Here is a 119,500-nt window from a genome sequence, read left to right on the forward strand (position 1 = left end):
TGTTAAAATGTCCATACTACCCAAACTGATCTACAGATCACTATCCCCATCATTTCATTGCTACACACATCAAAATCTTAATGGCATTTTTTTTCAGGAATAGAAAAAAATCATAAAATTCATATAGAACTACAAAAGACTCAGAATAGCCAAAGTGATGTTAAGAAAGAAGAACAAGCCTTGGCTGGTGTGGCTCAGTACACTGAGTGCCAGCCTGCAAACCAAAAGGTCACCAGTCAGGGCGCATGCGTGGGTTGCAGGCCAGGTCCCCATTAGAGGGTGTGAGAGAGGCAGCCACACACTTATGTTTCTCTCCCTCTATTTCCCTCTCCTTTTCCCTCTCTCTAAAAAAATAAATAAATAAAATCTTTTTTAAAAAAAGAAAGAAGAACAAGGCTGGAGGTATCACATTTCCTGATTTCAAACTAAATTACAAAGCCATGGCAATAAAAGAATATGGTCCTGGCAAAAAGAAGGGCATATAGCAACAAAACAGATGAGAGCACCCAGGAATAAAGCAACACACACACAGTCAACTGGTCCTTGATAAGGGTGCCAAGACCACACAATGGGGAAAAGGAGAGTCTCTTCAAAAAATGGTGCAGGGAAAACTGGACATCTACATGAAAAAAAAAATTGAAATTAGATCTCTACCTTACACCATACACACAAATCACCTCAAAGTGGATTGAAGATTAATGGAAGATCTGAAACAATGAAAGTCCTGAAAGAAAACTTAGGAGAAAAGCCTCTTCGCATCAGTCCAGGCAATAATTTCTTGGGTATGACATCAAAAGCACAATCAAAAGGAGCAAAAATAGATCAGCAGAATCACACCAAATCAAAAAGCTTGTGCACAGCAAAGGAAACAGTCGATGGAATTACAAGTCAGCCTATGCCGTGGGAGAAAAGTATTTGCAAACCATGTATCTGATAAGGAGTCAATATCCCTTTTATTTGTTCATAATAATAAAGTTTTAGTTAGACTAGATGAATAAGTCCTGGAGAACTATTGTACAGCATGGTGCTTATAGTTAATGAACAAAATATGGGACACAAAGACACTCTGGAAGGCGCTGAATATATCTGTCACCTTGAGTGTGGTGATGGTATTACAGGTGTTTGCGTATGTCCAAATTCACCAAAATGTACATATTAAATATATACAGTTGTTTGTATATCAATCATACTTCACTAAAGCTGTTTAAAAATGTGAAAACTCTGGAAGTTACTGAATATATTTATTGCCTTGGTTGTAGTGATGGTGTCACAAGTGTTTGCATATGTTCAAATTCATCAAATTATACATATTAAATATGTGAAGTTCTTTTTACATCAATTATTCCTCATTAAGCTGTTAAAAAGTGCTGTGCTGCAAGAATGCGTGGTCACTAAAGCAGGGAGAGTAACTGGGGCTCCACAGAAAGAACATCGTACTGTCCCACACACCAACTCTGGTCGCCCTGAAATCTTGTGTCAGTTAAAATAAATCTTCAGTGACACTCTTCATACACTTCCTCCAACTTCTTAGTTCACAAGATTTCTTTAGTCATTTTTAGTGTTTGAATGTTGGAAATCTGCCCCAGGTTTTACTGCATGAATGTGAGTTCAGTTTGTGATGTAATTTACTGAGGTTCTCTCTGAGAAGAGATAACTAGCTGCACCGTTTAAAAACTCATGAACTGTAACCAGCTTAGCTTTTTAACCACTTATCTGGTTGAGAGACAGGCTGGGGTTGGATTCAAATCCTAGCTTTACCATTTCCTGGCTGTGTTGCTCACTGGCCAGCCGCAGCAGTGTGACTCTCAGTCACCTGGCCTGTAACACTGAGACTGCTTACACCTGCACTGGTTTACAGTTGTTGTGAAGATCAAATAAGATAATGCATGAAAATCAACAAGTACAGGTGTTGATCCTTAATAAATATTACCTTAACTTTCTTGTTTTAAAAAACTTTCAAGATAGCACTACAGTGGGGATGGGAATAAAAATCACAAAACATGTCCTCAAAGCACCTGCACACATTCATACACTACGTAAATATTAATTAGAGCAGAATACATTCTCTTCCACCAGGTTCATTTATGTGAATTTTCGGAGCATGAATGCAACATACTAAGATTAAGATTTAGTAGAAATGAGAAAAATGCATTTCATTGAGACAGTTTTGCTTAAATATTCACATAAATACTTCACTTATCATACTAATCCTTAATCAAAAGAACCATAGTTTCTAGGTTATTTACATCTGAATGCTAGAAGATAGAGAATTCAATCCCTCAGTCAAAAATGCACTGCTTTGTGAGTGACAAAAGATAAGGACACTGGGAAAGAAAATATTTAAGGCTCATCTTGGGAACCAAGACATTTGCATTTCATAGAAGGGAATTATCCTTCATTGGAATATAAGGTGCTGAAAACAATGGAGGCAATTACCTTCTTGGTCCATTGCCTAACCCTGCGCTTACCACCCTCTGCAGGAGCAGTCTGGGAGCTGGCCCTGGTCACCTGAACACTTTATACCTGAGTTGGTTAGCCAAGTCACAAACAAGGCGGCAGGCTGTCATATTATGACTTCTTTTTTTTTTTTAAGTTTATGAGTACTCTTTTAAAAAATAGATTTCACTACAGAAACACCAACTCTCTCAGCTGAGGAACCATATCTCTCTTCTTGAAGACCAAGGTAAACTAAGCTTTTTCTCTTATTTTTTCCATTTTTATCTCTTTGGCTACAGGTATAAATAAACTAGCTGACAGCAACAGTCTTGTCAGGGCATCTTATTTCTTAGATACAGACAGTTAGACTTTGTATTGTTTTTAGTGGCCCTTCACGTATTTTTTCTTTCATGCAGTTATTTAACAAACATCATGTATCTACTGTGTGCAACAAATGCAGAGGAAAACCAAGAACGATAGAAAAAGACACAAAAGTCATTGATTACTCAGTTTTTCTTAAGTGCTATAATAGAGATATGCCTAGGCTGTGGTGGTGGGGCTACAAAACTGATACAACAATGAAGAAATATATAAATATATAAACACAGAGTAGAACTGAGGAAATCCACAGATACTGCACTATAACTGTGTATAACTGTATAACTGTGTATAACTGTGAAGGAAGCCTGAGCTTCCTTCATAGTCACAGCGAGCTCCTAGAATTCAAGAACCCTGATTTATCTCACTCACTGATTCCTTCAGATCTTCAAAGTGTCACTGGACTCACATGTATGTGTTTGGGGGTTGGGGCAGGAGCTAACTTTATCAGCCAACAGACTTCCCAGTGCCTACTACAAAGAGTACTGCTATAATATTTTACTCCCTTTTCGGTTCCAAGTATCCTCTAAAGTAAGGATGCTACTTTCTTGGGCTCTGTGGTACCTATGAAAACTCTAAATAGATTAAATTACAATATAATCCCCACCCAATTTTTTAACTCTCTACATGCTTACTAACAAAGGCTATTTTCTGATTCTGTTTGCACCAAACGATACAGCCCTAGAAGAAAATCAGGCAAAGAATTCTATCTTTAAAAATAAGTTATTCACATTTTGAGTCATTCATGGCCTCTGCTACACTAGATAACTGTTATGCATTTTAGGTAACTTAGAGTTCTTTTAAGGAAAATGAAGTGAATGGTTATATAAACTTTAGGAAGAAAGTGACTTCTTATGAGCTAAGAAGGAAAAAGTAGAAAATACCAGTTAAAACAGGGTTTCAACTGTTGGCAAATTCATTTCTACACAGTATATCTTTTTGCTCATTACCAAGAAAAGGGAGTTAATATTCATTAAATCTTACTCAGACAAGATAACCAGTTAAGTACATGAAAAGAAAATTATAATGTGTTTAAGCCAGAACATTTTCAGAGAGAATCTACTCTGGAATTTTTAGAGGGTGGCGCGACATACACGTTACGATATCCTTCTTGTAGTCACAATGGACGTTGTGATTTTGCTGTGGAGCTTTGACTTTTGGAACACAACACTCTTTGCTGTGATTAAAAAGGCTTGCCTGTTGATAGTGTACCATTTGAAGTAATAAACTTATTCAAGTCTCACTAGTATTCTCAATTAGAACCACCTGGTTAAAAAAAAGGAATACAGGTATCGATCGCATCAAACGTTTTCATTGGGAAGTTGACACGGACATTCACACGGTTTATTGTGGGTGGCCTCAGAAGCTTTCCTGTGTATGAGAAGCAGAACTACAGGCCTTCTTGTACAAGTTCCTGTATATCTTTTCCATGCTGTTCTCAAAGATGGGTCGGTGGGATTTTCCTTTATAAGTGGCTGCCCTGTTGGACCAGTATTCACCATCATCCAAATGGAATACACCATGTGGCCGCTGAAATGAGCTGTAAGAAAACATGCACAAGATTAAAACAATGGTGAAACAGATGAGCAGCAGTACTGTACAAATCACATGGTTATGGAGTACTCCACAGGTGTGTATGCTCTGTTTAGACTATGAGAAATAAAAGACAGTAAGGCCTGTGCCTTCAAAGAGTGATGCTATCACTCAAAGAGTGATGTTCCACTCCTTCATGGAACAATGAAGGGAAAATTGTGTGTGAGACACAGTTAAAAAGGAATCAGAGAGGACATTGGTGGGACATGGTGAAAGCAGAGCACGGAGGGTGTCAGGCCAGTTAAGACAGCGTCCAGCTTCTGAAGCCAGGCAGACCTGGCACTGAACTCCACTCAGTCCTTCACAGCCTGGAGATCCTGAGCAACTGATTCAACTGCCCAGGGTCTCAGCTTTCTTTACTGTATTTTTGCAGTATTGTTTGAAAAACTAAAGAGAGTATACAAAAGTTGCATAGTACAGTTCTTTCCTTGCACACAAAAGTTATCAGTTATGGGGCATTGGACTGCTAGGTATTTTATACATTTTTTTAATATCAAAAAAACCTTACAACTCTCTGAAATTAGTACTGTGGAAACTGAGACTCGGTGAAGTGCAGGGACTTCCTGAGACCGCTCAGCTAGTAAACGGCAGAGTGGAAAGGGACAGAGTGTCTGTGGCTCTAAGGCCAGTCCCGCTGTGGCAGGCTGCCGTCCGCGGGCAGGGGAAGAACTGCAGATGCAACAGGAACCACTTTTGGAAAACGGGGGAAAAAGCAAAGGAGTGTATTTAAGTGACAGGGATCCACTGTAAGTTTTAGAGTTTTGAAGGAAAAAAAAGAAAAAAATAATAGCTAGGAAGCTACACAATAGTTGTAATGGGAATAGGGGGAAAAGATCTTTCTTTTTCCCCTCTTTCTGAAGGCTTGATAGCATTTTGAAAAAAACATACCAGAGCTGTAATGTTACTATCACAAACATTGCAAATTCTGGGCTTACCACGTCCTTTGTCAGAAATACAATGTTGCCTTCTTCAAAGACTAAGTTAATTTTATTTTTTAAATATATAATTGATCTACTTCAATAAATTAAGCACTAGTTATAGATAAGACCTCTCAGGCATATTAAGAGATTAAGTTTGCACATTATAAAACTACATATCCTGATTATTTAAATGCTATAAATATTTTGTTCATGTATTTGGAATCTCACTCCACAAAAAACAAACAATCTCTTTCCGAACTTATCAGTCCCTTGATGTCACCTCTGTTGTCAACTGTGCAGCAGGGGCTCTCGGAGCTGTACAAACATGTATTTGTTTTCTGGCCTGAAGTCAGTGTCAGCACCTGAACACAGTAACGGTGACCGTGAAAGATGGCATGAAGTGTCTGTGTTATCATTTCTAGAGCTTACACAGTGTCAGTGATGATGTGGGAAAGCATTTATACACTCACTTTGGATAACTGTTTGGCATGACCCAGGAAGCTTAAATACGCAACTTCAACCCAGTAATGCAACTGCTAGATGCCCCAGCAAGATTCTTGCAAATGTGTAGCACATGCAAACATGTTTGCTATAACATTCTTTGTAACAGAACTAAAACTAGAAGCAATCTGAATATCCATTTACATTAAAACAGATAAATCAAACCAGGGTGTAGCCTATAATAATATAGTATGCAGCAGGGAAAATCAATAATCTATAACTAAACATGAATGAAACCAAAAAAATCAATTAAAGGGAAAAGCCAACTTCAAACAATTCAAAGTTATAATTACATGAAGTTTAAAACAAAGAAAATTAAATAATTCATTGATTAAGGCTAGGTACACGTGTGGTACCACTAAAGAGAAAACGGTTAAGAGGAAAGTCACCACGGCCGCTATCCCTACGGAAGGAGGTACAACTGCTTAGGGGTATGAGGGGGCTTTACAGGGATGGGTTATGGTCCACTTCTTAAGCTGAATGGTGAATAAGTGGTTATTCATTCATGTTTATATTGATAATAATTATTATTATTTAGGATAAACAAACCTTAAAATGAATTCCTTTGTTATACTTCATACATCTTATATTAAATTTAAAAAATTCACTTCTGTGAACCATGACAATAGGTGTCTCAACCTCCTGAAGGCTGTGCTGAAACGGGATCCTACCTCCTGCTTCCTGGCATTATTTACTAGATCCTGTCAAGCTTGCTTACACTCAGTACTACCGCCGAAAAAGTTTTAAAAATTATACAGTTTCTGGGATAACAAAAGTGTTTTAAAACATGACTCTCATTACTTCTATTTTGTCCACTCAGTTTCATAGATGTAATTAAAACCATTTCTAATAAGGTCAGCATAATCCTTAAAATTTTTTTAAAGGCCTTAGCCAAGTCTCAATGTGCTTTGATATAGTTACATTTCCTTCATTAGCTTTGCTCAACCAATTGTCTAGCCAGCTGAATATATTTCACACCATTTCTCACTGGGCCTAACTCCTATTGTCACTGGAACCAATTTTTGGGGGGAGGGGGAATTTAAGTCAAGTGATAAATCACACATATTTTTTTCTTCCTCCCTCCCTCCCTTCCTTCCTTCCATTTTTTGTGGGGTTTTTTGTTTTTTTGTGGTTTTTTTTGCTTTTAGGTTTGCAATTAGCAAACCCAAATACACACACACACATTTCTGCATGTTCTTCATATCTCTGCAAACACACCCACCAGATTGAGTCCCTGCAGTAGCCTTGTTCTGCATACTACATTAGGGGTCCCACATATTGTGTTTGTTTGGTTGTCTCTTATTTATTTTTGTTTTGCAGCAAGTCATGTACTAATTAATATTTCACAAAACACAGGTTTGTCCCTATCTCCCTATTGTCCACAACCATCAACTTCACTGCATTCTAATGGCCAGATAATAATGTCCTTGTCTGAATTCTGTATTTTGTTTAGTCACCAGACTAGTTATACTACAATAAACCTACTCAAGATAAATTTGAATTTCTAGCACACCATCACCAAACTATCAGAAAGGTAACATTAAAAATCATTGTGTAGGTTTGTCCAAGGTTGTAAACCAAATCCTTAATCCCTATATAAATCATTATATTTAATGTTAGCAGGCACAGATTTGCTACTGCTTTGGTTTCATTAGACAACAGTTTTTTTCCATGTCTCAAAACTGCCTTAAAATACCACCACAATATCTTGCAATGAATAAATAAAATTCAGAAAGCTTTTTAGCTTTCCTATTTACAGAACCTGCTTTGTAAACAAAAGCTAACATGGCCAAAACAGACATTCTAATGCTTTTAGATCTTGCAAATTTGGCAGGGAGTTTATTTCTATTTAAAATTGCAAACTTTATAAATTTAGTAAAAGCATTGTGGTTCTCTGGAGACAATTTGTAAATTGGTTCAAACTGGAAGTCTGAATTGCAAAACAGAGATATGAAGACAGAATGAGTTCTAATGTGGACCATGAATAAGTAGGTACAAAGATTATCAGAATCTTAAAAAAAACATTTTACTTCCAGACATGGAAGCATTGGCTCTCTAATTAATGAACTGTTAACATACTGAGTCAATGCTGGTTCTTCATTATTAGGAATATTAATGAATTTAAAATGTGTACATGACATTGAAAAATCTTATTATAGTTAAATAGGCTTTTAAAGACTACACTTCTGTTTTATCATGAGTATCTCCAGCTATCATTTATCCAAAGCATATATAAATTCCTATATATAAAATACAGCATCAATGCTATATACTATTAAATGGTTATCTTCAAAGAAGGGACAATACTATTATTTTATTGAATGCAATGCATTCTTTTTCAGCAACTTATACTCTCGCTACTTCAAAAGAAAGACTTCTATTTAATTACAACAATGCTATTAAGAAAAAAAGGACATTGACACTAGGATAATATCTGAGAAATGGGCAATTTCAAGTCCTAAGTGTTAAAAGGTATAAATCATAAATTTATTTTTTTAAAGTCTAGCATATATGCAAAGAAGAAACACATGTCTTAGCTAGCTTAGCATGGAGCAGGAAACAAAGAGCAAGACTTGCTTCTTGCTTAGGAAAAGGTGAATCACTGATGGCGTTTTCTCTATCAGTATCAATGGAGACCAACACATACTACTCTGTACATAGCCTTCAGATAATAGCTATAAGGTGATATACACAAAAAAGAAGATCAGGTGCATATTCTACACAAAGAACATGATGCTAAGTGAAGTAAGCCAGGCAGTGAAAGACAAACACTATATGATCTTACCCATAAGTGGAACCTAATCAACAAAACAAGCAAGTGAGGACAACAGAGCCAGAGACATGGAAATAAAGAACAAACTGACAGGGACCAGAAGGGAAGGGTGAGGGGAATAACAAGGGAAAAGAGAAAGGTCATCAAGGAACATGTATAAAGGACCCCGGGGACAAAGATAATGGGGAGGGTAGGATTGAATGTGGGAGGTGAGGTGGGTAGGGCAGAGGAGGGTAATGGGGGAATAATGGGGACAACTGTAATTGAACAACAATAAAAAGGATAATTGAAAGATTATGAGAATAAAAAAAATTGGGGAATTGCTATTTTTGCTCAAAGAAACAGAGTTGAAATTGACTTTAAAAGATGATTCGTATTCTCTACTTTAAATTGTGACCTAAGAGTCAATATAATGAGATATTTTATACTACAAGAGATGAATTCCTTTCCATAACACTCAATAAAGGTTCATATCAAGCAAAACTCTGGCTGATAAAACACGTAGAATCGCACTGAGAATGCAACATATGCTCTATACATATTGGATGGGTGGATGGATGGGCAGTAGTAAGGAAAGTATTCAAAGTCTAGGAATTCAGACCGGATGATAGAAGTTATATTATGGTGTAATAAAATCTAAAAGGCGTTTTTGTACCTTTTAAGATACCGTACAAAAATAAAAGTGTCATTAAGGACATCAAATTTTATGGATAAATTATAGCAGTAGTTCTCAAACTTTAACATATGCATTAAAGTCATCTGGAGCACTTACCACCACTTAGATTATCGAGCCTCAACTACAGAATTACCAATTTAGTAGCCTCAGGGGTCCAAGAATTTGATTTTCTAACCAGTACCACGATAATGCTGATGCTGATGGTCTAGAACCACACTGGAGAAAGCACTGAACTAGAGGATTCGATTTTTAGAGAAAAAAAATTTCTAAAGCTTAGGGAAAAAATTGCATTTATTATTTATCTTCTTTTATTAATTAGCAGGAACTATACAGTAAACATTAAAAGAAATCTATTCAAATGTATTTACTAAAGGCTGGTTATTTGTAGCTTACTCATAGGTCATTTGTTTCCCTTCCTGGCATAAAAATGTGTAGAAATGAGCCACTGACAACAAAGAAGGTCTAACATCTTTCATTATGAATTCTATTGCTAATCCATACCTAGCAATGTTATTAAATATCACTATCATAAAATGAGTTTACTTAAACAATGCCTTAGAGTTTCAGCAATTGATCAATATTAATCAAGTGCCCTATTTTAACATTTGAACTTTAAAAATAAAGAGCTCTTAGTATAATTCAGAGACCTTGATGGGCAGTCAAAAAACAAAGATAAGTAAAACATCTGTACCTTCAGAAAACACAGTTAACAGAAGGAAGCAAGGCAAATGTATAATGAAATTGTTACCATTTTGAGATCAATATTGCTAACTGAAATTATATATATATGAGAGGAAGGAGCAAGATAAAAGAGAAAAGGTCTAATAGTCTGTTGAGGTCATAAACGGTATCTCTGAAGAGGGGATAACTAGAACTTAGTCCAAAAGAATGAGTAGGCATTCACTAGGTAAGGGATAAACAAGAAGATAAGGGTTATTCCAGGCATCATACTGTAATAGAACCAGGGCATGATGCAGTCTGGATTGTCATGAGATAGCAGATACCTCTACATAGGTAAGAGTAAAGCAAGATTTAACTGTTCAGAGTCAAACAGAATTATATTCTGAAGAGAATAAGAAGCTTACAATGGAAGAATACGGAAGGAATTTCTACTAAAATGGGAGATGGAATTAAGAATACAATATACTATATAGCCATAAAAAAGAAAATTTTACCTTTCATAACAGCATGGATGGACCTGGAGATTATTATGCTAAGTGAAATAAGCCAGTCAGAGAAAAACAAATACCATTATAATCTCAATTATATGTGGAATCTAATGAACAAAATAAACTGACAAGCAAAACAGAAAGAGGCCCATGGATACATGGAACAGGATAACAGCTGTCAAAGGAGAAGTGATTTGGGGGACTGGATAAAAGGAAGTGAAGGGTGCCCTGGTTGGTGTAGCTCAGTGGATTGAGCACAACCATTGAGTGGTTGCTGGTTCGATTCCCAGCCAGGGCACATGCCTGGGTTGTGGGCCAGGTCCCCAGTTGGGGGAGCATGAGAGGCAACCACACATTGATGTTTCTCTCCCTTTCTCCCTCCCATCTCCTCTCCCTAAAAATAAATAAATAAAATCTTAAAAAAAAATTTTTAAAAGGAGGTAAAGGGATTAATCAAAAAATATATACAAGGTTTATCCAGAAAAAATCCAGCCATTGTTAATATAACCAGAATGGTTTGCGTCGATGTAACCTGGCAGCCAAGGACAGTAGACTGGAATGTGCATGTGTGAACAATGATGACTTCACTGCACTATTCAGTGAGAATGGTAGATGCCATTGAGTGAGCATGTATACTGTGTGGCTGTCACATTCAAAATGACTGAGCAAGCAGAACAAAGAATCTGCATCAGATTTTGTGTTAAGCTTGAACATTCCTCTACGGAAATTATTCAGATGATTCAGAAGGCATTCAGGGATGATGCAATGAGTGTGGTACAAATAAACGTGCAGCATATACCCTTCAAAGATGGTCGAGAATCTGTTGAAAGTGATCCCCATTTTGAAAGGCCTACAACAAGCAGAACACCTGAGAGCGCTGAACACATATGGGCTGCAATCAACAAAGATCAGCAACTGACAGTGTGACAGCTGGAAGCTGATCTGGGGACTCCAAAATATGCAAGTACTATGTCTGAACTTTCCAAGATTTTGATTCCAGGATCTTGGCATGAAATGTGTTGTGGCAAAATTTGTTCTTTGGTTTCTGCTAACATCGTGCTACAGTTGCTAATGACTTGAATCAAACCCCTACCAATGAGCCAGATTTCCTCAAGAAGGTCATAGCTGGAGATAAACGGTGTATCTATGGCTATGATCCAAAAATGAAGGCCCAGTCATCCCAATGGAAGTCGCCTGGTTTTCCATACCAAAAGAAGGTATGGCAAAGATGCAGCAAGATCAAGACCATTTAAACTGTGTTTTTTGATTAGGAAGGTAATGTCCCTCATAGTACACCCTTCTAGGCCAAACAATTAATGAGTACTACCTCAATCTTCCTTACTGGTTGAGAGATGCAACATGATGAAAGCAGCCATAGCTGTGGGCAACTGGTGATTGGCAGCTTCATCTCCACAACATGCCTGCTCATGCATCACATCTTGTGCAGAGTTTTTTGATGAAACATCAAATTACCCAGGTAACTCAGCCCCCCTACAGCCCAGATTCGGTGCTCTGTGACTTCTAGCTTTTCCCAAAACTAAAATCACCTTTGAAAGGGAAGAGATTTCAGACCGCTGAGGAGATCAGGAAAATATGACAGGGCAGCTGATGGCAATTCCAGCAAAGGATTTTGCAGTGTTTTAAACAGTGGAAGAGAGGTGGGGAGAACTATATGAGGTTCCAAGGTGCCTACTTTGAAGGGGACTGAGGTGTCATTATCCTCTGTACAATGTTTCTTGTATCTTCTTCAATAAATGCCTCTATTTTTCATATTACATGACTGGATACTTTCTGGACAGACCTTGTATAATAACACATAGACGGGACAACAGTGCGGTTGACGGTCAGAAGGAAAGTGTGTGGGGGCTGGCTGGAGGTGGGCAAAGTTTGGGATGGGATAAGGATAGAAAGAGACTTTACTTAGGGTGGTGGGCGAACATTATGCAGATGATGCTTTATTGAGTTGTACACTTGAAACCTGTATGGTTTTATGAACCAATGTCATACCAATAAATTCAATTAAAAAAAGAAAAAAGATACAATATACAGATGATGTATTATAGAATTGTACACTTGAAACCTATATACTTTTATTAACCAATGTCACCCAATAAATTCAATTAAAAATAAAAAATTAAAAGTTAAAAAAAATTAAAGTCTCCTTAACCTCAAAAATTATTTCTAAGACAAATTGTCTTTATTTAAACACACAAAAATAGTATTTTAAAGTCATATTTTAAGTTATCCCTCTGGTGTCACTAATGCAGGTTATAAACTCAGTATCATTATCATGTCCATTGAGAACATCCTATTTCTTTTTATTATTCTACTCTGAATTCCTCCCCATACCTCAAGTAAAAAAAAAATTTAAAAAAACTAGCCATAAAACTGACATAATATGGAATGTAGCCTGAATATCTCAAGTAGTTTCATAAATAAATAAAACAATAAACATATTTTTTATTCCTAATGTTATCACTAAAGCAACTACAGGTTGAGCATAGTATCATGAAATATTACTAATTGTGGCTTCCAAAGCTAACTTGAGGCTGCTGCTAATAATCTTCTATGTCATCATCAGCCGTCTATCTGTCTAAGACTATGTAGCCAAAACCATAGTTGCCTACTTGTTCATGAGAATGCATAACACCAGAAAGCCATTGTGGTTATACCTACTGGTGTTCTTTAAGGGGCTGCCAGGCATCAATACTGAGTAAGCTAGTCTAATTACCAAGGCATATTTTTGTTTTGAAAAATGAATATAACCCATGGATGTACTCCCCTTCAGAGCAGGGATTTTTTTCTTTTCTTATTTTTTCCAACCACCTTGCTCAAATTCCCGATGCAGCTAGCAAAAAACCTCTGTTTAAAGCAGGAGACTTATTTGATTTAGTATACATGTTTCCTGTCTATTCTGTGTGACAGGGCCTTTTACACAAGCCTTTTTCTTTTTGTATGTGTTACATGTTTATTGTATTAAATAAAGAGGAATACACATTTAAAAAGTAAAGATGAAACCAACACTTCCCTTTTCTAATCATCAGAAACTTTCTAGACCCCTAAGCTACAATTTTTAAAACACTTTGAAAAATCACATAAACATGCAGCAACACAAATTTTCTGAATATCAATATGCCCTCTAGACAAAAACCTTTAACTAAATCTTAAATATTTAATTAAAAAGGACTTTATTATACTTGAGTTAATTACACAAGATCCAATGAATTCAAATTAGAATTAAGCAATATTTTCTCACTTAAAAATGAAGGCTTATTTTTATTCTTAGTCAAGAAATTTTAAGTCTCATGACTTAAGATATATTATTTAGATTTGATATATTATTTAGATTTTTTCTTCCATTTGTTAATACTCAAGATAGCTTTTTGGCTATTTATTAAATCTTAGTAAATTCATGAAATTAATCAGATAGTGACCGAGGAGAAAGAGATGAAAACTATACTCAGTCCTGTGTTACTTAAAAATAAGTAGCCCAAATTTAAATTACTCAGTTTGAGATTTTGTTATAAATAATTTCATAATTAAAGCATTTATATTGAGCATATTCCTACTGTTAGTAACCTAAAAAATAAACATAAGCAAATAGAAAACAGTTATATCAATAGCTAATTCCATTACAGAATGTAGCTAAAATTTGGGGCAACAGTCATAAAAGGCAAAGTGATATTCTAACATGAACTTCAAATTATTTGTATTCTTACTTCTCTCTTTTTGTGGCCAACCCCCATCTATATAAAGCATCACTTCATGCCTGGTCTTTAATTAGGACTAATGTTCAAATAGGATAGTGATGCCAGAAGTACTGTAGAAATTTGAGATATACACAGAAGGTGCTAGTAGGAGGAAAGAGCATCCCGGGGCCCTGATACCATAACACATGTCTAAAATTTTAACAGCAGCAACATGAAATTGAGAAAGAAGTATGCATGGGTAGTAGATTCTTTCCCCAATCCAGCTCCCAAATACCAAAGCATTAGAAGTAAAAGCTCACTTAACAACTCCTCTATAAGAGAATTCTTCCTAATTAATTTCATACTCAAAGGTGGTGGAAGACATAGGACAGCTAGCATGGATATATAATATAGCCTGAAATAAGCCCCGGATATGTGGATTTGCAGGGAAGTCAGAGAGACTAAAGATCCTAAGTGGGATGAAAGTGTCACCATTAGTTGACTACATTTGTTTTCATTGAAAAGTTTCATTAATGCAAACATTAAAATATTTTAATAGGATTTTACATAGTTAAATACTTTAAATATATAAAATATAATTAATAATTGCTACTTTGAGTCTAAATTTCCCACAAATCAAGCACATTAAGAAGCAGGTTATTTTTAATCAGTATGAGGAAGATCTCCATACTGCACAGAATTAAGCAACCTCATACCTGTACTCAGGGTCACTGTCATAGGCATAGTCTCGGCAGAAAAGACCTCTTTTCAGTTCTAGTTCTTCTTCTTTCTCTGTATCTCTCTCATCCTGAAAAAGTAAAGATTATTATTAATTCATTTTATAATCATAATGACACTCAACATCTTGCTGGGAAATGTTCTCCTCCTCCCCTATTATAAGAAATTGAATGAAATGTTTGCATGTCTCAGGAAACAAAAGAGTAGGTCAGAATTTATCATTCTGTTCAGTAAGACTAATATAGTTTTATTGTATTTTTGTTAACACTGCTTATCAAAGACTGGACACCCAGTAGAAGTTTCTTGAATCAGCGAATGAATGGGAATGGATACTATGTATTAAGATACGAAAGAAGATGTGTAGTAGTATCTTACACATTGTTATGTGGAATCAGAATGCAAGGCTACTTCTTGGGCAGATTGTTCTTCTCATAGACACATTCAAGAGCTTAAGAAATAGGATTCTAAAGCAATAGTTTTATAAACTGTATCATTCACAGTAATTATGGTTTTAATATATGGTACTTCATATAATTTAGTATCAAATATCTTTCTCACCTACTGGCCAATACCCTTATTCTTTAGTCAAACTGGATAAAAATAAAGAAATCTGGTAACAAAAGGAACCAGTCAGCACAAATAGACTACTATAAAGAATAGTGTTAATAATGAATTCACTTTATATAAAAAGTCAGCTGAAAACCGATTATGAAGAAAATAATTTTTAAAATTTGCTGATGGCATGAAACTTGGAAGAGAGCATTCAGTTAAAAATGTAAGCAGTAAATAGTAAAGCAAGTTAAGAGATAACAGAAAATGCAAATATATATCTAGAGTTATTAAAGCTTCTTGGCGAATTGAAGCTTTTTATCACTGTGAAGTAACTCCATTTATTTCTATTAATGCTTCTCCCCCTAACTCTTTTTGGTTCACTATTAATATAGCTCCAATGGCTGTCTTTTAGTTAGTGCTTGGATGGTATACATTTGTCCTTTTATTTTCAACCTTTCATTGTTATTAGGTTATAAATATTTTTTCTTAAATAGCATGTAGCTAGGTGTTACATATTTTTGTTCAGTTTGATAAATCAATAAAGTGAAGCATCTCTTAATATCCCAGAAAATGTAGTTGGCTGTAATAACCACAAAAACACTATAAAAAAGTGTAAGAAATAAAAAAAAGTGTAATGCTTTCAAGTAAGAAATAGATTATGTGCAAGAAGAACTAAATGAAACAAATAATATTAAGTACAAAAATTCTATCCCTAGGAAAGGTTATTCATTTCTAAATTATATAAGTGATTATATGAATCATAAACATAATCAATATTCCTTGTTTAATTTTGTCAATACAATTGGAAAGTTAATTTTTGACATTGTAAAAAAATGTTGACTAAATTTTAAAAGTTCATATATAAAAAAACACACAAAAGTACTTTTTAAAAAATCTGAGCCTAAATTATTCATTACACAAAACCCATGTTTTCAGCTGGGTAGTTACTCTTCCAGACCCTGAGGAGAGAAAGATGGCTAAGACATGTACCTGCACGCACATGGAACAAGGCTAGTGTATTTTATGAAGCTCTATGGATGGGATGGACCAAAGGGTAGTATCACTAGGAGACATAGCAGAGGACAATGTAAGGAAAACTTTCTAATTAATAAAGCATCCCAAACACAGAACAGCTGTCCTGGAGGGAGTCAGATCACCATCACTAAAACTACTCATGAAGAGCACTGACATCCATTTAGGTCAAGGATTTTATGGGGGGAATTCTGCCCTAAGAAACGATAAGGACTAGATGACCTTCATAGCTATTCCTGTCAAAGTTTAAGTCTCTATTTTGTGACATTTTAGACATATAATCAACACACACATCTCTTACAAACGTCTTTATATAATCTTTTTTTTAAAGATCAGGAAACGTAAAAGCAAATAGCAACAAACACCACATCTTATTGTAAGTTACTAACTATGGATCAAGCAAACATTTGAAGAGATGCATCATTCTCGTCAGTGCCAGAAAATCCATTCCTAGGGCACAGAGAAGTGATTCACCTCTTACTCCTCATTGACATTCCCATTTGCCCACGTGTAAATACAGAAAAAGATGGACAGCACCAATATTTGTGAAGTACCTGCAAGGTATCTAGGTACTTTTTATATAAATATCATTTAAGCCTTCAATAACCTTATCAAAGTTTCTGAAATTCAGAAAAATAAATAAATTAAATAATAAATTAAATAACTTGCCCAAAGATACAAATTATTAAGTGGCAGAGCTGGAATTTAAGTCCAGCTCTAACTTGATATACATTATATGGCTTCCTAGAAGGCAAATAAAATGAACTACAAAATCAAAACCTCCATCCCAAGCCATTAGATCATTCTCCTATATGAAAATTAGGCCTGGCCCTGGCCGGGTAGCTCAGTTGGTTAGAGCACTGTCCCAATATGCCAAGGTTGTGGGTTCAATCCCCAGTCAAGGCATATACAAGAAACAACCAATGAATGCATAGATAATAAGTGAGACAACAAATTAATTCTCTTTCAAATCAATAAATTTAAAAATTAGGCTCAAACTCTTTCAGCTAATATCTACTTAGTTAATTTTATGAAGGTATTCTGAAATAATACAGTCCAGAAGAAACTATTTTTATTTCAGCAAAAGTCATTAATAAAATGAAACTATTAAAGGAAGATGGGGCTCTCCTTCCCAGTAACTGGCAGTAAGTTAAATGTTCTCGTAAGATTCCAGTTTGGGGTGAATAAAGTTTCCATTAACATCTGTGTGCAGGCTTTTGTGTGAAAGTGTTTTCAATGCACTTGGGTGAGTACCTAAGAGTGGGATTGCTGGGTCATCTGCTGTGTATATTTTGCCCCACACAAAACTGCCAAACTGTCTTCAAAGGCTGTACCGCTGGGCACTCCCTCCAGCATTGAATGAGAATTTCTATTGCTCCGCATCCTTGAGAGGAACTGCTAGTACAGATTTTGAGAGACTTTGTTTTTGTTTAACAATTCTAAAAGGTATGTGGTAGTATTGCATCATTGTTTTAATTTGCATTTCTGTAATGAATATTGAACATCATTATGTATGTTTATTTGGTGAAAGGTCTGTTCAGATGTTTCACCATTTTTAAGTGGGTAGTTTTTGTCTTATTGTTGAGTTTGAAGTTTGGATTTTTTTATTTTTTGTTTTTTAAATTCTGGATACAAGTTCTTACTCATGTATGTCATTTATAAATGTTTCATCTAGACCGAGGTTTGTCTTTCTCTCCTTTTAATAGTGTATTTCACAGAGCAAAAGTTTTTAATATTAATGAAGTTCAATCTATCAATACTTTTTCTTTTATGGATCATATGTTTGGTGTCATATCTTAAAAAGTTATTTCCAAATACAAACTAAACAGATTTTCTACTATATTTTAGGTCTATGATTGATGTTGAATTATCTGTTAAGGACTTTTTAAAAAAATCCAGAATCAGGGGCTACAAAGGCAAAAAATGCAGTTTACATTTCATTGACTATGCACTTGTTTGAAAAAACAGATGACACTATTTTTGTAGGTACACTTGTATTTACGGGGCATCGACTTTTTTCTTTGGACACACGTGTCCCTATTCACTGTCTTCATTGCTGTGTTTTACAATAAGTCTAAAATTACATAGTGGGTCCTTCAACTTTGTTGTTCTTTTCTTCATACTTGTTTTGGTTTTTCAAATTACTTTGCCACTCCATATACTTTTTAGAATCAGCTCATCAATATCTATTTAAGAAGCTTAACGTGGTTTTTACACCTGCATGGAAACAAAATCAAAATGGAGAAAACCAACACCTACATATTGAGTCCTCCAATCTGTGAATGCTGTGTTCTACTTCTCCATTTAGGTCTACCTCTCTTTAGTTTTTCAAAAGTATTTTGTAACTCATAAAATAGAGATCCTAAACATATTATGTTAGAATTATACCTAAGCACTTCAATTTCTGGTGCTATTATTACACATGGTATGGATTTTCTAATTTAAAATTTCAGTTGTTCATTGCTGGCATATAGGGGGAAATGACTTTCTTTGTATAGTGTGACCTTGCTAAACTCCCTATTAGTTTTAGGAACTCTTCTGTAGATCCTTTAGCATTTTCTTTAAAAAAGTAATCATAACTTCTGCAAATATAGTTCTGCTTCTTCTTCCTTTCCAAGCTGCATGCCTTTTATTTCTGTTTCTTACCTCCCTGCATCATCTAAGACTCCTGGTATGACGTTAGAGGGATCGTGAGAAGGGGCGTCCTTGCCTTCTTGGTAAACTTAGGGGAAAAGCATTCAATCTTTCGTAAGTACAATATTAGCTGTGGGTTTTTAAAGGATGCTCTCTATTAGGTTGAGAAAATTCTTTTCTAACTCAACTTTACTAAGACTATCATGAATGAAATTAGATTTTTTGGATAATTTTTCTGTGTCCATTGAAATGACACAGAGAAGAAATACATTTTTTTCTTATTTAACCTGTTAATGGTATGAGTTTACTTTGCATTTCTGGAATGAGTTTACTTGACTATGACATATTTTCATTATTATAAATTGCTAGATTTGATTTGGTAATATTGCTGTTGAGGACTTTTGCATATATGTTCATGAAGGATTTAGGTGAGTCTATATTTTTATTTTTTTAAATGTGGTTGTCTGGTTTTCACATCAGGGTAAATGTTGACCTCATAAAATAACTTGGAAAGTTGTTCTTTAATTTTCAGGAATACATACGACTGATATTATATTTCCTTAAAGGTTTTGTAGAATTCATGAGAGAAGCCATGTGGGACTAGTATTTTCTTTTATGGAAGATTCTTAACTTCAAATTCAATTTCTGTAATATATATACAGTCACTGAAACTATTCCTTCTTGAGTTAGTTCTGGTAGTTTATGTCTTTTTAAGTTATATCTTTCAAAATGTTTTAGATAGCTTTAACAGCAATGTCAACAAAGCAGAAGACAGGATTAGCAATTTAGAGAACATTTCAAAAGAAAATACCCGAACTTGAGAAAAAAATTAAAATATCGAAATAAGTGTAAGGTACATATGAGATGCAGCCTAAAGATATTACGGAAGTGTAAGGGGAAGTTCTGGAGGGAGAGTAAAGAGATATTGGGGCAAAAACAATGTTTAAAGAAAGAGTGGCTACTGCTTTTACTGCTTTTCTGAAACTGATAAAAGATAACCTTCAGGTTTGAGAAGCTCTAAAAACTTAACATAGAGTTAGTCCAAGAAAACCACATCTAGGTATATAATGGTAAGATTGCTAAACAAAAAGGGTGAGAACCCCCCCCCCAATATTTCGAAGAAATAACAGCTGATTTTTCAACGGATACAAATGAAGCCAGAAGACAATGGAATGGCTTCTTTGATATACCCAAGAAGGTAATTATCAACCTAGAATTTTATATCCCATTAACCATATTACATAAAATTAAACCAAGACATTTTCAAACAAACCAAAGCAGAACTCACAGCCAGGAAAATGACATGAAAATAAGTATCACAGGGAATTCTTCAAGCAGAAGGAAAATAATTCTAGAGTCCAGATGGGAACATGAAATTGCCAGAAAGAATAAAGAATAATAGAAAGAGTAAATATGAGGTTAAAATGAATAAACATTACTATACAAGTAAAATTTGTTTAATATATGTAGAATTAAAAAGGCATAACAAAAATAGACATACATAAAGGATGTAGATTAGAAAGAGTTAAATGTTTTTTGGTCCCAATATGACTGGGGAGATCAACAAAGAAATAATAAGTCAGCTAAGCATGTTGAAATCTTTAGAGCAACCAATGACAAAATAATAATAAAAAAATAACAAGTTAGTAAAAAGGAAAATGAATGGCAAAAATACATATTAATCCAAATAAAAGCCCCATCAATTGACATAAAAATTCTGAATTTTCATTTTTGCAAAAAATCTCATGTGCTTATTATGAGATATGCACTTTAACTACAATGACAAACAGCAAAGGATGAAAAAATACACATTGCACATGTTAGCCAAAAAATATTGCTATAACTATGTTAGCATCAGAAAAAATACTTGAAACAAAGAACAATGCTAGAGATAAAGAGGAGCATTGCACAATAAAAGGTTCATATCACAGTCTGAAATCTGTATCCAAAAATGAGATAGCTTCAAAATATATAAAATAATAATCAACAGAACTAGAAAGAAAAAGATGCAACCACTATCACGAGACTTGAACATTTCTTGAATCTTGAAACCTACTTACCACTATACAGAAAAAAATAACTCCAACCAAATCACATATTTATGAAATAAAACAAAAAGCCTTTAGAAAAAATAAAGGACAATGTCTTATAAACAAAAATTCTAAAAATGCTAATAAAAAAGAAAAATGATAAATTGGACTTACTAGAATTGAGAACTTCTTTTCACTAAAAGACATCATTAAGAGAGTGAAAATGCAATGCATAGAAAAAAAGAAAACTGCAAAACACATACCCAACTAAGAACAATCAAGAATCTATATGGAAGTCTAACAAGCCAAAAAAAGAAAGGGAGACAATTAGTACAAAAATGAGTGGGTGACTTGGACAAATGCTCACAAAAGAGGATGTCCAAATGGCCAATGACCATATTCACTAGTCGTCAGAAAACAGCAAATTAAAACTATTATGTGATAAAATGCTAATCACTTATGAAAATGCCAAAAGAAAATGCACACAAGCACACACACACAACCAATCAGACAGTTGTGAGGATGTGGAACAAGCAGAACTCACACGAACTGGTGGTGGTAGTGCAAACAGTCCTGAGTGAACTGTTAGAGTCACTAGGAAGAGTCTTTGGCCGCATCTACAAAACTGAGTGGACACATTCACTATGACTAAACAACACCCGGGTAACTATAAACCCAAGTGGAATGCATACGGTGTTACCCAAGGACATGCATAAACCGCTAACAGCAGCTCTGTTAACAGCCCAAACGAGAAATGACCCAAATGTACATCATAGGAGGAATAAGTGAATCAATGGCAGTATTTTCATGATGAAATACCACACAGCAGCAAGACTGAACAACTATTACTAAACATAACAAGATGCCTGCATTGCAAAAATGTCTGACTTGCAAAAACAAAGTGAAATAAGTTGGGTAAAAAAAAGGAGCAGACATTTTTTTGTAGGATGTCATTTATATAAAGATCAAAACACACAATAATTACTTCCTTACTTCCTTACAAAACACACTCGCTATTAGAAGTCAGAATAATGTTTACCCCTGGAGTGGCAGCAGCTATGAGAAAAAAGGAGGGACTTACGCAGAGCTGAAAATGTTTTGTTTCTTGATCTGGTAGACAGTTTACATAAGGTGGTTTATTATATTTCATGGAGCTGCTACTTACGGTGTATGTATATTCTAAATGTGTGTTATACTTTGAAAACAAGTTTAATTAAAAAGCACCATGCATATAGAAATTTAAAATGGTACAAAATGATGCCAATGTCACAGAATCCAGTTATGTCACCAGGACTTAGCGTTGGGCCCAACATGACACTTGTGATAAGTAATTGTTTTTAAAGCTCATAAATGAAACAAGGAACCAAGCACAAAAGAACACACAGTAATTATCTCTCAGCTGTCCTTCACGTATACACTTTTTGTTTCATCTCAGAAAATATTCTCATATTGAGGTTCTCTAGTATTAAACCTGGTAGACCTGACCTGTTCTTTTCCTCTTTTAAATATTCAATTAACATAAAAATCAGCTGGGAGGGTTCTTCAAAATATGTATTTTCCCACTCCTCCCTCATTCTACCATTCAGAATCAAATCTATTTATAGGACATGGACTTTCTTTGTACTGGACCAAAAAATAAGAGTTCCCATATTTTGAAGGCTGTGGGAAACTTATCATAAAGTCACTATTTACTGGCTCTTTATGAAGTAACAATTACTAACTTATGTTTACAGTTTAGAGAATCCACATCCAACATTTTGCATAATGACTCAGGTTAAGCAAGAAGTTAGATACAGAAGCTGTATCTTTTCTTTCCCAATTATTAAATGTTACAAGTTTTAAGCATCTTGGGTGGTTTTCATTCCCTGTTATGAAAAGCCTTCAAGAGAAAATTTTAGAAACTAACATATAAATGTCTTTGATGAGCCTGATGTGATTTCAAGACATTTTTTACCCGGTCATGGATCTCATCACAGTTTGAAGGTGAACACCAATCAGAATGGAATCTGTAGGCAAAAAAACAAAGATGACTTGTAGCCAGAGGGAGAGAAAAAGAAATCTTTCCAAATGCCAGACACAGAAAGTCATTTTTCTTATCCCTATGTAATAATATATAAAGATTAGAATAACATTGCTCTTCTGTCAACTGAGGATGAAAGGCAGATATAAATCAGGTACTAATTCTCAGCTGTAGTATTAAGTACTCACACTATGTTCAATATATAGTCATAATAATAAACTCCAACATGAATTTGGAAGAACATACCCATATATCTGACCACTTTAATAATTTACATACATAATTCCTTAGAGCTTTATCTCTACATAAAGATATATATTTTCATTTAAGAATAATAATTCCATATAGAATGCCTTTAAAATTAGTTCTTATTTCCCAGTAATTGAATCATATCCAAACTATGTGGAGGAAATTCCTTTCTGCATAAAAAAGAATATAACTCATTTTATGAAATGACACAAAACATTTATAATAGATTAAAATATTATTTATAATCTAATCATGTTCTTATTCCTTCAGAACACAGGGAACAGTACACAAATACTGAGTCATTATGTCGTACATCTGAAAGTAACATAATTTTGTGTGTGAATTATACTTCAATAAACAAATAAACAAGAAAGAATACAGGAAAACATAAAAATTGAATGACCCTTTCCCAATACTACTTGAAAAAGTAAATATTGAAGAATAGGAAAAAAAATATGCCTTTTTATAGAGTCTGAGGGTTGGATTTAAAGATGTCAAAGAAGAAATACATCACACATTCCTCTTTCTTATGCCCTTTCCAAACTCAAAACCGGCATTAGTATAATTAAGCTATATAAGTAACAATGAAAATTTCTAGATCTGATTATAATGCATCTATATGAAATGCTATTGATAATTCCTTTATAAAGGAACGAGTACTAAAATACTAATAGGTTGCTTAAAACTGTCTTTTTATCTCATAGTTTGTTCTTAACAAGTTACAATTTTATATGTTTACTCAAAGTACAGACTATTAAGCAGGATAAATGAGTTACATTAGCTAGTTTAAAGAATATAATCAATAATGGATTATTAACTATAATCTCCTGCATTTATGAAAGAAGGTGTTATTGCATCTCTGCAAATACACTGGCAGACTTTGCTACATATGAAACACATCTTGAACCTGAGATCCATAAGCAGCTCCAACAGGATACTGTGGTATCTTTAATGAGACCACAAGAGGATCCACTAGTCTGTGCTGTGGTATAAGAAATGATTGCCCAATGATCTTTAATTCCATTTACAAAAATAAAAACCTTAAGCATGATTTAAAGAATATCAGTTCCTTTTTAATTAGATTGGCTAGTATTCCTTGGTCTTATTTTAGCAATATTTCGACAGTCTACTACACACTGTAAGTCATAATATTAATATTTATACTTTGAGGAGAAAACTGCTTCTGAACTATAACACATCAAAATTGAAACCATTTTATGGTGTGCTAACTCTATTGAAGGTGTTTTTGAAATGGGCTTAAAGCAAAAAGAACTTCACTATCAATAAAAAATTCATTTGCTTAGAGTCACTGATAAAGTTTTTAAAAGTCTGTTTAATACATACACATGATTAAGGAGTCAGCATATAACAGCAATCTTAGAGAAAAGTTAATTAATTTTAATGAATACTTACCCAGATAAATTCCTATAGCTGCATACTCTGTCATACTCCCTTTTTTTTCCGGGACATATAATCTACATTTACATCAGTTTAAATTGCTTATTATTCCAGTGGATTCTATAAACACCCTATAAATATACTGCTGAGGGACCTAAAAAGCCATATCAGAGATGTCTTATATTTAAAGATGTGGTACTGAGCGCGCTAAAGAAAAACATGATTTCATTCCTAGTAATATTTCACAAAAGTATTTTATTTTCCTTTATGGACTAAATCTAGAATCTTTTTTAGAAAATACACTCAAAATAGAAGAGTTTCACCTCAATGAAAGTAAAAAATTTTATCTATCCTAGAAAATACTCCCCAAATTTTATTGTTTTAGATGAATTCAAAACTAAATTCCCATCATACTCTTATTTTAGCTGTACCTTAACCTTCTCAAGTCATAGAAAAGATAGGTAATGTTTAATATAGAATCACTCATTTTCTTCTAGCAAAGAATTTATCCACATCTACCATCCAGCATCAAAATAAATGTGTAAATGCCACTATCCACTCTGAACCATCACTTGCACCGAATATGAAAAAAAAAAAAAAGAAAGAAACTGGCTTTAGCTATCCTCAATAAAAACAAAAACAAAAACAGAATACAGTCTCAGTGAAGGATTTATTAACCTTGAAAGGATAGGCTTCAAAAGTTGGGTCAAAATCATATACAAGGATAAAGTAATAAAAGGCTAAAATTGATATTGTACCATAATGGTAAATGATTGGAGAGTTTCATAAAATATGTGGAAAAGCAGAAAAATAAAACAATGTTTATAAAACATATACAAGGAGATAAAGGCAAAAAAAATCTTAAACTACAGATACAGTAAAGAACCTAATCAACAAATCATAAGCCCTTAATTCTAAAAGTAGGTAAAATGAGAATAATACCAACTATATGTCTAAATATCTGAGCAGATATGGAATTCAAAGAAAATCCCTTGATACTGAGATGCAAGTTACCAGACTTCAGCAGAAAAACCTCTCTTCATGAGCTGCTCTTGAACCTTCAAAGCCTATAGGTGCAGAGGTTATCTATCTGTGTGCCTATCGGTCTGTCCATCCATCTATTTGAACTCAAGGATCCCCACAGGCATGATTATAATGGACTAGAAGCAACACTGATCAAACCCCCTATCTCAGGGTCAGGGTCTCTAGCCTGCCTCCATGTGTACCTTTCAAATGCTTGTCAGGCTCATGAGAAAACAGACAAACCTGTTTGTTCAGAATAGGATGTTTTGATACCCCCTCCACACTGACATATCAGTTTTAAGATGAACTTTTGACAGACTCTCTCCAGTTAATTTAAACTTGTTCAATGATGACTGATGGCCCTAACATGCTATAGAAACGTGGTGCATTACTTCAGCTTTTTAAAATTATCATAAAGATAGCTTTTATTTCCATGTTGTAGATGGTATTATATGTTAGGTATTCAAATTTCTATAAAAATTTTTAAATACTAAAGGCTGAGTGTTTTTGTTTTTTAATTTCTGACAACAATTGTTTTCTATGTTACTCTGTGAAAGAGGCAAGGAATTTCCAGTTTGGATTCAACAACAATAAAAAAAATAGACGAAGAGAAATTGTAGTATTTTTTAGACTATAAGATGCACGCTCCCCACCAAATTTGGGAGGAAAATAAGAGTGTGTCTCATAGTTCAAATGTAGCTTACCTAGCTCGCTGTGGGAGAGTGAGGGGACGGTGGCCTATGTTATTTATGTTACTAAATATTTTACCACATTTTTTGTTTCAAAATTTTTTCCCTATTTTCCTCCTCTAAAAACTCGGTGCTTCTTATGGTCTGGTGTGTCTTACGGTCCGAAAACTTTGGTACTTCTTTCACATTCAAGTTATTACTGGTGGCTAACTTTGGTTGCAAAAGCACTTTTACAGGGAAAGCTAGAACCTTTACATGATTAACATTCTCTTGGGGAGTTGAAAGAAGGTTATTTGAGGAAATTAGGTACCTTATACCAACAGTATATACTATCATCATCATCACCAAAAGGAAACTATAACTTAAGCTATTTCCATACATAGGCCATGCCTATAATATTAAATATCTATGAATCTACTAAAAATAAACTATTACATACTCTATTTTTCTCTTTTATGAACTAAAGTACTTAATTAGGGTTAAAGTCACCCTGATGAATAAACTCACTCATAATAAACTTACTTCAAGGAAACTGGGTTGAGGAAGAGTATCTAACACTATTGTAATATGCAATACGTTCTAAACAAAAACAATTTAAGCCTCTGAAAATGTATACATTTACAAATAATCACTTCACATACATTATTGCTGCCTTCTCTTTTCTAGTGATTACTATCCAAAAAAAGTAGTCCAGAAATAAGGACTAATCATTACCTTTCCCTGAGAGAAGCTCGATTTAACACAGGGCTTGGAGAATGCTTCAGCATTGTTGAGGGTGCCGAATGGACATGTATGGTCCTCGCGGAATGCTGGGGCTTGCTACATGACCTTGGGCTCAAATACTCATCACACCTTTCCAAAGAGTCATCGATGTCTCTCCCATGGGGTGTCCTGATAACCTGATTTAAAAATTACATATGGATACACATAATATATAGAGTAACATACAAACACACACACATTTTGTAAAAGCTGAAAAAATAAATAGTGCCACAGCTATTTTTGAAAGTAAATTTCAGAATGTAATAATCATTATTACTGTAAGAGTAAACATTAAATGCATCCGTTCTTTCCACATGTCTAAGATTTCCATATGTAGAGAGATAGAGGAATTTAAATTTACAATCCAGATGAATAAGGGCACAAACAAAAGATAACTGAGAATGAAATATGCTAAGTGTCAGATATACCCTAATGACTGTAACTGCGGGAGGAAACCCAAAGACTTTTTTTTTTAAAGATTTTATTTATTTATTTTTAGAGAGGGAAGGGAGGGAGAAAGAGAGAGAGAGAGAAACATCAATGTGCGGTTGCTGGGGGTCATGGCCTGCAACCCAAGCATGTGCCTTGACTGGGAATCGAACCTGTGACACTTCGGTTCGCAGCCCGTGCTCAATCCACTGAGCTACGCCAGCCAGGGCAAAACCCAAAGACTTTTAATGAGCTGAATGGTTGAGGTCTCATGGAGGAGGAAAGATGGCAATTAAAACCGTAAGTAGAGAAAGAGGGAGAAAAGGCATCTGAATGTGCAAAAAGGCACAAAGACAGATAAATAATGACTATAATTACTTGGCTATCTCCACAGGAAAATAATATGATAGAATATGATAGAGATGAAGAAGGACACATTGTAGAGAACCTTAAATATTATAATAATACTATTCAACATTTATTAAGCATCTTCTATGTACTGTATAAAGTAGTGAACAAGGTAGGAGATAGCAATTATAGATAAATATAACAGGGGACCTCAAAGATGTTACAATCCAGAATGGGAAATGTGGAAAAAAAATAATGATAAAACACTAAGAAATCGCCCTGGCTGGCGTAGTTCAGTGGATTGAGCACGGGCTGCGAACCAAAGTGTCGCAGGTTTGATTCCCAGTTAGGGCACATACCTGGGTTGCAGGGCAGGTCCCCAGCAACCGCACATTGATGTTTCTCTCTCTCTCTCTCTCCCTCCCTTCCCTCTCTAAAATAAAAAAAAAACACTAAGAAATGAAATTAAAACTAAATACACATACAATAAATAATTGTGTGATGGGAACATTGCAAAGATGCATTCTTTCCAGAGAATTAGAGTAAATATTTGTTTTGGAAAGTTTGTATTTAAATGGAAGACTGGGAGATATAAAGAAGGGGTAAGTCTTTGATAAGAATCCACTTTAAACTTTCACCCTTAAGCCTTAGCTTAAAAAACATTTCCACAGCTCTTGTGAGTTTTCCACAGGTTACTAATTCACTTCCAAAACCAAATGAAATATTGTCTCTTTGGCTCATGGAACCAAATCTCTCAATGGAACTCAGAGTTCCATTCCTTGGATGACTCCTCAAGAACAATGTGTAAAGAAAGTCCAAAGGCACAGGTTCAAATCGCTCCTAGTTATGTGACTCTGAACGAGTCATTTACTCTATCTAAGCTTTAGTTTCCTTATCTATAAACTAGGGAAATAACCTTATAAGTTTACTACAAATATAAATAAAATAAAATTAGTGAAAACACAAAGTAGTGGGCTTGGCTTATAAAAGACAGTAATATTTATATCCTCTATTAACAGCAATCTTCATATGTCAGCATAAAATGATTTTTTTATATTTATGGAAATAGTTCTTTAAATGCCTTTTCTATGACCTCAGAAATGTAACAATTACAACATTTAAAATATTGAAAGACAGCAAGAAAAAAATCTAGTATTTTAAACCAACCTGAAATTGTGACAGGTAGAAAAGAAAATTTCGTATGCTAAATTCATTGCAATTCCATAAATGTAATGTGATTTTGTAAATGACATACTTTTCAAATCTGTGATATAAAATGGCTTGGTTCTAAAAACTACAAGGAAGCTACAATGAACTCACTGCAAACTATATCAACATGAAAAAGTAAATAGAAACTATCAACAAAGGCCAAGAGGAAATGAAGAAAACAATTTCTAAATTGAAGAACACAGCAGAAAGAATCAAAAGCAGGCTAGATGAAACAGAGGATGAAATCAGTGAGCTGAAGGACAAGGGAGAAAAAAACTCCCAGAAAGAATAATAAAAGGAAAATAAAACTCAAAAAGAATGAAGAGGGATTAAGGAAACTGTAGTACAGCATGAACCATAATAATATCCATATTAATAGGGATACCAGAAGGAGAAGAGCAAGAGACAGAAAACCTGTTTGAAAAAGTAATGATGGAAACCTTCCCTAATTTGATAAGAGAAAAAGTCACAAAAATCCAGGAAACACAGAGAGTTCCAATCAAGACAAACCCAAAGAAGCCCACTTCAAGACGCATCATAATTAAAATGGCAAAATTCCAAGACAAAGAGAGAATCTTAAAGGCAGCAAGGGACAAACAGAAAGTAACATACAAGGGAGCCCTGATAAGACTAGCAGCTGACTTCTCAATGCAAATGCTCCAATCCAGGAGAGAATGGCAAGGAATATTCCACCTAATGAAAAAAAAAAAAAAAGCCTGAAACCAAGACTGCTCTACCCTGCAAAGCTCTCATTTAAAATGGAAGGCCAAATAAGGAGCTTCCCTGACAAAAGTAGCCTCAAAGAATACACCTTCAAACGGTCTGTGCAAGAGATGCTAAAGGGTCTGCTTCAAGAAAAGGAAGAAAAAGACTGAGAGAGAAAAGAACACAGGTACAAAGGCAGTAAACCAGCAATGAATAAGTACCCATCAATAATAATCTTAAATGTGAATGGATTAAATACTGTAATCAAAATACATAGAATTGCTGAATGGATAAGAAATCATGACCCACATATATGCTGCCTACAAGATACCCACCTCAGAACAAAAGACCTACACAGACTGAAAATGAAGACCTGGAAACAAATATTCCAAGAAAATGGACAGGGGAAAAAAAGCTGGGGTAGCAATACTATACCAGACAAAATAGACTTCAAAACAAAGGCCATAAAAAAGGACCCAGAAGGTCACTTCATAATACCCAAGGGAACAATCCATCCAGAAGACATAAACATTGTAAATAGATATGCACCAAACATAGGAGCACCCAAATACATAAAGAAACTCTTGGAGGATTTCAAGAAAGATACTGACAGCAACACAATTAAGGTAAAAAATGGATATATCTTCCAAACAGAGTATCAACAGAGATATTGAGACATTGAACAATGTCCTAGATCAAATGGACTTAACTTTTATATATAAAGCCTTTTATCCCCGAAAAGCAAAACAGATTCTTTTCAAATGCACATGGAACATTTCCAAAGGCAGACCACATGACAGGACACAAAACAAGCCTCAACAAATTCAAGAAAATTGAAATCATATCAAGCATTTTCTCTGATCACAAGGGACTGAAACTAGAAACCAACCTCAAGAAAAAAATTAAAAAACACTCAAACTAATGGAAAGTGAATAGCATGCTATTAAACAATGAATGGGGTAAGAATGAGATTAAGGAAGAAATCAAAAAGTTCCTGGAAACAAGTGAAAATGAACTCACAACAATCCAAAACTTCTGGGACACAGTGAAGGCAGTCCTGAGAGGGAAGTTCATAGAGATACAGGCCTACCTAAAACAGAGAGAAACATTTCAAATATACAACCTAACCCTACACCTACAAGAGCAAGAGGAACAGCAACAAAGACAGCCCAGAGCAAGTAGAAGGAAGGAAATAACCAAGATCAGAGAAGAATTAAATGACATAGAGACTAAAATCACAACAATTCTAAGGATCAATGAATCCAGGAGATGGTTCTTTGAAAAGATAAACAAAATCGAAAAGCCTTTAAGCAGACTCATCAAGAAAAAAAGAGAGAGGACCTAAATAAACACAATCAAAAATGAAAGGAGAGATTACAATAAATACCACAGAATCACAAAGGATATAAGAAATTACTACAAAGAACTATATGCCAAGAAATTTGAAAACCAGGTGAAATGGACAAATTTCTAGAAAAATATAATCTTCCAAAACTCAATGAAGAAGAAGCAGAAAGCCTGAACAGACCAATAATAGCAAAAGAAATTGAAGCAGTAATCAAAAAAACCCCAACACACAAAAGTCCTGGACTGGATGGTTTCACAGGAGAATTCTACAAAGCATTTATGGAAGAGCTAACCCCTATCCTTCACAGATTACTCCAAAAACTCCAAGAAGATGGAAGACTCCCGAACTCTTTTTATGAAGCCAGCATTATCCTAATCTCAAAACCAGATAAAGACAAAACAAAGAAAGAAAACTTCAGGCCAATATCACTGATGAACATAGACACCAAAATCCTCAACAAAATATTGGCAAACTGCATTCAGCAATACATTAAAGAGATAATAAACCATGATCAAGTGGGATCAAGTGGGTTCATCCCAGGGATGCAAGGATGGTACAATATTCACAAATCAATAAACATAATACATCACATAAACAAAACAAAAGACAAAAATCACATGATCATATCAATAGATGTGAAAAAAGCATTTGATAAGGTACAACACCCATTTATGATTAAAATACTCAGCAAAGTGGGAATAGAGGGAGCACTCCGCAACATAATAAAGGCCATATATGAGAGAACTACAGCCAACATCATACTCAATGGGCAAAAACTTAAAGCTTTCCCACTAATAGCAGGAACAAGACAAGGATGCCCCTTTTCATCACTGCTATTCAACATAGTACTGAAAGTCCTAGCCACAGCAATCAGACAAGAAAAAGAAGTAAAAGGCATCCAAATTGGAAAGGTGGAAGTAAAATTGTCATTGTTTGCAGATGACATGATAGTGTACATAGAAAATCCTATTCGTTCCACAAAAACTACTGTTTAATAAGTGAATGTGGTAAAACAGCAGGATACAAAGTCAATATTCAGAAATCAAAAGCATTTTTGTACACCAACAAGGAAATATCAGAAACAGAAGTCAGGAAAAAAAATCCCATTTGATAAGGCAACAAGAAAAATAAAGTACCTAGGAATAAACCTAACCAAGAATGTAAAAGACCTGTACTCAGAAAACTACACAACACTGAAGAAAGCAATTAAAGAAGTCACAAACAAATGGAAGCATGTACCATGCTCATGGATTAGAAGAATTAATACCATCAAAATGTCCATACTACCCAAAGCAACTTACAGATTCAACACAATCCCTATTAAAGTACCAATGACATATTCCACAGATATAGAACAAATACTTCAAAAATGTATATGGGACCATAAATGATCCCAAATAGCCACAGCAATTTTGAGAAAGATGAACAAAGTAGGAGGGATCACAATACCTGATATTGAACTGTATTACAAGGCCCCTGTAATCAAAATAGCCTGGTACTGGCATAAGAACAGACACATAGACCAATAGAACAGAATAGAGGCTCCAGAAATAAACCCAAGTGTCTATGGTCAATTAATATTTGACAAAGGAGGAAGAAGCATAAAATGGACTAAAAATAGCCTCTTCAACAAATGGTGTTGGGAGATCTGGACAGCTACATGCAAAAAAATGAAACTCAATCACCAACTTACACTATACACAAAAATAAATTCAAAGTGGATAAAAGACTTGAATTAAATATAAGTCATGACACCATAAAAGCCCTAGAGGAAGACATAGGCAGGAAAATCTCAGATATTCCATGCAGCAATATTTTCACTGATATGTCCCCTAGAGCAAGGGACATAAAAGAAAGAATAAATAAATGGGACTTTATCAAATAAAAAGCTTCTGCATGACTAAAGAAAACAGCAATAATTTGAAAAGAGAACCAACTATATGGGAAAACATATTTGCCAATGATACCTTGAAAAAGGGTTTGATCTCCAAAATATCTGAAGAACTCATAGGACTCTACTCCAGGAAGACAAACCACCTAATAAAAACATGGGCAAAAGATGTGAACAGACACTGCTCCAAGGAGGACATACAGAGGGCCCAGAGACATATGAAAAGATGCACAACATCACTAGCTATCAGAGACACGCAAATTAAAACAATGAGATACTACTTCACATGGGTCAGAATAGCCATCATAACCACGTCAACAAACAACAAGTGTTGGAGAGGATGTGGAGAAAAGGGAACCCTAATGCACTGTTGGTGGGAATGCAGACTGTTGCAGCCACTGTGGAAAACAGTATGGAATTTCCCTAGAAAACTAAAAATGGAACTGCCTTTCATCCCAGCGATTCCACTGCTGGATTATATCCTAAGAATCCAGAAACACCAATCCAAAGGAACTTATGCACCCCAATGTTCATAGCAGCACAATTTACAATAGCCAAGTGCTGGAAGCAACCTAAGAGCCCATCAGTAAATGAGTGGATCAAAAAACTATGATACATTTACACAATGGAATACTATGCAGCAGAGAAAAAGAAGGAGCTCCTACCCTTTGAGACAACATGGGTGGAACTGAAGAGTACTATGCTAAGTGAAATAAGCCAGGCAGTGAGAGACAAATACCATATGATTTCACCTTTAAGTGTAACCTAATCAATAACAAACAAGCAAGCAAAACATAACCAGATACATTGAAATTAAGAACAATCTGAGAGTAACCAGAGGGGAGGTGGGATGGGATAATAGGGGGATGGGGGGAATGGGGGGATGGGGGAAAGGATACATGGACAAAACCAAGATGGGGGGTGGAATCTGGGGAGGGAGGGAGGAATGGCTGGGGTGGGAGAAGAGTGGTGGGGGGTAAATGCAGACAACTCTACTTAAACAACAATAAAATAATTTTTAAAAATGGTTTGGCTCTACCATACTTATAAAATAAGATTCTTGAGAAGTTACTTATGTAATAAGTTAAATCATATTAATGGCCATATAATTTTTATAATTACAGGAACTCCAAGGTCAAGTTATTGAAAGAAAGAATTAACTACTAAATATAACTCAAGTTATTGAAAGAAAGAATTAACTACTAATTATAATGGGAACCAGGGAATTCACTTACACAACAAATATTTGTTGAAATTGTACTTATTGTCTGTTACTACATGCTCTAAAATTTCTCCTTTGTAATGGGCCATAAAATTTAAGAAATAAATACAAATAGTTCTAATGGAAATAGTGGGAAGCCATTGAGAATAAGGACTATAAGAAAGAAACACAGTAGAGCCACTACTTCCAGGATGGTAAGAAGAAAGTATTGTTCTGATTCAAAGGAAAGAAAAACAAGTCTGATAGGAGACCGGTTTCTCAAATTTGCCAGAAACAGTCTTTAGTGAATCCTACTGTAAGTTAATGATTGATTCTATCTTATACAATTTAAAAACTCATATGCTAAACCATGTGGTTTGCTTTAAAGGAAATGTCCTTTCTTTATACTGGAGAAGAATTTATAGAATTCTAAAATAATGCAATAAAAATAAGTAATTCCTAAATATATGAACCCTTAGATTGAGGTGTGTGAAACCCTCCCTTCTTAGACCACTGTTATTATGCACTTACATGAATAACTTTAACCCACACAACAATATTATGAGGTATTTTTATTATCTATACCAGGGGTGTCAAACTCATTTTCACCAGGGGCCACATCAGCCTCACAGTTACTTTCAAAGTGCCAAATGTAACTTTAGGACTGTATAAATGTTACTACTCCTTAACAGTTAAGCAAGAGGTTGGCGCTAATGTCAGGTAGAAACAAGGTACTTGGCTAGATAAAACAAGTGGAGGGCCGGATTCTGCCCACAGGCTTTGTGTTTGCCACCTATGATCTACACTTCACAGGGAAGAAAACTGAAGCAAAGTTAAAAAGCTATTAAGTGGTGAGGGTCCCAGGCCAGTGACAGAGGAGAGGTCCATGACAGAAACAAGTGGAAAATTCCTATAGCTCAGGCCTCACTGGATGCCTATACAGAAAGTACCACAGAAGATGGGCTTACTACCCAACTTACTGACAACCCAAAACACAGAGTTAAGGGACAAACTGACTCCCAAGAAAGAAAAATAAATATTCCTCACTTAATTTTATGATGCGATCATAACAGTTCTACCAAACCCTTCAAGAAAAGTAGAAGAATTCACAAACTATCCTCACTAGTGGCATATGTGGACAAAATCTTATACAAAAATTAAAATTTAAATTTAATAATGTTAAGAATATAACATAACCAATTTGGGTTTATCCAAAGAATACAAGAATGGGGTACCATTAGAAAGTCTATTCAATTAACTACAAAAAAAATCACTGTCAACTCAAAAGATACCAAAAAAACACATTTGATAATATTCAACATCTACTCATAATTTAAAAACAGATATTCTTTGCAAATAAGGAATTTCAAAGGGAACATCCTTAACTTGCTAAAGAATACTGAACAAAAATCTACTGCAAAAATCATTCGTAGGTGTGAAGCCCTGGACATGACCCCGTCAAAGACAGGACTGAGACCAGAACGCACATTTCATTAGTCTAGGCTGCAACATATTAAGCTACACTGCAGTAGCAAACTAAGTTTGAAAATCAGGGCTTAACATAATAAATGTTCATTCCCTGTGCTTTATGGGAATGCAGGTTAGCAAGAGAAAATTCACATTTCACAAAACTGCCCAAGGGACACGCTGAAAAACTTACAGCTGCACCATCTAGAACACAAGGTCTCACTGTCACTGTAACAGGAAAGAATTCAAATCAGTTCTTCTGTGCTCCATCCTGGAAGCGATCCACACACATACCTTCCACTCACAGCCTACTGGCTAGACCTAGGCCCCCACATACCAGCAAGAGGCTTGAAAACATGACAGGGCATAAAGAGCCAATAAACAATGAGTGTCTGTGCCACATCCACTATGACCACTTTTATTTAACACTGTATTGAAGATCTTAGGAAGTTAAGACAGTAAGTTAAGACAAAGAAATAATTTGAAAGACAGTATGAAAATTCATTATTTGTAGATGATATGGTTTCCTCTATTAAAGTATCGGTATCTATGACAAGAATGTTACATGCAAATCAATTTCAAACCCACACATCAGTAAAACACAAGAAATGTAATTTTACATTTCAGTGTTCAGTAGTTCAGTAGTGTTTCCTATTGCAAACACTATTTGCAATAGGAAACAAAGCTGTGAGGTTTCTAGGAGTAAATCTAACAATGTGTAACATTAATGGGAAAACTCATGCAGCTTCAGTGAAACAGGAGAACTGAGACCCACTGCGTTCATATGGCTGAACTATCGACAAGGAACCAACGTCCACCTACCTCAACTTGTCTTTACCATGAATCATAGGAAATCCTTTCCCAAGGAAAAATGTTACAAACCAGTAAATAACCTCACTATTTGCATCAGGACCTTCCCATAAAACATCTACCTGAACAACAGTTGGCTTGATCATCAATCAGCTCCCTTCTTGAAATGAGAGATTTTCAATTGGGACAAACAATTCCTTTCTCAGGACAACAGATCAACTAGACAAATCCTTTCCTTACCAAATAACTGCTTATTTACCCAGACTTGTGTCCACTAACCCTAAACTTTTGCATCACAAACTTTATTATAAGGCTGCCCTGTGAATGCCTGAAGTCTACAAATAGTAGTGTGCAAGGTACTACTAAAAGTGACAACCAATTTCACTGTCTCTCTCTCATACATATATCCCTACAAACACATTTAAAAAGTAACTAAACCAACTGAACAATCAAAAGCCACAAAATACTTGTAGGAAGACATGCACTGAAAAGTCTATGCTAACACTTGACAATGTAGCCAAAACAATGATATTTATGATATGACAATTATTGTTGGTATATTTTTTTACTATGATAATCGCCAACTTATGTTTTATCTGAAAGCAAGGATAATTATTATTCTATAATTTACACTACATACCTTATAATCCTTGGGTCTGTAGCTGCCAAGATGAGAATGATCTGAAAAAGGATATACAAAAGAAACTATAAATATTTCAAGTAAAAATTGGTTTCATGTTTGCTTTTTGCTGCTACTACCACTCTGTTTCTATGATTTTAATGCATATAGCAGATTTCAGAAATATCTTAAAACCCTTCAATGTTACATAAGCAAAGTTGGTAAGCAACAAATTAAAACCTGTATTAGTTCTTCAATAATTAAATGATTTCATAAATACTAATTTCATTAGAGTAGAAAATATTTGAATATAGACCAGAATAATTTTTAGTTGATTAACCCATCTGTCTACATAAATGGTTATGAAATTGATATGGATAAAATGGATAGTTTTTAGTTGACAGGTCAGTTTATGATGGCTTGTAATCTGAATATATAGATTTAATAGATATTGTCAAATGTCCTAGGAGACAGTGCTGGAATCAGTCTGTATCACGAAAACAGGGCCGGTTTTAGAGGCAGTGGCATCCTTCCATGTACAGGCTGAGTTGACAACTAGACCTACACTGCAGTCCAGCCCCCGGCACTTTCTGTACAACTCTGGCCAAATTGCGCTCTCTGAGGCTCATATTCCTCATCTGGCTAATGTGCCTCATTCATAATCTGTTTTAACGATCACATTCAACAGTACATGCAAGGTAATAAAATACATGTTAACTCTTATTACTAACACCATCATCAACATCATTACTATCGAATTCTAAGTCACACAAGCTTGAGTTCAATTTCTAATTCTACCACTTATCAAATATGTCACTTTGGTCAAGTTATATAATTAATCTGTTTCATTCCTCTTTTTAAAAGTATGAAGGCAACGCTTACTTTATTTCAGAGCGTCATAGTGATAATTAAATTATACAGCTTATCAAAGTCCCAAGCACAGTATCTGTAACAAAGTGGACTAGAAAACTATTCTAAATCTCTGCCTAAAATAAATACCACTATATTCTAGATGCAGATTTTGGGTTTTACTCATTATTTAAGAAACTTTCAAGAATCAACTTGGAAGTATTATAATCTCTGTTACATGGATAGTCATGCAAATTAGAGCCATAATTCACAATTCTACTTCCTTTCTCATATATTCTGGTCAAAAGTATTCTATATTTTACCTTCTAAACTGCTGTGTCCAGAAAAAAATGGCTATATAAATAGAGACCTAGGATAGTCTGTATTCAGTCAATTAATTAGCTTTCATTAATGGCAGAAAATGTTGTTTGTTTTCCAAGTGCACTGAACAACGATAAAGAATTGCTGAAACGTAAATGTCTCTCACACAAGGAAAATTTCACCATTTAATTCAGAAGGATTCAACTTACTTCAAGCACTTTTCAAAATTATAAAATAAATCACAGCCCAACCCCTCTCCTGTAAAGTCTAATGCACAGCATGGCCACAAATAGCAGAAGAAATAAAAGAATAAGGATACTGAACCTAATTCTCCAAATATGCTATTTGAAAATTAAAGTAATAATTTCTGGATGTGGTATCTATTACTTCTGACCACTAATCTAATATTAAAAATATCCATATATTAAAATACTTGTATCTGTTCTGCATTCCACAAACCATTTATAAACTTACCCTAATTCAGACAAATTTATAATTTTTGTTCATTTTTACAAATTAACCTGTTACTTAGATTTGAGGTTTTTCAATGTTCACATTTAATCACCCTTACCAATAATTACTACTATATTCTAAATGCTGGAGATAAAGGACCTAAGACTCATGGCCCATGGCTGCGAAGTACTTATAAATTACATTGGTTAATTATACAAAATTGAGTAACAGCAGCATAAAAGATGAGACTAAGTCAGAATGATATAGACAATTAATACTATTAAAAAAGTCATATCAAGACCAATCTCTCAAGGTTGAAGGAAATCAGAAAAACTTCCTACTGGAAGAAAGAGTTGAGTTGGGCCTTAATGAACGTGTCACATTTGAGAAAAGCATGAAAGAACTAATTCAGATTGTGTGTGTGTGTGATATTGATTAAATTTACTTCTTTAAATCTCAGGTTTCTTTAGAATAAATGACAGTATCTAAAATTCTTGGAGTTACTATGAGTAATTAACCAACGAAATATAAGTACTTAGAATAGCAACTAGCAGAAAACACATTCAAGAAATGTTAGTGATTATGTGATTCTCTAATAACTCCATGAAATGGGTATGATGAACTGAGTATATTTGTCCTCTCGAAATTCAAATGTTAAAGTTCTAATCCTCAAAGCCATGGGAGGTAATTAGGATTAGATGAGGTCATGAGGATGGGGCTCTCGTGATGGAAAAAATGACCTTAGAAAACGAAACACCAAAGACCTTGCTCTCACGCACATGTTTGTGTTCAAAGTCTCTCTCCCTCCCTCCATCCCTCCCTCTCTCTAACAATTTCTTTCTCCATTCACACATGAAGAAGTGGTTATGTGAGCTTACAGTGAGATGGCAGCTGCCTGTGAGCTGAAAGAGACCTCAGAATGAAACCTACCTTGCTAGTACTGGAGGCTTGGACTTTCTAGCCTCCAGAACTGTGATAAAATAAATGTCCGTTTTTTAAGCCCCCAGTTTATGGCATTTTGTTATGGTGGGCTACACAGACTAATACAATACATAGGACTGTTATTTCTACTCTACATTTCAGGAGGCTGACTTCCTTCACAGCTAACAAGTAATGGAACTGAGGTCTTTGATTAGTTCAGTGCTACTTCCACTAATATGAGAATGGTAGATTTCCTTACCATAAAACAAAAGCACACAGAATAAGAATTACTTTGTCTCAAAAATGACATCACATAATAGATTTTTTAAACAAATGGATATGATATATAATCAATCAAATACGAAGTAGTGACTAATAGTACAGGTTAAAAACAAAAAGTGGCAACCAGTCATTAAAACATTTCCTTAGCAACTATCTAATGTAGAAATTAAAATCCATTTTAGTTTAATAACTCAGAGTCTCTGCATTCTTCCTCTCCCCATAGCTGGCTTTCACCCAACAGGTTTAGATATGACTCGGTCCTAAAGGATCAATCCTGACTTTAAGCAAGAAGGACTTAAAGCTTTAATCTAATATTCAGCAGCTCTGCATCAATTCATTGTTTCTATCAAAGTAATTCTTGAGCCCCATAATAATAATTATTACTGCTACATGTTCCCCACAAGTCATTCCTGATCTTGAAAACCTCCATAGTACCCTAGTAAGAAGGGTACTATTATTGTCTTCCTTTTTCATAATTTCAAGGAATTACATCCCATTCTGGTATATAGACCTACTACTGCAAAACACCTAAATGCTGAATGTATATACCTATATGAACCTTCAAAGAGCAGGGCCTTGCTGTCGTTTATCAGCACTTACCCTATGGCTATCCCAATGCCCAGGTAACATTCTAAGGCTGGCCGGCTCTGCTCTCCTGTGAATCCCATGAAGAGTAGGGCCAGTGCATTTCCCCTATTTCAGTCCTTGTAACTAGCAACAAAGCTCAGACATGTGTAAAATAAAACTAGGGTTTAATATCTCTCAGGGGATCAGTCTTCTAAAAAGTAAAGGCACTTAATAAAATGTTTTCTATCTCCTGATCACTTGTGATATATTCACTTGAAACTAGTTATTCTGACCTCTAATATTTTTATCTTTTCTATCTACGGCTGTCAAAGTCTCAGTAACAAAAGTCTCAGACTTTCCTCCTCATTTTTTTCTGGTCTGAAGTTTAGGAAACAGCAAGTTCCCCACTTACCAATTACTAGAAGAGTGATGATCATCAAAAAAGACATTTAAATGACTAATAAGCACATAAAAACACCCAATGCCAACTAGTCAAATGCAAATGAAAACTGCAGTGAGATAGGACTGCATACCCACTGGAATAGTAATAAAAATGGCAGTAACAGTGTTGACAAGGATGTGAAAGAACTAGAAACTTCATATACTGCTGCTGGGAGTGTATATGGAGCAGCCACACTGGAAAACAGTTGGCAACTGCTTAAAAAGTAAACATAAATTTACCATATGAACCAGCAATTCCATTCTTAGGTGTCTGTCCCACAGAAAAGGAAACATATGTCTGTGTAAAGACTTCAATGCAAATGTTCACAGGAACATTATTTCTAAAAGCCAAAAAGTGGAAACAGTCCAGGTACTTAGGTGGGAATGCAGATTTACTGCAAATGGGTATATCGAAACTCTTCTGAATGAGGGAAATATCTAAAAATGGATTGTGCAAATTTATTAAAAATCATTTAATTGGCCCTGGCTGATGTGACTCAGTGTAATAAGTACCAGCCTATGAACCCAAAGGGTCACTGGTTTGATTCCCAGTCAGGGCATATGCCTGGGTTGCTGACCAGGTCCCCAGTAGGGGGCATGTGAGAGGCCACCACACACTGAAGTTTCTCTCCTCTTTCTCCCATCCTTCCTCTCTGTCTAAAAATAAATAAATAAAATATTCAAAAAAATCTTTTAATTGTACACTTAAAACAGGTAAACTTTATGGTAGATAAATTTTACCTTAATAAAACTATTAAAATGTTTAGTAAAAAATAAAGAAACTAAGCTGTCTATTGCTAAATGGAGGAAGGACACATTTAAATAAAAACTGAAATAAATGAGATATTTTGCCAATAAATATTTATATAATGATTACATGCTATTTTATTCAGAAAACAATAAATTTTACCATGTATTTCTATCTACTCAAGATATGACATATTAGGATTTGAGTATTCTTTCCAATTTACCAGGTAGGGCAAAAGTAGGTTTATAATTGTTTTATGGAAAATAATATAATAATTAATAAATAATATAAGAATAAACTCTATTTCATGTACTCACAACCATAAACCTAGTTTTGCCCCACCCTGTATTTTACTTTACAAATAATAACCACCAAACAAAGGAATTAGTAGAAGCTCATAACAGATTACAATCTTATGTAGAAATGAAACTCATAAAAGAATCTTCAAATGAGAATAAGACAAGTTTCCTCCAAGGGGAGACAGAGTCTAACACCTCTCCTAAATTCTAAGCAAATAAAAGAGGCTGGGATGACACCCTTGATTTCTGCTTCAAAATATACAAATGACTGGGTAAAGCTTCCAAACATAACTGGGGTACAAGACATACTGAGTTTCTTCAAAAAGAATGCACAAATTACAATTAGAATTACATACCACGGAAATTCCAGGTAGAGAAAATGTGCTTGAAAAATTTATCTAAATAAAATACAGCTGGATGAATGTGGAGAAAGTAGCAGGAGGGAGAAAAAGAAGAACTTGGGGTTGGAAGACTTGCATCCTAGACTGAACATGGCTATTCTGTAGCTCTCCAACAAGTCAAACTCTCTAAGTCTCTGTCATTTTTCTTAATTGGAAATAGTTAAATTCGGCCCTGGCTGGCGTAGCTCAGTGGATTGAGCTCAGGTTGCGAACCAAAGTGTCGCAGGTTCGATTCCCAATCAGGGTACATGCCTGGGTTGCAGGCCATGACCCCCAGCAACCGCCCATTGACGTTTCTCTCTCTCTCTTTCGCCCTCCCTTCCCTCTCTAAAAATAAATAAATAAAATCTTTAAAAAATAGTTAAATTCATCTTCATATGATTATCTCAAGGACTAAAATAATCAATGGCGATGAAAATGATATCCCATAAAAATTTAAGAGTTATTAGGCATAAGGTAGAGGGTTCGATCCCCAGTCAGGGCACATACAAGAATCAACCAATGAATGCATAAATAAGTGGAGAAACAAACTGATGCTTCTCTCTCTCCCCACTTCCTCTCTAAAAATCATTAAATAAAAAATATATTTTAAAAAAAGATTAGGCAAGATAATTTGTCAAGAAAGTGTTCAAGAAGAATTTATATTAAAGTAATATAGTCACAAGTGAAAATTCACTGCTTTAGAGACTTTATCATAAGAAATCCTCACATGCATTCAAATAGCTTATAAAAACCCAATCACAACTGCTCAGCTGCCACCCAGGAAAAAAATATGAGTCAAAGAATAGAGGCAGCAAAATTAAAGAAATGAGAAAGAAAGCTTTTTATAGTGTAAGAAGGTACAGCCAGGGAGCCCCTAAAACAAGGATTTGTAATGGGGTCCAGAACTCAGGGTGTCTTGGAAATATAAAAAATATGGGATGTCCCCACCCCCACAAGTCTGAACTGGGGGATGAGACATGGAGCAGGGCCATTGAGAGTTGTTTTACATAGCAACAGTTTTTCAGATAACATCTAGAATGGTCATTTAACATATCTATAAGCTTTAACTGGTTTCATAGATATGTTAAATAGCTGTGGTCATGCTTTGAGCCAGGGAGATGGGAGTGACTTCCACCCAGGATGTAACTGGGAGGCAACTCCCCCTGGTTACAGAGCCTGCATAAGAGCTTCGTGATGACTGGCTCCACACCACAGGGCCACGCCTGCCCAGACTTACTATGGCAACCCAGTAAAATTAGAAAAATATGGGAGTGCTGGCAAGTGTAGCCGATTGTGAGAGGAGTCAGAAATGGGGCTGCAGAGGAAGATTGCAGCTGGGATTTAAACCCAGGCATGGCAGCCATGACAGAATTGCCACACAGCTTTGGCAGAGAAGAACCATGTGGCTTTGGGTCTCCCTTTGCCATGCAGCTTAGGGAGCCAGATAGCAAGATGTAGCAGCGATGCAGAGCTCTCTCTTAGCAGTTTGGAAGAATGCAGGAGAGGCACTGCAGGAAGAAAAGGGGTGAAAGGACTCTTGCTGGTGGGCCATGAGAGGGTACAATGTGGTTTTGGATTAAGAACTGGAGATCCTGGTGATGCAGCTGATGGGGCTAGGAACTGAGGAAGACCTGCCAGCCGAGCACAGAATACTGGGAAGAACCAGGAGCTACCAGAGCCACAGACTTCTATTTCTTTTCCTGAGATATGGTACCCTGGACCAGGCAAAGGAGGGGAGGAAGGACTGTGTCTGTGGGTGTTTTAAGGGACTTTGAGATTTTAATGAAGACTCTTAAGTCTGTATAACTTAAACAAATAATTCATTTCCTTTTTACCAAGCTCTGACATGGAGAGCTATCGTTCCCTGGCTGCAGGCAAGGTGAACCTAGTAGAGAGCGACCCCAGGAGAAGGGGGAGTACATTCAGTAACATTGTGTGACCCCTTCTCTGGTGGCCAATCAAGGAAAATCATGGGAGACCACATGCGCAGTAGCTTTAAAGTAATACAACTACTTGTACATGCGCAACAAAAGCCTGCCAAAACTAGCCAGGAAGGATCCACCCTGTAAGAATAGAGTCTCTCCAGCCCATGAGGTCAATCTCTGCTTGGAGTTCGCCTGTTCCCATATTCTCTGCTATAAACTCTGTTCGGTTCAATTCTTTGTCCCGATCACCAAGAACCTGGTTACCTGTGCCCACCTGTGACAATAGTAGAAAGCCAGGTAATAAATGTAGAAAGAATAATGAAATATTTTAAAATCATTGTTTAGCAAACATCAGAGAAATAAATTGTTTCAGGCAAAAATCATCAGTGTGTGCTAATAGGGTCAAAGTTGAAGAGTCACAGGATATTATCACACAGTCTCAAGGTGTCTCCCCATAATTAAAAAGAAATGAAATAGCACTTTTATAATGGAGAAACCAAGCATAAACCATCTTGATCAAATGAGCAAATTAATATCACCAGTAACAAAGGGACATCACATACCTCCTGACAGGACGCACCAAGAGTAACACATCGCTTCTGCTGTATTCCGAAGAAAAACAAATAATCTAAATCTAATTCATGAGATTAAAATCAAACAATCCCAAATTGAGAGACATGCTACAAAATTACTGGCCTGTATTCTTCAAAATTACCAATGTCAAATACAGTGTCAATGTCAAATACAAAGAAAGTCAAAGAAACTGGTCCATGTTAAAGGAAACTAGAGACATGGCAACTGAAGGCTATGCATGATGTGGGATTTCTCTTGCTATAAAGATATTATTCGGACAAGCAGCAAAATCTGGTTTAGATTTACAGGTCAGTTATTGTTCTTATACCACTGTTAATTTCCTTCTCTGATAATTGCATCACAGATGATATCTTTTTGGTCTCCTTGGACTGCCATTACAAAATACCATAGACTGGGTGGCTTAAACAACAGGCTTTTATTTCTCATAGTTCTGGAGGATGGCAGTCTGAGATCCAGGTGCCACTGTAGTTAGGTTCTTATTCTGGCTTGAGATGGCCACCTTATAGCTGTACCTTCACATGGCAGAGAGGGAAAGCAAGGTCCCTGGTGCCTCTTCTTACAAGGGGGCCCCACACTCATAACATTATCTAAACCTAATTAATTCCCGAAGGCCTCACCTCCAAACACCATGCAAATGGGGTTATAGCTTCAACATATGAATTTTGGAGGAACACAATTCATTCCAGAGTGATATCCTTGTCAAAAATGTTTATACACAGGCACACACACACAAATGAAAGCAGGAGAGGAAAGAGATAAAGAGAGGGAGAGAGAACAGCAAATACTAGCATGTGTGGATTCTGAAAGGTATATGAGAATTCTTTGTACGCCCTCAACTTTTATGTAAGTCTGAAATTCAGCAAATATATAACTGTCAAGAAAAATCAGAAAATTAAGCGCATTCCAAAGCATCTTCCAAATAACATCAATATTGAAGTTGTTTCTGATTTTTTTGTTCTTAAAGCTTATTTTCCATGTCTGTAATTTTTTTCTAAGGAGAGAAACAGTATTACATCTGTTCCTAATTTCATGTAATCTGGCATTCTAGGTATAAAAGATATTCATTGCCACATCCATCTCCCTGTTAGTGCTAAAAAGTAAAGAAAAATAAATGAACCCAAACTCTGAATGTTCTTTGAGATCTTGTTTCATTTCCCCATTTAATAAAAAGAGATTATACACTACAGTTCAGAGAGAGAAAGGGACAATGCTCATGACATGTCAAGATTATATTTTTTCACTCTATCTCATTTTTCTCTCTATCTGCCTTTGTCAGTGTGTATAGTAAACTAACTTAAGGGCTGTTGGTGAACTGACTAGTCGATGTCTTTAGATATTAACAAATATCCCTAATTATGTAATACCACTTAACCTTCATAAAAATCATCTTCATACTGCATTTCAGAAAATACTTATCTAACCATTAGGACCAGGACTAAAGTTTAAAGATATATTCTTATGAACTAAACCTGAAGGATGTTATCTTTTCAGAAAAAAAAAAGATAGTATTTATATATTACAATGACAACTGATATTTGTAAGTCCAGTGTGCTAAGGCAGTTCATAGGGTAACATAAACCATATAATCTTCATTCTTTGATAAATAAACTGATTATCAAAGTAGTTAAGGGTTTATCCAAGAATGCCCACTTTGTAAATCAGTGACAGAACAAATATTCTAATATATGTGTAAATGTCTATCCAAAATCTACAATGTGAACTCTTTTTACTGAAGTATTCTCCAACATCTGTTCTACCAACTAATATATGTTAAGATGAGGAAAGGGTTTCAGAGTTAAATAAATGTAGAAACTGTTGAGCAAAACAAAATCAAGTTGTTTTTTTTTTACTAGAAAGGAATACATGTTTTGTATCTCAAGGAGCAATGTGGTTTATAGCAGCACAGAAATTCTATTGTTTTTACAGAGGACCTATATAGCTGTCCCACAAGTTATAAAAAGTAGCACTATATCATACTATCCAATAATGCAGCAAAGATTCTGTTTTTGTTACTGGATGCCAAGTTAAAGGCTTGACAGTAGCCACAGCAATAAAGCAATAGAGGAGAGAACTTGTAGCTTACCATTGTGCATCCTCGACCATCCATCTCTTTCACAGTCTCTGCCAGAAGACCCATAAAAATGATCAGCCCTGGGACTTGGAGGATCGACCTAGAAAAGAGGAATTCAATGTAAAAAAACAGCGTAAAGCTCCTTTCAGTCCTATGGCACCAGAAAACCAGCTGCACATATCTTCAGGTTACCATGACAGTGACCATAGGGTTCAGGTGTGTTTCAAAGCCAGAGCACAGAGGAGTATTTGCTGTTTATCTTTTAAAAAATTGATATTAAACTCCAGAAATGTTTAATTATATATTTGAACCTAATTTTAAATGACCAGATATACAGTTGAAATGCCTATTACTCCATTGCCTAGTCTGCTTTCCATTACAAAGCTGGGGGCATCTACATAATGGAATACCGCTCAGCCATAAAAAAAAAAGAAAATTTTACCCTTTGCAACGGCATGGATGGACCTAGAGAACATTATGCTAAGTGAAATAAGCCAGTCAGAGAAAGACAAATACCATATGACCTCACTCATATGTGGAATCTAATGAACAAACTGAACTATGAGGAAAATGGGGACAGACTCATAGGTGGAGAACAGGATGCCAACTAGTAGGGAGGGAAGGCTAGAGGGTGGAGGGATTGAGCAAAGAGGAAAAAGGACTCATGGGCATGGACAACAGTGTGGTGATTGCTGGGGAGAGGGGATATAAGGGGACTAAATGGCAATGGAAAAAAAACAATGAAACTTACATAAAATTTTAAAATATTTTTTTAAAAAGTTTAGCCATTTGCTACTTAGCTCCTTAGCAAACAGATTTTTAATTTAAACAGCATCTTTACTTGGCTGTGTTCAGAGCCAGATTGCTGAGTGTTTTACAGCTTATAGACAATAAGCAAAATAAAAAGTCAGAGTGATATAAATCTGTGTAAAAAAGTCAGTTCTAATCATGAAAATTAAAAACTTTGCGCATTAAAGAACCATACCAAGAGAGTGAGAAGACAACCCATAGGAGAAAATATTTGCAAATTATCTGATACATAAGGCATTAACATACAGAATATATAAAGTTCTACAAATTAATTAAAAACTTAATTAAAAGTGGGCAAAAGACTTAGACATGTCTCCAAAAGACATAATAACCAATAAGTGCATAAAAAATATCCAATAACACTAATTGTCAGGGAAGTACAAATCAAAACCACAATGAGATAACACTTCATGTCCATTAGGATCACTATATAGGGTAAAAAACAATGTAAGTGTTGATGAGTAGGTGGGAATGTAAATTAGTGTACCTACTATGGAAAATAGTATGGAGTTTCTTAAAAAATTTCAAAATAAAATTAAAATATGACCCAGCAATTCCACTTCTGGGTATGTACCCCAAACACCTGAAAGCAGGGAACTGAACAGATGTTTTGACATCAAGTTCACAACAGCATTATTCACAATAGACAACAGGTGGAAGCAAGCCAAGTGTCCATCGACAAATAAATAAATACAATGCGGCATATACATATAAAAGAATGTATTCCCACTGTAAAAAGGAAATTCTGACAAATGCTATAATGTGAATGAACCTTGATAACATCATGCAAAGGGTAATAAGCCAGTCACAAATGGACAAACCCTGTACACTGCACCTCCGTGAGATGCCCAAACCCGTAAAATTCACAGAGACTGAAAGTGGGCTGGGGAAAACGGGAGTGGGGGGTTACTGCTGAATGGGCACAGAGTTTCAGTTCAGCCAGATGAGAGAAGCTCTGGAGAGACAGTGGTGATGTGAATGTACTTAAGCTCACTAAACTGTATGCTTTAAAATGTTTAAAAGAGTAAATTTTATATGGTGTATATTTTACAATTTTTAAAAATTAAAATTAAAAAACAGAAGAGTCAAAAGACAAGTCACATAATGAAACCTCAAAATGAGGAAAAAAATTTACAAATCACCTGATAAGGTTCTAGAATCCTAAACATAAAAAGAAAACTCACAATGAGCAACAAAAAGATAAACAACCTACTTAAAAATGGGCAAAAAAACCCCTGAAACAGACATCTCTCCAAAGAAAATACACAACAGGCTAATAAGCACATAAAAAGATGCTTATCATTAGTCATTAGGGAAATCGAAATCTAAACCATAATGAGAAACCACTCCACATCCTCTAGGATGGCTGCAATAAAAAGAAAAGAAATGGAAAATAACAAGTGGTGTTGGGAATGTGGATAAACTGGAACCCTCATACATGGCTGGTGAGAATGTGAAATGGGGCAACCACTGCAGGAAACAGTTTAACAATTCCTCAACGAGGTAAACATAGAATTGCTCATGGACCAGCAATTCTACCCCTAGATATTAAAGCAATTAGGAATTAAAACACATACTCAAACAAAAACACGTGTACAAATATTCACAGAAGCACTGTTCACATAACCAAAGGTGAACACAACTCAAATGCCAATCAGCAGGTGATGGATACACAAAATTTGGTATATATGATGAGGTCTGCCCAAAAGGTATTCAGCCATGTAATAGGAAAAATAGTGACATTTACTGAAGGAAATACAAGACACAAAAAACACTGTACATAGGACAATGACGCTTCTGTCCCCTTTCAAGTAGGCCCCTTGGAACCTCACACAGTTCTCCCAATTTCCATCAGCTGCCCTGTCGTATTTTCCTGAATCTCATCAAGTCTGAAATTTTTTCCCTTTCAAAGGTGATTTTAGTTTTGGGAAAAGCCAGAAGTCACAGGGCACCAAATATGGGCTGTAGTGGGGCTAAGTGAGTCACCAGGTGATTTGATGTTTTGCCAAAAAACTCCGCACGAGACGTGATACATGAGTGGGCACATTGTGGTGATGAAGCTGCCAACCACCAGTGGCCCATAGCTGTGACCTTCTGAATCACCTGAGTAGTTTCTGCAGAGGAATGTTTAAGCTTAATGCAAAATTTGATGCCTAGTCATTGTTCTACTCATTCAGTCATTTTGAACACGATGGCCACACAGTACACATGTTCACTGACCAGCATCTACCACCCCTACTGACTAGTACAGTGAAGTCGTCATGGTTCACTCATGCACATTCCAGTCCACTCTCCTTGGCTGCTAGGTTCCATTGATGTCATGCAAACCTTTCTCATTATATTAACAATGGCTGGACTTTTTCCAGACAGACCTCGAATACATACAATGGACTACTCGGCCATAAAAAGACTCAAGCACAGATGCATGCGACAACATGGATGGAAACTCAAAAACACTGTGCTAAATGAAAAAACCAGGCACAACATCCCAGATATTGTATGATTCCACTTACATGAAATGGCAGAAAAGGAAAAGCCATAGAGATAAAAACCAGATTAGTAGTTGCCAGGGGCTGGAGAAACAAAGGAATGAAGGGTGAATGCTTAATTAGTAGAGGTTTTTGTTAAGGATAACGAAGAAGTTCTGGAACTAAGATAGTTGTGACAGCTGCAGAACAATATGAATGTACTTAGTGCCACTAGAGTATATACTTTAAAATGACCGAAATGATAAATTTTGTTATGTGTATTTTATCATAATCTTAAAAAATTATGTTCTGCATAAATAAAATACTATTCTGGATGTATGAAAAAAGAAAAAAATGTTTAACTCTTCTGGAATAATTTTTCCAGTTTGTTTGGGAGCATAGTAGTGATTTCTTAAAACTGCTCCATATTCTTTAAGGCTATTTTCATACACTGTATCTAAAACTAGAATGTTTTTCCTAAAGGTGTTAACACTTTGCATATGCATGTACCAAATTAAGAGTTTGTTTAGTTATCAATTTCTTAAGTGCTTTAAAATCATGAATGGCTATGGAGGGGGCTGTTGGAGGGAAGACATGTCTATGTTTACAAATACAAACTGGAAAAATCCAATTTCCTACACAGTAAGGTAAGCAATTTTCTAACTACAGGCTTAGAAGTATGCGTTTATTTCTATTCATTAAAAAGCTAAGAGGGAAATCACTTTAATAAAAATGTCAAAGTTTATACAAGCAATATTAGAATTATTCTACTTTGAACACTGATGTGAAAAACAACATAATAAACATTTTAGGAGCAGTTATTTCCCTGAACAATTTTTATGTGGCTAACCTCCAAAATATTCCTGGTTATCTTTATGCATAGGCACTTAGTATGTCCTTTCTTTTCCATTTAATTTACAATTGAGGACAGATATAAAATTAAAAGCATTCTGAAACTGCCATCAAACAAGCAAGTAAAATTTGGATATTATTTCCACAAACAACCATACACACAAAGAACTCTTACCAGGACTTATAAATTCTACAGAAGTGAGACAAATGCAATCACAATAATTTAAATGCAAACCACATCACAAGCAGGTTTCTGTACAGAAAGATTAAAACTATGCCAGCCTTAGCTCTCTGCACTTCCAAAGACCTTCTCATCCCATCAAACAGAGATTTCCTCCAAAGATCCATTCATTACATGAGGCTGACCTGACCCACAGGACATAGTTTCAGTGGAAACTCACTTTCCATTATAATTTTTAAAAATCTGGGGGCAGAAGGGGTGGGGTCTTCCTTTTCATAAAGAAAACTTGGTCCTCTTTTAAATCCCTGCTCTGCCGGAGTACTAATGTCAACTGCACCTAGGCTCAGTGTGCAGAGTCGTTATGCTGTACACTGGGTTAGAAGAAAGGAAACAGGTACTTAGAGGACTTCACACGCCATTCATAGCGGCGCTTGATCTTTGTGGAGCTTGACCTTTGTCAGGTGTAAAGGCTGGCAAAAAATGTTCTTTTATTCTAAGTTAATTTTCTATTTTAGATTGCTACGCTAACAGTTCAGGAAAGAAAATTATTAACAGGCTAGAAGTTGACAGAAGTTTTAGAATAATGTTTTCCTGAAAGAACAGATTAAATCAGTTTCAAATGGAAATGTTTAAGAGAACACATACATGTCTAATCACAAATGGAGGTTTATCTGTTTCTTTTTTGAATTCATAGGGTCCCAGATTTAAGTGCGCCAGCCGCCGCCTGGTGTCTTCAGATAGCTCACACATGCGTCTTTTTGTGTAGGGAGATGGAGAGTGTGACTTTGAAGATATTGTAGGCTGTTCGTAGTTTTTTGCATTTACACAATATTTATTTCTCTCAGGGGACTTGGATTTTTTCTTTTGTGATCTTGATGATCTGTTTTGCAGTCTGCCGTGTGATTTTTCAACTGGAGCCGTATGGTACATATACTTATCCTAAACATAAAAAATAAAAATTAACTTGGGTAGAAGATAGGTAAGTAGATGGATAGATAGATATCCAGACAGACAGACAGATAGACATACAGAGACATACACTTTTAAAAAGCAATTAATGGCACATACAATTTAACCCAACTAGATCAGGCTTTCTTATTTGTGCAGAGCCTTGGAGAAGTCAAACCCACAGTCTCTTAGATCTCAAAGTCTCTGTCCAGTAGGTAATAAAGTATCCTGTATCAAACTTCCTTCTTAAGTCTAACAAACACTTTAGGAAAATGAAAGCCTAATATTTGTTTGAAAAACCTAAGAAACAAAGCCAGAAAAATTATTTTTCAGAACACTAAAAAATTAATGCTAACATTTGTTATTTATAAGTATTCAAATAATTGGATATATAATTTAAGAGGGCTTTGTTTAATGATGTTACATATATACATGTCTAATTGATTATAAAAACTTTATTAAGAGAACTATTAAAATAAGTCATTCATACTACTATGATTATAAACATACGTGCACAATGTGAAACTCTGAAGAAATTTATACATGTTTTCATGAAATATATTACCTGGATTATACAAAATGATTAGAATTTTAAGATCTCTTCCACACTACAACTTTATAATTTAATGACAGAAAACTGTACCATCTTCTGGTTCCATATTGTTATAAAACTAAAAATGTATAAAATATATGTCATAAACTTGAATGACTAGTATTCTAACTTCTAAAAATATGGTTAGCAGTCTAAAATTTTGAAAAACAAATGTGATTATTTCTAAAATTTTTTTGTATTAGGATACAATTTTTTTAATTTCAACTTTATAATGCCTTAAAAGCTGAATTGTAAGTAAACAAGACCTTTTCACTCATCATGTAGAATCATGGGCTTTCCAATATTAGAGAAAATGGGACATCCTCCTAACATTAATCACCAAAAACCCACCAATCCTACCCCACTCTCTACTTTCTTAGTTCTCTTCCCTATTTGCCAAAGGTATCTATTCTCAAAAAAATAAAATAGAAATGTGAAATAAAAGTGAGAAGAGTCAAATATTTTTAAGAGGCAGAAAAACAGGAAAGAAAGTGTTTTCCTAATTAGAAAAATAAGTCCATGAGTTTCATACAAACCAGCAGCATCCAATTATTTTATCATCTTTCTTTAGCTCTTGACATGCTCCTGGACCTCCTCCTGCCTTGTTCAATGGCTTCAACAAGTAATTCAGAATTTTTCTACCTTACCCCATTTCACCTCCCTCTATGACATCACATTGATCCACAAGGGCAGGAATGTTAGCACCTGAAAGGATCTTAAGGTTTAATAAAATGTTCAAGAAATGAATCTTCCCAAAACCTTGGACCGAGACTTTCTATTTTGCAGCTTTAATTAATTATCTTCTTGCACTTTGCACTGTCTTCATCATTATGCAGATCCATTGCATCCCAAACTGTGAAAATCCTTTGCTCACCAAAACTTTCCCTCACCCTGCTTCCTCTAGTCTCACTGACTCGGTGGCCTGCCCTCTCAGAGCCTCAGTCCCTGGGCTGCTCCCACACACCTTCACACATCCTTCGTGTCTCTCACCACCAAAACCAGGCGAACCTGTAATCGCCCACTTCCACAATGTTGTAAAGTTCCTACTTATCCCACTTCTGATCACACCAAGCCTAAAGTAGTTAACCCCATCTTCTTTCTTCTCGTTTTTGAAGCTGAGTACTACTAGAGGAAGTTATAAACTGTGGCGTATCTACTCAGATACATGTTGTCTACCTCTACTCAATCCTTAATGCATCCTATTACTGCCAACGAAACTCTGAGCAGATGCGGTTTTATACTGCCACTCCTTTGGCCAAAGGACGATAGCACACACGACACAAGCGGAGACTTGGAAAGTACTTGCTGTCTTATACTCCTGAGAAGCCTTCCTGCCTGGCACTACGTGACAGGGCCAAAATGAGCCAAATTACCCCACTAGATGAGAGATTGTGGCCATTGCCCCAGCTGAAATCAAACCAATTACAAAAAATGTAAAGTCCTTCCCCAGACGAAAACAGCAGCCAACTGCAAGACCTGTGAAGGAGGCCATCCCAGATCATGCAGCCCTGGCCTAGCCAGTCCAGAGCAAAAGGCTCACCAGCCAATCCACAGAACTGTGAGAAACATTTTGTTTAAGCCACTAAATCAGTGTGGATTTTTACACAGCAAAAGCCACCTGATATGGCAGACTGACAAGCATATTAATAAAGCTACTATTGATATTTAATATTAAATTCTACTTTGCATTCTAATTTGCAGGAGGTAAAAAAAATAAGTAGAAAACTAGTGTTATTCCAGAAAATCACAATAATATACTTATATTATTGTGATTTTCTTAATATTTTTCGGTCCATTCAGTTGGTGACAAAACATCAAATTATTAAAGTTCCAAAAGAAATAAAGATCATTATAGGTATTGTAAACTTAAATAATCAATAATTTTTCTGATTTTACTGACTTGTCTCTTAACAACAAAAATGGTTTGTCTTATTCTTATATTTGAATCTGAAAATGCTGCTTTTACATCCATTAAAATTTTAATGGCAACTAATATTCACTTTTAAGTAGACTGACTGCATTCTCAAATAAGGTCAAATAAGATTAAAATTCTGGCTTTTAACATTCAGAATTTTAATGTAAATGTATCTACGCTGTTGTGCCTATTTGGACATTTTCTATTTTATATTTCAACTATTGCCTCTGACCTCCCCTAATTATCTTAATTAAAATAACCTAGTAACAGCCACAAAATTCATTAACTAAATGTTATGTGCCAGGTACACTACCTACATTCTCTAATCTAATCCTTAAAGCAGCCTTATGAGTAACTTGAACCCAAGTCTATCTGACTCCAAAGCACATTTTCTTAAACCCTGTCTGACACCAAAGCCTATTCTCTTACATCTATGTTCAATAAAGAATGAGTGACAAACATTGAAACAGCAAGATAAAAAGAGTCTTCCCAAAAGTTTACAGAGGAAAATATTATTTCCTAAGTCCAATGAAACTACTAATGGGGAGCCAGTTTTACATTTAGAAAGGACTCTACCACCAAGCTGTGTACACTTAGAATGTGTGTACTTTTCTGTGTACACTGCTATACTCCAGACAAAAAGAGACTTCTCTATCTGCCCACCAGAACGGCATATCCTAACATGGAGAGAAAAAATTTGTCAGAGTCCAGGTAAGACATCTGTAACAACTTACAACTTACAACAAGTGTGCAGTGTATATATCAAAAGCAAGTCAGAAATGTATCTGCATTTGGAAAGCACAGGTTGTTACAACTCTAATAGCTGTTCTTCAGCTTGCATTTAAAAAAAGGTAAATAACTATAGCCAAACTGTGATCTACTAAATATCTTGATAAATAAAACGATTCCTTTGATAATTTTATAAATCCATGTTACCTTTCTTAGCTTAAGTCATAGTTATCATCCTCAGCAAATTGAATCTAAAACTGGTGATGCCGTAAATTAATACTCCCCTCTCTCCATCATAGGTCCAGGCTTGCCCTCTTTGGGCCCTCTGGGCTTTATACTCTACTGGCTCTTCATCACAGACTGGTCATTGTTACCTGGTCATAATGCAACCACATATGAGTGATACACTAGTAGATAAACTGTGGACAAGGTAGCAAGACAATCCTGGTGACTCAGTGAGAAGTTAGACCAGAACGGAACATTAGACCCAGGTATCTCAGCTTACTAAAGGCAGTTTCCAAAAATATAGATGGCGCTTTGACTCGAGTGTCCAAGCTTTCCTTAATCCAACAATACCAGAGTGCTTGCCAAACTGAGCAACAGTCCCTTAAGGAATTAGAGACACTCAAGAAATCATAACTTGCTAAACACCAATGTCCCAGCCTGACTAACTCAGGCCATATTTGCTAAACAGGTATCCTTTGAACTTTCTGCAGTCACCTGTAATTTCTTAAAGATTTATAGAAGCCTCCCATCTGGTTTTTGTGGGATGTCTTTATCCCAACATATTTCTGACAGCCTGACTTCTCTGCACTGAAGAAAGGCCCATCAAGTTCAACACACTCAATGATGGTGCCGTTGATCACGTGTACCAAACTCTTCCCTCTCACATTTATCAAGATGGAACCAAGCTGCTAAAACCTATGGTAATTGCTTTACCTAAAGATTGACCAAAAAAGGTCAAAACAGCTGAAGCCAAATTTTAAAAAAAATTATGCTTGCTAAATGCCCAGAAATATGAACAGATAAACCATTAAATACTTCAAATGACTTTAACCTGAGTGCGGCACTTCCTTGAGCTTATCAGACATTCAGTAATCACTGAGGTTGTAGAAAATTCCAGCTTTGGAGCAATTCCCTGAGGGGGAGAAAGAGGACATTATCAGACATTTCAATTTTAAAAAAAAGATACTTTAGTGCTGTAAATATGACCTAAAATAACAAAGCTGCTTCATTTGTCAGTTTGTACTTCTTATTATAGACAACATTATACGTAATGCTAAATGTCTGCTAGAAAGTTTCATGTTGATGATTCACTTATGAGTTGATTATGTAACTTTTATGAAATACTTAATGTTTTTTTATTTTCAAGTATTTTTCTGTCAAATTCTTTTAAGATTTTTTCAACTGTGATATAATATTAAAGTCATGAATACACAAAAATACATAATGGATTTCAGCTCTTTTTATTTTTACAACTAAAGACATATCTAAATACATATCAAGAAATATTTTGGATAGTGGCCCCATTTAAAAAAAAAAAATCACAGCTCCTGGATATGCAGTTGTTAAAAATAGAGGTGGGAGAAGTCTCTACCAATTCCTCCAATATTTCCCATAATGTAGCTTACAGTCAGATCTATGAATAAATCTTGCTTCTATTTCTTACAACACTTCAATCATCAGCCTGAACACTGTTTTGAGATGAGTGAAGAAAACAAATGGTAAAATTCAAAGGAACAGTCACAAAGCATGGGAGAAGACATTTGGAAGCACCTAACTCATGCATTCACCAAAACATTAAAAGACAACACCAGTACTCAGGGCGGCTTCACTCTGGTATCGTGGAAGCCAAACATCGACAAACCCAGCCTGTGACCTCCCACATTTAAAGTTTCAAGCATCTCACATGTCACAGAAAACCAAATCTGACTTGCCTAAAAATGAACTGAACAATTGTTTTTCTGTAAACACATCTACTATTAATGATCTCCACTATGCCTCTTTGTTAGTTATCCATTGCTGATAACATATAAAACATCAGTAAATAGTTACTGTCTCACATAGTTTCTATGGGGAAGGAATCTGGCAGATACTAAACTGAGTGTGGTTCTGGCTCAAATCTCCCAAGAGATTGCCATCAAGGCATCATTTGGGCTGCAGGCCTCTGAAGGCTTTACTGAGCCTGGAGGGTCTGGGTCTGCTTCTGGAGAAGGCTCATTCCCACAGCCTTGGTTGAAGCCCTCGGTACTTTTCAGCGGGGACTCAGTTCCTCATCAAACAGACCTCTCCACAGTGCTGCTCGAGTGTCCTCTTGACGTGGCAGCTAGTTCTCCCAACGACAGGGATCCAGGAGCAAGGCAAGGAGGAAGCCACACTCCTTTTGTGATGTGGTCTCAAAACTGTAACACACTTCTGTCATATTCTATTCATTCGAGTCACTAAGTGCAGCCCACAGATAAAGGAGTTAGGCTACCTTTTCAGGAGAGGAGTACAAAAAGTTTGTGGACATGTTTTAAAATCACGAGAGTCTACCCTCTGACCACAAACTACCTTTATTCCTCTCATGTGTAAACTACACTGAGGTCCTATGAGAGAGAGCATGAACCGGCCATGCCTCCTGGCTCCACAATCTGGGCTCTGCTTCCAACCTGTGAATTATCATTCTTCTGTAATGAGAGGTAGACTGTGTCTGGAGCCGTACATGTTCTGAGCTCTGGTCCTGTAAGCAGAATTCTGGGGGCCACAGGCCTTTTCATTTTTTTAAGTCTCTCTCCTTTTCAAACCAAGCTGGTGATGTTTCTACCAATGTCATGTTCTGAAGAACATTTAGGATCTTTCATGAAATGTGATTAGAGTTCATGGCTTTAGACAAAAGCCATACTCTTCTCTATGATGGGATTCTTCTGAGATTGCTGAGGGATAATGCCCGTAAGTATTTTTTAAAACCTATGACTGACTGAATTATTTTCTGGAGCAACATCTTGGGTCTTACTGAGATTTTAATGAAGAATTTTACAGTCTCACACTTGGTTTCCCCATCAGGCCACAGTTTCCTGAAAGTGCCCTGGAATGATTTTTGCTCAGAAGACTGGATCGCAATTTATCATATTGGCCATTGGGAAAGGCTGGGAATCTTCAGAAATAGTAAGTTCCAACTCCTTTATGTTTAACCGCCTTTCCTTTTGTTTCTCTCTCCCCTCTCATATTTTTCCATAAGCAGCAAGAAAAGGCTCTCTGAAAGTCTCCTTGTACAGGCTCCCATTCCATTAGGTGTTTTTCTACAGCCACGTTGCTTCAGGGGACTCTACTGCCAACCTTTCTCCCTTTACATCACCAGAATTCTTTTTTCTCCTAGTTCCCAATAACACCTGCCTCACTCTCCTGCAAACACGCATCAGAGTTTTTTCAAGGCTCTTCAATCTTGCACAAACACTCCAGCAAAACTGTTCAACTTCTGTCCTCTGCAGAACATTCAAAGTTGCTTAAATATCCTCATACATGGCAGGTGGCTACCCACAGAGCAAGTGATACAAAAGTGAATGCAAAGAGAGAAAGCCACAATGCATTTAATGACCCGGTCTAAAGTCTAATACTGCCACTTCACCACACTGTATCTGTTAGCACCATGTTGTCCATAGAATTAGCTCTGCCTTTAGAAGAAAGAAGTGCCAAATCATTTATGGACATATTTTGTAACTACCATAGCCTGGATTGCAATTTACCACTTTACCCCACTCCATATACTGCTGGTCACATAGTAAATAATGTTTTAGTCATTATTTGTATTGATCTTTCAAAACCCATATGTAACAATTTGGGTTCTCCAAAGAAACAGAACTAATAGAGTGTATGTGTCTGCATGAAGAGAGAGAGAGTGTGCTATATTTTAAGAAACTGTTTCTCACAGCTGTGAGAGTGGCAAGTCCAAACTCCATAGGGCAGGCTGGCAGACAGCAAACTCAGGCGAAAGTTGATACTGTGGTCCTGAGTGAAAAATCTGTAAGCATCAGCACTCAGGGAACTCAGGCAGTGTTCCTGTGTTACAGTCCAGACGCAGACTCCTTTATGATGCAGGAAACCTCAGGTTTTGCTCTTTGGGCGCTCAGTTAACTAGACAAGTTTTACCTATACTATCAAGGGTAATGATAAAACTAAACTTAAAGTCAACTGTTTGGAAATATTAATCACATCTACAAACATCCTCATAGCAATACCTAGACCAGTGCTTGACCAAACAACTGGGTGCCATAACCTAACCAAGTTAACATATAAAATTAATCACGACACCATCTCAAATGTCAGTTACTCTATACAGCCTACAATAAGAGGTAACTCATTCATCCAATTCAATCAAGAGACATTTAACTTCCCACTCCAGGCAAACTACTGTGCTAAGAGTTCATTTCAAAAATGAGAGTCACAGATTCTGTTTCTATGATGTTCACAGTCTAGAGGACATGCTATCACCATCTCCACCACCATCATTACCACTGTCCTGACCTCCACAGCCACCATCACATCACTAACTTTAGTCTGTCCTACAACCCTAGGATGACCCTGTGTTATAGTGCTTTGCTGAGCTTACTCAGCTAGTCTGTGACTGCCAGACTTTAATCCTAGATGTGATTTGAGTCCTGGCCACAGTGATGGGTTCAGGAGGATAGCGGTAGACAAGAATCAGATGTCTATGTAGAATCACAAGAATTCTGAGGAAAGGTGGGCCATATTATTTATCCCTAGGATTCTGACAACAATTTCAGCATGTAGGTTTTCCAATGTCACCAAGCAATTATCTGTGACACCAGCTTGGTATCCTACAGTTTAACTCAGTTTTGACACTATCTACCTGGCAACAGCATCAGATCCCACAGGTTAGTCCTACAGAACTGTCCCCTACCCACTTTAGATGCCAATTGCTAGTTTACTTTGTCACCTTTGCTTCTGACCAGTTGGCTATAAGTTGAAGGTTCCCGTGACCCCCTCCTCAGACTCAATTAATTGGCCAGAGTAGCTCACAGAACTCAGGATAACAGTTTACTGTTTACCAAATTAAGGATGCAGATGAACATCTAGATGGAAGGTATCTGCAGGGCAAAGTGTGTGGGAAGGGACACAGAACTTCCATGCCTTCTCTGGGCACATCGCTCTTCCAGCACCTCTCTCCACATGCTCACCAACCTGGAGGATCTCTGAACCCAGTCCTGTTGGATACTTATGGAAGCCTCACTACACAGGCATGATTGACTGTATCGTTGTCCATTGGTAACTGAACACAATCTCCAGCCCCTCTCCCCTTTCTAGAAGTCCAGGGTAGGGCCAAAAGTTCTAACCCTCTAATTGCAAGGTTGGTTTCCTTGGCAACCAATCTGTACCTGAAAGGGGATAAAAACCAAATGTATATGTATATTTATTATAAATCACAATATCATGGTCTCACTGCCCACAATTAATTCTGTCCCCTGCAGTAAAAAAGCTACTGATTTTTCTACCCAGCTACAGGTATGGTGAAGCCACAATTCTCACTGGCCATGCAGGGTGTGGGAGCAGTCCCAGGCAAGAAGGCCATATACTTCCATTTTTACTCAAAGCTTTAGCAGTTATTCAAACAAACACTCTTAATTTGTCTTAATTGCCTTAACTGCCAGTCAGCTTCCAGTGTCCTGAAACTGTTGTCTGTGACAATTTTGTCCAGTTTTATACTTATTTTGTGTGGAGAGAGGAATTGGCCAAACTCTCTCTTTATACCGCCATTACCAGGAGTCCCATTCATATATATAAAATGCCTTAGCGCACTGGCTGCTATAGCTCAGTAGATTGAGCACGGGTCTGTGAACCAAAGGGTCGCCAGTTCAATTCCCAGTCAGGACACATGCCCGGGTTGTGAGCCAGGTCCCCAGTGGGGGGCCCGTGAGAAGTAACCACACATTAATGTCTCTCTCTCTCTCGCCTTCCCTTCCCCTCTCTCTAAAAATAAATAAATAAAATCTTAAAAAATAAAATGCCTTAGCAATGTAATACCTTCTGAATGTCATATGTAAGAATAACTCAAATTAAATGAAGAAAGATAACTGTTAATGGTCCATACTGTTATGTTTGTATTTCCAATTTGGTATACTGTAGCATTTTAAATTACTTTTAAAAGACCATAATTTAAAATCAGACATGTTTTTCATTGCAAGTTTCTAGACAGTTGCTGAAACACTCTTTGAAGACTTTCATAGTATAGAAGGTGGCTAATGGATACTAAAAAGACCCCAAAGGAGATACATTTTCATAGATTTACTAGTTAGTCAACTTGTGTTTTTCCAGCAAGCTGACTTTGTTAAGTCCTAGGCTAGAGCACACTGCAAGTTCAGACCTGCAGGTGAAATCACTTAGTTCAGCACACTGGCTCACGCCACTCCCACTGTCTTTACTCAGGCTACTCTAGCACTTCACAAAGTTAGTACAAAATGTCCACGTTGTTTCAAGCTAGGTAAGTTTTGCTTTTTTCTTCTTTGAAACACCAGAGGCTTTTCTCAGTTTCTCTAAGTGGAAGACATTTTCAGGGATGAAAATATTTTGAAATCATCCAACGAAAGCAGAAGGAAGTTAGAAGACTTTGGGGGAGAGTCTGTGGTCACAATGCAGCTTTCACTTTGAGGTGTAAAATACAGATTTCCTTTCCATGAGCACATCATAATCTAGCCAAATCCTACCAATGAATATTTCAGTTATTTCCATTTTTCACTGTTGTAAACTATGCAACAAATGAACATGCCTAAGAAGGCTCTTAGTGTACCAGTGAAAACCTGTCGCTGAGACACATTGAGACACACACCTAGAATGTCATAGGCTACGAGAATCTCTGCCTTTCCTAGATAATTCTTCATTGTGGCTGTTCCCAGCTTCCATGGCACAGCAGCGTAAGAGAGTTTCCTTTTTTCACACTTTTGATATTGTCAAATTTATTAAATGTTATTTTTATGGCTGTAAAAATGAAATCATATGGTTGTTTTAATTGGGTTTTCTTAAATGTTACTGAGTTGAGCACCTTCCAAATGTTTATTGGTCATTCTTTGAGAAAAATATAGAAAAGAGAGAAGAGAGACACAGAGAAAGATAGGGTGGTGGAGAGGACGGGTAGGAGAGGTGAAGAAAGAAGAGAAATGTGAAGAACATAAGACAAAATAGCCTTTGTTAGTTTGGGGGTAGATACATGGGATTTGTTTACTTATTTTCATTTACTTCAGTATGTTTAAAACAACACTACGACTTCAGAAACCCACTATAATTAACCCAAATTAAACTTGGAAATGGCCCCTCACATTTCAGATACTGAGGGCTCCACGGTGGGCCACCAGTGACTCGGCATCACAAAGCAGTTCAGAGAACAGCAGGCACTTACGCGAAGGCCAGAAATCCTGCTCATGGTGACCTGGCGGTTGGAGTCGTGGTGCCCAGAGAGTTGGTTCGGACCCGGAAACATGAAATCGCGTGTGTTTTCATCATATGTAGACAGTGTTTCACCCACTACAAGAGAGATATCCTGTGATTCAAATTATAACAAAATATTCTATTTAGGAACCAAATCATCAGGTACAATATACATAATGCCTGATGCCTTACTGAAATACCTGCTTCAGGGTCATGGTTTTTTCTATGAAAGGAAAATTAAAGTTATGTTAAATGGATTAACATATTTCCTTATTCAAACACGTAGCACACTTTACTAATTATCATACCCCCTGTAGTAGAGGAATGAATATGCACCTAACTTTAGTGAGTAGTTGAGAGTTCCTTAAAAAAAGTCTTCATAAACGTATCAAGTTGCTATGACATGTACACATCTGAAATTTAATTACAGTCTCCACATATTTCTATGTCTTCTATTCTTTTCTACCTGCCATTATATGCTGAAAAAAATATAAACATTTTCTGGAATTTGTGGTTATCTGAATTTGGTATATATTTAATGTTCAACATTTTTCAAATTACCAGTTTTCAATAAAATATAGCTCTCTTTTTCACATAAATGAGTACTTAAGATAGATTTCTTTTTTAATCATAGATATCAATAACAGAAATAAAACTATCCTCCATATTTTAACTCTACCTATTCTAGGGATTTGTAATGTTTGCTAAATAGGTATGGTTTTATTTTCTTTCACTCCCAGTAACAGTCTACCCACAAAAACAAAGATAACTGACTACTTCAACAAAGCATATAATTTTAGAAATCACAAAAACCTAACAGTCAATTTTTATGAATGTCAGAAAATATACTAGAATGAAACCAGCTTAGTTTTTACTTTCATTTATTACTATTTCTTCAACTTTAGAACTGTGTGTTCAAATGCCACTTATGTCAACCTTCCTGTATATATTATTTTGATCTATTGACATTTTACACATAGTGGACCAATACTAGAAACTCAAAATTGTTCTTAACTTCAGAATAAAAGAAAAAGATGAGATATTTAAACAGTATTTCACAGAAATGGGTTCACATGTCACTTACTTGACCGACACATAATACAGTACCTGGTGGAACTAGTTGAATCAACTCAAACAATGCTGTATCATCTGAAAGTTTAAAGAAAAATTTCCTTAAACAAATTAATAACAAACAAATGCTACTTACTTTACCATAGAAGTATCTACAAATTGAAGTAACTACTGAATACACTACATATTATATATATTTATATCTTAGTATATATCATGTGTATATGTATATATATGTGTGTGTGTGTGCATCTATGTGTGTGTGTACATATATAATGTTTTTATGGCTTTACTGATCTATAGTAGAAATAAAACTTTCCACCTCTCGGAGGTTTTCTTTCTGATTTTTTTAAGACTACTCTTTTTTAGTGTAGTTTTAGGTTTACAACACAACTGACAGGGAGGTGCAGCAATTTCCTGTAATACCCCCTGCTTATCCTCTGCCACCACACATGCGTAACCTCCCCTGTGTCAACATCACCCACAGGAATGGTACGTTTTTTACTAAGGATGAACCTATATTGACATATCAGTCACCCAAAGTCCATAGTTTGCCTTATGGTTTACTCTTGGTGCAATATATTCTGTGGGTTTGGACAAATGTATGATATATTTCCATCATTATAATATTACACACAGTATTTTCACTATTTTGAAAATCCTCTGTTCTCTGATAGCTTTTAACAAGCTCATGAAGTTAGAACAACAAAATCTGAAATATCATGACCTTGGAAAGAGATGGAAGGGGGTCTGTGTATAAGCAATGGCTGGATTGAATGGCTAGACTATAAAACTGGATCTTAAAAAGATACCCCAAAAGAGTAAAGAGTCAACTAAAATAGGTAGCCAGTGCTATATACTGAATGTTTGTAGCCCCTAAAACTCATATATTGAAATCCTAACCCCCAATGTAATATCTGGAATTCAGACCTTTGGGAGGTAATTAGGGCAAAGTCCTCATAATAAACAGAATCAGTGTCCTTATGAAAGATACTCTAAAAAGCCTACGTGCCCCTCTGCTAAGTGAGAACACGGACAGAAGATGGCCCTGCATGAACAGAAAAAGCACCCAAACAGACACAGAAACTACTGGTGCCTCGATCTGGGACTCTCCAGCCTCCAGAACTGCGAGAAACAAATTTCTATCATTTAATAAGCCTCTCAGCTTACGGTATTTGTTATAGCAGGCCAAACATACTAAGACAGCCAACTAGGAACTGAGGCCTAAACTTGAATTATACAAAATCCTGTCTAAATTAAGGTGATCCAGAATTGCTAGTGCTCCAGTAACCTGCTAAAACAATCATACATCTGATCTGAAGGAAAATATCCTCATTTACAGTATTGAATTATTTCTAAAATTTTTTATGTTTAATTAAAACTGACCAAGTAAATAGAAAAAAAAATAATTATTGGGATTAAAAACTGAGAGAAATAACAGATAATAAAAGCAAACAAATAGGAGATTCAGGAAAAAAGTTATCAGACTAAGACTTAAAATATGCTTGATATGCTCAATAAAATAAAACATAATTTGCATCTTCTGATTAGTGACACTGAGCATCACCATCTGTGTGTCCTCTTTGGAAGTGTCTCTTCAGATCCTTTACCCATTTTTAATTGAATTGCATTTTTTTTGGTGTTGAGTTTGGTAAGTTCTTATAAATTTTGGATATTAATCTCTTATCAGATGTATTGGCAAATATGTTCTCCCTTTCAGTGGGCTGTCTTTTTATTTTGTTGATAGTTTCCTTTTGCATGCAAAAACCTCTGGAATACTACCTCACATTAGTCACAACAGCTATCATCAATAAACCAACAAACAAGTGCTGGTGAGGATGTGGAGAAAGGGCAACCCTTTTGCAATGTTGGTGGGAATGCAGATTGGCACGGCCACCATGGAAAACAATATGGAGATACCTCAAAAAATTAAGAATGGAACTGTCTTATGACCCAGTGATCCCACTTCTGGAAATTTATTGGAAGAAACCCAAAACACTAATTCAAAAGAATATAAGCACCACTATGTTCATTGCAGCATTATTTATAATCACCAAGATATGGAAGCAGCCCAAGTGTTCATTAGTAGATGAGTGGATAAAACAGCAATGGGACATTTACACAATGGAATACTATTTGGCCATAAAAAAAGAAGAAAATTTATCATGCAATAGCATGGATGGACCTGAAGAATATTAGGCTAGGTGAAATAAGCCATTCAGAGAAAAACAAATACCATATGATTTCACTCATATGTGGATTCTAATGAACAAACTGAACGAACAAGCAAAATAGAAACAGACTCACAGGTAGAGAGCAGGATGACAGCTGTTGGTGGGGGAGGTTAGAGAATGAAGAGAGGCAAAAAGGAAAAAGGACTCATGGACATGGACAACAGTGTGGTGACTGCAAGGGAAGGTAGGTATAAGGGGGATAAATGGTAATGGAAAAATACAATAGTAAATAAACAAACAAACAAATAAAACTTATTTAAAAAGTAAAATGCAAGATTGAGAATGTTTAACAGAGAACTGGAAACAATTATAAACAACCAAATGGAAAAATTTTAACTTAAAAATAAAACATGATGGACGGATTTATCAGCAAATTACAAATGACCCAAGAGAGATTTTTAGAATTGAAAGACAAATATATATATTTGAGAGAAGCACAGGAAGTTAAAAGGATAGTGAACATATAAAGGAGAAAAAAGGGATACAGTAAGAGGATCTAACACTATGTAACTGGATTTACAAAAGAAGGGCAGAAAAATACTCATTTGAACAAAGAGCCTGTATTTTAGTCATTTCTGAATCCCCCATCAGGGGTGTCCAAACTTTTGCCTTCTCTGGGCTACCCAGAAGAAGAAGAGTTGTCTTAGGCCACACATTAAATACATCCTGATATGTAATTGAAAAAAGTTTCATCATGTTTTAAATAAATTGACGATTTTGTGTTGGGCTGCTTTCATGGCCATGCTGGGCTGCGTGCAGCATGGAGGCCACGGGTTGGACACCCCTGCCCTACATCATCTCATAGTGACAGAGTCTGCGCAGGCGATGGAAGAGTTTTTAAAAAATGGCAAATCTTAATTCTAATCATAGGTCAGTGGAAAAGCAACTTTCTATCACCCCTTGAATCACACGACATATTTCATGAGTACATCATGGCTGTTTCTCATCCCACTACCAATAAATGTAATAACAGAAAAGAACTGATGTTAAAGATGGCAGTGAAATAAGAAATAGGCTCTTAAAGGACAGCCCTGTCTTTTAAAAAATATCTGAACACAAAATAAAATTTCATTAGAAATCAAACAAATTAAGCAAACAGGATAAGCTCAGTGTCGTAATTTTCTATACATACTAACACTGTATTTTTCCTGAGGTCACTTATTCTGCAACCTCAACTATTTGAAAGACATGCTTACAAACAAACTAGAAAATACACTAAATAATATGGGTCACCAGTACGATAATATTAATTACTATCATTTGAAGAATATTTTCTGTGTGTCAGGACTGAACTCCTATAAGTTTCACACAAATCCTCAAAACCACTCTAGAGAGTGATTATTTCCATTTCACAAATTAAAAAAACAAGGTTATGGTTAGTACAGATAATAACTTCCTGAGCTGAGATTTGAGCTCAGCTGTTAACTAGCTGTTTTCAAGGCTTGCACTGGTTTCATTAACAAGGCTGCTGGAACTAAAACATAGTGATTTACAAAATAATTGCAAGGTGAAGTTGTATTTTGAATGAGGAGTAGGATAAAGAAATAGAACAGTAGCTAGATGGAAGCCAAGATGAAGACAGGGAATACTTCTTTTTAAGATGGGAATGTACAGCATGTTTGTATGGAGTGGGTGTAACAAGAGAGGAATGGGAAAATACAGAGGAAAAAAATTAAAATATAATAACCAAGGCACTAGGAATGGCATGAGGAGATGTGTAACAGAAACCAGTATCCAAAACAACTCTGAGAAGAACAGAGAAACTTCATCCTCTAAGACCAGGCGAAAGAAGATAAGAATGAGAAGTGATGTAGGTGACTTTTGGGACAAGGGTACATATAGGAAACTGAGGTGGATCACTACTGGGGCCTCAATGTTTGTCAGTGACGTAGGAAATAGAGTCATCTGTTCATCTGAAGAATACTGGAGTTTAAACAAAGACATCTGATGGGAGAAATGAATATGCTTAGAATATCTACATGACAAATCAGAGAGGAAGTTCTCTAAGAAGTGCAAGACTGGAAGGTAACACTGAGAAGCAAACAGAGGCGGCACCTGTCTGAAGCTCACGAGTCTACCAGCAACACCGAACATGAATGCTTGTGAAGTAGATGTCTGCCAGATAGATCAAAACTGTAACCTATTATTTAAAAAATAATAAGGTAAGACTGGAATTTGGAGGACTATGTCAATCAAATCTAGAAAACCAAAAGTGATATAGTATAACTCAGGAAAGAAGTAGAAAGAGAAGTCATTTCAAAAGTGAATATTAAACCATAACAAAACAAAATAAGCACAACAGCTAATGCCTTAAAAGAAATTTAACAAAAAATGGGATCTTTCTTAATCATGAAGAAACAAAATATTTAAATATGAGGGAAAATAACAAATACTAAACAGGCAAAAAAGATTCAACATACTACAATAGTAGAGCCTGATGAAGAAAACTAAGGTAAAGGAAGAAAATAAATAGTAAATAGTATAGTTCAGGAAACTTTGCAGAAACAAAAAAAAAAAAAAATAGAACCTATGAATGAAAGAGAACACATCATATCTAAGAATAACAAGCCATAAAAAAAAACTACTTTAGGACATATTCTAGTAAAATACTAAGACTTAAAAAACACTTTACATATCTAAGCAAAAAAAAAAACTTATAAGTGAAACAACATTAAACTTTGAGAAAATGATTTAAATACCTGAGAGAGAATCGGGGTTAAGCAAAAAATAAAAAGCTAAAACTATAAAAGTAAGCACAGGGAAAGAATTATTGATTCAAGCAGAAAAACAAATTCTTGCAGGAAAGTAATCATAGTATGTATACCACATGGTTCAGCTATAAGTACTTTTAATATGGTCATAAAAATATAAACCAAAATTGTAATATAACTATAGTAAAAGGAAAGAAAGACAGAAAATGGGCATGTATATGTTTTGAGAGCAGAGAATTTATGAAAAGAATTTATATCCTCATTTTCCACAGGAGAAAGTAGAAATACTATCCAAAATCAAAAATAAAAATGTTTCAAAGGCAATATAAGCATGTTAGAGATATTTAAGTGAATACAAAGAAAAACAATTTTTAAGAAAATGAAAAGTAGTCCATAGAGGAGTGGGAAATGATGAAGGAGAGGGAGGTTACAGGACTGCTGTCTTTTGTAATAAGCATTGTATACTACATATATAACTCTGCTATAAAGTAAAATAGTGTAATTCTATAACCAATTAAAAATAACATTTTGATATAAATAAAAAACTAATTTAAAAAGGTAAGACATTAGCATTTACATAAGTATACATATATGTAAATGCTAATGTCTTATCCACATGTATACACACATATACATGTATATCTGGTTTAAGAGCAAGTCCTATAGAATATTAAAATTAATGCAAAAATTATTTCATAAAGAAAAGCAAAAGGCTAAAATAAAGCCAAGGAAGGAAACAGCCCTTTTATAAAAGACCAAAGTAAAATGAAAATGCCCCACCCCAGCCAGAATGACTCCGGGAAAGGAATGTTGCTGGAAGCCAAATCTAAGCTTTATAAATCACATCTACTGGAACATGTAATGGAATTAACCTCATTTTATAGTTGCCCTTCATCTTATAACTAAGTAATGACAATTTTCTTCCTTCCTCTGAAAAAATTTCATTTTCATGTACTTTTAGTGTGAGTTACAAAGTATATGTACTGCAAAACTCCAGAAATCCTAGTCACGTGTAGCAAATCAAAAGCTACAGGAAGTATCTTGAGAGAATCAGAATGCTGTTAACTCTCGGTATCAGCAAGAACAATGGCTATGATAATTTTCTAAACACTGATTTACTTGCCCTAATTACAAAGGTGAAGGTGAATTTATTAGAATGCATTTGCCATTGCACATTTAAAATATACAATAAAGATTAAATTTAAAAAACAAATAAAATAAAATAAAATACGCATTCTGAGTCCTATAAGCTCTCCTGAGGATCCAGGCAAGGATATTCACACCCAAAGACTTTGAGGATTTATTCTCAGCCTTCAAATCTACACCTGAAAGCATTTAAAAAACTGCAAACACCAGGTAGCACTAATTCCCAGAAGCTGAAAAGCAAGGGCTCTCGTGAAACTGCCATTTTTCCCTACAGGCCAAAAAACAAACAAACAAACAAAAAAAACAATAGGGACACCAGTAATCTACTGCAATATAAATAAAGATCACCAGGCTGCAAACCAAAGTGTCGCAGGTTCAATTCCCAATCAGGGTACATGCCTGGGTTGCGGGTCGTGACTCCCAGCAACCGCACATTGATGTTTCTCTCTCTCTTTCTCCCTCCCTTCCCTCTCTAAAAATAAATAAATAAAATCTTTTTAAAAAGTGAATAGAAATAAGCATTTAATAAATAAATAAATAAATAAATAAATAAATAAATAAATATCATGATCTTCTCTTGATCCAAATGTTGAAGGGAACAAAGCCAGAGCAGCTATTACAAAATTCTAAATACTAAGTATATTTGCTAATCAAAGGATTATAACACTACAAATAGGTATCTCAATAGGATAGACACAACATTCATAAAAGTAATGAGACGCAGGTATTACGATATTTTATTTAACTCCTTGGATATCAGATTTCTAGGATATAACATGCATTGCCACATGCACCAGCAATATAGCAAACTGAACAGAAAAAGTCTCTGCTCTTATAAAACTGTCATTCTAAAGAAAGGAAGTAAAGAGTAAACAATAGCACTAGTAAGAAAAGGAGGAGGATCATTCATCACTATTTGCCCTGAGGTGCCCTTTTATATCTGCTGTCCTGGTGGAAACACTAAACGCATACAATATCCTGGTGCAGAAGATACGGTAATTCTTAAAGACAGTGGGATAGAGGTTGAGATACTGAGCAAAACGTGTTGCTCCTGTAGATGCACCGTGAGCAAGGCTTCTCGTTAAAATGATAAATTTGAGCAGTGACTGGAAAGAAGTGAGGGAGAAGCATGATGTTTATCTGTATGAACAGCTTTTCAGACAGTATATTTGTATCAGTATACTGTGTGTGTGTGCGTGTGCGTATGTATGAGAAGAGAACCTAAACCTTCAGTGAGAAAGGATGAAACCCCCCAGTTTCAACAAAGAAGCAGAGACTTTTCATTCCCTTTCTTCTTAAAAATGGTTCACAGAATATAGTTTTAGCTATACCTAATTTTATTTTGTTAAATTCCAGAATTAAAACCATCTCCCTAAAGAGAATACCTTCTCCATGAATGTAAAATATGTCTTTAATCCAATTATGCCTTTAATATAATTGGCACTTAATATAATTTTCTATATCATAAATATATGAGGTCTGTCCAGAAGGTATCCAGCCATGTAATATGAAAAATAGAGACATTTATTGAAGAAGATACATGATACAAGAAACATTATACATAGGGCAATGATGCCTCAGTCCTCTTCAAAGTAGGCACCTTGGGACCTCACAGAGTTCTCCAAATAACCGTCAGCTGCCCCATTGTATTTTCCTGAGTCTCATCAAAGGTCTGAAATCTCTTCCTTTCAAAGGTGATTTTTGTTTTGGGAAGAGCCAGAAATTTGGTTACAGGGCACCAAATCTGGGCTGTAGAAGGCTGAACCACCTAGGTGATTTGATGTTCCATCAAAAACCCCTTCACAGGACGTGATGCATGAGCAGGCATGTTGTTGTGATGAAGCTGCCAATCATCAGCTGCCCATAGCAGTGGCCTTCTGAATCACCTAAACAGTTTCCATGGAGGAATAATCAAGCTTAACGCAAAATCAGATGCAGATTTGTTGCTCTACTCGCTCAGTCATTTTGAACACAACAGCCACACAGTACACGTGCTCACTCAGTGGTGTCTACTGCCCCCACTGACTAGTACAGTGAAGTCATCATTGTTCATGCATGCACATTACAGTCCATTCTCCTTCATTGCCAGGTTACATCGATGTCACACAAACATTTCTCATTACATTAACAATGGCTAAAATTTTTCTGGACAGATCTCACATACTTTCCCAGCATCTTAGGTGGTTCTAGGCCTCTGGAATTTCCTTAGAGGTGTGAAATGGAACTGGTAAGTTCTCTACCAATAACAATAATATTGGGCTGGCCAAAGAATCGGTTTAGGTTTTTTTTCATAAAATAAAAGACACGTTTCTCATTTCCACCAGTAACTTTACTGATTTGGATATTTGAGTATGTCGGCTATCTTTCACATGGTAGAACATTGATTGTTCTCAGTTAATGTCTCGATTTGATCTCTATCAACTTCAAGTAGTCTACCCAACTGTGGAGCATCGTCCAGTGAGAAATCTCCAGCATGAAACTTTGCAAACCACTTTTGACACATTTCATCAGTCATATAGCACCTTCTCCAAACACTGCACAAATCATTTATTGCATTTCAATTGCATTCTTACCTTTCTTAAAATAATAAAGCATAATATGCCAAAAATGTTGCTTATTTCTTCCATCTTCAACATTGAAAGTGGCCACACAAAAATTCACCAATTTTGATAAGTTTTTTTAATGCACGCTAATGTGATAGCTGTCACAATACAATCTAACAAAATTGTTTCAAATGAAGTGAGGACAACTAAGCACTTCGAGAACCATCTTACAGAAAAAAAAACAAGTAAACTTCTTGGCCAAACCAATAATAACACACCACCAAGAGTAATAACCAAGGTATATTTTTAAGTGTTTACTGTGTGCCAAAGACTGTTGTAAGTGTTTTACCTGATGTTACTCAAGGACTATTTATCAGACTGTCCAATTAAGGGGATCCCAGAATCTCCTTGAGCATGCAGACCACATTCAATTTGCTTTTAGACAATGTATTTTTAATTACTGAATTTTGGGTTTTAGACAGTCAGGCAGACAAGCACACATTAGTTTTGTAAGTAACACATGGGAAATGATATATGTAACTCAATTCCTATAGAGAATAGGCAAGTGGAAATTCTGGAAGAATCCACATAGATTCAGTGTTTCCTTACTTGAAATACTTCCCTTTACATTGACTGACATAAAGCCTGCTTTCTTCTTTGGGCTCAACTTTATATTATACTTGGAGGGGCTGTTTCTACCATTTCTACCATCACTCTATGTTTGAAGGCTCAGAGCTATGGAGGCTCACTGTAGGGATGTCTATGAGCTATCCCCACACCATTCCATCCCTCTTTTTTCTTCCCCCATTAGAGACCTATGTAGTTCTAACAAAGGTGAACATGTACCACCTGAAACAAAGGAAGACATGTTCAAGTTAAGCCAAGAGCGTACTACTCAATACATCTTCCATCGTACTGTGATTAGAATACATCTGAAGACCTGATGGAAGTTATGGGACACAAACCTCTTATTTTTAGAATATTATAGGGAGATATGAGGCCTGAAACTGCTGTAACTTTGCTGCCATGAATTTTTACTACCATAAATGTGGTTAAGATTGAGGAAGATACCAAAATTATAAAGGTATAAGCTATTAAAACAGAGCCTCTAAGTAAATATATCAGTCCAGGTCCAATCAGGAGAGAGAAACCACACAGGGAAAGTTTAATATAAAGAACTATTAACTACAAGGGGGGGTTAAGGTAATGAGGGATAGTCTAGGAGGAGGTAAAGAGAACTTAAAGAATATACAGATAGCAGAGAGAAGGAGAGCCGTCTGCCCTGGGTGCAACCAGAGCTCGGAGGAAGAGCTTTCTCTCCCCAAGATCTCAGCCCCAGTGCTCAGCCCCAGAACTTGCTAGAGAAAGTGCAGACTTGGCTCACTGAGAGAGAGAAGCTACTCTAGTGCTTGCCAGTAGAACTTACTAGAAATCTGCCTTCTGGAATTTGTCACAAATCATTCCTCTAGGGTACCAGGGAGGCACTTCACCAGAGGCACTTCACTACAAAGTCACCCGGGGGGACAGTTAAGGGACGCTGCTGTTGGCCACCATGTACAGAAATATCTGGGCCCCAGAGAGGCTGAAGAGCCAGGGAAGTCTGGTCCTGGAGATAAAACAGGCACAGTGCAGGGGCCTGCTGAGCAGGCTCACCCACATGTGGAAGCAAAACTCTTTCCCTCTGCAATGTTACTCCGGGGCCCTCTACTACACAAAACTTCAGTGCCAGCTGGAAAGAAACAAATATTTAAAGGGCCAGATAAACTTCCACAGATCAAGCAGAAAGATTCAATTGGAACTGTGGGGTAGTAAATCAATAACCAGTACATTACATGAAGCAAAAACTGATAAAAATGAAAGGAACAACAGAAAATTCAATAATTATAGTGGAACATTCAAATGCCCTTCTCTCAAGGTTGTTAATTGATAAAACAACCAGACCTCTTCTAGCCCCCAAGAAATAAAGTCAGCAAGAATACAGAAGCCTTGAACATTATCAACTAACTTCACCAAGTGATAGAAATAGATCAATATAGAATAACTGAACCAACAAGAGCAACATACTCATTCTTTTCAAGTGCACTTAGAATATTTTCAGAAAAAATCATGCACCAAGTGGTAGAAGAAATGAATAATGAGGATTAAAATTAAATCAATAAAATAGAAAAGAAGAAAATAGAAAACAAATCACTGAAGTAAAGAATTAATTCTCAAAAAATATGAACAAAATTGATAAGACTTTAGGCCAACCAAGAAGAAAAGAAAAAGAGCACCAGTCAGAGTGGCCATCACAAACAAATCAACAAACAACAAGTGTTGGAGAGGCCTTATCACTTATTCTTCAAAAGATACCATTAAGAGAAGAAAAGGACAAGCCAGGTAAGCCTGGTAAAAATATTTACAAATCATATATCTGATAAAGGACTTACTTCTAGAATATTTTTATAAAAGAAAACCTTGCAACTCAGTAAGATACACCACCCAATTCAAAAATGGGTGAAAGATTTAAACAAGCATTGTACAAAAAAGTACCTATAAATACCTGACAACCACATGGAAAGATGTTCAACATCATTGAGTCATACCGAAATACAAGAAAGCACTAAACACCCACTAAAATGGCTGTGATCTAGAAGACTGAGAATATCAAGTCTTGAGGGTGACATGGAAAAACTGAAACCTCCATACACTGCTGGTGGGAATAAAAATGGTACAGTGACGTTGGAAATCCTGCCGACAGTTTCTTAAAAAGTGGAACATACTTGCAAACAAGCCAGCATATAGCCGTGTATTTACAGCAACGTTGTCTGTGACAGCCATACACTAGAAACAGCCCTAACGTCTACCCAAATGGCCAGAACTAGAAAGTGTTAAATCTAAAGATAAACTTTGGATGAACTGTCCTCAGAGCTCTGATCTATGAACATTGTGTATCACTGCATTTTTTAAAGATGATCTTCAATTTCTCTCAGCAATGTTTTGGAGTTTTGGGAAGTGGAAGTAAGTCCCATACAATAAAATAATATTCATCAATAGAAAGGAATGAAGTACTAATACATAAGACAACATGGATAAGTTGCAGAAGCATTACTCCAAGAGAATGAAGCCAGACACAAAAAAACTACATATTATATTAATCCATTTATACTAAGTTTCTAGAAAAGGCAAATGCAGAGAGACAGAAAAAAGACCAGTGGTTCCTGGGGACTGGAAGTAGGTACAGAGAATGACTACAGGTAAGTATCAGGCAGCTTCTGGGAGTGATGGAAGTTTTCCAGACTGGATTGTGAGGATGGTTCACACCTGTTCAAATTTTCTAGCAATCACTTAACTGTAGTTACAATGGGTGAATTTTGTGAGACATGAACTATTACTCACTAAATCTATTAAAGGAAAGGAGAGAAGAATGACTCTACCTTTTCTATAAGAACTGTATTTCACAGTTACCAAACTACTAATAAAAACACGTTTCTAGAATTGAAGCTCATAAATACAGAAAGAATGATGATATCATTTTAAAATATCACATTTGCTAACTCCTAATGAAAAGCAGGATCTCCACAAATGCTACAGCTGTTAGAGAAAAGGCTGGTGAGGGGCCTCATAACAGAGGAGGGAGCCGATGCTGCCTGGAGCCGAATGGCCAATCTTAGCGTCACTGAACTTAAGATGGTCAGACATGAAATGCCACTGGACACGATGCAATAATCACCAACTAGGAAGGATTCTTACCAAAAAACAAAATAAGTCTGAATTTAATCAGTGCTCTAGGGTTAATTTCAATTTTATAATACAAGTAATAAACAAGCTAACTAGCAATTTAAGAAAGCAATTAGACAAATCCAAATTGTGGGACATTCTAAAGGGCCTGGCTTTTCAAACAAATTCACAGCATTAAGAAAGAAAAAAGTAAAGAACACTATTACAGAAAAAAAAGAAGCTTAAGAGCTCAACAGTCATATACTGAATGTGCGAACCACACCTTCACTAGGTCCTGATTTTAGCAAACCAACCTTAAAAGACATTTTGGTGACTACTGGTGAAATCTGCATAATGACTACATATTTGATGCTATTAAGGAATTATATTAATTTTGTTAGGTATGATGCCAGCATGGTGGGGATATATATATATATATTCATATATCTTATATATTATTACATATCTATGTGTATCTATATACATATAGATATATATATAGAGAGAGAGAGAGAGATGTTTTTATCAGTTAGAGGTCATGACAGAGTATTTGTGGTGGAAGGATATACGTATAGAATTAACTATCCCGACAATATTTTTAAGCGTCAGGGTGAACATGTAATAAGATTGGCAATACATCAAACATTGTTGAAGTTTTGTAATAGGTATAAGGGACTTCAACATTCTCTCCTCCTTGTGTCTTTAATTTTTCATACTAATGAGGGTAAGGGACAATGAAAGACTGCAAAACTGAGAGTAAAAAAAGTAAAAGAAAAAGGGGCCCAAAGCTCACAGAAGAGGTCAGGGATAAAGACTGGCATGGAAGTCATGGGAAAATAGGTAATATATATAAAACCAAGTCTTTGGAGAGTACATAAGGAAAAAGGAGAACCTAGGGAAAAACAGATCAAAGAAGTGAGGACAGTGGAACACTCATATTTAAAGCCAGGGCAGAGGAAGGTGAAGTTCAGAAAGAGCAAAAAAGCGAAATATCAATGGTGGGTAGAAGAGATATAAGAGAAAAACTGAATCAGGGAAATCTAAGCATTAAAATTTCTAAATAATGATAATGACTAAGTACTCTTTCATAGCCCCCAAATTTCAAATAAAATAGAAAAATGTTGTTTTTTTAATTGTTTTGCTCTAAATCATTTTTTTTTATTCTTCAATTACAGTTGGCATACAATATTGTATTAGTTCCAGGAGTACAACCCAGGGCTTAGACATTATAAACCTACTAACTGATCATCCCGATAAATCTAGCACCCATCCGACACCATGTACAGTCGTTACAGTATCACTGACTATACTCCCTATGCTGCACTTTACATCCCCATGACTACTCTGTAACTACCAATTAGTACTTGTTAATCCTTTCATCTCTTTCGCCCATCCTCCCAAACCCCCTCCCATCTGTCAATCATCAAAATGTCCTCTGTATCTACGAGTCTTTCTGTTCTGCTTGCCCGTTTTTGAGATTCAATTATTGATAGATATGTATTTTTATAACAGAAGAACTTCAGAATGATGATATAATTATACTCATACCTTCTAAGATACACAATTTCCCAGATACTGAGTAAAATGTATGGGAAATATTAAAAGTCATACACCCACTGGCACCAAACTGCCACCTAGTTGGTCTACTACAATGAAAGACAGAATACCAAGTGACAGAACAGCTATAAAAAAAATAAGATACTGTCACAGGCCATAAAGAATTCCCTGGAGAACAGTCACTCCACTACAAAATCCCTGAATGACAGACAATGAGCCAGCCCGGTCCCTGCCATACACCCAGACCCTAGCGCAGCGCCAGGTTCCCTGACTCTGCATTGCTGGAGTCGCAGCAGGGAGTGGACGGAGGCGTGTGGAGGAGACGACTGGCACTGATGATGCCCAAGAGTGCTGGCCTTTTGATCCACACCACATATTAGACCGACCTGGTGATCCATGATCCCTTCTAGCTAAAGGATAAAAATGGAGCTTTTCACTTTACATCCAGAGCTCAAATAACTCTTCCCAAGTGTATACCTTTGCAAGGCTGCTCTCACAAACAGCTGTACCTTTTTACGGTTGACTCCTGGTACTTTGAAGAATTTACTGTTATCCTCAGCTGTGAACATGTAACATTGTAAAAAATGCAAAACATATACTTTAGACTACCATTACATCAATCTTCTATTATTTACTCTCTTGATTTGCAATAGACTGAGAATAAAGACATATTTTTGCCTGCAGGGCAGAGCCCTACCTAATATGAATCTCTGTTCTTATATTGTAAACAATCTATATTATCTTAATCAGTAAAAAGCTCCAATATGTCTTTTTGTTTTCCACAGACTAACCACAGAAAAAGAAAAAATTCCCAGCCTCTCTGCAGCACATGCATTTTTTTTTATCATTTCCAGGTATATTCTGAAATTCTAAAAAAAAAGTGCTCAAGATTTTAAAATTTTTTATTAAACCCTTTTTAACTTTTATTAATTCAAGATTAAAGAGCACAATTCTAAAATGTCTTAGAATCTGGATCGCAAAGTTAAACACTTACATTCCAGCTGTGCAACCACATCTCCAGGGTCCACTGCTTCTGGGAACACCTACAGGAGAGTGTGGAGAGGGAAGTAGGAGGGAGAAGAGGAAGTGAAAGGAACATACATGTAACACAGTCTTTGTTTTTTCCCTCTAGTTCCCAAAATATTCCTTTCCCAAACAAAGAAACCTTTGACCTTATGGAGAACTATCGCTTCCTCTCTGCTTCCCATGATCACTGTGGAAGATTTTACAAACACTGCAGCTGGCTCTGCCTCCCTCTGTAACCTCATCTGCCAGCATTCTTCCTTTGTTTCGTTACTACGGTCATATTGGCCTTCTTGGTGCTCCTCCAACTCTTCAGGCTTGTGTCTAACAAGAAGCCTTTTTATTTGCTATTCCCCTGCTGAGCATGCTTTTCCCCTAGTCCTTTAAAAAACTGATTCTGCCCCATAATTCAGGCTCAGTTTAAATGTAATTGCCTTCTCTGATCCCCCTTTAAAGTAGACAATGCCCCTATCCCTCAGTCCCTCTCTGTCCCTTACCTCCCTTTATTCCCTTCATGACACTTAACACTATCTCAAACCATATTATTTCTGTGTTTACTTAATCATTGCCTCTTATTTCTCCCATTAAAACGAAAGCTCCAAGAGGAGAAAGATGTTTGTCTATCCAGTGCTTTAAAAAGTGCATGGAACACAGCAGGTTATTAGGTAATTATTTGGGGAGAAAAGGGAGAAGGGAGGAAGGGAAGGAAGGAAAGAGAGAGGGAAATAGAGAAAGAAGGAAATTTCAAAAGTAAGAAATACAACTGGTAATAACCAAAAGCAGAGGTTTTAGAAAAAGAAAAGAGACTTATAAAAAGAAGCATCGCAAGATAGCCATAGTAAAATATGATCTGTCCTTATCTATTAATATTTCCTGTCTCATTTTTATGACAATATTATTTAGAATTCAAGGTATGATATTTTACATAAAGTCCACTATCAAAATTTTAGAAATAAATTGACCCATCATGAAAAAGAAATGGATTCAATGTATAACATAATGCATATATACTTTTAAGCCTCCAAATTTATGTGACAAATCTTCCTTTGAATTAAATCAAAGTACATAGTCAGCAATAATAACTGTGTTCTAGAATTTTATTCCAAATTTGTAACTATTTTAATTTTGTTTGTTAATTTCGATGTGAGATTTGAACTCACCTTTTCAAACACCATTCTGGCATTGAAGACCAATGGAAAAGTGGCTGGGACACATTGTGTCTTTTTGTATTGGCCAAACACACAGATGCTAAGATAGATGTCCTCCTTGTCTTTCAGCACCACTCCTGGACAGGTCACCTGAAAGAAATTAGGTAGATGGATGTTCCTGCTTTATGAATTCCCTGATCTATCATGCTAAAATGACACAAAACATAACATAAAAAGACAAGTCTGCTAAGCTAATAAAAAATACACAGGAATAAAAAGACATAGAGAGATTCTAGCATTTACAGAGTTAAAGAAAATGCCTTTGTAACTTCCATCCCTCTGAGAAATCTGATTTTTCCATGTGGTTGTTTGTGCCACACTTGAAGCTCTGTGTACTGGCTCTTGGGACAGACTCTAATAGTTTTAAACAGTCGGCCTTAGGCGCCCACTCTGTGCTGAATACTGACATAAACTTATTTAGCATTATTTAACCATGAAGGATTAAGAATCAGCAGAAATAAAGCACTATACTAGAAGACAAAAAATACCAAGAGCACAAACTTGACCTATATTACCCTAAATGGCAGCCTATACACCTCCTCATCAAAACTAATATGACAAAGTTTCAAAGCAAGTGAATTTTAAGTTTCTAGCCCAATATTTTTTTAAACATGAAATTTCACTTAAGCATCCTTGTGGATGACAGCACACATGTAAAATGTGGAGATTCTAAAAAACTGCACTGCACAGTCTCTCCATCCTCCGCCACATTTCCTTGTCAGTGATAAAACATGCCCTTAACAGGATCTTAAAGGCTCTTTAAGATTTGAATGTAACCTACCCTCATAGAACTTCTATCCAACATCCCCTAATAACGGGGTCAAAGTACACTTCATCATCTTCTGGACACACACATGTCTTTCTTGCCCTGTGTCCTCCCACCACCTGGATAACTGTGCCTCATGAGTCCATCCCACCTTCTCCTCTTTCATTCCCACCCCTGCCAAGGCTCACACCAACTGTCCTTCCCTAACAAAGGAAAAAAAAAAACACACTTCTCTTGATTCAGCAGCTATCATTATTCAATTCAATCCAATTTACACATTTGCTATGCATTTACTATGTGCAAGTAAACATGTTTTAGATTCTCACAGGATTTTGTGGCTCTCTTAAGGCCCTAATTTTATTGTCACCATGCCTTTTAATTAAATGGATGTGTCTCACCTCTTTTATTTGACTATATGTTCCCTGAGGACAGAAATTTTACTTTCCTCATCAATGTATCTAAAAACACCAACTTTCAGTATTAAGAAGAAGCTCACAGATTATCTAGTATGGCTTTTGATTTTTTATATATGAAGACAACAGAGCCCCAAGAAAGAACAGGTGACTTACTTATGTAAAATCACACAGTAAATGACACAACACAATACATTTGAAGCGCTTAGAACAGCACCTGACAGAGCATTTATTCGGTGTAGCTATCATTGTTAGACTGAAAACTATTACCTGCCACATCAACACAGACTACTTACTGCGTTTCATAGATGACTAAGACTTCATGTCCCTTCACACACAGCAGTTACGACTATTTTCTATGCCAACTATTTTTCACTAGTATCTACCTCTTATTCGCTTTTCCACTTTGTTCTAATGTAACTCCAACTGATTACTAAAATCAAGGTGCTCAGCAAACTTGATTCTGTGAATCAGCTTCTCTGCCTCATTAAAACCAAAAGTGCCTGAGAGCTGCTCAAATACATGCTCTCTAGAGAGGCAGCTGCTGGCCACTTCTGCCTCTAGATGCAGCCAGTTCAAACTGAAATGGATTGTTATTCTTGTAAAGTACAAGATTTTAAAGACTTATTACAAAAAAAAGTAACTATCTCATTAGTAACTTTCATGTTAATTACATTTTGAAAGAATATTTTAATATATTGATTTAAATAAAATTATTGTTAAAGTAAATTTATCTATTTCTTTTAACTTTATTAATATAGCTACTAGAAAAATATGTCACATACATCTGTGACATATACTATATTTATGTTGGCTAGTGCTCCCCTAATTGTCCTCACTGAAAAATATTGTCTCTTTCCAATTTGTAATATATGCAAGAAGGCATGACTTTTTTTCCCATCCATATTTCTACAGATTCTGCCAATCTTTAAAGAGACAGGCAGCATCTTTCCAAAAAGAAAGCAGGAAAAGGGAGGGGAGTTAAAATAAATAAGGTAGAATAAATGGAATATAAATAAATAGCAAAGTGGTTGACTTAAACCAACTCTATAGATAATTTCATAAATATTAATACTATTCTAAGCATTCTAATTAAAAGGCAGAAATTGTCATATTGGATAGAAAAGGACACAAATATGCTGTCTCTGCAAAAAAATCCTACTTTAAAGACAAAGACCCACATAAAGTACTTTGGGAATGGTGAAACAAATACCTTCCAAAATCAGCCCATCTATAAAAGCAACTGAGCCCTGGCTGGTATAGCTCAGTGGATTGAGCACGGGCTGAGAACCAAAGAGTCACAGGTTCGATTCCCAGTCACGGCACACATGTCTGGGTTGTGGGCCGAGTCCCTAGTGAGGGCCACATGAGAGACAACCACACATTAATGTTTCTCTCTCTCTCTTTCCCTCTCCCTTCTTCTCTCTCTAAAAATAAATAAATAAAATATTAAAAAAATAAATAAAAGCAACTGAAACACTACCAAAATCTGTCAAAAACAACTTTTTAGAGCTCTGAAATTAACCATAGGCTTACAACAATCTGAGTATTTATTCAAGAAAAATATTTGAATTCTGGCAAAAATCATAATATTGTCATATTTTAACATACTCTACTCCCAATCCTTTATACCCAGGTCTTCCACAACCTTGAAGACAAAAACGCTTATAATCATGGTAACCATGAAGCCAGCAGCCCCACAGCCACTGGAGGAGGACAGATTTAGAGCCAGCCAGAGCCCTATCCCCAGGGAACTGTAACTGACCTGTCTCACAGTACCATGGAATCCCCGATTTACAGGGCTTCTCTCTATTTGGCCTGAGTCAGAGCTCACTCATGACAAACAGCCTTTCCCCTCAAAGTGTTTGTCAGAAACAATCAGTAGCAATTACTTAACATCACAGATGCCCAAGGCAGGGGTCTCAATGGGGCAAACAATAAAGTGACCAAAACACTTAAAAGGCAAAGCTTTAGAATCATTTGTGGGTATGTGGAGAAGGGTGGTGACTTTGACAAGTGATGATACATTCTTGGCAATTTAGACAGTCATGCCCATGCGCAAGGCTGTGCACATGACTCTAAATCACTAAAAAGCCTTACTCTCTCACCTCAGGCTGACCTTGAGGTTTTAGGCAAGTTGGAAGTGAAGACTAAGTGTTGTACACTGCCTGCCAGGACATAGAAAGCATACCCTAACTTGCACAGAGTGATCCTCATTACAGGCTGGGATACTTATCAGCACAAGGCTTTTAAGAAATGTAAATACAATCATTAGCAAACCATGAGATATATAGATTTCAGTGGCCATACACAACAAAGAATACAAACTTCAGTTCAGGAAAGTAATGAAACAAACAACAACAGCAAACAACAGTAAACCCTAGGAAATAGGGGGAATCTGATTTATAGAATTTGGTATTATATTATTTAAAGTGTTGAGTTTTCAACAAAAGTTATCACATGCAAAGAAACAGGGACATGGCCCCTACACAGAGAGAAAAAAAGCAGTCAATAGAAACTACCCCTTAGAAAGCCCAGAAGTCGGGCTTACTAAACAAAGACTTTATGTCATCTTTTGTAAATACACACAAAGAAGTAAAAGAAACCTTGTCTAAATATCAAAGGAAAGTACGGCAGTATGGCAAACATGTCTCACCAAATAACAAATAGCAACAAGTAGATTTTTTAAAAAAATTTAAAGGAACCAAAGAGCAATTCCAGAGTTGAAAAGTACAAAACTGAATTGAAAAATTCACCATAGATGATCAAGAGCAGATATAAGCTGGCAGAAAAAAGCACAAGTGAACCTAAAAATATGTCAATTAAGGTTACCCTGTCTGAGAAATAGAACAAAAAAAGAAAAATGAACAACTTCAGAGACCTATGGGACACCATCAAGCACAACAACATAGATATACTGAGAGCCCCAGAAGGAGAGGAGAAAGGGCTGAAAAGAATACGTGAAGAAATAACAAAAACTTCTCAAGTTTAAAGAAAACCATCTATACATCCAAACAAGCTCAAAGGGATCCAAGTCATACACATCTCATCAAACAATCAAATTCTCCAGACAAAGAAGAGAGTATCTTGAAAGCATCAAAAGAAAATGATTCAGCAGATACCAGAAGTTCTCAACAGGACTGACACTGATTTCTCAGCAAAAACATGAAACCAGACAGAAGTGGGAAGCCTTATTCAAAGTGCTGAAAAACTGTCAAACAAGAATTCAGTATCTAGAAAACTTTTCCTTCAAAAAGGAAGAAAAATTAAGAGTTTTTCAGATAAGCAAAAATACATATTTTGTCACTAGCAGAACTTCCTTATAAGAAATACCAAAGAGAATCAGGTTGAAATGAAGGGGCACTAGAGAGTAATTCATATCCTCATGAAAAAGCAAGGTAGCTACTAAAGCAATATAAAGTATTAATGTATCTTTTCTCTCACTGCTCCATTTATTTAAAATAAAATTTCATTAAGCAACGATTAAACTATTTTATGTATATGTATAAAGAAGTAAATTGTAGGACAATAAAGGAGAGGGGGGGCGATGCAACTCAGTAGAAGCAGAAGTTTTGCATACTTCTGAAATTAAATTGTTATTAATCCATACTAGATTGTTATAAATTAAGATGTTAACTGTGAATGAACCCCAAGACAACCACTAAGAAAGTTAACTTTTAAAATATTGTAAAAGAAACAACAGAATTAAAATGGTACTTTACAAATTAGTTAAGACAAAAGAAGGTGCTAACACAGGGATAGAGAAACAAAAGAAACAAAGAAAACTACAAACATCACTGAAAGAAACTGAATACCTAAATAGATGAAAAAAAATACCAGGTTCATGAATAGAAAGACTCAATATTGTTACGATACCAATCCTCCCAAAATTGGCTATAATTTCAGTGCAACCCCAAGTACAAAGAAAACCAAGAATATCGAATATCATGAGATAAATTCCCTCCAATTGAAAAATTAATTTGCACAATCTGAAAATAATTTAAAAATAAGTATGTTGGGTCTTTCACCTAATAAGGGAGAAAACCTTCATTAAAATTATAAAATTTAGCCCTGGCTGGCATAGCTCAGTGGATTGAGCTCAGGCTGCGAACCAAAGTGTCACAGGTTCAATTCCCAGTCAGGGTACATGCCTGGGTTGTAGGCCATGACCCCCAGCAACCGCACATTGATGTTTCTCTCTCTCTCTTTCTCCCTCCCTTCCCTCTCTAAAAATAAGTAAAATTTTTTTAAAAACTATAAAATTTAAAAAGGTAAAAATATTTGGCATATATATAGGGGGGTGGTGCTTCATGAGAAATCAGGGAATATTTAGTCAATGAAGTGAAAAATCTCAATAGAGGAGACTGAAAATTAACTTAATGAATAAATAAGAATGTAATGTTGTTGAATTCTTCTAGAACAAGAAGATATAAAAATGTCCCATCAACAAAAAACACTTAAGAACATAGAGAACATAGATAAAAGTTTCCATACAAATCTAATAGTACTATTAGAAGAAAGAATAGCAGAAAACACTATTCAAAGATATAACTGCTAAGAATTTTCTATAATTGAAGAAGCCCATTAATTCTCAGATAAAAAAACACATACCCAGTGCAAAACAGAATAAATATAAGTAAATCCACAGTTCTATGCATCATGGTGTATTGGAGTACATCAAGGACACAGTGAAAATACATAATTGTTATTAAACTTTAAGATTATACAAATAAAAATTTAATATGAAATTGAAGATTTCAGAGAAAATAAACTTGATAAGAGCAGAGGATAGAATCCTACGTCCAACAAATCAAATTATATATTATTTCCAAGTAAATAGAGAACATGCACAATAATGGGATATTAGGACACAAAGAAAATATCAAGAAAATATCATACTAACCTCAATATCACAGTGAAATTAAATTAAGATGCCACAAAAGACAGTATTATGTATATGTGTAGGTGTTTATATATGAGGAGGTGTACACATACATATAAATCCTATGCATCTTGAAATTAAAATAAACTCCTAAGTATTTCATAAACTAAAGTAGAAATAACAGTAAAAATTATAAAATATTTCAAACCAAATAATTTAAAACCAATATTATCAATGCTTTTGGGGTGATAGTTAAGCATCATTTAAAGACAGATATTAAAATGAGAAATACATCGAAAAATACAGAGCAACAGTAACACAAAATTCATCCTAGGGATTAGCAAAAGGTAAGAAAAGAGGGATTCTTACAGAGGGAGATATACAGAAGGCTTTACCTTCACCTGTAATGTTTTACCTAAGCTAGTAGGTGGATATATGGGTGTTCATTATGTTACTCTATAACTTTTTGTTTGTCTGAAATATTTCAAAATAAACTTAAAACTAAATGAAATAAGTATTTGATTCATAAACAAAAATCTCATTAATAAACACAAATGAAAGACCCTAAATAAAATATTAGCCAATAAATCCACCAAAATATAGTAAAATAATATCCTCACCAAAAAGAATTTCTCATAGAATGGAAAAGGTGAAACATCACAAAATGTGTCCTTTTTTATAAATATGGGAACCATATTATATAATAATCTCATTAGATTGAGAAAAAGCACTCAATATATATCAATTCTCAGAATATTTTTGAAATTAGGAACAGCAGGAAATTTTCTTTATTTTTTTAGAGAGGGGAGGGAGATAGAAAGAGAGAGAAACATCAATGTGCAGTTGCTGGGGGTTATGGCCTGTAACCCAGGCATGTGCCCTGGCTGGGAATCGAACCTACGACACTTTGGTTCGCAGCCCTCGCTCAATCCACTGAGCTACGCCAGCCAGAGCTAGCAGGAAATTTTCTTAATTCAATAAATGAAAATCCTACAGCAATGTCATACTAGGTTGAACTATATGAAATTGCTATGTTTGTTCATTTGTACTAAAAATGTGAGAAATTTCATAAGATTCATTCTAATACTTAGAGGTGAAACAACAGAAGCATAACTTAAAATAAATATAAAAGACAAGTATATCTACAATTATTCTTACTATTTAACATTATACTGTGGGGAGGGGGAGAGGATGGCAGAGGATTGAGTGGAAGTGACACTAACCTCCTCCCAGGACCAATCTGGAATTACAACTAAATAGTAGAGAAATCATCTCCAATAACCAACTGAACACTAGGTGAAGAGAATACCTATAACCAAGGACAGACAAAAGAAAACACTTCACCACAATGAGGCTGGTGGGGAGAGCAGAGGTGGTGCAAGGGGGCTGCCTGGGCTCCCACTGGCAGCAGCTAAAGTGGCGGATGGATAATCCAGTGGCCAGGGGTTTCCCCCTGAGAGGTGTAGGGTCTAAACTCAAGCTGGGCTCCTAGCCTACAGCACCAGAGCTGGAAAGGAACCCAGATAACATCCAGCTATGAAAAGCAGCAGTGTTTCTGTCCACTAGGGAAAGACAGCTGGAGATGCAGAGAGCCTCCTAAAGGGCCAACACAAAAACTTTCATTTGTACCTACTTACCCTGTGCTCTGGCAGTGGTAGGGAAGAATGGACTAGAGACATGTGAGGAGAGCCTGGGGATGGTGGCTCTGGAAAAAGAACTGAAAGAAAAGCTGCCAGGATACCTGTGCTAGGTCATTCCCCATACTGCAGAAGCCATCTTTCTCAGGCAGAGCTCTTCTCTCCAAGTGGCATCAACCTGAGAGGAAGCAATAGCCCTGCCTACAGGAATTACTCTGCCCCACCCTGTGGTTCTTAAGCCAGGATGCTGATTACAGCTTAAGGCTACATCACTGATTGGTTTAACAACTAAGGTGAAAAATACAAAGCAGCAGCCAAAACGGGAAGACAAAGAAACAGATCCCAAATGAAAGAACAAGAGAGTTCTCCAGAAGAATTAGATGAATTGGAGGCAAGCAATTTATTAGAGTGAAAGTTTAGAGTAATGATTATAAGGATATTTAACAGCATGAAAAAAGACATAGAAACCATAAAAAGGACCATTCAGAAATAAAGAATGCAATACTTGAAATAAATAATACACTGGAAGGAATAAACAGTAGGTTAGCTGAAGCAGAGGATAGAATTAGTGATTTGGAAGACAAAGTAGAAAAAAATACCCAGGCAGATCAACAAAAGAAAAAAAAAATTTTAAAAAATGAGAAGAGCTTAAGAAACATTTTGGACAACATGAAGTATAATAACATCTGCATCACAGAATACCAGAAGGAGAAGTAAGTGAGCAAGGAATCGAGAACCTATTTAAAGAAATAATTACTGAAAACTTCCCTAATCTGGTAAAGGAAAAAGACATACAAAGCCAGGAAGCTTAGAGAGTCCCAAAAAAGTTGGACCCAAAGAGGCCTACAAGGAGACATATTATAGTTAAAATGACAAGGCTTAAAGGCAAGGAGAGAATCTTAAAAGCCCCAGGAGAAAAGCAGGTACTTACATACAAGGGAGCACCAATTAGACCGCCGTCTGATTTCTCAACAGAAACATTTCAGGCTAGAAGGGAGTGGTGTGAAATATTCAAGGTGATGAAAACAAGGCCTACAATCAAGGACACTTTACCCAGCAAGGCTATCATTTAAAATCAAAGGAGAAATAAGGAGCTTCCTAGACAAGAAAAAGCTAAGAATTTGTTAACACCAAACTAGTACTGTAGCAAATGTTAAAGGGCTTACTTTAAAAAGAAGAAAAAGAGAAAAAAAAAAAACCAGAGTAAAATAGTCTAATAATAAAATGGCACTAAATATGTATCTATCAATAATCACCTTAAATATAAATGGATTAATTGCTCTGACCAAAAGACACAGGGTGGCTGAATGGATAAGAAAACAAAACCCATATATTTTCTGCCTCCAAGAGACTCATCTCAAATCAAAAGATACATACAGACTAAAAGTAGAGGGATGGAAAAATATATTTCATGCAAATGGAAAAGAAAAAAAGGCTGGGTAGCAGTACTTATATCTGGCAAAATAGACTCTAAAACTAAGACTAATAAGAGACAAAGAAAGACACAACATGAAGATAAAGGGAACAATCCAACAAGAGGATATAACCCTAGTAAACATTTACATACCCAACATCGGAGCACCTAAATATGTGAAGCAAATTTTGATGGACATAAAGGGAGAGATCGACAGAAATACAGTCATAGTCAGGGATTTTAACACCCCACCAACTTCAATGGATAGATATTCCAGACAAAAAATCAATAAGGAGCCAGAGGTCTTAAACGACACACTAGATCAAATGGATTTAATTAATATCTTCAGAGCATTTCACCCCAAAGCAGCAGACTGTACATACTTTTCAAGTGCACATGGAACATTTTCTAAGATAGACCATATGTTGGTACACAAAACAAGTCTCAATAAATTTAAGAAGACTGAAATCATATTAAGTATCTTGTCTGACCACAATGCAATGAAACTGGAAATTAATCACAAGAAGAACACTGAAAAACACGCAAAACATGGAAGATAAACAACATGATATTAAACAATGAATGGGCCAACAATGGGATCAAGGAAGAAATCAGAGATATCTTGAAAAGAATGAAAATGAGGACACAACAATCCAAAATCTGTGGGAAACTGGGAAAGCAATCTTAAGAGGGAAATTCATAGCATTACAGGCCTATCTCAAAAAAACAAGAAAAACATCAAATAACCTAACTCCATATTTAAAGGAACTTGAAAAAGAACAACAAACAAAGCTCAAAGTGAGTAGAAGGAAGGAAATAATTAAGATCACAGCAGAAAGAAATGAAATAGAATCTTAAAAAATGATACAAAATATCAATGAAATCTAGAGCTGGTTCTTTGGATAAATGAAATTAACATACCTCTAACCAGACTCATCAAGGGAAAAAAAGGTACCCAAATAAATCAGAGATGACAGGGGAGAAATAATAACTGACAGAAACCAAACAAATACAAAGGATTGTAAGGAAATATTATGAACAACTATATGCCAACAAACTGGGCAACCTGGATGAAATGGATAAATTCCTAGAAACATACAATCTTCAAAACTAAAGCAGGAAGAATCAGAGAATCTGAACAGACAGATTATATCTAGCAAAATTGAAGCAGCAATCAAAAAACACCCAAGAAACAAAAGCCCTGGATCAGATAGTTTCACAGGTGAGTTTTACCAAACATTCTGAGAACTATCACTTCTCTTCAAACTATTTCATAAAATTCAAGAAGAGGGAAGACTCCCAAATTCATTTTACAGGGCCAGCATTATCCTCATTCCAAAATCAGATAGACACTACAAAAAAAGAAAATCACAGGACAATAGCCTTGATGAACATAGACACTAAAATCCTCAACGGAATGTTAGCAAACTGAATACAGCAATGCATCAAAAAGATCATACACCATGATCATGTGTGATTTACTTTGGGAATGCAAGGTTGGTACAACATTAACAAATCAATAAATGTTATTCATCCCATAAACAACATGAAGGACAAAAACCACATGTTCATATCAAGAGATGTAGAAAAAGCATTTGATAAAAATCCCAACTATTTATGATAAAACTCTCAGCAAAGTGGGATTAAAGGGAACATACCTAAACAAAATAAAGTTCATATATGACAAACCCACTGGCAGCATCATACTCAATGGGCAAAAACTACAAGCATTCCCCTTACAATTGGGAACAAGACAGGGATGTCTGCTTTCACCTCTCTTATTCAAAATAGTACTGGACACCCTAGCCACAGCAATCAGACAAGAAGAAGAAATGAAAGGCATCCAAACTGGAAATGAAGAAGCAAAACTGTCATTATTCGTAGATGACATGATACTGTACATAGAAAACCCCAAAGATTCTATCAAGAAACTAGTATAACTGATAAATGAATTCAGCAAATTAGTAGGATACAAAATTAATATCCAGAAATCAGTTGCATATTTATATGCCAATAATGAACTAATAAAAAGGGAAATCAAGAAAATAATTCCATTCACAAATGCTTCAAAAAGAATAAAATACCTGGCAATAAATCTAACCAAGAATGTAAAAGACCAGTACTCAGAAAATTATAAAACACTGAGAAAAGAAATTGAAGAACATACAAAAAAGTGGAACATATACCATGTTCATGGATAGGAAGAATTAACATCATTAAAATGTCCATACTACCCAAAGCAATCTATAGATTCAATGCAATTCCTATTGACATTCCAATGACATATTTCATAGCACAAATATTTCAAAATTTTATATGGAACCACAAAAGCCCTTCATAGCAACAGTGATCCTGAGAAACAAGAACAAAATTGGAAGAATCGTGCCAGCTAATATAAAACTATACTACAAGGCCACAGTAATCAAAACAGCATGGTACAGGCAAAAAAATCAGACATATAGCTCAATGAAACAGAATAGAGAGCCCAGAAATAAACCCACGCCTTTATAGTCAATATTTGACAGAGGAAGCAAGCACATACAATGGGCTAAAGACAGTTTATTCAATAAATGGTGTTGGAAAAATTGGACAGATACATGCAGAAAAATGAAACTAGGCCATCTTCTTACACCACACACAAGAATAAATTCAAAATGCATTGAAGACTTAAGTGTTACACCCTAAACCATAAAAATCATAGAAGAAAACATACACAGCAAAATCTCAGACAGTGCTTATAGCAATATTTTATTGTGTACATCTCCCCAGGCAAGGGAAACAAAAGAAAAAATAAGCAAATGGGACATCAAACTAGAAAGTTTTTGTGCAGCAAATCAAATCATCAACAACATAGAAAGAAAACCTACAGAATGGGAGAACATATTTGCCAATACATCTGATCAGTGATTAATATCCAAAATTTATAAAGAACTTATAAAATTCAATACCAGAAAAACAAACAACCCAATTAAAACATGGGCAAAGGAACTGCATAGACACTTCTCACCAAAGAGGACATACACATGGCCAACAGACATATGAAAAGATGCTCAACATTAGTAATCATCAGAGAAATGCAAATTAAAACCACAATGAGATACCATTTCACACCTGTCAGAATAGCTATCATCAATAAACCAACAAAACTGCCCTGGGTGATGTGGCTCAGTAGATTCTGAGTGCCAGCCTGAGAACCAAAGAGTCATTGGTTAGATTCCCAATCAGGACACATGCCTGCATTGCAGGCCAGGTCCCCAGTTAGGGGCACACAAGAGGCAACCACACATTGATGTTTCTCTCACTCTCTTTTTCCCTCCCTTCCCCGTCTCTAAAACTAAATAATAAAATCTTCTAAAAAAAGAGAAAAATCTTACATACCCAAAGGGCAAAGAAATGAAGTGGCTATTAACAAGAAAGGAAACCTCTAGAATTGGAGATTGGAGGTATGCAGACACAATCCAAGGAATACCTGGAGCTACCAATAGCTAGAAGAACCAGGCAGTCTTCTCCCTTAGAGCCTTCTGAGGGACTGTTGCCCTGCCAATACCACTGTTTTGGACTTTTGGCCTCCAGAAATGAAAGAGAACAAATTTCCGTTGTTTTAAGACACAAAGTTTATGGTAATTTGTTATAGCAACCCTAGGAAACTAATACAATTCCCAAAGACTCAGTAGTTCCATTTTTAAAGCTATTCCCCAGAGCACTGGGTCACTGTGAGATCCCAAACCACTTCTATTACAACAAATATTTTACTATTTACCTATACATGTAACTAAAAAATAAGCCCAAGTTGAAAAAATACAGAAATAATATATAACAAAAAAAATATTTCTACATGCAAATGCTCAGGCAAGACTAAGATAGAAGATACAACATTTGTACCTATGGGCCCTGAGGGAAAAAAATACCAATAAGGGCTCCTAGGGGCTAACTTGGCTTAAAAAAAAAAAAAAAAAAAAAAAAAAAAAACAGAGCCCAGTAGCAATTTCTAAACAGGGACCTCTCACAAAAATAGCACTACTTCAGGGAGGGGCCTGAAGTTCCTACAGTCTGAGGCAGCCTTTAAAGCAGTTCCTGGAACTGTATTTCAACCAACAGGACTGAGACTTTCCCCATCCAATCAGAACTATGCAGCTGCATCTTTGTTAGCATCTATACCCACCAATCAGAGCAGCTCCATTCTGCTCAACCAGAACAGTGCTTTTTAGACTAATCAAACCAGGAGGATTTGGATTCCTCATTTGCATGAGGACTGACCACTCACAGACCAGGGGCAGGGTCCCTCTGGCTTAGAGGCACATTTTCCCTTTCCTTCAAAGACAGAAGACTTCATTTCTTTCTCCATGTCTCCAGAGCACAGAAGAGAGAACCAAGCAGGGTTGAGCTGTCCAGCAGAAGAGGGACCACTGTTGAGGTCTCCCTTACCCCAGTGCGGCCTCACACCCACACAGTTCCACAGCCATGCTGTTTCATAATTGAGCTTAAACAATACTGAGCCATCTCAGGGCAGTGCTGTTCTCACAGCCCTGCTGTATCACAAATGAACTGTTTGCACTGAATAGTTTCCCCCTTCACTATAGCCCAAATCGGGAATTCCTGTTGTCATTGAACTGGCACCAGTACCATCAGTGGACATATCAATACACAGAATCTACATGAAATGGACAGTTTCAAAAGGATAATAATAGGTATCATATATTGTCAACTCAAACACAGGCAGTGCTGCCATTGGTGACATAATTTTTCATAAAAAGATCTCTTAGCAGAGTTCCAAACAAAACAGAGTACACTCTCTCCTCGATTTACATAGAAATTGTATTCCTGAAAAATTCACTATATTTTAAAAACTTTAAAAAAAATTTGTGTTTATACATAAAACAGAATTAAGTTCTTAATCTCCAATAATTACAAACAGGTTTTCTCCTACATATCCAGTGGAACCTCCAAGTCACGCAGAATAGTAATTAATATCAACAGGACCCCAGGCACTACGGCACACAAACACAGCCAACCAATTTCTAAATTGCTCCCTACAGTATATCACCCGACCTGGAGAAAAACTGACATATGGACAATATGAGACATGTACAAAGTACACTCACTGCAACACTGTGATATTAAAATATAGGAAAACTCTGGCATTTAAAAGTTCATGAACAGGGAGATAACAATGAAATCACTCATCTAAACATAGAGCATTACAAAGCAATTAAGGAAATGAGCTAGATCCATAAAACGAAACTGACAAATTTCAAAATGGTGAAGTGCAAAAACAGGTTATGGAAGGACACATACAGTATGACTTCATTTGTGTAAAGTTTTAAACAAAACAATAGTATAGGTGGTACTTAAGCATACACAAACATGTAGTAAAAGTAGAAACCTGCATAAAAAGAATATACTCCTACCTCGGGATACTGATTACCTTAAATCTAGGAAGAAAGGTCTGAAAGATGTGCAAAGGGGACTTAACTAGATTTTTTTATTTTCTGTCTTTAAAACAAAAAAATTATGTCTTTAAAAAAACATTTTTATGTCTTGAAAACAAAAATCTGCAGCAAACATGTAAAATGTACTGTCTGTTAAGTTGGGGTGGGGAAATCACAGTATTCAGGGTTTTTTTCTGTAAATTTGAAGTATTTTATACAGTATTTTGTGAAGTCCCTATGTTCCAGGGAAATTTACCACCAACTGTAGCGTAACAGACACCACCCCGTAGAAACATGGGTAAGAATCGCATTCAGATGAGTACTGATTGAAAAAGACCCAGATCTATTTGTCCCTATGCTATCAATAACTTGAGGAAATAATGAGGTGAAGTGAATAGAGAGAAAAAAATTATACACATAAACTAACCCCAGACTGACACTACTCAGGTAAAGCAACTGGCCAGTTTCATTGCTCAGGCATTGGGCTTTCCTGTTATATTTCCAATTTCTTCTACATTCTCAAATAACGTCATGAAAACTGAACTAGTGAATAATAAAAAGAGAGAGAGAAGCAATAAAAATACTTTTTCATATCACAGATGTTTCAAATATTAAATATGTTAAGGAATGGGAAATACAATTCTTTTGCTGCTCTTTAAAAACCAGCTACTTGGTATATCAATCATATCCTTCTCCAAAGACTCATTGAGAAAAGTCACACTTTCTTCCTAGCAAACATCTGAGAAAATATATTGATATTTTCTCTCAAGTCATATGGATCTGCTGAGCAACACAAAATGTTGAGATTACCACTAATATAAGACTGTAGCAAAATAAACATGGAGGGGGACAAGGCGAGAGAAAAACAGAGTGCCATACTTTCAATAGGCAAGCAGAGATAAAACATCTAACTTCTAGTTTATTTGGAGAATAAATTAAATGCCACTACAAAAAATTCAAACAATAACACAACAGGAGATATTCCATACCTGAACACCGTCTCTTCAAAAGGTAATGTATACAAAAAGACTTTTGCATGAATGGATGTTTATAATAGCTTTATCCATGGCAACCACAACCTGGTAACAATCCACATAATCTCAATAAAGAGAATGGATAAATATGGTATGTTTATATAATAGAATTCCACTCCACAATCTAAAGGAACCACTGATAAATACAGTAACAAACAAGGATGAATCTTAAATATACGCTGGCCAAAAGAAGTCAAGACAAAATATGACACACTACATGGCTCCATTTAATACGAAGTTCAAGTACTAGCAAACTACAGACAAATCAGAATAGTAGCTCCCTCTGCATGGGGTTTAGAGGGGCACAAGGGAACTTCCTGGGGTAATGGATGTGTTCTGAATCTTGATCCAAGTAATGGTTACATATATGTATGAATTTATCTAAATTCATTGAAGGGAAGAAAGGAAATGTCATGGGAATGAAAAAGTATAACTGCTGTATATTAAAATGGACTAAAAAGACCTGAAAAGGAAATGCAACATATAAACTTTGATTGGATCTAGGTTTGAAAAAGTTAACTACACAATTCATTTTTGAGACAACTGGGAAACTTGAATATGGACTAGATATTAAGAAATATCTAGTTGTGTGATAATGGTTTTTGTGGTTATGTAGAAATATGGCCTTTATTTTTAGACGGTGTATACTTAAGTATTTAGGAGTGGAATATCATGGTATCAATAATTTACTTGAAATTTTTCAACAAAAAACACGTATTTTATATATAGGCATATACATATGTACAAGTAAATTAAATTAATTGTATCCTTCCAACTACTCAATATGTTTAAAAATGTCAATAAAAAGTTGAGGGAAAAGAAAGAACCATCTTTTGCAGATACAGAATGATCCTCTGGGTATATTAAATGAAAAAAAGTGAAGTGCAGAACAGCTTATATAATATACTATCAATTGTTCAAGAAGCGAAAGTAAAAAGAATATGGAAGAGTTTATTGTACATGTATGTATACCTAGTTGGTTATATTACAAAAGAAAATACTAGAAAAGTAAATAAAAAATGAATAAAAATAGTTACCAATAGCAGATGAGTACATATGGGAAATAGATTTGAACAGGGCCAGAATTGAGATTTCTCTGAATATATCATTTTATATAGTTTTAACTTTTATGCCATATAAATGCAAAAAATTAAATTGAGAAGAAAAATCTAAATTGAAAAGACGATGTTAATATCTATGGTCATCCAATTCTGCTATTCAATCAAAGCCAAATTAACAAAACTTGTTAAACTTGTATAGTTATTAATGGTCTTTTTTGCTACTTCTGACCACCAGAGCCATTTGACAGGGCTTGTGCTGGTTAGGAAACATAATGTCTTGTTGCAGACGTGCCCCTTAATGGTTGTGCAACCCTAGAAAAGTCATGCTACACCTCAATGATTTTCTCACCTGTAAAAACAAATAAATACAATGATAGCTAAGATTTCTTAAAAATGTAAAATTCTGTGACTCAAACATTTGGTGAAAAAAAAATGTAAACAAGAACGTTTCCACCTGCATAATTTCTAAAGCCTCCATGAACAGCAAAACTCCACTTTACGGCCATTCACTTTCTGTAGTGCAGCTAATACTGAGAAGAAAGAAGATTGAAATAAAATGTATTTCTCAGACTCCTTTAGGCAGTCACCAGGTACAGCACTGCAAAGCACTTCCTCTTAGAAAGTCTGTATGGGCAAAGGAAGGGAAGCAGCAAGTGGCCTGTCAGGCGGCTGCACTCAGCAGGCTGCAAAACCCCATTGGTTAGCTGGGACAAAGCAGCAGCCAGTAACCAAGTCTGTTGATTTTTACTAACTGCCAAGAAGGGGCGGTTTAGGAGGCTTCATGTATTCTTTTGCTGAACTAATCTTACTTTCCCAATAATTTGCCAACTGTGGAAGGAAAACATCTGAAGCCAGGGATATCGTTTCCAACAGAGCAGAGAGAAAAATATCTGCGGGCTTAAAGACAAACTTGGATCTCCTCCACAGCTGCTTCACACTCTGCCCTAGCCAGCCTTCCTTCTTTAAGACTTAACAAAAGACCTAAAATAGTCTTGTGACTTCCCTGGAGGTTTCCTGGACTGGGCCACAGCAGCCTCATTCTAATGTGAGGAGGGACAGCCAGGGAAGGAGGGACGCTGCCAGGGTGGGGTTAAGTGGAAAGAGAAACTTTGCTGCAGGGTGTGCAGGAAGTGAGACGGCTGCCTGGTGCGGCACTCAGCTGAGTAATGTTGCACATTTAAGTACCCTCACCACCCTCAACCCCCAGTTTTGATGGGAGAGCAAAGACTGAGTTGAAAGATAAGAGGACTTAGAGAGAGGTGGGGGCAGAGAAAAGGGACGGAAGGAAAAATTTTGGTTCCAAACTGCTTGCAGATCTAAAATGGGGGTATAGGAAAAGCTCTTCGGAGATTTCCTCTAGAAGAGAAGCTGGAGGCTCATCTGAAGAGAATGAGGGGGTTCTCTAAAGAATTAAGGGGAGAGAAGTTTTCTCGTAGCATGGAGAAGTCCAAGTCCCCTCTGCCTGCGCTGGATTTGCACAGCAGGTTAGAGAAAGGAGCCTGTTCAGCATGTCCGGAAAGCCTGGATGGGGTCGCAGGTCCTCCAGGAGGAGTTCAGAGAATGAGCAGTTTCTCTTTAAAAGCTGGTGTCTTTCTTAGCGTAACCGAAAGGATTAGGGGCACCTCTCATTGTCGGGGCGTTGGAGGGTTGGAGGGATCTAAAATTATTTCTGAGGGGCTGGCGCCAGGAAGGGAGAGGGTGATGGCAAGGTGCTTTGTAAAATGACATGCTTCAGTGGCTGGGTGTGGGAGTTCGACTTTTTACACTGAGAGTAAAAGGTCACCACTCAGAAGGTTAGGAATTTTACAAAGTCTGCCTGCAGTGATTTGGGAAGAAATAAATGCTCCCTATCCTACCAGCCCCCCTCCCCCGTCGCGGGCTCCCCAGAATGGAGCGAAGCGGGCCAATAATACTCTAAGAGGAGCAGAAAAGAGGAACTTGAAGAGAAGTCCACCTCCCAAAATAACTCCCAGGAAAGTTGGGGGCGGGGAGAGGATCTTTGAAGCGGTTTGGAAAAGATCAGAAGGAACCGCAAGTGGAAGTTGGGATGAAGCCGGGAGAGCTGAGGTGGGGCTCAGGCCTCTGTGTGGCTGGAGTGGGAGGGACCTCACGCGTTTGAGGCGGGGATGGCCGAGGTGACAATGGGCCTAGGTTACCTAAAGATGATTCGGAGGGTGAAGGATGTTTGGAGGGCTCTCTGAGTTAAACAGAAGAAGCGCCCCGAGTAAAGTCCGGGGACTCACTGACACCAGGCGGCTGGGGCTGGGGGCGTGACCTGTACTCACAGAGCGGATCTCCAGCGCTAGGGCGCATTGCAGAGCCTTCACCTTCGGCATCCGCGCGGGGTGTGGCGGCGGGGAGGGACCCCGGCCGTGGGCCCGAATGAGGCGAGGAGACACGCGGCGGAGCGGGGACGGGGAGGAGACGAGGTGGCGGCTGCGGTGGCAGCTGTGGCCCCCAGGCCGGGGCCCGCGGTCCAGCCTGGGTCCGGCCCGAGAAGCAGCAGTGCGCGGGGCGCGGACTCGTTGCCATGGCATCCAGGAGGGCGGGGCCGGAAGAGAGTTGGGGCGGGACGCACCGGAGCGCACTTGGGCGTGGGCTGAGGGCGGGGCTTGGCGAATGCCGGTCGGGGCGGAGCCGCGTGAGGAGGCGGGGCCTCCTAAGAGGTGAGGTAAGGTCAGAGTAGTTCTGTGACATCAAACTATGGGCTCAGAGGCAGACAAAGGGGACAATAACTGTGTAACAGTTAATGGAACAGTGCGCAAGTAGAGAGCTGGACTCAGGAACCCAGAGTTCCAACGTGGAAATGATACATTAGGCTAGTGGCATCCCTCTGCGGCTTCAATTTACCCAACTGTTAAACAGTAATTATTATTAGTTCTCATTGGACTTTCACTTACACAGCTTACAATGACATCAGAGGAAACTGAGGATTAGAGGAGACTTGCCCAAGTCAAAGGCATAATCATAGTTTTACCTTTCACATTTTGGTGTTTAATCCATCAAAACTCAATCTTTGTACATGATGTTAGGAATCTGGGATTCTGTTTTGTTTGTTTTTCCTCTAGAGAGTGAACCCAATTTCCCAACAGTATCCTTTAAACTTTCCATACTTCCCCTTATTGACTTGTGGCACCACATGTGTTATATAGTAACTACCTAAAGTTCTGTCTTCAAGCTCTCTATTCTCTCCCAATGTTATTTTTGTCATTCTTGCAACATTATCACACTGCTCTATTACTATAACTTCTTAATAACCTGTTTGGCAAGTCTCTTTAAAACGAGATTGATGTAGCTATTTGTGATATCCTTTATTGCTTCATTTTATTTTTAGAATAACTTCATCAGTTTCCTCAAACAGTCCAAATGGAATTTTTATTATGACGCATTAAATTTATAGACTAATTTGGAGAATTGACATCTTAGAAATATTACATCATCTTATCCAAGAACATAAAACGTTTGTCCATTTATTAGTGCATCTTCTATGCTCTTTACTAGAGTTTCAAGTTTCCTGCCTAAAGGTTCTGCTTAATTCCTAGGTATCTAATTATCGTTTTTTCTTTAATAGTTTCTTATTTTTTGGTATCTTTACTGGTTTGTTATTGCAACTCTAGGAAAAAATTATTTTTATAGTTTTAGCTGGCAAATAAAATTAAAACTAAAATCTGTTAAATTCTTTATGATTGGAATAGTTTGTTTGTCCCAATGTTTCTGCTGCTATTTTTCTCATAGAGATGATAAGCACTGTGTTGGGTTTCCATTGCTGCCATAAAAAATTACCACACACTTGGAGGCTTAAAACAACACAAACTTATTATATTACAGTTCTGTAGGTCAGAAGTTCAACTCAGGTCTTGTTGGGCTAAAATCAAGGGGTCAGCTGGGTTCCTTTCTTGAGACTCTAGGGGAGGATCCATTTCCTTGCCTTTTCCAGAGGCCACTAGCATCCCTTGGCTCACAGTTCCCTTCTTCAATCTTCAAAGCCAACAGTGGCTTATCAAGTTTTTCTCACATTGCATCACTCTGACCTACTCTCCTACCTCCCTCTTCCATTATTAAGGATGCTTGTGATTACACTGGGTCTACAAGGCAATCTCCTTTTCTGAAGGTCAGCTGATTAGCAACAAAAATTCCACCTGCACCCTTCATTCTCTCTTTGCCACTTGAGACAACAGATTCACAGAATCAGGGATTAGGATATGAATATCTTTGGGGGGTCATTATACCTATCACAGGCACCAAAAAGAATAATAATATGTTGCACTAAAACAAATCAAATATGTTAAAAATCCATGAGTTGTTAACTCAAGGGGCAATAAAGCATTAGTCAGCTATGGATGATTTAAGAACCAACTTATTCTGAAAACTTATAAGTGAAAAGGAAAAATCCAGCATTTACCCTGAACTTCTTGTTTGAACTATACCTCTGGGTAACCAAAGAGTTGATGAGTTTTTTTTACAGAAAACTTTCAGGTATAAATGAACAGGAATGAAGAATTAGAACATATGTGGCTGCTAAAACCATCAGTGAAAAGCTGATGAGGAATTTTAATAATAGGTAGGTCAGCCTGATAACACTCAAACACATTGATCAGTCTTAACATTGCAAAAAGAGAGACAAAAAGACATTGTGTCCCTTCTGAGGTAAGGCAGTTAGGAGTACACAACACCACCTTTCATGCCAAAAGTCAAAGTCAAATCTGGCCAAGGATCCAAATCCATCACCAATGTGCTGGAATCCAATATTCAAACTAAACTAACCTGCTGTAAACAAAACTATGGTGATGCAAGCAGTAAAAGAAAGGCAATGTGATTTTTTCAATAAATAAATGCAAAGAAAAAACACAAGAAGGGAGACCCTATGGATAAAAAAAACAGATTAACCTAATATAAAGTATTTGAGACCATAGGGGAAATTCAAATGCTGACTGGACATATGATAATCTAAAGGAACTTTCATTAAAATATTTTTAGAAATAGGAATGGTATTGGGGTCTTGTTCTTTAAAAATAGAGCCCTTATATTTTAAAAGGTCATACACATTGACGTATTTGTGGAATTATATGATGTCTTGGATTTGCTTCAGAAACTCCAGTGGAGGTGAGAGGTGGAAGAGATGGGAAGAGGATGAAACAAATCAGCCATGTAATTCTTGAAGTTTGATGACACGTAGGCTGGAGTTCATTACACTATCATGACTATTTTCGTATATGTTTAGTTCCATATAAATTTATACAAAAGTAATAGGTGCTAAACAGTGTCAAATGCTTTTTCTGATTATTGAGAACATTATATGAGCCGTATGAACTTTAGCTTATTTGTGAAGTGAATGACACTGATAGATGGGTCTGCTGCTGTGCCATCCGCCATCCTTGAGTCCCATACCGTTGTTTTCTAATGTGCTTCTGTATTATGTTAACCAATGTTTTATTCAGGTTTTCGCATCTATGTTCATAAGATAATTGGACCTGTAACTTTCTGTTCTTCACTGTCCTTCCCCAGTTTTGGAATCTGGATTCCACCATCCTCATGAAATGAGAGTATGTATTAGACCATTTGCTTATTCCTGTCCACAGGTCTCCAATGTTCTCTTCCTTTGTCTTCAATCTTTTTTTCTCAGACTCTTTGTTTGTATATTTTCTATGGATCTGTTTTCAAGGCACTGGACTCTTTCTACCATCCCTGATCTGCTATTAAGCTCATCCAGTGAATTTTTCATTTGAGTTAATGTGTTAATCAGTTCCAAAATTTCTATTTGGCCTTTTTTTTTAGTTCCACATGTCTTCTGAGATTCCATATTTGCTTACTCATTAGGACCAATTTTCCTTTACTCTTTGAATATATTTTCCTTTAATTCTTGAACATTTTATAGTAGCTGCTTTAAAGTCTTTGTATCCTCTATTCAACATCTGTGCCCCATCAAGTTGTGTTTCTACTAACCTCATGTTTTCACCACTATGGATCGCATACCCTGTTGCTTTGTATGTCTAGTCATTTTATTATTGAATACTGGATATTCTGAAGAATGCATTTTAAGACCCTGGTTGCATAAACATATGCAGACAATGAGACATTTGTTAGTAAAGATACGTGTAAAACCCTAGATGTTTTTAAAGCCCCTCTAACTTGATAGGACTCAGCCCCCAAACTCTGTCTCCGCTATAGGTTTTGCTGGGCTTGGTTATAGATGCTGTTAAGGCAACTCTAGTGCAGGCCTTGCTGTAGGACATAGTCCTTTCTGGTAACATGCAGCCTTTCTGGCCTATCAGCTGGAATCCAGGAGTATTAACAAAGTGTTAAAAAAAAAAAGATTGCTTCACAATAGAACATTCACAACTCTAATGTTCCTCAGCAGTACCTGATCTCAAGAAATTCTGTTCTGCTCCCAACCCTGTGGCACTTGCTACCTGGAAAGCTTCAGGTGATCTTACCTTGTGCTTATAAAGCTCATCCCTCAGCCCTGAACTTGTGGGGAAACTGCTCATAGGTTTCTAGGCTCTCTTGGCATAGCTCCTGCCTCATCACCTTGGGTGGCTGCTATAACAGAACACCATAGAGTAGGTAGCTTATAAACAACAGATATTAATTTCTCACAGTTCTACAGGCTAGAAGTCGGGATCAGAGTGCCAGCATATTGGGTTCTGGTGAGAGGCCTGTCCTGGGTTTCAGATGGCAGTTTTCTCTTTGTGTCTTCACGTGGAGAAGTGGGCAAGGCAACTCTCTGGGGTCTATTTTATAAAAGCACAATCCCATTTGTGAGGGCTCCAGGCTAAGGGACCTAGTTACCTCTCAAAGGCCCTACCTGCAAATACCATCACGTGGGGGTTAGGATTTCAACACAGGAATTCAGGGAACACATTCAGTCCATAGCAACAATGGAGTGATGCTCCCTCTGTCATAGCCTTCAAGTTTCAGCCTCATACAAAAACCCAACTGCCAATTTCTAGACATCGAATTTTGGTAAAAATTCTCATATGTATGAGTAGCAGTATTGTAATGGCACTATAGTGCTGTCTTGGGGAGATTTATGATCATGAGTAGCTTCTGCACTTCCCCTCTTTCTATCCTCTATAACATTTTATGGGAAATAGTCCCATAAAAAATGTTAGCTCTTAATCTTCCCCAGAACTCCTACCTCATTTGATGAATATTTTGAAGGAATACATTAGAGAATTTTTATACAGTCTGCTTTGCATTTATGAAGTGAGGGTGGGCACTCTGAGTCTCTAGCCAAATGGTCAGGTGGTCCAAGGCGTTTTTAAAGATCTCTGTTGTTTTTCATTCATGTTCAGTCTCCATAAAGGAAATGATTTCTAACAGCCAGTGTCTTCATTAGTTATAAGATGATTAACAATAATGGTAACCATAGTAACCATTCAGTAACACTACACTATGTATCAGAGATTGTACCAGGCACTTTACATACGTAATTATATACCTCACACATCTCTGCAAGGTAAATGTTTATATCCCATTTAACAAATGAGGAAGTGAGCTCAGAGTAACTCAACGTGCCCACGCTCCCAGAGTACCTGGCCCAGCAGGAATTTGAACCTAAATCTGCCTTACTCCAAAGGCAGCCTTCTCTCTGCTATAAAATGCTGCCTCTTATTATTTATTATTTTCATACTGTTAATAACAAACATACCAATTAGTTTAAGATACAGTACAACTGAATAATCATGATGACAACAGTAACTGCTATATTAATGTTACAGGGTGCAGCCAAGAGGGGTGGCCCCAAATAGGCATTTGAAATGGGGTCCAGAACTTAAGGTGTCCGGGAGATTTTAAGATGTCTCCATCCCTCACCCCAGGGTGTGGGTTGGGGGAAGGGACAAATGGAGCAGGGCCATTGAGAGCTGTTTTGCATAGCAACAGCCTTGCAGCTAACCTCTGGGTTGGTCATTTAACATATCTATAGCCTTTGGCTGGTTGCATAGATATGTTAAGGAGCTGTGATCAGCTCTAAGACAGGGGAACAGAAGTAACTTCCCCACCCAGAAGTAACTTCCCCACCTACATGTAACTGGGGGGGGGGGGGGGGGGGCGGTCCCCTGAGTTACAGCGCCTGCGTGGGAGCTCAGAGAGGATTGGCTCCAGGACATGGGGCCACACCTGCCCAGACTCATGATGGCAGCCCAGTAAAGCTGGAAGGATACGAGCTCTGGCATGTGAAGCCGAGTGTGGGAGGAGTTGGAAATGAGGCTGCAGAGGAAGATTGGCCTCGAGAATTTAAAACCCAGACTTGGCGGCCATTGAGGAGGAGAGCCATGCACAGCCCTGAGGAGGAGAACCATGCACAGCCCTGAGGAGGTGAGCCTTGAGCAGCCCTGAGGGAGAACCATGCTGCTTTAGAAGGGAGAACCATGCTGCTTTAGGAGGGAGAACCATGCTGCTTGAGGAGAAGAAGCACGCGGACTTGACGGAGTGGAGACTCCTGCAGCCCTGAGAGAGGGAGAACCACGCGGCAGCCCTGAGAGAGAACCACGCATCTTTAGCAGAGTGGAGACTCCTACATCCCAGAGAGGGAACCACACGGCCTGGCAGAGTGGGGACCCCCATAGCTTTAGAAGGGGGAACCACCACCTGGTTTTAGCAGAGATCCCGGCGACTCAGCCGAGGGTGCCGGGAACCCAGGGAGGTCTCCCAGTCGAGAGGGAGTACTAGCTGGGAAGAACCAGAAGACTACCTAAGCCATGGACTTCTATTTCCTTTCTTGAGATATGGTACTCTGGACTGGGCAAAGGGGGAAGGAAAGAAGGACTGTGTGTTTGTGGGTGTTTTTAGGGACTTTGGGATTTTGGTAAAGACATTAGGTCACTACTTTAAGTTAGTATAGCATTAAATAAACATTTCCTTTCCTTTTCATGAACCTCTGGCATTGAGAGACGTCTTTCCTCTGGCGGCGGACATAACAGACCCGGGGCCTTCTTTCAATAATAGTATATCATCCCAGGCCCCCTTGTTATGTTCTGTAACATTAATAGGACAGATGTTATATATAATATGTCATTATGATCTTGCATTTGAATATAAATTTCTTCTCTCACTTAATTTGATTTTCAGGATGAGTCTATATATTTTAAAGTAGAACTATTTAGAAACCTCTAACACTAGACTGTAGGTGTGTTTATCACTGAGAATGGTGTCAAAGACTTAAGAAAAACAAGATGTAAAACTTCTGATGTAGTTTGGAATGAAAAGATGAAGCAAACGTCACCCTACTGTAAGAGTGTTCTTACATAGAACAGCATGAATTGTGCCCCTTAGGGGGGGAAAGGGTGTTTTTGTTACAGAACACACAAGGGGGCCTGGGACAATATACTATTATTGAAAGAAGGCCCTGGGTCCCTTATGTCCGCCGCCCTAGGAAAGATGTCTCTCAATGCCAGAGATTCATGAAAAGGAAAGGAAATGTTTATTTAATGCTATACTAACTTAAAGTAGTGACCTAATGTCTTCACCTAAATCCCAAAGTCCCTAAAAACACCCACAAACACACAGTCCTTCCTTCCTTCCCCCTTTGCCCAGTCCAGAGTACCGTATCTCAGGAAAGGAAATAGAAGTCCATGGCTCAGGCAGTCCTCTGGTTCTTCCCAGTTAGTATTCCATCTCGACTGGGAGACCTCCCTGGGTTCCCGGCACCCTCGGCTGAGTCGCCGGGATCTCTGCTAAAACCAGGTGGTGGTTCCCCCTTCTAAAGCTGTGGGGGTCCCCACTCTGGCAAAGGCACGTGGTCCTCTCTCCCAGGGCCACGGGAAGGAAGAGTCCCCACTCTGTCAAGGCTGCATGGTTCTCCCTCTCTCAAGGCTGCGAGAAGGGAGAGTCCCCACTCTGTCCAGGCCAAGTGGATCTCCCCCAATGGCTGCCGTGTCTGGGTTTAAATCACCCGCGCCAATCTTCTTCTGCAGCCCTATTTCCGACTCCTCCTACACTTGGGCACACTTGCCCTCAATCTGCTGTCTTCTCCAGCTTTTCTGGTCGCCATCATGGGTCTGGGCAGGTATCACCCCATGTCATGGAGCCAATCTTCTCCCAGCTCCCACGCAGGTGCTGTAACTCAGGGGACCTGCCCCCCAGGTCCCATCTTGGGGGGGGGGGTCCCTTTCCCTCCCCCTGGCCTTGAGCATGGCCATAGCTATTTAGCATATCTAAGTGACCAGCCAAAGGCTATAGGTATGCTAAATGACCATGCCATGGATTAGCTGCAAAGCTGCCCTGCATGTTCTTGCTCTGTGTGCCCCTTCCCCCAACTCACCTGTGGGGGAAGGGGTGAAGACACCTTAAAATCTCCTGGACACCTTGAGTTTTGGACCCCATTTCAAATGCCTATTTGGGGTCCCCCCTCTTGGCTGCACCCTGTAACATTTTGGCTTAAAATGTATTATGCAACCATAATAATAAATACCCAGGAGAATGTTTTGTTTTATTAATATTGTCTCTCTGTGCAAGAAATGCTAGTTCAGTCAATAATAACTAAATTGCCATTCCTCTGACTGCATTTTAGAAAGAAATATGCAATGAGGAATCACTTTCAATTTCTCACATAACAGCCTGGGGGGAAATGAACAAGTACTAGAGGAGCTGGCTTTTGAAAAACAAGAGGTGGGAGTGGGAGGACGCACTGTGAAGTTCTGAACCCTAGTTACACCCTGGGTCTGCTGGAAATGGGCACTACTTCCTTCCTGGCGGGAGGCCCCCTGAGACTCCACCCCACAGCCTCATATCAGGAAGGATAAGGACCTGCACACCAGCCAATAGCATTGCGTTGATGGTAAACTGCACCCACCCTAGGGAAGAATTTCTCAATGGGGGAGGGTCCTCTTTTGGTGTTGACACTATAGAGCTGCTGGGAAAAGAGAGGGATTGTAAGGTAAATAACGTTTCTTTTATCCACAACCACCAAGCTCTAAGCACCTGGGACACTGAATACTTGAGGTAAATTGAGTGATAGCCTCACAAAGATGGCTATGTCCTAATCCCCAAAACCTGCAAATATTACATTCTATAGCAAGAAGGACTTTGTAGATGTGCTCAACGTATTGATCTTGAGATGCAGAGATTATCCTCCTTTATTTTATCCAGGTGAGCTTATGTGATCACAAGGTGGCCGGCAGGAGTCAGAGTCAGAAAACAGTGCGATGTGATCCTGGAGGCGGAGGGAACAAAGGGGATGTGATAAGGCACCATGCCCTGAGAAATGAGAGCAGCTTTTAGAAACTGGGAAGGAGAGGGAATAGATTCTCCCCTAGAGACTCCAGAGGAGCCAGCCCTGCCAACATTTTGATTTTAGACCTGTAAGACTCACTCCAGACTTCTGGCCTCCAGAAATGTAAGATAATGAATTTGTGTTGTTTTAAGCCACTGAGTTGGTGGCTGCAATAGGAAACTATTCTTGATTTGGTCAAAAACTGCATGTGGGTTAGAAGTTAAACAGGCTGAGTGCAAATTTCTTAAACTAGTCTAGAGTTAATTTTGCAACAACCAATGGCGAATTTAAAAATCATGGCACAAATAGAGGACTTTTTAAGTCATGCTGTCAGGAAACAAAAAGCATCTCTTCAGGGTCTCTTGGGGATGGCTGCTTAGCATGCTAAGTGATAAACAGCCCCCTTCAGTCCTTCCCAGGCCACCTGTCAGTTTCAACAAAATTAAATTCTAATAACGGTCCATGAAAAGCAATCAGGCCTATTAATTGAGGGCATGAACAAAAAGCATGAGGCCACACTGGCACCAAGTGACTGCCCTGCCCTTCCTCCCCACGTACCCCTTACTATTGAATTCTGGGTCTTCTTCCTCAAGTGGATATGGCTGCCAAAGCCACTGCCAGTCTTCATTTCTCCTTGTTCTTATAGGAAAGAAGAACGGAAATGAGTTGGGTCTCTTCCCATTTTCTGAAACAGATATGCAGCCTGACCTCTGCACTGAAGACTCCCTTCTACATTGCTCCTCTCTGGGCATCTATTCATCAGAACAAGATTGGTTCTCACCTCTCCCTCAAAGTTCTGAGATTCTTTTTTAGTTAAAAATAATAATAATAAAGTAAGAAGCTTTTCTGTAATTGATTTAACTAACTTTCAGATGAATAATTATTGACAATACCTAAAATTATATAACTGGTCCCACCCAGATCAATTAAATCAGTACCTTCAGATTACTTGGACTTCCAGTCAAGATGGAGGCATAGATAAACACAATTCATCTTTTTACACAACCACAACAAAAATTACAACTAAACTACAAAACAGATATCACCCATAAGCATCAGAAAATCAAGCTGTATGGAAGTCCGAAAAACCAAGGAATTATAGAAGTCACATTCACCCAGAAGAGTAGGAGGGGTAGAGATATGTGGAGGTGCTGAGATGCAGAACAGGTGGTCCCACACCAACATGTGGTAGATAAAAATTGGGAGGGATACCTTGGGAACAAGGGATCGCAGTTTCATACCAGACCATCCAGCCCAGGGCTCCAGTGCCAGGAAGATGATAAGTCCCTATAACTTCTGGCTGAAAAAAAACAGTGGGGGTTGAGACGGCAGAAGAAACTGTGGGATTCTCAGGTATCTTCTCTTAAAGGGCCTACGGTGGACTTAGGACTTATGCAGACTCATGTCCTCTGAGCTCTAGCACCAGGGCAGCAGCTAGAAGGGCACCAATATGGGGAGAAACTGAAGTGTCTGGCCTCAGGCAGAGTGCCCAAAGACAGATTTCTCCTGGACAAAACTCTAAAGACCAGGCAGTCACACTGCCCCTTTTTGAGCCCTCCCCCACACAGAGCCACAGAGTGGTGACACCATATTTGAGACTCCATCAACCTGGTTGCCCCTCCCCCCAAGCAATTACCTAAGGCTCTGCCCCATTCAATTTACTGGTGCACTTTTCTATAATAGGCCACATTATTAAGACAGAGAGTCAAAGCAGCTCTACCTAATACACAGAAACAAACACAAGGATGCAGCCAAAATGAGGAGACAAAGAAATATGGACCATATGAAAGAACAGAACAAAACTCCAGAAAAAGAACTAAACAAAATGGAGATAAGCAATTGATCAGAGGCAGAGTTTAACACTGGTTATTAGGATGCTCAAGGAATACATTGAGTACTTCAACATCATAAAAAGACCCAGGCAGAAATGAAGATTACACTAAGAGAACTAAAGAAAAATTCACAGGGAACCAAGAGTGGAGTCAATGAAACCAAGAATCAAATCAATGATTTGGAACATAAGAAAGAAAAAATATTCAATCAGAACATCAAGAAGAAAAAAGAATAAAAGAAAAAATAAGTATAGGCTAAGGAGCCTCTGGGACAACTTCAAAAGTACCAACATTCAAATCATGAGGGGTGCCAGCCAGAAGGAGAAGAGGACGAGCAAGAAATTGAAAACTTACTTGAAAAAATAATGAAAGAAAACTTCCCTAATTTGGTGAAGGAAATAGACATAAAAGTCCAGGATGCACAGTGAGTCCCAAACAAGATGGATGCAAAGAGGCCACACCAAGATACATCATAATTAAAATGCCAAAGATTAAGATAAATGGAAAATATTAAAAGCAGCAAGAGAAAAGGAGACAGTTACATATAAAGGAGTTCTCAGCAGACTAACAGCTGATTTATCAGAATAAATTTTTTGTAGGCTAGAAGGGGCTGGCAAGAAGTATTCAAAGTCATGAAAGGCAAGGACCTACAACCTAGATTACCCTATCCAGCAAAGCTGTCATTTATAATCAAAGGGCAGATAAAGTGCTTCCCAGAGAAGGTAAAGTTAAAGGAGTTCATCATCACCGAGCCATTATTATATGAAATGTTAAAGGGACTTATTTAAGAAGAAGAATATCACAATTATGAACATTAAAATGGCAATAAATACACAACTATCAACAACTGAATCTAAAAAATAAACTAAGCAAACAAGCAGAACAGACACTGAATCATAGATGTGCAGATCTTTTGGAGGGTTATCAATTGGGAAGCAGAAAGGGGAAAAGGTGCAAGGATTAGGAAGTACAAACTGGTAGGTACAGAATAGACAGGGTGGTGTGAAGAACAGCATAGGAAAGGGAGAAGCCAAAGAACTTATATGCATGATCCATGGAGAAGAACTAAGGAGGGATGTTGCTGGGGGGCAGGGAGGGTACCAGTGGAGGGGGGCGAAGGGGAAAAGTTGGGACAACTGTGAGAGCATAATTAACAAAATATATTAAAAAATAAATAAGTACCTTTGGGTGAGAGGTCTAGTCATCTATATTATATAAATTTCTTTAGGTATAGTCAGGATTGAGAACCACTGGTCTAAGCCAGCTGTGAACATCCTATTCCTGGCCAAATTTTAATCGCCAGTATTATAAGCTGAATTGTGTCCCCCCATTACCTCAAAATGTGACTATTTGGAGATAGAATTTTTAAAAAGGCAATTAAAATTTAATGAGGTTATTGGCTGGGCTCTAAATCCTCATAAGAAGAGGAGATTAAGACACAGACCCACACAAAGGAAAGATCATGCAAAGAAATAGAGAGAAAACGGTCACCTATAAACCAAGGAGAGATGCCTCAGAAGAGACCAACCCTGCCAGCACCTTGATCCTGAGCCTTGATCCTCCAGAACTGTGCAAAAATAAATTTCTGCTGTTTACACCACAACAGTCAACCTAACACAACTTGTAAAAAAAAAAGGAACTCAAATCCATTTTACGGTTTTGTCTTAGGAAGACTCATCCTCTGAACTCCGAACATTAGCGTGGGTCGTGCTTCTCCTTTTTTCTGCCATAAGCTTCCACCTTACAGGAAAATAACAAATGCTTGGCTAAATAGCTTTTACTTGCAAATGACAGAAAACTCAATTATCATGGGCTTAAAAAATAAAGACATTTAATTATCTCTCATAACAAGAAGCCTGGAGGTGGTCAGGAGAGGGATGCTACTGGAGCTCACCTGGTTTGAAAGCCCAGGCCTATCTTCGCATTTCACTTGGTATTTTTACATATTGTGTGTGTGTGTGTGTGTGTCTGTCTGTCTGTCTGTCTTCAGGTTGGTTGTCCAATACACACCAGGAAAGGGACACAGGAAGGGAAGTATCAACTAATGAGGGAGCCATGCTTGTCCCCTTTTGTAGGGAAATAAAGACTTTTTAAGAAGCTTCCCAGCAGACCTCCTTTGCTGGGTCACCATGCCTCCTGCACTGTAGGGAAGGCTAGAAGTGAAATATCTCACAACTGAGAAAAGGATGTTTGTGACTGAGGACAAGTGGTTCCCAATCCTGGCTGGAATTACCTGTAGAAGTTAAAAAACAGTGGGTACCTGGGCTTCAGTCCCAAAGGGCCATAGAGCTTATATAGATAAGCTCTACGGGTGATTCCATTGTGCGAGCAGGCTGAAAAACACTGGTGTACACCAATTGTGGTTCACCCATGGTACCACCTCGAACAAAACTGGGACTCAACTAGCCAGCAGGGGAGGAAAATAGTAGGCTATGGATTAACACCTCGTGGCAGACACAGTTAGACATTATTTGCTCATAAAACTAGGGCAATGCCTCTGGATTTGTGCATATTTGGGTATAAGCTTTAAAGGATCAGTCGATCTCTGCCTCTGCTTTCTCCCTTTTTCCTCTACCACCCTTCCTTTTTACCTCCCTTCCCCTCTACTTTTTCTATCAAACTCTCCCCTTCTCACTCCATTTTTTCTCTTCATCTTCCTTTCCCTACCTCTAGCAGATTTTCATAACCAAGGTTAGATCTTTATAAGAAGTATTCCCCACAGAACCAAAACGGATAACCCAATCACTGGCTGAATGCTTCCAGTGACAGAGAATGTACTACCATCTGTAGTCACTTCACTAGACAGTGTGACAGCAGATCTGTACTAGGGCACCTGCCCTAAGCAGCATGTGAGGGCTGGGGGCCATTGTTTCAGGCTTTAACCACATAGAGAAAGAAGCACCTTTTTTTTTTAAATTCACATGAAAATGCCCTATAGGCTAGCAGGGACCCTGGTATTATGAAGCTATCCTTTCTACTGATGCATGGCTGTGACTGTTACAAGATCTCCTTTACAATGAGGCAAAATCTACTTCCTTAAAGATTCCACTCAATAACCCATTCAATGGCTTGGAACTGCTGAGAGCACGTTTTCTCCCTCCTATCCAGTCCCCGTGACACCTTTTATCCCCCAGGTTGCTGAGCCCTGGTTCCTTCAGCCTTTCTGCTTCAGCTTGGCTCAAATGCCCTTCATCATTCCCCCTCAGTCTTCTTGGGGTTCTTTGCTGAGTGACTGGTGGCCCACTTAAGTCACAGCACCTCGGCACTGTAATAGGGAAGGTCTGCCCAGAGATTTGTTGTCCCTGAAGGGGAGAATGAGGACGTGGAATATAAAAGCCTCCATTCACAGAAATCATCTTGCTGCCAGCCATGAAGGGGAGAGACATGGGGAGGCACAAGAACATGCAGCAGAATTGTCATGGAAGCCAAAGAGGACAGAGTTTCAGGAGTGGAGTGATGACAGTGCCCCACGCTGTTGGAGTTTGGTAAGATAAGTACTGAAAGTGCTTAATGGATTCAAAATGCGGTCATTGGCGACCTCCACTAGATTACCTTCAGTTCATGGATAAATGCCAAATAAAGTAGTACCGACAGCAACTACAGAAGAATGGAAAGCTCATAGATGGCTGTTATGGGGGGCATAGTTCAGAGGGTGGATGGAGGGTAGTGTGTATGCGTGTGTGTGTGTGTGTGAGCATGCACGCTTAATGATGGAGAAGTTTCAGTATGGTTATGGGCTAAGCAATGGGAGGCAGTAGAGAGTTTGGGAAGGGCTGCAGTCGGGAAGCAGGAAGATGATTATAGGAGCTGTGTTCTGGAGGACTCAGGAGAGTCTGGGGTCAAGGGCATAGTTTATTGGTCTGAACAGGTAAGTCAACACATCTTCCTTGGAGTCTGAGGGAAGGAGGGGTAATGTGTACACAGAAAACTGGAAGATTCCTTTGAAATTCAAACGCAGAAAGGTTTGGGGAGGTGCCTTTTATAAAATGAAGCAATCTCAGTGCTAATATGTCCCACTGTCCCTCTCTCTCCTCCCTTCACTGGGTGTTTATGGTGTCCCTGCCACTCAGCACTGCGGACACAGAAAAGAGCAAGACAAAGCCTTTGTCCTTGCAGTGCCCCTGGGTGGGATGGAGGTGGCCCTGGTCCTCGCCCGTCACTCTCCACCACCAACAGGACCCAGGCCAGCACCAGGTGTAGGCCATGGACTGGAGAGAGCTCTTCCCTCAGCACACAATGTCCTGTTTCCTTTATATCTTTCTAGATAGTCTCACATTTCTAATCATCTTGTCAAAGCTGAATAGGAGAACACAGCTCACTGCAATGGGCTGGGGAGGGAAGAGAAAAAGAAGTTGGGATAGACCAAGTAGGGAAGAGATAAATTACCCCGAGACAGACGGACGGCCTAATCCTCTCCTGGAAAGAACTGTGTTTGTTTGGAAAGATAATTTCAAGACTTTTCCACAAGTGTGAACAGGGGAACCCAGAGGACATACGGGGATCATGCAGCCCAGTCATGCTTTGTCCAGTGAAGTGGGATGAGTTCTGACTGGGTGGGAGGAGGGAGTCTGGGAATGCCCCAGGTGTGAGAGGGCGCAGGAAGGGCTGGAAACGCCAGGAGCCCCTAGCAATCCATATCTGAATAGAAAACAAGGTGAATTGGCAGTAGGAAGGGAGGCTGAGGCCCTGAACGTCTTCCTGGTGACACTCTGGGTCACTGCTGGTTTCTGAGCTGGGCTGGCCCAGCAGCCTGTGAGACCCTTGAAGCCAAGGGTCAGGTCTTGGCTATTCCACACCCAGCAGCTATCCCTGTGCCTCAGCAGTTGTGGGTTTTATGGACCCTGAAGCTTACATGTGTCATTTGCAAGTTCCCTTTAAAAAAAAGAATACAAAGATGGAAAATTAAGAAGTTAAAATTTATTTAAAATGAAAGAACAAATCACAAATTAAATTTTAAAAATCTCAAAATCTAGAAAAATCACATGGTATTTTTGTTAATTAACTCCCTGATATATGCATCTATATTTTTTCCTGCACAGCCTGATTTTTTTCATCACCTCTTCATATGACCACATATAATTTTCATAAGGTCATTTTCTTTTCAGAGGGCAGAAAGATAATTCAGTCATTCTTCTAGCATGATTGATTAAAAGTGGGTATTTAGTTTCCAGAATTCAAAAAAGTTTATTTTAGCTTCACAACTCCTTATTGTGTCTATTTCTCAGACGGTTACTTTGGCAACCTCTGCCAAGTCTCTTGTACTGGGTGCTACAGGACTTCAAGGCATTTTGCATCTCCTTGCATCTCCTAATCCTGCACTCTCTGAATCGACAGCACTCAATGCTGCGTTGCCAATGGATGTCTCTCCTGCAGAGACCCCGCACCCTTGGGTGGCCACACTGGGTGAGTCAGTACAGTGGGAAATAGCAGAGTTCCTGAAAGCCATTCCTATACCCGGGGCAGCTGGCAATGGCTGAATTGTACATGGAAAGTGACTGTGAAGCACATCAACATAACCTACTAACCCCACACTTCAGCTGGACTCCCCTTCAGCTGGATCCCCAGATTGCCATGTCTATTTGATTGCTGCCATGTGTGAAGGCAATGGAGGTGGAGGAAAAATTAGAGTGGACAGAGACAAGGGTCATAGCAGGCTGCTGTTATAATCTTCCTTGTGCAATTTACAGAAAAGTAGGATAAATGAAGACAGTATTGGGGAGCATGCCAGTGAGAGTCAGGGGCCCTGCAGCCTCTTGGATGTACCACAAATCTGCAGGTCTGTCACACTGCAGACACACAAAGAGTGAACAGATATGAAAGGGAGGGAAAGAAGGAAGGAGGGGAGGAAGCAGGAAAAATAGTGCTGACACCTGAAAAGGAGTTGCTGGGCACTGCCGGTTGTTAGTGGGGTATCAGCGGTACCCCAGCCTGACCTGAGCCAGGGAAACCAGCTTTGCTTGTCCGCTGGGACTTCTGACCTCCTGGGGGGCTGCCTCTGTTCTCCCTCCTCTTCACCCCAGCTGTTCTAGCCACACAAAGGGCTATATTCTCATCGCTGTGGAAGGAAGTTTGCCAATCACCAACCCTCCCTGGGCGCCTTTGATTTGCAACGTTTAAAGGGCATGAAGAGCTGCATTCAGAGGCAGGCTTTTAAACCTAAAGTTACCCTAGTGTGAGTCCCAACTGAAACATCCTCGCTGGCAGTAACCACTGAGCACAGCTGGGCGGATGGCAGCATTTGCCTTATAAAACACTTGACACTTTGCCAGTAAACTGTGAAGAGAAGAAAGCCCCTGTCTAGTGTGAAGTTACAGAACAGCTTTGGAATGTGCTGACCAAAGCGATTAGCTGGCCCCAGCCCTGCTATGAATACAAGTGTAGTTATCAGCACCGCAGGCCTCTGACCTACGCCCCCACTCAGCAAAGCCACTGGGATTTCATGGCCTGCCCCAGAGCCCTATCTTCCCCATGGGGGGTAGGGGTGGGGGGGGTGACGGGTGCCTTAGGAACCACTGAAGCTGTCCGGCCATGGGTGCCATGGTCATTTTCCATGTCACCTCTCTGTGGCTTTGTCAACCGGTGCTACCACCCTCTGGTAGAGAGACCCGACCCTCTGCTGCCGTCATTGTCACTCTTTATAGCTGTTTCTTCACGTGCACCCTCGCTTCTCAGTTTTCCCTCTCACGGTCCTTGAAGGGGGAGCTTCTCTAGGCAGTGAAACACACCCCCTCAGTCAGACTTCAGATTTCAGAGGGTCTGGTAACCTACTGAAAACAGTCACTTATAAAGCTCACCAAGGGTAAACATCCTTTCTGATTCTCATATCCATGCCTGACATGCGTGGATCATGCTGCTCAGGGCTGAGTTGGAAGGCAGTTAAATGACAACATCTGGGATCTAGAGCAAAACTTGATTCTTTCCTGTCAACCCCCAAACCTACAGAAATTCCAAGACAGGCATCACAAGCCTCCTAGTGTAGGAAGAGTTCCTTGAAAACCTGTGGATGGACTTGAGGATTCAAGTGCCAGGAGTCTGGGCTCAGCCATCAGATTCAAGTCCTCTCACTACTCTCCCCAGGGAAGCTGGGAGTTCCTATACAAGCAGGTTCCCTGGAAACTTTGCTCTCCTAGAGTTTCTGTCTTAGTTTGGGTTCCACAGAACCCTCAGACAATTATTTGAGTACAAGTCACTTATTGAGGTGGTGATCCCAGGAAGCTAATCAGAGAAGGAAGGAGGCCAATAAAAGGTATATTTTCAAGCAGGTCACCACTGTGGGCAACTGGAGCTTAATCCCACTGAGAGCCAGTGTAGAATACACACCTGAGAATTATCCCATCCAAGGGGTGACGAATCTGGTGTCTTTATCCATATATTCCCATAAACCATTGGGTGAGGGCTGATTCCAGCCCTTCTTGGCCGGCCATGCAGGCAGAGTGGGCTCCAGCAGCTGCAGAATGCAGAGAATCCCAGGTGCGGGCAGCTGGAAGTCTGGCCAGTGAGCACCAACACGGTGCATCTAAGATGACAGGCGTGGGACACTGACATGGGAGGCTGCCGTTCCCAAAGTGGACAAGCAGGACCCTCTCATGATCCATAAAGAAGGCCACAACCAAGGAAAGGTAGTTTGGATGATCTCCAGAGTGTGATGATAGTTTGTATGGAAGTCTCAGGTAAGGAGAAACTAGTAAGGAGCAACTGAGAATATAGGAACTGGACCAGTCCCATCTCTAGGCCACTGGGCACTAACAAGAGTAAGGCAGGGAGCTGGGGTTTAGAATAGAAATCTTAGTTCAAAAAGGAATTGAGTTTGAAAGGAAGGGAAACTGAGGCATAAATCTGCATTGCTGTAGATAAATGGTTCTCCACAAGAATGGAATTATCTCATAGGTGTTTCAGAAATAGGTGGGTCTTTTAAAAATGACCGTCACAATAATTGGGGGGCAGGCACTCAGTGGGAAATATTAAAAAATGCCAGGCAGTCCCACATAATGAATTGTTCAGCATCCCAAATCCTATTCCTTTATATATTCTTATAGGTGAAAAACTTATTTATAAATATCTGAATTTGCAGGCTAACTTCACTTCACATATAAACTCAAAGCCTTTTTTGCATAATTTTAATACAGAGCAGTTTTTTTTCAGGAATAATGCAACTTCTTATTAATTCCAGGAAAAAAATATATTTTGTTCAGAACCCTACAAGAGTTTAGAAAAACACATTGCTCTCAGCTAGTGCAGTATTTGAATCACAATTCAAAATACCTGGCTGAGTCAGTTTGCACTTGCAGTTCTCACATTTAGGTAACTTTATGAAGAATGAAAGCATGTGCTGCTTCATTATATCTTTTTATGTAGTTGTGCCAGAGCATTTCCATATGGCAGGACATGTTATTCTATTATATGTTACTTCTCTTTTATTTCTCCTTTTAGAATAATACATGCATTTTTAAAAGTTGTACATGCATGCAAATTACATTTTCTATGAAATTCTTATTAAAAAGTGTTACATAATTTTTTATTGGGAAAAAATGGAGCATTGGGTCTGGTAGGACTGGACTCAGCCTGCTCTGAATTTAACAGGGAAGTCCCAGGAAGAGCAAAGGTAGCTCCAGACTCCCCAGGATGGTGAGGACCCGCTGCTGCTGTCCTGGCAGCCGCCTTCACCCTGTGTCATGTGGACTAATTCTGAAGTTTGCCTTCAGATTTTGGTATCGGTTTTACAAAGGCTATCGACAAATCTGGTAACAGCCAGACCTGAGTGGCTAAGGCACCAAGGGATCTTAAAAACCTTAACTGCTCCCCACTCTAAAAAAAAAAAAAGCAGTTAAGAGGGATTGGAGGATTAGAAGTAATTACCTTGGAAATGTGATTCACCAGTGAGCAAAGGTAGAATGAGGGACCTAAATCCTGTCACTTAATTGCTGTGGGCCGACACAGAGCAAACTGGTTCCGAGTGGCAGAGAGGAGAAAGCTAAGACCAGTGGTCATCTAACTGCAATAGAATAAACACAGACAAAATATTAGGGTGCAAATATGCTCACTTTTTTCTAATTAAATAATCAAATTCTCCCTTCCTTCACTCCTTAGATGAGTTATTTTCTGGAAGTCCCGTATATCTTTCCTGAGTCCTGTCTTCATTCCTTTGCTTGTATAAGAATCAAATCCAGCCCTGGCTGGCGTAGCTCAGTGGATTGAGCATGGGCTGCGAACCAAAGTGTTGCAGGTTCGATTCCCAGCCAGGGTACATGCCTGGGTTGCAGGCTATAACCCCCAGCAACCGCACATTGATCTTTCTCTCTCTCTCTATCTCCCTCCCTTCCCACTCTGAAAATAAATAAATAAAATCTTTTAAAAAAATAAGATAAAAAAAAAAAAAGAATCAAATCCAAACCAGGAGGACCTCAGAGACAAAGTGACACAGAATTAAGCTCGGGGTATTCCACTCCTGCTGTTGCGTCTTGCTCCCACGTGGTGGCACTGTTGGAGACAGCCTGACGGAGTATAAAGATGCTGCCGCCGGCTGGGGAGTTGACAGCAACGGTTGCCACGGTTCTTGAAGGAAGAATGA

The 119,500-nt window shown here is 37.4% G+C and overlaps 1 protein-coding gene across 3 annotated transcripts; it reads right to left on the reverse strand.

Moving 5' to 3' along the window:
- Nucleotides 1–3,120: 3,120 nt before the first annotated feature.
- Nucleotides 3,121–99,430, reverse strand: SPATA6 (spermatogenesis associated 6). Of its 3 annotated transcripts, none has more exons than XM_028513700.2 (13): nucleotides 99,171–99,430; nucleotides 80,202–80,339; nucleotides 79,013–79,061; nucleotides 64,165–64,206; nucleotides 63,029–63,153; nucleotides 56,696–56,776; nucleotides 52,100–52,393; nucleotides 47,156–47,243; nucleotides 37,311–37,351; nucleotides 27,215–27,399; nucleotides 23,028–23,127; nucleotides 14,852–14,943; nucleotides 3,121–4,354 (listed from the first exon to the last, which is right to left on the reverse strand). In XM_028513700.2, the coding sequence occupies exons 1-13, from the start codon at nucleotides 99,420–99,422 to the stop codon at nucleotides 4,174–4,176; spliced, it is 1,668 nt and encodes a 555-aa protein (XP_028369501.2). In that variant the 5' UTR covers nucleotides 99,423–99,430; the 3' UTR covers nucleotides 3,121–4,173. The 3 variants fall into 3 exon arrangements, with proteins under 3 accessions (XP_028369501.2, XP_028369502.2, XP_035881954.1); XM_028513701.2 differs by having other exon boundaries at nucleotides 4,142–4,354; nucleotides 23,076–23,127; XM_036026061.1 differs by lacking the exon at nucleotides 14,852–14,943 and having other exon boundaries at nucleotides 4,191–4,354.
- Between the last annotated feature and the right edge of the window lie 20,070 nt (nucleotides 99,431–119,500).

Source organism: Phyllostomus discolor, chromosome 5, assembly GCF_004126475.2.
Source record: "Phyllostomus discolor isolate MPI-MPIP mPhyDis1 chromosome 5, mPhyDis1.pri.v3, whole genome shotgun sequence".
Lineage (NCBI taxonomy): Eukaryota > Metazoa > Chordata > Mammalia > Chiroptera > Phyllostomidae > Phyllostomus > Phyllostomus discolor.

Coding starts and splice junctions, on each gene's coding strand:
- SPATA6 (XM_028513700.2), bottom strand. CDS start 99,422: ATGCCATGGCAACGAGTCCGCGCCCCGCGCACTGCTGCTTCTCGGGCC. Junction 64,207..79,012: donor TGTGGTTGCACAGCTGGAAT/GTAAGTGTTTAA, acceptor TTAAACTTTCAG/ATGATACAGCATTGTTTGAG. Junction 14,944..23,027: donor CTCATCAAAGACATTTATAT/GTTAGTTTCTAA, acceptor TTACTTTTTCAG/GATGAGAGAGATACAGAGAA.